This window comes from Ranitomeya variabilis, chromosome 1, assembly GCF_051348905.1.
Source record: "Ranitomeya variabilis isolate aRanVar5 chromosome 1, aRanVar5.hap1, whole genome shotgun sequence".
Lineage (NCBI taxonomy): Eukaryota > Metazoa > Chordata > Amphibia > Anura > Dendrobatidae > Ranitomeya > Ranitomeya variabilis.
Genome location: NC_135232.1, coordinates 968,279,851 through 968,424,029, shown reverse-complemented (window position 1 = coordinate 968,424,029; position 144,179 = coordinate 968,279,851).

Below are 144,179 nucleotides of genomic sequence, written 5' to 3'. Positions count from 1 at the left end.
GACTCTGCTCAACAAGTAAAAATTGTTATTTCATTCTTACGGGGTGACCCTCAGGATTGGGCTTTTTCGTTGGCGCCAGGAGATCCGGCATTGGCTGATATTGATGCGTTTTTTCTGGCGCTCGGTTTACTTTATGAGGAACCCAATCTTGAGATTCAGGCAGAGAAAGCCTTGCTGGCTATGTCTCAGGGCCAGGACGAGGCTGAGGTGTATTGCCAAAAATTTCAGAAATGGTCCGTGCTGACACATTGGAACGAGTGTGCACTGGCTGCTAATTTTAGAAATGGCCTTTCTGAGGCCATTAAGAATGTTATGGTGGGTTTTCCCATTCCCACAGGTCTGAATGATACCATGTCCCTGGCTATTCAAATTGACCGGCGGTTGCGGGAGCGCAAAACCGCAAATTCCCTCATGTTGTTGTCTGAACAGACACCTGATGTGATGCAATGTGATAGAAAAACCGCAAATTCCCTCATGGTGTTGTCTGAACGGACACCTGATTTGATGCAATGTGATAGAATCCTGACTAGAAATGAGAGGAAAATTCATAGACGCCGGAATGGCTTGTGCTACTACTGTGGTGATTCTACACATGTTATCTCAGCATGCTCTAAACGTATATCTAAGGTTGTTAGTCCTGTCACCGTTAGTAATTTGCATCCTAAGTTTATTCTGTCTGTAACTTTGATTTGCTCACTGTCATCTTATCCTGTCATGGCGTTTGTAGATTCAGGTGCTGCCCTGAGTCTTATGGATCTCTCATTTGCTAAGCGCTGTGGTTTTATTCTTGAACCATTAGAAAATCCTATCCCTCTTAGGCGTATTGATGCTACGCCATTGGCAGAAAATAAGCCGCAGTATTGGACACAGGTTACCATGTGCATGACTCCTGAACACCGCGAGGTGATACGTTTTCTCGTTCTACATAAAATGCATGATTTGGTTGTTTTGGGGCTGCCATGGTTACAGACCCATAATCCAGTCCTTGACTGGAAGGCTATGTCAGTGTCTAGTTGGGGCTGTCGTGGTATTCATGAGGATTCCCTGCCTGTGTCTATTGCTTCTTCTACGCCTTCGGAAGTTCCGGAGTACTTGTCTGATTATCAGGATGTCTTTAGCGAGTCCAGGTCCAGTGCATTGCCTCCTCATAGGGAATGTGACAATAGATTTGATTCCAGGCAGTAAATTTCCTAAGGGAAGACTGTTTAATCTGTCGATACCTGAACATACCGCTATGCATTCATATATCAAGGAGTCTCTGGAGAAAGGACACATCCGTCCGTCTTCTTCCCCTCTTGGTGCGGGATTCTTTTTTGTGGCTAAAAAGGACGGATCTTTGAGGCCTTGTATTGACTATCGGCTTTTAAATAAGATCACTGTCAAATTTCAGTATCCTTTGCCGCTGTTGTCTGACTTGTTTGCCCGGATTAAAGGTGCCAAGTGGCTTACCAAGATAGACCTTCGTGGTGCGTACAACCTTGTGCGCATTAAGCAAGGGGATGAATGGAAAACCGCATTCAATACGCCCGAAGGTCATTTTGAGTACTTGGTGATGCCTTTTGGGCTCTCTAATGCCCCTTCAGTTTTTCAGTCCTTTATGCATGACATTTTCCGGAACTATCTGGATAAATTTCTGATCGTTTATCTGCATGATATTCTGGTTTTTTCTGATAATTGGGACTCGCATGTGGAGCAGGTCAGGATGGTCTTTAAAATTTTGCGTGAAAATTCTTTGTTTGTCAAGGGCTCAAAGTGTCTTTTTGGTGTACAGAAGGTTCCCTTTTTGGGGTTCATTTTTTCCCCTTCTGCTGTGGAGATGGACCCAGTCAAGGTCCGAGCTATTCTTGATTGGACTCAGCCCTCGTCAGTTAAGAGTCTTCAGAAGTTCTTGGGTTTCGCTAACTTCTACCGTCGTTTCATCGCTAACTTTTCTAGCATTGTGAAACCTTTGACGGATATGACCAAGAAGGGCTCCGATGTGGTTAATTGGGCTCCTGCTGCCGTGGAGGCTTTCCAGGAGTTGAAACGTCGGTTTACTTCGGCGCCTGTTTTGTGCCAGCCTGATGTCTCGCTTCCTTTTCAAGTTGAGGTGGATGCTTCAGAGATTGGAGCAGGGGCCGTTTTGTCGCAGAGAGGCCCTGGTTGCTCTGTTATGAGACCTTGCGCCTTTTTCTCTAGGAAGTTTTCGCCTGCGGAGCGAAATTATGATGTGGGCAATCGGGAGTTGTTGGCCATGAAATGGGCATTTGAGGAGTGGCGTCATTGGCTCGAGGGTGCTAAGCATCGTGTGGTGGTCTTGACTGATCACAAAAATCTGATGTATCTCGAGTCTGCTAAACGCCTGAATCCTAGACAGGCCCGCTGGTCATTGTTTTTCTCCCGTTTTGACTTTGTTGTCTCGTATTTACCAGGTTCAAAGAATGTGAAGGCCGATGCTCTTTCCAGGAGCTTTGTGCCTGATGCTCCTGGAGTCGCTGAACCTGTTGGTATTCTTAAGGATGGTATTATCTTGTCAGCTATTTCTCCTAATCTGCGACGTGTGTTGCAGAGATTTCAGGCTGATAGGCCTGATTCTTGTCCACCTGACAGACTGTTTGTGCCTGATAAGTGGACCAGCAGAGTCATTTCCGAGGTTCATTCCTCGGTGTTGGCAGGTCACCCAGGAATTTTTGGCACCAGAGATCTGGTGGCCAGATCCTTTTGGTGGCCTTCCTTGTCTAGGGATGTGTGGTCATTTGTACAGTCCTGTGGGACTTGTGCTCGAGCTAAGCCTTGCTGTTCTCGTGCCAGCGGGTTGCTCTTGCCCTTGCCTGTCCCTAAGAGACCTTGGACACATATCTCCATGGATTTCATTTCTGATCTTCCGGTGTCTCAGGGCATGTCTGTTATCTGGGTGATATGTGATCGCTTCTCCAAGATGGTCCATTTGGTTCCTTTGCCTAAACTGCCTTCCTCTTCCGATCTGGTTCCTGTGTTTTTCCAGAACGTGGTTCGTTTGCACGGCATCCCTGAGAATATTGTGTCAGACAGAGGATCCCAGTTCGTTTCCAGATTCTGGCGATCCTTTTGTAGTAGGATGGGCATTGACTTGTCGTTTTCGTCTGCTTTCCATCCTCAGACTAATGGACAGACGGAGCGAACTAATCAGACTTTGGAGGCTTATTTGAGGTGTTTTGTCTCTGCTGATCAGGACGATTGGGTGACCTTCTTGCCGTTAGCTGAGTTTGCCCTTAATAATCGGGCTAGTTCCGCCACCTTGGTTTCGCCGTTTTTCTGCAACTCTGGTTTCCACCCTCGTTTTTCTTCGGGTCATGTGGAACCTTCTGACTGCCCTGGGGTGGATTCTGTGGTGGATAGGTTGCAGCGGATCTGGAATCTTGTGGTGGACAACTTGAAGTTGTCACAGGAGAGGGCTCAGCGCTTTGCCAACCGCCGCCGCGGTGTGGGTCCTGTTGTGAATTTGGATTCTGGGCTCCCCCGGTGGCTACTGGTGGAATTGAACTGGTGTCTTCATCTTCTCTGTTCACCTGTTCCCATCAAGATGTGGGAGTCGCTATATAACCTTGCTGCTCTGTTAGTTGCTTGCCGGTCAACAATGTTATCAGAAGCCTCTCTGTGCTTGTTCCTGCTCCTAGACAACTACTAGATAAGTTGGACTCTTGTCCATGTTTGTTTTTGCATTTTGTTCCAGTTCACAGCTGTAGTTTCGTTACTGTGTCTGGAAAGCTCTTGTGAACGGGAATTGCCACTCTGGTGTTATGAGTTAATGCCAGAGTTTTAAAGTAATTTCTGGATGGTGTTTTTGATAGGGTTTTCAGCTGACCATGAAAGTGTCCTTTCTGTCTTCTGCTATGTAGTAAGTGGACCTCAAATTTGCTAAACCTATTTTCATACTACGTTTGTTATTTCATCTCAACTCACCGCCAATACATGTGGGGGGCCTCTGTCTCCTTTCGGGGTATTTCTCTAGAGGTGAGCTAGGACTAATATTTTCCTCTGCTAGCTTTATTTAGTCCTCCGGCTGGGCTGGGCATCTAGAATCAACGTAGGCATGCTACCCGGCCACTGCTAGTTGTGCGTTAGGTTTAGTTCATGGTCAGCTCAGTTCCCATCTTCCAAGAGCTAGTTCCTATATATGCTTATGCTATGTTCTCTTGCCATTGAGATCATGACAGTTTGACCGGACCGCAAAGTGTTAATTGTTTGGGCTGAAGCAGGAGAAAAAGAAGTGTTGAAGGGAAATTTTTTTTTTTTTCCCCTCAGAGTTTTGCTGCCTAGCCCTTAATTGCTGTCTAGCTGCTTCTTACCTCCTCTTAACCCTTGAATGGCTCTGTGTCCACCTGTTTGTAATGGATCTTCAGAGTGTAACTGCAGGTTTGAATAATCTCGCCACGAAGGTACAAAATTTGCAAGATTTTGTTTGTCATGCACCTGTATCTGAGCCGAGAATTCCTTTGCCGGAATTTTTCTCGGGGAATAGATCCGGGTTTCAGAATTTTCGAAATAATTGCAAATTATTTTTGTCTCTGAAATCTCGCTCTGCCGGAGACCCTGCACAGCAGGTCAGGATTGTGATTTCCTTGCTCCGGGGCGACCCTCAAGACTGGGCTTTTTCATTGACACCAGGGGATCCTGCGTTGCTCAATGTGGATGCGTTTTTTCTGGCCTTGGGGTTGCTTTATGACGAACCTCATTTGGAGCTTCAGGCAGAAAAAACTTTGATGTCCCTATCTCAGGGGCAAGATGAAGCGGAAATTTACTGCCAAAGATTCCGTAAATGGTCTGTGCTTACTCAGTGGAATGAGTGCGCCCTGGCGGCGACTTTCAGAGAGGGTCTCTCTGATGCCATTAAGGATGTTATGGTGGGGTTCCCTGTGCCTGCGGGTCTTAATGAGTCCATGACAATGGCTATTCAGATCGATAGGCGTTTGCGGGAGCGCAAACCAGTGCACCATCTGGCGGTGTCCACTGAGAAGTCGCCAGAGAGTATGCAGTGTGATAGAATTCTGTCCCGAAGCGAGCGGCAGAATTTTAGACGGAAAAATGGGTTGTGTTTCTATTGTGGTGATTCTACTCATGTTATATCAGCATGCTCTAAGCGCACTAAAAAGCTTGGTAAATCTGTTTCCATTTGCACCTTACCGTCTAAATTTATTCTATCTGTGACCCTGATTTGCTCTTTGTCATCTATTACCACGGACGCCTATGTCGACTCTGGCGCCGCTTTGAGTCTTATGGATTGGTCCTTTGCCAAACGCTGTGGGTATGATTTAGAGCCTTTGGAGACTCCTATTCCTCTGAAGGGGATTGACTCCACCCCATTGGCTAATAATAAACCACAATACTGGACACAAGTAACTATGCGTATTAATCCGGATCACCAGGAGATTATTCGCTTTCTGGTGCTGTATAATCTACATGATGATTTGGTGCTAGGATTGCCTTGGCTGCAATCTCACAACCCAGTCCTCGACTGGAGAGCTATGTCTGTGTTGAGCTGGGGATGTAAGGGGGCTCATGGGGATGTACCTGTGGTTTCCATTTCATCATCCATTCCCTCTGAAATTCCTGAGTTCCTGTCTGACTATCGTGACGTCTTTGAAGAATCCAAGCTTGGTTCGTTACCTCCGCACCGAGAGTGCGATTGTGCCATAGATTTAATCCCGGGTAGTAAATACCCAAAGGGTCGTTTATTTAATCTGTCTGTGCCTGAACATGCTGCTATGCGAGAATATATAAAGGAGTCCTTGGAAAAGGGACATATTCGTCCATCGTCATCTCCCTTAGGAGCCGGTTTTTTCTTTGTGTCAAAAAAAGACGGCTCTTTGAGACCATGTATTGATTATCGGCTTTTGAATAAAATCACTGTTAAATATCAATACCCATTGCCGTTGCTGACTGATTTGTTTGCTCGCATAAAGGGGGCCAAGTGGTTCTCTAAGATTGACCTTCGTGGGGCGTATAATTTGGTGCGAATCAGGCAGGGGGATGAGTGGAAAACCGCATTTAATACGCCCGAGGGCCACTTTGAGTATTTAGTGATGCCTTTTGGTCTTTCTAATGCTCCGTCAGTTTTCCAGTCCTTTATGCATGATATTTTTCGCGATTATTTGGATAAATTTATGATTGTGTATCTGGATGATATTCTGATTTTTTCGGATGACTGGGACTCTCATGTCCAGCAAGTCAGGAGGGTTTTTCAGGTTTTGCGGTCTAATTCTTTGTGTGTGAAGGGTTCTAAGTGTGTTTTTGGGGTACAGAGGATTTCCTTTTTGGGATATATTTTTTCCCCCTCTTCCATTGAAATGGATCCTGTCAAGGTTCAAGCTATTTGTGATTGGACGCAGCCCTCTTCTCTTAAGAGTCTTCAGAAATTTTTGGGCTTTGCTAACTTTTATCGTCGATTTATTGCTGGTTTTTCGGATATTGCTAAGCCATTGACCGATTTGACTAAGAAGGGTGCTGATGTTGCTGATTGGTCCCCTGATGCTGTGGAGGCCTTTCGGGAGCTTAAGCGCCGTTTTTCCTCTGCCCCTGTGTTGCGTCAGCCTGATGTTGCTCTACCTTTTCAGGTTGAGGTCGACGCTTCTGAGATCGGAGCTGGGGCAGTGTTGTCGCAGAAAAGTTCTGACTGCTCCGTGATGAGGCCTTGTGCCTTCTTTTCCCGTAAATTTTCGCCCGCTGAGCGGAATTATGATGTTGGGAATCGGGAGCTTTTGGCCATGAAGTGGGCTTTTGAGGAGTGGCGCCATTGGCTTGAGGGGGCCAGACATCAGGTGGTGGTATTGACTGACCACAAAAATTTGATTTATCTTGAGACCGCCAGGCGCCTGAATCCTAGACAGGCGCGCTGGTCATTATTTTTCTCTCGGTTTAATTTTGTGGTGTCATACCTACCGGGTTCTAAGAATGTTAAGGCGGATGCCCTTTCTAGGAGTTTTGAGCCTGACTCGCCTGGTAACTCTGAGCCCACAGGTATCCTTAAGGATGGAGTGGTATTGTCAGCCGTTTCTCCAGACCTGCGGCGGGCCTTGCAGGAGTTTCAGGCGGAGAGACCTGATCGTTGCCCACCTGATAAACTGTTTGTTCCTGATGATTGGACCAGTAGAGTCATCTCTGAGGTTCATTCTTCTGCGTTGGCAGGTCATCCTGGCATTTTTGGTACCAGGGATTTGGTGGCAAGGTCCTTCTGGTGGCCTTCCCTGTCACGAGATGTGCGAGGCTTTGTGCAGTCTTGTGACGTTTGTGCTCGGGCCAAGCCTTGTTGTTCTCGGGCTAGTGGATTATTGTTGCCCTTGCCTATTCCTAAGAGGCCTTGGACGCACATCTCGATGGATTTTATTTCAGATCTGCCTGTTTCTCAGAAGATGTCTGTCATCTGGGTGGTGTGTGACCGTTTTTCTAAGATGGTCCATTTGGTTCCTCTGCCCAAGTTACCTTCTTCTTCCGAGTTGGTTCCTCTGTTTTTTCAAAATGTTGTTCGTTTGCATGGTATTCCTGAGAATATCGTTTCTGACAGAGGGACCCAATTCGTGTCTAGATTTTGGCGGGCATTCTGTGCTAGGATGGGCATAGATTTATCTTTTTCGTCCGCTTTCCATCCTCAGACGAATGGCCAGACCGAGCGGATTAATCAGACCCTGGAGACATATCTGAGGTGTTTTGTGTCTGCTGACCAGGATGATTGGGTTGCTTTTTTGCCATTGGCGGAGTTCGCTCTCAATAATCGGGCCAGCTCTGCCACTTTGGTGTCCCCGTTTTTCTGTAATTCGGGGTTTCATCCTCGATTTTCCTCTGGTCAGGTGGAATCTTCGGATTGTCCTGGAGTGGATGCTGTGGTGGAGAGATTGCATCAGATCTGGGGGCAGGTGGTGGACAATTTGAGGTTGTCCCAGGAGAAGACTCAGCTTTTTGCCAACCGCCACCGTCGTGTTGGTCCTCGGCTTTCTGTTGGGGATTTGGTGTGGTTGTCTTCTCGTTTTGTCCCTATGAGGGTCTCTTCTCCTAAGTTTAAGCCTCGGTTTATCGGCCCGTATAAGATATTGGAGATTCTTAACCCTGTTTCCTTCCGTTTGGACCTCCCTGCATCCTTTTCTATTCATAACGTTTTTCATCGGTCATTATTGCGCAGGTATGAGGTACCGGTTGTGCCTTCCGTTGAGCCTCCTGCTCCGGTGTTGGTTGAGGGTGAGTTGGAGTACGTTGTGGAGAAAATCTTGGACTCTCGTGTTTCCAGACGGAGACTCCAGTATCTGGTCAAGTGGAAGGGATACGGCCAGGAGGATAATTCTTGGGTGAATGCATCTGATGTTCATGCCTCCGATCTGGTTCGTGCCTTTCATAGGGCCCATCCTGATCGCCCTGGTGGTTCTGGTGAGGGTTCGGTGCCCCCTCCTTGAGGGGGGGGTACTGTTGTGAATTTGGATTCTGGGCTCCCCCGGTGGCTACTGGTGGAATTGAACTGGTGTCTTCATCTTCTCTGTTCACCTGTTCCCATCAAGATGTGGGAGTCGCTATATAACCTTGCTGCTCTGTTAGTTGCTTGCCGGTCAACAATGTTATCAGAAGCCTCTCTGTGCTTGTTCCTGCTCCTAGACAACTACTAGATAAGTTGGACTCTTGTCCATGTTTGTTTTTGCATTTTGTTCCAGTTCACAGCTGTAGTTTCGTTACTGTGTCTGGAAAGCTCTTGTGAACGGGAATTGCCACTCTGGTGTTATGAGTTAATGCCAGAGTTTTAAAGTAATTTCTGGATGGTGTTTTTGATAGGGTTTTCAGCTGACCATGAAAGTGTCCTTTCTGTCTTCTGCTATGTAGTAAGTGGACCTCAAATTTGCTAAACCTATTTTCATACTACGTTTGTTATTTCATCTCAACTCACCGCCAATACATGTGGGGGGCCTCTGTCTCCTTTCGGGGTATTTCTCTAGAGGTGAGCTAGGACTAATATTTTCCTCTGCTAGCTTTATTTAGTCCTCCGGCTGGGCTGGGCATCTAGAATCAACGTAGGCATGCTACCCGGCCACTGCTAGTTGTGCGTTAGGTTTAGTTCATGGTCAGCTCAGTTCCCATCTTCCAAGAGCTAGTTCCTATATATGCTTATGCTATGTTCTCTTGCCATTGAGATCATGACAGGGTCCCCGACTACGTGTTGGGGATTTGGTGTGGCTTTCTTCCCGCTTTGTTCCTATGAAGGTTTCCTCTCCCAAATTTAAACCTCGTTTTATTGGTCCTTACAAGATATTGGAAATTCTTAATCCTGTATCCTTTCGCCTGGATCTACCTGTGTCGTTTGCTATCCACAACATGTTTCATAGGTCCTTGTTGCGGCGGTACGTTGTGCCTGTGGTTCCTTCTGCTGAGCCTCCTGCTCCGGTGTTGGTTGAGGGCGAGTTGGAGTACGTGGTGGAGAAGATCTTGGATTCTCGTCTCTCCAGGCGGAGGCTTCAGTACCTGATCAAGTGGAAGGGCTATGGTCAGGAAGATAATTCCTGGGTGGTCGCCTCTGATGTTCATGCGGCCGATTTGGTTCGTGCCTTTCATGCCGCTCATCCTGATCGCCCTGGTGGTCGTGGTGAGGGTTCGGTGACCCCTCACTAAGGGGGGGGGTACTGTTGTGATTTTGCTTTTTGCTCCCTCTAGTGGTCATTAGTGATTTGACTCTGGAGCGTCTGTCTTTTCCTATATCCTCACCTGGGCCGTTAGTTCAGGGGCGTTGCTATATAAGCTCCCTGGACCTTCAGTTCAATGCCTGGCATCGTTGAAATCAGAGCTAATCTGTTGTGCTCTTGTCCTCTGATCCTGGTTCCTGTTTTTCAAGCTAAGTCTGCTTCTTTGCTTTTTGCTTTTGTTTTGTTTGGTATTTTTGTCCAGCTTGTTCCTATCTGTATCCTGACCTTTGCTGGAAGCTCTAGGGGGCTGGTGTTCTCCCCCCGGACCGTTAGACGGTTCGGGGGTTCTTGAATCTCCAGCGTGGATTTTTATAGGGTTTTTGTTGACCAGATAAGTTATCTTGCTATATTCTGCTATTAGTAAGCTGGCCTCTCTTTGCTGAACCTGGTTCATTTCTGTGTTTGTCATTTCCTCTTACCTCACCGTTATTATTTGTGGGGGGCTTGTATCTTGCTTTGGGGTCCCTTTCTCTGGAGGCAAGAGAGGTCTTTGTTTTCTTCTCCTAGGGGTAGTTAGATTCTCCGGCTGGCGCGAGTCATCTAGCGATCACCGTAGGCATGATCCCCGGCTACTTCTAGTGTTGGCGTTAGGAGTAGCTATTTGGTCAACCCAGTTACCACAGCCCTATGAGCTGGATTTTTGTATCTTGCAGACTTACACGTTCCTCTGAGACCCTGTCCACTGGGGTCATAACATTTAGCCCACTTTATTATTTAGGCCTACTAACTGTGTCTCCCACTCATTACAGTTTTCCTCCACTGAACAAAGCAATGCCGCCTATTTAGTCCTGTTACCACATTTGAACTGCATTTAGCCTACTTTATTATTTGGGCCTATATCTGTGTTTCCTCCTCATCCTGCCCATTGCCCAGCCACTGCTAGATGAGTCTGCTGGTACATTGACCCAGACCACTACATTCCCCTTGCACTCTACACAGCCAGAATCTGACCCTACTGAAAGTCAGGTTCCCCTTCCCGCATACTATACCACCTTACACGGGGACAAAGAGGAAGGTGCAGATGAAAGTGCAGATTCCTTCATCAGGTGGGGGGGCATACTCGTTGGCGATGTCACTGGCACAGGACCCCTCATAGTACGCAAAAGTGTCTCTGCCAGTGGGAGGCGCCACCCACCATCAAACACACCGCCGTACTATGAAGAGCCCAGTGCCAATGAGTGGGCCCCCACTGCTTGCTCAGGATCACAGCACTTGCAAAGTTGAAATACTTACCTCTCCTCTACCTCTTACCGTTTCCTGGGCCCACGAAAATCTTGAGCCAGCCCTCCCTCCGACAACTTTAGCCAAATGACCCCCAGTTTTCAATGCCTAACTATTATTATAAAGTAAATTAAGATTGACAAGCTTAAGTAATAAGAATTTATGTTTTTGGCATTAAAATGGGCACTGTAGGTGTTTTCCTGTCCTCCCCTCACTGCCGACTTTGATTCCCCATTGACTTGCATTGGGTTTTGTGTTTCAGTCGGCCCCCGACTTTTTGCAATAATCGCGAAACCCGACTCGATCCGAAAAAAGTAAAAGTCACTCAACTCTAGTCTTCACTTCAGCACCTAGGAACATCGCAAATAGTACCGCTGATTCCCAGGTGCCAATGCGTGTCTCACTGATGACACAGGGATGTCATCCATGTGTCATCATTGTGCACGTGTGTGTGAGACGTCAGAAGGAGTCTTTAATGAAATCGGTCATTTACCGAGCGTAGGCTGACTTTTGACAATTTTTTGTAAAAATGCTCAGGAATGCGAAAACCAATCCTACTGAGCTGTGTTCGTGCTGAATTTGAAATTGGCGAACTTTTTCCGTGCAAGTTTGCTCATTTCTATTTAAGACCACATGTGGCATATCAATGAGCTTATAAGAAACTAAGTAACAAATTGTTGGGTTCATTTTCTCATTCTATTCTTTGTAAAAGTGAAAAAATGGATCTAATGCAACATTTTGGTGGATAAAATTACAATTTTTTTTCATTCCAATTTGCAGTAATTTCTAAGTAGCACCTGAAGGGTTAAAATATTTAATGACAACAGTTTTGAAGTATTTGAGAGGTTTGCTTTTTTGAAATGGTATAACTTTTTTGGAAGTTTTCAAAACCTAGGCCACTTAAAGGTCACTTAAATCTGAATAGGTCCCTAAACGAGCAGGTTTTGTATAATTCTAGAAAAAATGAGAATTTGCTGCATAACTTTTAACCCTTCTAAAATCCTAACAAAATAAAATGACATATAAAAAACAATGCAGATGTAAAGTAGACATATGGGCTTTACTAACTCAAAATTTTCACCATCAGTCTGATACTTTCACAAATAAAGGCAATGCAAAGTGACCTACATTTGCCAGTACCAAGTACAATGTAAAATGTAAAAAACATTCTCAGATTTAATGGGATACATGAAAACACTTCAGAGCTATCAAATGACACTGAGCCATAGGCAACATGAATTAGAGATTGGCTCCATCATTTTACCATGTATATTGTACTCTTCTGTGGCATCTCAGAGGAAGCATACATTTAAAGGTGTGCATGGAATTCACTCTGGCAGACACAGATTTTTTCCAGGATCGGGTGATGTTGTCTGCGACATGCTGGTGTAGCGCAGTTTCACAACCTTAGGCCCAGACCTGTCACTAAATGAACACTCAGTATTTATTTTCTTAAATAGTGTACCTGAACAAAACTGTTAGACCTAACGATTTAGATTATCAAATGGGGTATCATGATTCCTGACTGCAACACAGTTTTAGCCCAAATAATTTGGATTAGCAAATAGGGCCTCCTGGCTGAACCCCAATATAAGGTCTAAGGATTTTGATTAGTAAATGGGGCCTCCTGATTCCTCACTGCAAATCAGTATTAACCCAAATTATTTGGATTTGTATATGGGGCCTCCTGACTGTAACATAGTTTTTGCACAAATGACTTGAATTAGCAAATAGGGCCTCCTGACTGAACTCCAATATTAGGCCTAGTGATTTTGATTATCCAATGTGGCCTCCTGATTCCTCACTGCAGCACAATTTTAGCCCAAAATGATTTGGATTAGCAAATGTAACCTACTGACTGCAACACAGTTTTAGCACAAATAATTTGGATTAGCAAAAATGGCCTCCTAGCTGAAATCTAATATTAGGCTCAATGATTTTGATTAGCAAATGAGGTCTCCTGATTCCCTACTGCAAAACAGTTTTAGCCCAAACTATTTGGATCAGCAAATAGTGCTTCCAGAGTACTACACAGTTTTAGCACAAACTATTTGGATTAGCAGGTAGGGCTTCCTGGCTGAATAACAATATTAGGCCTAACGATTTTGATTAGCAAATGAGGTCTCCTGATTCCTCACTGCAACACAGTTTTAGAAGAAACTATTTGGATTAGCAAATAAGGCCTCCTGAATGCAACACAGTTTTAGTACAAACTATTTGGGGAACAGATAGGGCAATCTGTCACAAAGACAGGGATCGTCGGACGGTGTGCTGCCTACCTGGCGCTCGAGTCCGACACATCGCTGATCGGGTGGACAGATTACTGGGAGGGGCTGGTGAGGACCCAGCGGTCATGGTGCACATTGGCACAAATGACAAAGTTAGAGGTAGGTGGAAGGTCCTTAAAGATGATTTCAGGGAATTAGGCTGCAAGCTGAAAGCAAGGACCTCCAACGTGGTATTTTCCGAAATACTGCCTGTACCACGTGCCACGCCAGAGAGGCAACGGGAGATTAGGGAGGTTAATAAGTGGCTCAAGAATTGATGTAGGAAGGAGGGGTTTAGGTTCCTGCAGAACTGGGCCGACTTCTCAGTTGGCTACAGGCGCTACGCTAGGGACGGGCTGCACCTCAATGGGGAAGGTGCAGCTGTGCTGGGGGAGAAAATGGTTAGAAGGTTGGAGGAGTGTTTAAACTAGGGATTGGGGGGGAGGGTATTCATTTTATAGGAGGGGAAGATAGTGCAGATAGAGACCTGGGCACAAATAAGGAAGTTGGGGGTGGCGGTGGCATGGGGGGTGGGGTTAGAACAGTTAGTAATTTAAGAAAGAATAGAGGTACAGAGAGTAACATAAAGTGCATGTATACTAATGCCAGAAGCCTCGCCAACAAAATGGACGAATTAGAACTAATGTTGTTGGAGCATAATTATGATATGGTGGGGATATCTGAGACGTGGCTGGATGAGAGCCATGACTGGGCTGTTAACTTGCAGGGCTATAGCCTGTTCAGAAATGACCGTACAGATAAGCGAGGGGGAGGGGTGTGTCTATATGTAAAATCTTCCTTAAAACCCATCCTGCGTGATAATATAGGTGAATTTAATGAAAATGTAGAGTCCCTGTGGGTGGAGATAAGGGGAGGGGGAAAAAATAATAAATTACTGATAGGGGTTTGTTATAAATCTCCAAAACTAATGGAAGCAATGGAGAATATCCTCGTAAAGCAAATAGATGAAGCTGCGACTCAAGGAGAAGTCATTATTATGGGGGACTTCAACTACCCTGAAATAGATTGGGGAACAGAAACCTGCAGTTCCAGCAAAGGTAATCGGTTTTTGACAACTATGAGAGACAATTACCTTTCACAACTGGTTCAGGACCCAACAAGGAGGGGGGCACTGCTAGACCTAATATTAACCAACAGGCCAGACCGCATATCAAATATAAGGGTTGGGGGTCACTTGGGGAATAGTGATCACAAAATAATAAGTTTTCACGTAACCTTTAATAAGATGGGTAGTAGGGGGGTGACAAGGACACTAAACTTCAGGAGGGCAAATTTCCAACGTATGAGAGAGGATCTTGGTGCAATTAACTGGGACGATATCCTGAGACACAAAAATACACAAAGAAAATGGGAGACATTTATTAGCATCCTGGATAGGACCTGTGCACAGTATATACCGTATGGGAATAAACATACTAGAAATAGGAGGAAACCAATATGGCTAAATAGAGCTGTAAGGGGCGCAATAAGGGACAAAAAGAAAGCATTTAGAGAATTAAAGGAAGTAGGTAGTGAGGAGGCATTAAATAAATACAGAAAATTAAATAAATTCTGTAAAAAGCAAATCAAGGCAGCAAAGATTGAGACAGAGAGACTCATTGCCAGAGAGAGTAAAAATAATCCCAAAATATTCTTTAACTATATAAATAGCAAGAAACTAAAAAATGACAGTGTTGGCCCCCTTAAAAATAGTCTGGGTGAAATGGTGGATGAGGATGAGGAAAAAGCCAATATGCTAAATGACTTTTTTTCATCAGTATTTACAAAAGAAAATCCCATGGCAGACAAAATGACTAGTGATAAAAATTCCCCATTAAATGTCACCTGCTTAACCCAGCAGGAAGTACAGCGGCGTCTAAAAATAACTAAAATTGACAAATCTCCGGGCCCGGATGGGATACACCCCCGAGTACTGCAGGAACTAAGTACAGTCATTGATAGACCATTATTTTTAATCTTTAAAGAGTCCATAATAACAGGGTCTGTACCACAGGACTGGCGTATAGCAAATGTGGTGCCAATATTCAAAAAAGGGGCAAAAACTGAACTCGGTAATTATAGGCCAGTAAGCTTAACCTCTACTGTGGGTAAAATCCTGGAGGGCATTCTAAGGGATGCTATGCTGGAGTATCTGAAGAGGAATAACCTCATGACCCAGTATCAGCACGGGTTTACTAGGGACCGTTCATGTCAGACTAATTTGATCAGCTTCTATGAAGAGGTAAGTTCCGGACTGGACCAAGGGAACCCAGTGGACGTAGTATATATGGACTTTTCCAAAGCTTTTGATACGGTGCCACATAAAAGGTTGTTACATAAAATGAGAGTAATGGGGATAGGGGAAAATATGTGTAAGTGGGTTGAGAGCTGGATCAGGGATAGGAACCAAAGGGTGGTTATTAATGGAGCACACTCGGACTGGGTCACGGTTAGCAGTGGGGTACCACAGGGGTCAGTATTGGGCCCTCTTCTTTTTAACATATTTATTAATGACCTTGTAGGGGGCATTCAGAGTAGAATTTCAATATTTGCAGATGACACTAAACTCTGCAGGGTAATCAATACAGGGGAGGACAATTTTATATTACAGGATGATTTATGTAAACTAGAAGCTTGGGCTGATAAATGGCAAATGAGCTTTAATGGGGATAAATGTAAGGTCATGCACTTGGGTAGAAGTAATAAGATGTATAACTATGTGCTTAATTCTAAAACTCTGGGCAAAACCGTCAATGAAAAAGACCTGGGTGTATGGGTGGATGACAAACTCATATTCAGTGGCCAGTGTCAGGCAGCTGCTACAAAGGCAAATAAAATAATGGGATGTATTAAAAGAGGCATAGATGCTCATGAGGAGAACATAATTTTACCTCTATACAAGTCACTAGTTCGACCACACTTAGAATACTGTGCACAGTTCTGGTCTCCGGTGTATAAGAAAGACATAGCTGAACTGGAGCGGGTGCAGAGAAGAGCGACCAAGGTTATTAGAGGACTGGGGAGTCTGCAATACCAAGATAGGTTATTACACTTGGGGCTATTTAGTTTGGAAAAACGAAGACTAAGGGGTGATCTTATTTTAATGTATAAATATATGAGGGGACAGTACAAAGACCTTTCTGATGATCTTTTTAATCATAGACCTGAGACAGGGACAAGGGGGCATCCTCTACGTCTGGAGGAAAGAAGGTTTAAGCATAATAACAGACGCGGATTCTTTACTGTAAGAGCAGTGAGACTATGGAACTCTCTGCCGTATGATGTTGTAATGAGTGATTCATTAATTAAATTTAAGAGGGGACTGGATACCTTTCTGGAAAAGTATAATGTTACAGGGTATATACACTAGATTCCTTGATAAGGCGTTGATCCAGGGAACTAGTCTGATTGCCGTATGTGGAGTCGGGAAGGAATTTTTTTCCCCATGGTGGAGTTACTCTTTGCCACATGGGGTTTTTTTGCCTTCCCCTGGATCAACATGTTAGGGCATGTTAGGTTAGGCTATGGGTTGAACTAGATGGACTTACAGTCTTCCTTCAACCTTAATAACTATGTAACTATGTAACTATGTAACTATGTAACTATATTTGGATTAGCAAATAGGGCCTCCTGACTGCAACACAGTTTTAACACAATCTAGTCAGTTCGATTTCAGACAGGACAAGATCCTATCTAAGTTCATGACAAGTTCACTTGCAGCAGCAGGAGCATCCTCTCTGCATTGTTACACTGAAAAAAGCATCAGCAAAACAAGATGTCCGCCTTTCATATTGAATGGGACGTGTGACTGTGGCAGCCAATCACAGAAGCCCCTATGTCATGACATTGTGGATGATTTCTGCGCCCTAATTGTCTGCCGGGAATGTACACTCATTAAGTTATTAAAGAAAAAAGATGAAAAAAAATTACACTCCGCCACTCTTCTGACCTAGACACACCCCTCCCCTCATAAAACATGTCCCCCCCACTCATCATACAGCAGCTCTATCATAGACAAAGTCAAAACAAAAGCATTAGTGGAAACTCGATCATTTATCGATCTTTGACCGAATTCTGCCGACTTTGAGGAAAAATTCTTGGTAAACCAAACACGATTCCGAATGTGCTACATTCGCGCTGAGTTTGAGATTGGCAAACTTTTTCCGAAAAAGTTCGCTCATTTCTAATCTAGACCACAGAATAGTCTGTGGGTGATCAATAAAATAATAAAATTTTGACCAAGTTTTTGAGGGTTATATACCAATGAATTTTTTTTTGTTATATGCCACAAAAAATGTACCCCAGAACACGGAATAATGTATGGATAAGAAATGTGAAGAAACAAGCTAAATTTTCAACTGTTATGTACCAAAATGTGACAAAAAGCAAGTAGTACTATATGGATGAGTAATCTAATCCTGAAATATTTTCTACTCTTTCTGTTAGTTTTGCATACCACCATAATGCAACAATAACTGTACTAAACAGTATGGATGAATTATTGGATTCATTCAAAATTTTTGAATGAAAATATTTTGGAACTGTAGTTGATGTACTAATACAGGCATAAAGGCTTTGCAGAAAGTACAAAGCCAGACAGAAATTATGAGGAGGGTCATCCAAAGAACGCTGAAAGGAAACAACTGGCGGCCTCATTAAAATATTGACTATTACAAACAATTTATGTGCTGCTGTAATCTGTGGTGTGGAAAAGTGTGAGCTAATAAAGGGTTTGTTCACTTTTTTACTAGTGGACCTGTCTGCATTCTCTGTGAACAGGAAAAAGCAACTGTAATGACCCCCCTGGTGGCACTAAAAACTCACTCCCACAAGACACTAGCGGAAGGGCAGCAGAACACGACCAAGCCATAAAGGGACAGCTCATGCCAGGTGTCCAGCTTTGAGACCCAATAGTTGAAGGTCACAGAGGAATTGAGGAGTAAGTTGGTTTGGTCAACCAGTACTCTTTTTTTATCCAAGATGAATGTAACACGAGGGTCATGGGAAAGGCAGTGGTACAAAAAGCTGGCCGTATGTGCCAAGCTCCATACAGCTAACACTTTGCTGTCTTCATCATAATGATGTCTATTCATCTCCTCCTCCTCCTCCCTCTCTTCCTCCTCATTCCTATCATCAGCCCATCCATATAGGAGAGAAAGGATGATGGTTGTGTAGCTACTAGCCTCTGTTGCACTAGCCACCAGCTGCTGTTCCTCCTATTCCTTCTCCTCAGCATCCACTTCCTCATTGTTATCCAATCTGTGCAGAGCAGAGGAGATGAGGCTGGGCTGGCTACAATCTCTCTGTGTTATGTCTTCCTCCTTCCCCACCTGTTCCGCATGCAAAGCTTCATGTTTAATTGTGAACAGCGACTTTTTAAATAGGCACAGAAGCAGGATATAGCATGGGGATGCTGCAGCACCCCTATGCTATGCAAAACATCAGCACTGCACAGACAAAATCATGATATCATTGGGTCACCATGGCAACGTAGGGACCTCGCAATGATGTCACAGGGTCTTTGATTCAAGGGTAGAGGGGCTGTCTTCCCTCTGCCTGCTCTGGAAATGCTGGGATCGAGTACGATCTCAGCATTTAGGGGGTAAAGGTGCCAGGAATGGTGCGATACCACTCCTGTCACTGAGTTCCTGGTGTCATTTATCAGAATCAGTTGACACCCAGCAGCAATCGCGCATGCATAGTCTCTGTGCACGCAAAATCACCGGCATGTATCCACACGTCAATAAATCTAAGGTCACAGTGATTATGGATACGTCTCATGTGTGAAAGGGGGTTAAAAAAGTTCCAGACTGGGGAACATCTCTCTTTCCGGATCCAACCCGGTGTTCTACTACCCTCTCTATTCTATTCTCTATTATATAGTCACGATTATTGATTATAGTAGCTCACTGCCATTACTTGCACTAATATTATGGGCTATGCACACCGGGGGATGTCCATCCTTTGTAACTATCACCTTAATCTTTTGTATGCATTTATTTGCACAATTTATTGATACCTTGTAAGTGAAATAAAATATTACTAATTTTTTAACCTATATACTCCTGTGTCCTCCTCTTGTGGTCATGTAACACTGTATGTCTGAGAAATGGAAGCCTACAGCATTTTTTAAAGCTGTTTAGCAGTTTTCGAGATCACAGAAATGTTTATAGACCACGTAACACTGTATGACTAAGATATGGAAACCTTCAAAATTTTCAAAAGCTTTTTATCAGTTTTAGAGTTTATAGAAATGTACTCCACACTATGAAATATTGTATGGCTAAGAAATGTAGCATAGGAAAACGTTTCAAAATTTTTTGGATGGGCTATACAGTATAACACAAAAATGGACTTCACAGCATGTAATACTTGATATATTTAATTTTTTCAGCCCCCATAAAAAAATTAGTGTAGCTATATATTTATATTTGCCAATGGCCTGCATAAGGCTAATCTCTGTCTACAGACTTGATCCTGTCACTCTCCCTGCTCCTGCAACTCTCTCTCCCACCATAGGCTAAATGCAGATTGCATCTGATACAATTACCTTTTAGAAGGCTGTTATTATTATGGCTCAGCTTCAGCACCAGTTTCATCAATTCAAGCCTCTAATTCATTATACTGTGCACAAGGCCTAAATAAGCATTCTCTCCCTTAAAATCCGAAGTGTCACAGAGATGTGCAATGGAGTCAGTGTGCCGAGCCAGGTGGCACCTGTCCTTTATAATCCCTGCTGATGTCAGACAGCCAGTGTCATGGGTGTGTCAAATGCAACAGACTGTCGCTCTGCATCTGGCTGCAGAAGGTCTCTGCATTTGTCATTACAGATGCCTCCTTAATACTTTTAAATCTTGGACCAAGCAGCAACCTCCCTCCGGCTCTAGTTGACACACCAGGACCTGGGTGTTTATAAATCCCAGTCTGCTACAGAGAGTTGCCAGTAATATTCACATTTTTCCCTTGTGAAGGTTTGTAGCTATAGCAGTCTGCTAACTTCCTCTCTGGAGCTGTTTGAGTACGTTTGGTGTTACCTCTCTGAGTCTGCTTAAGCTAAGTTTATTCCCCTTGTCTGTCTACCTTTCTATCTTTACTTTACAGTGGGCACTGACCAGTGTCATCCCCTCCCCTCCCTATCCAGGGCCTAGCTCTAGGGAGATACAGGGCTTAGGTTTCCTGCTCGCCGATTGGTGAGGAACCAATTTAGGGATGGTAGGGCAGGGAGGGTGTTATTAGATCTGCCTAGGGGGTCTCCATTCACCCTTTCTCTAGTGTGTGGGCTGTCTTCCCTTCATCCCTTCATGTTGCACTTAGTCTTCCCACACTGTGCGTGAAAGACAGTCAATCACAGTAATGCCACAACCAAGATGGCTATGACATTAAAGTGACTCATAGGCAATCCCCGCATGGTTATTACCTGCGTAACAGGCGCCAAAGATGCGGGGCGAAGATTAGAGTTTTACATCGAGTACCACCCATTACTGAGCAAAGGATGAGCACATCATAGAATGTTATAGTTGGAAGGGACCTCAAGGGTAACTGTATCCAACCCCCTGCTCAATGCAGCACAGGATTCACTAAACCGTCTCAGACAGATATCTGTCCAGCCTCTGTTTTAAGATTTCCATTGAAGGAGAACTCACCTGTCGTGGCTGTTCCCCTCATTTATCACCTTCACTGTCAAAAAGTTTTTTTCTAATAACTGATCTGTATCTTCTCCCTTTCAGTTTCATTCCATTACTTCAAGTGTTTTCATTTGAAATTGGGAATTAGAATGATCCCTCTATGGGGCGTGGCCTGAGCGGTCGTAGGATAGATCAGCTTGGAAGCAATAGCTTGTAAGAGACTCCACTGGGCACTGAATAAGGTTAACACCAGCGATACCACCCCCCTCTGAGCTCCTGTGCTCACTGTTGTGTGTTGTGCATCGGATCCATGGCCGGGGAGCTGCAATGAGGCAGCTGCAGGAACAGACAAGGGAACACAAGATGGCGCCAAGACACCTTCAGGTACAAGTGCAGTGAAGTCAACTGCTGTAAATGAGGCATTTAAACTGGCCAGCTATACCAGGACATCATGAGTAATGAAGTGCAAGCACAAATGGAAGGGATGGATAATCACTTCTCTGCTCTCTCAGGGGAATGTGAGGACACCACTGATAACATGGTTAGCAGCCTGCAGGCTCAGCCAGAGGTTAACCCTTTCAGTGCTTTTTCAACCCAGCAAACAGAAGATCCCACAATAAAGGATGTAATCATGGCTGTAATCAGATAGGTGAGATTAAGGGTACCGTCACACAGTGAAATTTTCATCGCTACGACGATTTTCATCGCTACGACGGCACGATTTGTGACGTTCTAGCGATATCGTTACGATATCGTTGTGTCTGACACGCTACTGCGATCCAGAACCCCACTGAGAATCGTACGTCGTAGCACATCGTTTGAAACTTTCTTTCGTCGTCTAGTGTCCCGCTGTGGCGGCATGATTGCATCGTGTGACACAGGTTGTATACGATGTGCGCACAGTAACCAACGGCTTCTACATCGCAAATACGTCATGAAATTATCGCTCCAGCGCCGTGTATTGCAACGTGTGACCGCAGTCTACGACGCTGGAGCGATAATCATACGACGCTGCAACGTCACGAATCGTGCCGTCGTAGCGATGAAAATGTCACTGTGTGACGGTACCCTAAGGAAGAACTTTCCTATATAAGGGTACCGTCCCACAAAACGATTTACCAACGATCACGACCAGCGATACGACCTGGCCGTGATCGTTGGTAAGTCGTTGTGTGATCGCTGGGGAGCTGTCACACAGACAGCTCTCCAGCGACCAACGATGCCGAGGTCCCCGGGTAACCAGGGTAAACATCGGGTTACTAAGCGCAGGGCCGCGCTTAGTAACCCGATGTTTACCCTGGTTACCGTCGTAAATGTAAAAAAAACCAAAAACAGTACATACTCACATTCCGGTGTCCGTCAGGTCCCTTGCTGTCTGCTTCCCGCACTGACTGACTCCCGGCCGTAAAGTGAAAGCAGATCACAGCGGTGACGTTTCACACTTTTTTGCTAAGTATATAATTCCACATGTGTTAATTCACAGTTTTGATGCCTTCAGTGTGAATGTACAATTTTCATAGTCATGAAAATACAGTACAATCTTCAAATGAGAAGGTGTGTCCTAACTTTTGGTCTGTACTGTATGTGGGGTGGAACCACCGTTTGGGCACATGGCAGAGCTCGTAAGGGAAGGAGTGCCGTTTGGAATGCAGAATAAGATGGAATGGTCTGCAGGCGTCACATTGCATTTGCAGAGCCCCTAATGTACCTAAACAGTTGAAACCCTCCACAAGTGACCACATATTGGAAACTAGACCCCCCAAGGAACTTATCTAGATGCGTTGTGAGAACTTTGAACACCCAAGTGTTTCACTACAGTTTATAACGCAGAGCCGTGAAAATAAAAAATCATTTTTTTCCCACAAAAATGTTTTTTAGCCCCACAAATCTTTATTTTCCTACAGGTAACAAGAGAAATTGGACCCTAAAATTTGTTGTCCAATTTGCACTGAGTATGCTGATACCCCATATGTTGGGGTAAACCCCTGTTTGGGCACATGGGAGAGCTCGGAAGGGAAGGAGCGCTGTTTCACATTTTCAATGCAGAATTTGCTGGATTTGAGATCAGACGCCATGTCGCGTTTGGAGAGCCATGATGTGCCTAAACAGTGGAAACCCTCAATTCTAACTAAAACCCTAACCCAAACACACCCCTAACCCCAACCACACCCCTAACTCCAAACGCACCCCTAACCCCAACATACCTCAAACCCTAATCCCAACCCTAACCACACCCCTAACTCCAACACACCCCTAACCCTAACTTTAGCCCTAACCTAATCCCAACCATAACCCTAACCACACTCCTAACCCTGACACACCCCTAACCCTAATTTTAGCCCCAACCCTAACCGTAACTTTAGGCCCAAACCTAACCCTAATTTTAGCCCCAACCCTAACTTTAGCCCCAACCCTAACCCTAACTTTAGCCCCAGCCCTAACCCTAACCCCAACCCTAACCCTAACCCTAGCCCCAGCCCTAACCCTAACCCTAGCCCCAGCCCTAACCCTAGCCCTAACCCTGGCCCTAACCCTAAGCCTAGACCTAACCCTAGCCCTAACAATAGCCCTAACCCTAGCCTGAACCCTAACCCTAGCCCTAACCTTAGCCCTAGCCCTAACCTTAGCCCTAGCCCTAACCCTAACCCTAATGGGAAAATGGAAATAAATACATTTTTTTAAATTTTATTATTTTTCCCTAACTAAGGGTGTGATGAAGGGGGATTTGATTTACTATTTATTGCGGGTGTTTTAGCGGATTTTTATGATTGGCAGCTGTCACGCACTAAAAGACGCTGTTTATTGCAAAAAATAGTTTTTGCGCCTCCACATTTTGAGAGCTATAATTTTTCCATATTTTGGTTCACAGAGTCATGTGTGGTCTTGTTTTTTGCAGGAAGAGTTGACATTTTTATTGGTATCATTTTCGGGCACATGACGTTTTTTGATCGCTTTTTATTCCGATTTTTGTGAGGCAGAATGACCAAAAACCAGCTATTTATGAATTTCTTCCTGGGGGGGGGCGTTTATACCATTCCACGTTTGGTAAAATTGATAAAGCAGTTTTATTCTTCAGGTCAGAACGATTACAGCGATACCTCATTTATATAATTTTTTTAATGTTTTGGCGCTTTTATACGATAAAAACTATTTTAAAGAAAAAATAATTATTTTTGTATCGACTAATTCTGAGGACTGTAACTTTTTTATTTTTTCGCTGATGATGCTGTTTAGCACTTCATTTTTTGCGGGACAAGATGACGTTTTCAGTGTTACCATGGTTATTTATATCCGTCTTTTTGATCGCATGTTATTCCACTTTTTGTTCGGCGGTATGATAATAAAGCGTTGTTTTTGACTCGGTTTTTTTTGTACGCCGTTCACTGAAGGGGTTAACTAGTGGGACAGTTTTATAGGTGGGGTCGTTATGGACGCGGCGATACTAAATATGTGAACTTTTATCTTTTTTATTATTTAGATAAAGAAATATATTTATGGGAACAATATATTTTTTTTATTTATTTATTTTATTTATTTTACACATCTAATTTTTTTTTTTTACTTTATAACTTTGTCCCGGGGGGGACATCACACTATAAGGTCAGATCCCTCATCTGACACTTTGCACAGCACTGTGTCAGATCAGCGATCTGACAAGCAGGGCTGCAGGCTTACCAGCAGGCACTTGTAAGCCATTTTGGATCTGGGGCCTGCAGGGAGGAGACGCTCGGTACGTGATGCTTCCCTATGTCCCCGGAATGCTGTGATCATGTTTGATCGCAGTGTTTCGGGGGTTAATGTGCCAGGAGCGGTCCATGACCGCTCCTGGCTCATAGTGCCAGATGTCAGCTGCGATAGTCAGCTGACACCCAGCTGCGATCATCCGTGCTCCCCTCGTGAGTGCGGCCGATTGCATATGACGTACTATGCCGTCACTAGGGAATAAGTCCCAGGTCACCTCGATGGGACAGTACGTCATATGGGATTAAGGGGTTAAAGACATGATAGGTGCTATATTTCACATTGGGAAGCTTTAGACACATATATAACTGTTCCAAATCAAGATTTAGATTCTCCATTACTACTGTTATGATAGTGATTATTCATATTGTAAGACCTCTAATCTGCTGTGGACAGAACTTTGAAACATTTATCTCAAAATGTTATGTTTAAAAGGGTGGGGGAGGGATAGAAGAGGGACTGGGTCCCTTTCATGGTTGAGTTGTTTTTTTACTGTTGTGTTACAAAAAAAGAATTTTAAAAAGAAAAAATATTTGATTTATAAATATGATGATTCGTCTTCACTGTGTCACCCCTTCTGATTTTTGTTGACTATTTAGTCTCCTCTTAACCTTCTTTTTTGCAAGCTAAACATTCCCAGATCCTTTAACCGTTCTTCATAGGACATACTTTGCAGTCCGCTCACCATCCCATAAGCTCTTCTCTAAGCTTCCTCCAGTTTTTCAATGTCTTTTTTTAAATGTGGTGCCCAGAACTGGATACAGTATTCCAGATGAAGCCTGACCAAGGAGGAGTAGAGGGCGATAATTAATGTGATCTAAACTCTATGCTTCTCTTAATACATCCAAGAACTGTGTTAGCATTTTTTTCTACTGCACCACACTGTTGACTTGTGTGCAAGATGTGATCCACTAGCATAACCAATCCTTTTTTCACATGTGATATTGCTTAGTTCTATTCCTCTCATTCTGTATTTGCAATTTTTTGTTTTTCTTGCACAGACATAGAATCTTGCATTTCTCCCTCTTACATACAATTCTATTATTCACTGCCCATTGTTCAAGCTTATCTAGATCCTTCTGAATCCTTTCTTTGTCTTCTCTAGTATAAAGGTACCTTCACACTCAACAACTTAACAGCGATATCGCTAGCAATCCGTGACGTTGCAGCGTCCTGGATAGCGATATCGTTGTGTTTGACACGCAGCAGCGATCTGGATCCTGCTGTGATGTCGTTGGTCGGAGCTAGGAGGCCAGCACCTTATTTCGTCGCTGGATCTCCCACAGACATCGCTGAATCAGTGTGTGTGACACCGATCCAGCGATGTCTTCACTGGTAACCAGGGTAAACATCGGGTTACTATGCGCAGGGCAGCGCTTAGTAACCCGATATTTACCTTGATTACCAGCGTAAAAGTGAAAAAAAATAAACACTACATACCTACATTCTGCTGTCTGTCCCCCGGCGCTGTGCTTCTCTGCACTGTGTAAGTGCCAGCCGGAAAGCAGGGCACAGCGGTGACGTCACCGCTCTGCTTTCCGGCCGCTGTGCGTACACAGTGCAGAGAAGCAGAACGCCGGGGGACAGACAGCGGAAGGTAAGTATGTAGTGTTTTTTTTTTTTACTTTTACGCTGGTAACCAGGGTAAACATCGGGATACTAAGCGCGGCCCTGCGCTTAGTAACCCGATGTTTACCCCGGTCTCCCGGGGACTTCGGCATCGTTGGTCACTGGAGAGCTGTCTGTGTGACAGCTCTCTTAGCTATCCCTCCTAGCTTTGCATCGTCTGCAAAGTTGAAAATAATTGTCTTTTGCTTTTGCCTGACATAAATTCCTAACAAATATCTGGATAGTTAAAATCTCGCAAGATCACTATGTCGTACATTTTTGTGAACAGAGACATCTTATGTAAAAAGATTTTATCCATATCCTCAGTTTGTCCATGTGACCTATAGTAAACACCTAGAATAGTGCCATTTCTGTTCTTCTCTCCTTGAATTCTTATTCAAACAGTTCCTACAGAGCTACCAGTCTTTGAAGCTTGGATCTCCTCGGAGATGTACATGTTCCTAACATGCAATGCAACACCTCCTCCCTTCTTATTAATCCTGTTTCTAATAAATAAGTAATAGCCTAGGTCTTCAAAGTCTCTGCATATATTTTCCAGGTTTTTTTTGCTGTGTCATTTGTATGCACCGAGCACAGTGATACTTGAGAGATAACCAAATATCAATGTGCACATTTGCTCATCCCTACTAGTCACCCAAGCAGTATAGTCTCCAGCTTTCTTTTAAATATATGTGTTTTTTTTTAAACACAGCAGTGTTTCAGAGTAAAACTTACCTGACTAGAGCCAGTGTCAAGATCAGCTGACAGGTTTCCTTTAAATGTGTAAATCAAGGATATAAAGCTTAAAACATTGTGTAAGGCCTTGAGATCATAAAATTTATATGCAGATATACTTAAAATTAATTTAAAGATAAAAAGCAGCATAAGTAATTTTTAGGCAACAGCAAAAAAAACCCAGCAAATTGAGAAGTATTACTGCAAAGAAACTGCTGCTCTCAACACAGATTACCTTGAAATTGCTGCCTCCCACACAAGATGTATATAGAAAGCTTTTTGTTAACAGATGGTAAGAGGTGCTGTTAATATTTTTCAAAAGATCATATGTCACTATTAATAAAAGTTGTTGAAAATATACATACAAACTGCTGAATGATACACACATTAGAACGCATTGATGTAATTAGTGCTGCAAAAAAAGAACTGGATAAATAGCACACAAACAACATTAAAAATGGTTTGGTGGAGAAGTTAAAATATATAACAGGGTCTGTTAGCACATATCTCTCCTGTTATACTGTAATAACAAAGAAGGAAAGGCTGGTAAACTGTCACTAGTGTGTCACGCCAACCTGGGAGATCTAGGGGTAGAAGATCACTGCATATTGCCTGTGTTTGGATCTCATATTAACCCCTTCATGACCCAGCCTATTTTGGCCTTAATGACCTTGCCATTTTTTGCAATTCTGACCAGTGTCCCTTTATGAGGTAATAACTCAGGAACGCTTCAACGGATCCTTGCGGTTCTGAGATTGTTTTTTCGTGACATATTGTGCTTCATGATAGTGGTAAATTTAGGTCGATAATTTCTGAGTTTATTTGTGAAAAAAACAGAAATTTGGCGAAAAGTTTGAAAATTTAGCAATTTTCACATTTTGAATTTTTATTCTGTTAAACCAGAGAGTTATGTGATACAAAATAGTTAATAAATAACATTTCCCACATGTCTACTTTACATCAGCACAATTTTGGAAACAAATTTTTATTTTGCTAGGAAGTTATAAGGGTTAAAATTTGACCAGTGATTTCTCATTTTTACAACAAAATTTACAAAACCATTTTTTTTAGGGACCACCTCACATTTGAAGTCAGTTTGAGGGTTCTATATGGCTGAAAATACCCAAAAGTGACACCATTCTAAAAACTGCACCCCTCAAGGTGCTCAAAACCACATTCAAGACGTTTATTAACCCTTCAGGTGTTTCACAGCAGCAGAAGCAACATGGAGGGGAAAAATTAACATTTAACTTTTTAGTCACAAAAATGATCTTTTCGCAACAATTTTTTTATTTTCCCAAGGGTTAAAGGAGAAACTGGACCACGAATGTTGTTGTCCAATTTGTTCTGAGTACGCTGATACCTCATATGTGGGGGTAAACCACTGTTTGGGCGCACGGCAGGGCTCGGAAGGGAAGGAGCGCCATTTGACTTTTTGAATGAAAAATTGGCTCCAATCTTTAGCGGACACCATGTCGCGTTTGGAGAGCCCCCGTGTGCCTAAACATTGGAGGTCCCCCACAAGTGACCCCATTTTGGAAACTAGACCCCCGAAGGAACTTATCTAGAAGCATAGTGAGCACTTTAAACCCCCAGGTGCTTCACAAATTAATCCGTAAAAATGAAAAAGTACTTTTTTTTCACACAAAATTTCTTTTAGCCTCAATTTTTTCATTTTTACATGGGCAACAGGATAAAATGGATCCTAAAATTGGTTGGGCAATTTCTCCTGAGTACGCCAATACCTCATATGTGGGGGTAAACTACTGTTTGGGCACATGGTAAGGCTCGGAAGGGAAGGAGCGCCATTTGACTTTTTGAATGAAAAATTATCTCCATAGTTAGCGGACACCATGTCAGGTTTGGAGAGGCCCTGTATGCCTAAACATTGGAGCTCCCCCACAAGTGACCCCATTTTGGAAACTAGACCCCCCAAGGAACTTATCTAGATGCATAGTGAGCACTTTAAACCCTCAGGTGCTTCACAAATTGATCCGTAAAAATGAAAAAGTACTTTTTTTTCACACAAAATTTCTTTTAGCCTCAATTTTTTCATTTTCACATGGGCAACAGGATAAAATGGATCCTAAAATTGGTTGGGCAATTTCTCCTGAGTACGGCGATACCTCATATGTGGGGGTAAACCATTGTTTGGGTGCACGGCAAGGCTCGGAAGGGAAGGCGCGCCATTTGACTTTTTGAATGGAAAATTAGCTCCAATCGTTAGTGGACACCATGTCGCGTTTGGAGAGCCCCTGTGTGCCTAAACATTGGAGCTCCCCTACAAGTGACCCCATTTTGGAAACTAGACCCCCCAAGAAACTAATCTAGATGCATAGTGAGCACTTAAAACCCCCAGGTGCTTCACAGAAGTTTATAACGCAGAGCCATGAAAATAAAAAAATTATTTTTCTTTCCTCAAAAATGATTTTTAGCCCGGAGTTTTTTATTTTCCCAAGGATAATAGGAGAAATTGGACCCCAAAGGTTGTTGTCCAGTTTCTCCTGAGTACGATGATACCCCATATGTGGGGGTAAACCACTGTTTGGGCGCACGGCAGGGCTCGGAAGGGAAGGCACGCCATTTGGCTTTTTGAATGGAAAATTAGCTTCAATCATTAGCGGACACCATGTCGCGTTTGGAGAGCCCCTGTGTGCCTAAACATTGGAGCTCCTGCACAAGTGACCCCATTTTGGAAACTAGACCTCCCAAGGAACTAATCTAGATGTGTGGTGAGCACTTTGAACCCCCAAGTGCTTCACAGAAGTTTATAACGCAGAGCCATGAAAATAAAAAATTATTTTTCTTTCCTCAAAAATGATTTTTTAACCCACAATTTTTTATTTTCCCAAGGGTAACAGGAGAAATTGGACGCAAAAGTTGTTGTCCAGTTTCTCCTGAGTACGCTGATACCCCATATGTGGGGGTAAACCACTGTTTGGGCACATGCCGGGGCTCGGAAGGGAAGTAGTGACGATTTGGAATGCAGACTTTGATGGAATGGTCTGCGGGAATCATGTTACGTTTGTAGAGCCCCTGATGTGCCTAAACAGTAGAAACCCCCCACAAGTGACCCCATTTTGGAAACTAGACCCCCCAAGGAACTTATCTAGATGTGTGGTGAGCACGTTCAACCCCCAAGTGCTTCACAGAAGTTTACAACGCAGAGCCGTGAAAATTAAAAATCATTTTTCTGTCCTCCAAAAAAGATGTTTTAGCAAGCAATTTTTTTTCACAAGGGTAGCAGGAGAAATTGGACCCCAATATTTGTTGCCCAGTTTGTTGTGAGTATGCTGGTACCCCATATGTGGGGGTAAACCACTGTTTGGGCGCACGTCAGGGCTTGGAAGGGAAGTAGTGACGTTTGAAATGCAGACTTTGATGGAATGGTCTGCGGGCGTCACGTTGCATTTGCAGAGCCCCTGATGTGCCTCAACAGTAGAAACACCCTACAAGTGACCCCATTTTGGAAACTAGACCCCAAAAGGATCTTATCTAGATGTGTGGTGAGCACTTTCAACCCCCAAGTGCTTCACATAAGTTTATAACGTAGAGCCATGAAAATAAAAAATAATTGTTCTTTCCTCAAAAATTATGTTTTAGCAAGTAATTTTTTATTTTTGCAAGGGTAACAGGAGAAATTGGACCCCAATAGTTGTTGCCCAGTTAGTCCTGAGTACGCTGGTATCCCATATGTGGGGGTAAACCACTGTTTGGGCGCACGTCGGGGCTTGGAAGGGAGGGCGAACCATTTGACTTTTTGAACGCAAGATTGGCTGGAATCAATGGTGGCGCCATGTTGCGTTTGGAGACCCCTGATGTGCCTAAACAGTGGAAACCCCTCAATTCTAACTTCAACACTAACCCCAACACACCCCTAACCCTAATCCCAACTGTAGCCATAACCCTAATCACAACCCTAACCCCAACACACCCCTAACCACAACCCTAACCCCAACACACCCGTAACCCTAAATCCAACCCTAATCCTAACCCTAATCCCTACCCACAACTGTAACCCCAACACAACCCTAACCCTATCCTTAACCCTAACCACAAGCCTAATCTTAACCCTATTTCCAACCCTAGCCCTAATTCCAACCGTAAGGGTACCGTCTCACATAACGATTTACCAACGTTCACGACCAGCGATACGACCTGGCCGTGATCGTTGGAAAGTCGTTGTGTGGTCGCTGGGGAGCTGTCACACAGACCGCTCTCCAGTGACCAACGATGCCAAGGTCCCGGGTAACCAGGGTAAACATCGGGTTACTAAGCGCAGGGCCGCGCTTAGTAACCCGATGTTTACCGTGGTTACCAGCGTAAAAGTAAAAAAAAAAAACCGTACATACTCACATTTCGGTGTCCTTCAGGTCCCTTGCCGTCTGCTTCCCGCTCTGACTGAGTGCCGCCGTACAGTGAGAGCAGAGCGCAGCTGTGACGTCACTGCTGTGCTGTGCTCTCACTTTCCGGCCGGCAGACAGTCAGAGCGGGAAGCAGACGGCAAGGGACCTGAAGGACACCGAAATGTGAGTATGTACGGTTTTATTTTTTTTACTTTTACGCTGGTAACCACGGTAAACATCGGGTTACTAAGCGCGGCCCTGCGCTTAGTAACCCGATGTTTACCCTGGTTACAAGCGAACGCATCGCTGGATCGCTGTCACAACGATCCAGCGATGACAGCGGGAGATCCAGCGACGAAAGAAAGTTCCAAACGATCTGCTACGACGTACGATTCTCAGCAGGGTCCCTGATCGCTGCTGCGTGTCAGACACAGCGATATCGTATGGATATCGCTGGAACGTCACGGATCGTACCGTCGTAGCGATCAAAGTGCCACTGTGAGACGGTACCCTAACTCTAATTCCAACCCTAACCCTAAGGCTATGTGCCCACGTTGCGGATTCGTGTGAGATTTTTCCGCATGATTTTTGAAAAATCCGCAGGTAAAAGGCACTGCGTTTTACCTGCAGATTTACAGCAGATTTCCAGTGTTTTTTTGTGCGGATTTCACCTGCGGATTCCTATTGAGGAACAGGTGTAAAACGCTGCGGAATCCGCACAAAGAATTGACATGCTGCAGAAAATAAAACGCAGCATTTCTGCACAGAATTTTCCGCACCCTGGGCACAGCGGATTTGGTTTTCCATAGGTGTACATGGTACTGTAAACCTGATGGAAAACTGCAACGAATTCGCAGCGGCCAATCCGCTGCGGATCCGCAGCCAAATCCGCTGCGGATCCGCTGCGGATCCGCGGCCAATCCGCTGCGGATCCGCAGCCAAATCCACACATGCCATAACCCTAACCCTACCCCTAACCCTACCCGTAACCCTAACCCTACCCCTAACCCTACCCCTAGTTCTAACCCTAACCCTAGTTCTAACCCTAACCCTAGTGGAAAACGAAAAAAAAAAAAAAAAAAATTTCTTTATTTTATTATTCTCCCTACCTATGGGGGTGATAAAGGGGGGGGGGGTATTTATTATTTTTTTTATTTTGATCGCTGTGATAGAACCTACCACAGCGATCAAAATGTACTTGTAAGGAATCTGCCGGCTGGCAGATTCGGCGGGCGCACTGAGCATGCGCCCGCCATATTGGAAGATGGCGGCGCCCAGCGAGGAGACGTACGGACACCGGGAGGATCGGTAAGTATGAAGGGGTGGTGGGGGGGTGGATTGGAGCACAGGGGGGGTGATCGGACCACAGGGGGGGTGAATTGAAACAAGAAGGGAGCGGACAGAAGGACGGGGGAGCTGGCAGGCGGACGGAGGGGACCGGACCCCATAACGGAGGACTGGGGGGGCGATCGGTGGGTGTGGGGGGGGGTCACTTAAGTATTTCCAGCCATGGCCGATGATATTGCAGCATCGGCCATGGCTGGATTGTAATATTTCACCATTTTTTTAGGTGAAATATTACAAATCGCTCTGATTGGATGTTTCACTTTCAACAGCCAATCAGAGCGATCGTAGCCACGGGGGGGTGAAGCCACCCCCCCTGGGCTGAAGCACCACTCCCCCTGTCTCTGCAGATCGGGTAAAATGCGAGTTAACCCCTTCACCCGATCTGCAGGGACGCGATCATTCCATGACGCATACGCTGCGTCATAGGTCGGATTGGCACAGACTTTCATGACGCAGCGTATGCGTCAAAGGTCGGGAAGGGGTTAAAGGGAACCTGTCAGCAGATTTTGCCGCTATAAGATGCGGCCACTGCCTTTCAGGGCTTATCTACAGCATTCTATAATGCTGTATATAAGACCCCGGTCCTACCTGCAAGTGAGGAAAAATAAGTTATATTATACTCACCCGGAGGGAGCAGTCCTGTGCGGTCCTGTGCAGTCTGGTCTGATGGGTGTCGCAGGTCCGGGTCCAGTGCCTCCCATCTTCTTGCGACGAAGCCCTCCTGCTTCTTCATCGCTCCCCGGCATCGACACTCCTGCGCAGGTGTACTTCTCTGCCCTGTTACAACCTGAAGTCTCCTGGAGACCTCTATAGTAGGCAGTGACTGCTTGCTCTGAGTGCCACCCAGTGGTCGGCACCCATAGCAAGTTAGCAATTCTACTACATAGATGAGATCAGAACATCGCCTCAACGAGATAGTGAAGAAAAACCTTTTCTTTATTCACTTGAAAAATGTGTTCAAGTAGAGGATAAAAACATCAGCAATAACAGAGAATGAAATGCGATATCAACACGTTTCTGGTGACCAAGCACCCTTAGTCATGATATGAGTATCATGACTAAGGGTGCTTGGTCACCAGAAACGCGTTGATATTCTCTGTTATTGCTGGGGTCTAGGTAAGGAGGCTTGTCAAGGTAAGGAGGCTTATTAGCCGTGCAATGCTCCTCTGGGAAATTAAATATTCAAATTGCCTCTTCTGAGAAAAAGAGGACTTAAACTCTATAGCGCCACCTGTTGGAAGTAGCAATCCTACAAGTCACAATCAACCCTTTAACGAGTCATGCAATATGACTTAGGATAAAAGCCAAATCAGTATCTCAATTCGCAGACACGGTGTTTCGGGCTCTTGGCCCTCATCAGTGCGAAGCATGAGAACTGATTTGGCTAAGTGAGAGGCCCTGGACTGGGGTCTAAGGGGTAGCGTTTCTCCTTATGGAGAGTGTGTTAAATATGCTTATTTTGCACATTTATTTAAATCAGGACTTAACCAGGTGCATTATTCTTAAAAGAAAAATGTCGTCATATACACATAAAAAGTATAGTGGTTTATTGATTGTCCATAGAAAAATCACTTTGCAGCAAAAACATAAAACAGATGAAAATAGTTACGAACAGATTGTCCATGTGTAGAGATCAGCATTAGTTACCCATCTTTCCCAAGTCCTGAATGGAAGTCATCTGTCTGTGTGTCTGAAGTTTGAAGGTCATCATGGCTGCAGCTACCAGCTGTTGCTTCCTCGTCAGACATCCATGGAGAGAATGAGGGTGAAGATGGGAGGTGACAGTCCCACGTGACAAAAGACCAACCCCCACCCTCCTAAGAGACGTTTATATATATGTTTCTACAGACCACGTGTTACCCTGTATATGGAGTGGACTTATGCTCTGAGCTCCTATATACATAAATAGCTTTTGTAACGTCAGCAAGAAACAATATGCTCGGTACAGGATCGAGACCAAGAATATGTCAATTAATTAATATTTAACAGAGTGACATACCAGCTGGCTTGTCAAGGTAAGGAGGCTTCTTCGCTGTGCAATGCTTATATATCCTAAGTAATATTTCACGACTCGTTAAAGGGTTGATTGTGACTTGTAGGATCGCTACTTCCAACAGGTGGCGCTATAGAGTTTAAGTCCTCTTTTTCTCAGAAGCGGCAATTTGAACTGTTATTGCTGATGTTTTTATCCTCTACTGAACACATTTTTCAAGTGAATAAAGAAAAGGTTTTTCTTCACTATCTCGTTGAGCTGGATTCCACATCATTTCTTTGGTCTTTCAAAATATGACTCGTCCCGCAAAAAAAAGCCCTCACCTGGCCATGTCGATGCAAAAATAAAAAAGTTATGTCTCTGGAAAAAAGGGGAGCAAAAACAAAAACACAAAACAGGAAAAAGCTTCAGGGATTAAGGGTTAAGAGTACTCCCAGAACAGGGATAATTAGTTTCCCAACTCCAGTGACAGTTTGAGGCCCCTCTTCCTTACAGACATGATGATTGCCATTGGTTAAGTTAGTGAAAACAAATCAAATCATCTGCAACAAAAGAAAAAAATGTAAAAATTTCTTTAACCCCTTAGTGACGGAGCCAATTTTTTTAAATCTGACCAGTGTCACTATGTGGTAATAACTCTGTAAAGCTTCAACAAATCCCAGTGATTTTGAGATTGTTTTTTCATGACACATTATACTTTATGGTAATGGTAAATTTAGGTCAATATGTTTTGTGTTTATTTATAAAAAATATCAAAAATTTGAGAAAAATGTTAAAAAATTAGCAATTTTCAAAATTTGAATGATTATCCCTTTAATCCAGATGGTCATACCACAGAAAAACATTAATAAATAACATTTCCGTCATGTCTGCTTTACATCAGCATAATTTGTAAAATGTTATTTTATTTTTTTAGCATTTTAGGAGGTTTAAAAATGTAGCAGCAATTTTTCATTTTTTCAAGGAAATTTACTAAATTAATTTTTTTAGGGATTTATCCATGTTTGAAGTGCCCTTAGGTGTCCCATATTTTGGGAAACCCCCAAACGTGATACCATTTTAAAAACAGCACCCCCTGACATATCAAAAACTGCTATCAGGTAGTTTATTAACCCTTCAGGTGCTTTACAGGAATTAATGCAAAGTGGCATGACAGAAATGAAAATGTGTATTTTTACCACCTAAATGCCTCTAACTTCTGAACAGATTACTACAGCCGTCAGACTCTAAGGCCACTATTTGGTCATGAATTGCCACGGCAAACAATTCAGGACCACAAAATCATGATCTGAGGGCACCAATTAGGATAAAGAGGAAGCCCCCACACTTTATTAACCATTTATAATGATGTAGTCACGATTTACAGCAGCATCTAAGGGGTTAAACAGATTTGCACGGGGCAAACACTGATCGTGGCTGATGCAGAAAGATGTCAGCTATAGTGCACAACCGACAGATGCTGGATTGTTACCTTTATGGGGAGACTATTCTCTTATATGTAAGGTCAGTTAAAAGGCGCATTGGCGGTCATTAAGGGGTTAAAGAGACACTCTGGACAAATCTGATACATAAATCATGGGTGCAGCATTTGACATTAGCTTTCAAAAGATCTCGAAAACGTAAGACACAGTAACATGACCCCTGGGTCTTGGAACACCATGATGTTTCAGTTTTACTCAGAGTGTTCCAATCCTTCATACTCAACATTCACGTGATGCCCCCACCAGATGTTATTGCCAGGAGACTAGTATGGAAAGCAGAGCTGAAAGATGAGGACTGTAAGCCAGTCAATTGTTTGAGGGATTTTTATTCATTCTTCCTTGGAAAATTCTTCCAATTCTCTGAGATTCCTGTGTTGTCTTGCATGCACTGCTATTTTGAGGTCTAGCCACAGATTTTCAATGATATTCCGATCAGCGGACTGTGAGGACCAATGTAAAATCTTCAGCTTGTGCATTTTCGGTAGTCTATTGTGGATTTTGACATGTTTTTGGGATCATTATTAGTCTGTTTACTGTGGCAATGGATGAAGGTTTAGCAGTATGCTAGAATCCACACAGCATCATATGTGGAGGAAGGCAGAACAGTAAAAACGGAACCGCTGGCCACAGTTGGTGGTTGTACAGGCTGTACCGGACTGCTACCACCCAGACTGCACCGCATACGGGTATAACTGCAGCCGCCATACAGCCACAGGAAACAAGAGTCCAGGCCCCAGTAAAAACTAAACCGCCAGTCATACGCAGTGATTACACAGACTGTACGGGACCGCTACCACCCAAACTGCTCTGCATACGGGTATTAGAGCAGCCGCCATACAGCCGCAGGGAATAGAACCCAGGACCCAGTAACAACAGATTAGCCCTTCAGTGAAACTGATAGCTGGTCGCAGGCTGTAGTTGATCAGACTGTACAGGACCACTAACAACCACACTGCTCCTCATACGGGTATCACAGCAGCAGCCATACAGCTGCAGAACAATACTGCAGCCCGCCAAGAAGTACTACGCCATTCCCGCCAAGTGGAAGCTCGCCAGCACAAAAACTCAGTTTCCCGCCAAAATACTCAGTAGTACGCAGCTAAGTGCACAATGTCTCGATGCGATACATCCTCACTCAAAACGAGGTCATGAGCAGACTCTAACAAGTCTTCAATAAGAGAGCTTGCTCCTGTTGCTCGTGCTGAAGCTGAAGTGGCCAAAGCGAGGTCCTCTTTCGCCAAACAAGAGATGCATCTAAAGATGAGACAAGCAGAACATGAAGCAGAACATGAAGCAGAAAGTGCACGCTTGCGAGCGTCTCTAGAAAGACTTGCGGCAGGCAAAAAGACAGCAGCTGCAATAGCTAAGGCAGAGTACTTGGAAGCTATGGAGGATCCTGATATTGAGAAACGCAGCAACGTTCTTGGAACACATCTAGAGCAGCAAGATCCAGTGCAGCGTGCCGCAGAGTGCGTCCATCAACATTCTGGCATGGATGACAGCCCTGACACACTACATCGACCAGCCTATGCTGATTACCAGCGATCCAACCCCGAACTTCGCTACTATAGACAAGAGGATGCCCAGCATGGAGATGTCGACCACAGCTACCGATCCACTGAGCAGAAGGTACAGCTCCTGTCCCGCCTTAAAGAGACACCTTCACCGGAAAGGTACTACGCAGACTATCCGAAGCCAGGAGCTTCTCACAGGTATGGTGGTACACCACACATTAGATATGACTATAACACACCAGCTCATACCAGCACTGACCAAGCCACCATGAACAGGTTACTAAAGGACTTATAAAGTTCACTGATAAAGCTGAAAACTATAGATCATGGCATGCCTCATTCCAGATCGCCATTCAGGGACTAGACCTTTCTAGTAGTGAGGAATTAGATCTCCTGGTAAAGTGGCTTGGAAGTAAGTCGGTTGAGTATGCCAAAAGACTAAGAGACATTAATATAACGTATCCACACATAGGTCTACGTAAAGTGTGGGAAAGACTTGATGAATGCTATGGGTCCATAGAAGTCATAGAGAATGCTTTATAGAAAAGAATTGATGATTTCCCTAAGATAAGGCCTAAAGGTTATCAGAAGCTTAGAGAATTGTGTGATTTATTAATAGAGTTACAGGTTGCCCAGAAGGAAGGTCACTTGCCCGGATTGGCATTCTTAGACACTGCTAGGGGTGTCAATCCGATAGTACAGAAACTCCCTTACAACTTACAAGAAAAGTGGGTTACACATGGTTCACGGTATAAGCAAACTCATAACGTACCATTCCCTCCTTTTACTGTATTTGTGGAATATGTCACCCAACAAGCTAGGATCAGAAATAACCCTACTTTTGACTTCACTCTGTCATGTTCCACTGCCCCTGGTGACATACCCAGTAAGACACCTGTGGCAGTCCACAAAACTAATATTGTTTACACAGGTCCGCCTCACAATACAGGTAAGCCCCCTCCAGAAGAGAACAAACCTCAAGATGTCATTAAGCAGTGTCCTCTACACAGGAAACCACGTCATCTACTGAAATGCAGAGCCTTCAGGGAGAAGTCTCTGGAGGGTTGCAAAGGTTTCCTCAAGGAAAACAACATCTGCTTCAAGTGCTGTGCCACAACCTCTCATCTCGCCAGGAAATGTGAAGCTAGCGTGAAATGTGCAGAATGCAGCAGCACAGATTACAACATAGCCTTGCACCCTGGACCACCTCCACGAGCATTGTCGCAAGCAGAGGAGCATGATGGGAAGCAAAAGAACACTGAAGAAGACAAAAATCTGCCTTGTCCGAGTCTACCCAGCAGGCCGCAGGGACAAAGCGTTCAAGATATATGCAATCCTGGATGACCAAAGAAACAGGTCTCTAGCCAAGTCCATCTTCTTTGACAACTTCCGCATTGTAGGCCCCGGTTCTCCCTACTCCTTGAAGACGTGTTCAGGTACCGTTGAGACGGCTGGGAGGAAAGCAACTGGATACAAGATGGAGTCCATAGATGGCCAGACCTGCCTATCACTACCGACCATCCTGGAGTACAACCAGATTCCCGACAGCAGGTCAGAGATACCGTCAGCGGAGGTGGCTGAACCCGCCCTAAGATAGCCATGATAACTGTGTATCTGCCTTATCCTGTGTTCAGTGTTAGCTCTCTAATCATGTTATTCATGTTATTGCATCTTGTAACATGCTGTAATATGCCAAGTACTGATGCACTGTTTTTTCCTTTGTAGTTTTTACCTGATCATCTATTATATCGAATATCTCAAAATATCATCTACTATTGTTCATCGTTTATTGTTGTGAACTGTGTTTCTGGGCTCCCTCTGGTGGTCACTAACGGTACTGTGTTAGGCATGTCTTGTTGCAGGCCTGGGCTCCAGCTGGGTCATTAAGCAGCGGGTGTTACCTATTTAGGTCTCCTCTGGACTCAGTCTCTTGCCTGGCATCGTTGTATCCAGTCCTATAAGGTTTCCTCCTGATTCCTTTCCGTCTGTCTCATGCAAGAAAAGCTAAGTCCGTTTTGAATACTTTGGATCATTTGCATTTTTCAGTGTTTTTGTCCAGCTTGCTTGATATGTGATTTTCTGGCTCGCTGGAAGCTCTAGGGTGCTGATATTCCCCCTCCGCACCGTCAGTCGGTGTGGGGGTTCTTGAAATATTCAGCGTGGATGTTTTTGCAGGGTTTTCTGCTGACCGCATAGTTCACTTTCTATTTTCTGCCTATCTAGACTAGTGGGCCTCACTTTGCTGAATCTAGTTCATCTCTACGTTTGTGTTTTCCTCTTGCCTCGCCGTTGTTATTTGTTGGGGGCTTTCTATATCTTTGGGGTTCAATTTCTCTGGAGGCAGGTGAGGTCTTATTTTCCCTCTGGGGGTGGTCAGTTCTCCGGCTGGCTCGAGACGTCTGGGATCAACGTGGGCGCGTTCACCGGCTACTTCTGGTTGTTGGGTTAGGATCGGGTATGCGGTTAGCCCAGTTTCCACCTCCCTAGAGCAGTTCCTATGTTTTTTGTTGACCTTGCCGGAATACCAGAGATCCTCTACCACTGGGATCATAACAGAATGCCAGGCCAGAAGAAAATGTTTATTGCATCGCAGAAGTGGGATTAAAAAGAAGTTCTGAGTTTTGTTTTTTTTTGGTTTTTTTTTTGGGTTGCTGCAGTTCGCCTAGCTTCTTCCATCCCCTTATTCTCTGAGTGGCTTGAGCTCTGCTGCAGATATGAATGTCCAGACTCTGACTTCTAGTGTGGATCAGCTTGCTGCTAGCGTGCAAAGCATTCAGGATTTTGTTATCCATAGCCCTATGTCTGAACCAAAAATACCTATTCCTGAGCCGTTTTTTGGAGATAGATCTAAGTTCCTGAATTTTAGGAATAATTGCAAATTGTTTCTGTCTCTGAAACCTCGTTTCTCTGGTGATTCCGCTCAGCAAGTTAAGATTGTTATCTCCTTCTTGCGCGGCGACCCTCAAGATTGGGCCTTCTCTCTGGCGCCAGGAGATCCTGCATTGGTGAATGTTGATGGGTTTTTTCTGGCACTTGTTTTGCTTTATGAGGAGCCTAATCTTGAAAGTCAGGCTGAAAAGATGTTGCTGGCTATCTCTCAAGGTCAGGACGAAGCTGAGGTGTATTGTCAAAAATTTCGGAAAAGGTCCGTGCTTACTCAATGGAATGAGTGTGCCCTGGCCGCAAATTTCAGAAATGGTCTTTCTGAAGCCATTAAGAATGTGATGGTGGGGTTTCCTATCCCTACAGGTCTGAATGATTCAATGGCTCTGGCCATTCAAATTGATCGACGTTTGCGGGAGCGCAAATCTGCTAATCCTTTGGCAGTGCTGTCTGAACGGTCACCTGATTCTATGCAATGTGACAGAATTCTGACCAGAGCCGAGCAGCAAAATCATAGACGTCAAAATGGGTTGTGTTTTTACTGTGGTGATTCAACACATGTTATCTCAGCATGCTCTAAGCGCTTAAAAAAAATTGTTGTTAATCCTGTCGCCATTAGTACTTTTCAGCCTAAGTTTATTTTGTCTGTGACTTTAATTTGTTCATTATCTTCTTACTCAGCTATGGCTTTTGTAGATTCTGGTGCTGCTCTGAGTCTGATGGATTTGTCGTTTGCCAGGCGCTGTGGTTTTGTCCTGGAGCCTTTGGAAAATCCTATTCCTCTTAGAGGAATTGATGCTACGCCATTGGCAGAGAATAAACCTCAGTATTGGATGCAAGTGACCATGTGCATGACTCCTGTACATCAGGAGGTGATTCGTTTTCTGGTACTGCATAAAATGCATGATGTTGTTGTTTTGGGTCTGCCATGGTTACAGGCCCATAATCCAGTTTTAGATTGGAAAGCTATGACTGTGTCAAGTTGGGGTTGTCAGGGGATTCATGGCGATTCTCCATTGGTGTCTATTGCTTCTTCTGCTCCTTCTGAGATCCCTGAGTTTTTGTCAGACTATCAGGATGTATTTGATGAACCCAGGTCCAGTGCCCTTCCTCCTCATAGGGACTGTGATTGTGCTATAGATTTGATTCCTGGTAGTAAATTTCCTAAGGGACGACTCTTTAATTTATCTGTGCCAGAGCATGCCGCGATGCGGAGTTATATAAAGGAGTCTTTGGAGAAGGGACATATTCGCCCATCCTCTTCTCCTCTTGGTGCAGGATTCTTTTTTGTGGGCAAGAAAGACGGGTCTTTGAGACCTTGTATAGATTATCGTCTTCTGAATAAGATCACGGTGAAATTTCAGTATCCTTTGCCATTGTTGTCTGATTTGTTTGCTCGGATTAAGGGTGCCAGTTGGTTCACCAAGATAGATCTTCGCGGTGCGTATAACCTTGTGCGCATAAAGCAGGGAGATGAATGGAAAACAGCATTTAATACACCCGAGGGTCATTTTGAGTACCTGGTGATGCCTTTTGGACTCTCTAATGCTCCTTCTGTGTTTCAGTCCTTCATGCATGACATCTTCCGGAAATATCTGGATAAATTTATGATTATTTATCTGGATGATATTTTGTTTTTTTCTGATGATTGGGAGTCCCATGTGAACCAGGTCAGGATGGTGTTTCAGGTTCTGCGTGAGAATGCTTTATTTGTGAAGGGTTCAAAATGTATCTTTGGGGTACAGAAGGTTTCTTTTTTGGGTTTTATTTTTTCCCCTTCTACTGTGGAGATGGACCCAGTCAAGGTCCGTGCCATTCATGACTGGACTCAGCCCACGTCTGTTAAGAGCCTGCAGAAGTTCTTGGGCTTTGCTAATTTTTACCGTCGTTTTATCGCTAATTTTTCTAGCGTGGTTAAACCTTTGACGGATATGACCAAGAAGGGTTCTGATGTTGCTAATTGGTCTACTGCGGCCGTGGAGGCCTTTCGGGAGCTGAAGCGTCGGTTTACTTCAGCGCCAGTCCTGTGCCAGCCGGATGTCTCTCTTCCCTTCCAGGTTGAAGTTGATGCTTCGGAGATTGGTGCAGGGGCCGTTTTGTCGCAAAGAAGTTCTGATGGCTCTGTGATGAAGCCATGCGCCTTCTTTTCAAGAAAATTTTCGCCTGCTGAGCGGAACTATGATGTTGGTAATCGGGAGTTGTTGGCTATGAAGTGGGCATTTGAGGAGTGGCGACATTGGCTCGAGGGAGCTAAACATCGTGTGGTGGTCTTGACTGATCATAAAAATCTTATTTATCTCGAGTCTGCCAAGCGCCTGAATCCTAGACAGGCTCGTTGGTCGTTGTTTTTCTCCCGTTTTGACTTTGTGGTCTCGTACCTGCCTGGTTCGAAGAACGTGAAGGCTGATGCACTTTCTAGGAGTTTTGTGCCTGACTCTCCTGGAGTCTCGGAGCCGGTTGGTGTTCTCAGAGAGGGAGTGATTTTGTCTGCCATTTCCCCAGATTTGCGACGAGTGCTGCAGAAATTTCAGGCTGATAGGCCTGATCGTTGCCCACCGGAGAGACTGTTTGTCCCTGACAGATGGACCAGCAGAGTTATTTCTGAGGTTCATTCCTCGGTGTTGGCGGGGCATCCTGGGATTTTCAGTACCAGAGATTTGGTGGCTAGGTCCTTTTGGTGGCCTTCCTTGTCGCGGGATGTGCGTTCGTTTGTGCAGTCCTGTGGGATTTGTGCTCGGGCTAAGCCTTGCTGTTCTCGTGCCAGCGGGTTGCTTTTGCCCTTACCTATCCCGAAGAGGCCTTGGACGCACATTTCCATGGATTTCATTTCGGATCTTCCGGTATCTCGGAAGATGTCTGTCATCAGGGTGGTGTGCGATCGTTTTTCTAAAATGGTCCATTTGGTGCCCTTGCCTAAGTTGCCTTCCTCCTCTGATTTGGTGCCTTTGTTCTTTCAGAATGTGGTTCGTTTGCACGGCATCCCTGAGAATATTGTGTCTGACAGAGGATCCCAGTTTGTGTCCAGATTCTGGCGATCCTTTTGTGCTAGGATGGGTATTGATTTGTCTTTTTCGTCGGCTTTTCATCCTCAGACTAATGGCCAGACCGAGCGAACTAATCAGACGTTGGAGACTTATTTAAGATGTTTTGTTTCTGCTGATCAGGACGACTGGGTTACCTTTTTGCCACTGGCCGAGTTTGCCCTTAATAATCAGGCTAGATCTGCCACTTTGGTTTCACCCTTTTTCTGCAACTCTGGTTTTCATCCTCGTTTCTACTCGGGTCAGGTTGAACCTTCTGACTGTCCTGGGGTTGATTCTGTGGTGGATAGGTTGCAGCGGATTTGGAACCATGTGGTGGACAATTTGAAATTGTCACAGGAGAAGGCCCAGCGTTTTGCCAACCGCCGCCGCGGTGTGGGTCCCCGACTTCGTGTTGGGGATTTGGTTTGGTTGTCTTCTCGGCATGTTCCTTTGAAGGTCTCCTCTCCTAAGTTTAAGCCTCGCTTTATCGGTCCTTATAAGATTTTGGAAATCCTTAACCCGGTGTCTTTTCGCTTGGACCTTCCAGCGTCATTTGCTATTCATAATGTGTTCCATAGGTCCTTGTTGCGGCGGTACGTGGTGCCTATGGTTCCTGCTGTTGAGCCTCCTGCCCCGGTTTTGGTTGAGGGCGAGTTGGAGTACGTGGTGGAGAAGATTTTGGATTCTCGTATCTCTAGACGGAGACTTCAGTATTTAGTTAAGTGGAAAGGCTATGGTCAGGAGGATAATTCCTGGGTTGTCGCCTCTGATGTTCATGCGACTGATTTGGTTTGTGCCTTTCACGCTGCTCATCCTGATCGCCCTGGGGGTCTTGGTGAGGGTTCGGTGACCCCTCCTCAAGGGGGGGGTACTGTTGTGAACTGTGTTTCTGGGCTCCCTCTGGTGGTCACTAACGGTACTGTGTTAGGCATGTCTTGTTGCAGGCCTGGGCTCCAGCTGGGTCATTAAGCAGCGGGTGTTACCTATTTAGGTCTCCTCTGGATTCAGTCTCTTGCCTGGCATCGTTGTATCCAGTCATATAAGGTTTCCTCCTGATTCCTTTCCATCTGTCTCATGCAAGAAAAGCTAAGTCCGTTTTGAATACTTTGGATCATTTGCATTTTTCAGTGTTTTTGTCCAGCTTGCTTGATATGTGATTTTCTGGCTCGCTGGAAGCTCTAGGGTGCTGATATTCCCCCTCCGCACCGTCAGTCGGTGTGGGGGTTCTTGAAATATTCAGCGTGGATGTTTTTGCAGGGTTTTCTGCTGACCGCATAGTTCACTTTCTATTTTCTGCCTATCTAGACTAGTGGGCCTCACTTTGCTGAATCTAGTTCATCTCTACGTTTGTGTTTTCCTCTTGCCTCGCCGTTGTTATTTGTTGGGGGCTTTCTATATCTTTGGGGTTCAATTTCTCTGGAGGCAGGTGAGGTCTTATTTTCCCTCTGGGGGTGGTCAGTTCTCCGGCTGGCTCGAGACGTCTGGGATCAACGTGGGCGCGTTCACCGGCTACTTCTGGTTGTTGTGTTAGGATTGGGTATGCGGTTAGCCCAGTTTCCACCTCCCTAGAGCAGTTCCTATGTTTTTTGTTGACCTTGCCGGAATACCAGAGATCCTCTACCACTGGGATCATAACAGTTTACCATCTCAATAAATACAGACGTAAGAACCTATACAGTCTGTTTACTGTGGCAATGAATGAAGGTTTAGCCATATGCTAGAATTCACACAGCATCATACGTGGAGGAAGGCAGAACACTTCCACTTTCACCACTAATGCTGCTGCTAATGTTTTGCCATTGACAAATTGATGCGATGTGAACTGTGTGCTTCAATGCTGTCTTGGGAAAAGCTCTCTTAAGGTTGTATAAAAGCATGTTTTGATACTCCAGCATTTGCGGGTCCCTTTCTAGGGCAGGAATCATCTGACAAAATTTGGTTTTATAACATGGGTCTAATAAAGTGGCAATCCAGAAGTCAGAATTATTCCTAATCATTACTATACTGGGATCATGTTGCATATAGTGCAGCAAGAAGGCACTCATATGTCGAGTTCTACCATAAGGTCGGTGCCCATGCTGTGTTGGTGGCTGGATTACCAATGAGGCTTGTTTCTTCCATCAAATTTTTATTTTGTTAAACCAGAGAGTTATGTGACACAAAATAGTTAATAAATAACATTTCCCACATGTCTACTTTACATCAGCACAATTTTGGAAACAATTTTTTTTTGTTACGAAGCTATAAGGGTTAAAAGTTGACCAGCGATTTCTCATTTTTACAACAAAATTTACAAAACCTTTTCTTTAGGGACCACCTCACATTTGAAGTCAGTTTGAGGGGTCTATATGGCTGAAAATACCCAAAAGCGACACCATTCTAAAAACTGCACCCCTTAAGGTGCTCAAAACCGCAATCAAGAAGTTTATTAACCCTTCAGGTGTTTCACAGCAGCAGAAGCAACATTGAAGAAAAAAATGAACATTTAACTTTTTAGTCACAAAAATGAATTTTTAGCAACATTTTTTTTATTTTCCTAAGAGAAAAGGAGAAAGACTGATCTCAAAAGTTGTCCACTTTGTCCTGAGTACGCTGAAAACCCATATGTGGAGGGGAACCACTGTTAGGGCACACGGCGGGGCTCGAAAGGGAAGGAGCGCCATTTGACTTTTTGAATGGAAAATAAGCTTCAATTGTTAGCAGACACCATGTCACGTTTGGAGAGCCCCTGTGTGCCTAAACATTGGAGCACCCCCACAAGTGACACCAGTTTGGAAACTAGATCCCCAAGGAACTTATCTAGATGTATAGTGAGCACTTTGAACCCCAAGGTGCTTCAGAGAAGTTTGTAACGCAGAGCCGTGAAAATAAAAAATCTTTTCTTTTTCAAAAATGATTTTTTTAGCCCACAATTTTTTATTCTCACAAGGGTAACAGGAGAAATTGGATCCCAAAAGTTGTTGTCCAGTTTATCCTGAGTAAGTTAGTACCCCACATGTCGGGGGGAACCACTGTTTGGGTGCATGGCAGAGCTCGGAAGGGAAGTAGTGATGTTTTAGAATGCAGACTGTGATGGAATGGTCTGTGGGCATCAAGTCGCGTTTGGAGACGCCCTGATGTGCCTAAACAGTGGAAACCCCCCAATCCTAACTCCAACCCTAACCCCAACACACCCCTAACCCTACCCCTAATCCCAACCCTAATATTAATCCTACCCCTAATCCCAACCCAAACTCTAACCCAACCTACCCCCAACCCTAACCCTACCCCAAATCCCAACCCTAACCCTAATCCTACACCTAACCCTACCCCTAATCCCAACCCTAATCCTACCCCTAATCCCAACCCTAACCCTATCCCTACCTACCCCCAACCCTAACCCTACTCTACCCCTAATCCCCACTCCTACCCCTAACCCTACCCCTAATCCCAACTCCACCCCTAACCCTACCCCTAATCCTAACCCTAACTCTTAACTTTAGCCCCAACCCTATCCCTAAGGGGAAAACTGGTGCAGGGGGAGCGATCACTGGAGCTGGGGGGAGATCAGCGGGGCAGGGTGTTGATCAGCATCACAGGGGGAGATCAGCATCGCAGGGGGAGATCTGCATTGCAGGGGGAGATCAGAGTCACAGGGGGGAGATCAGCGGGGCAGGGGGGTGATCAGCGGGGCAGGGGGGAGATCAGCATCACAGTGGGAGATCGGGGTTGCAAGGAGGAGGTCAACATGGCAGGGGGAGATCAGCATCTCAGGGGGAGATCAGCGGGGCAGGGGGCGATCGGGTGGTGATCAGGGGGCAGGGGGAGATCAGCATCACAGGGGGGAGATCAGGGGTGGGGGTGTGATCACTGGGGCAGGGGTGATCACCAGGGGAATGTGGGGGCTGTCAGGTGCAGGGGGGGCTGAGGATATGCAGGAGGAGACGGAGATGGCGGCAGCAGCAGTGATCAGAGGGTGATCACTGGCACAGGGGGGAGGGAGTGGAGGTGGGGGGAACGAAGGTCGGGGGGGAGCGGAGGTCGGGGGGAGGGAGCGGGGGTCGAGGGCCGTGGAATTGGACGGCAGGGGAGCAGAGGGTAGTACCTGGCAGCGGCGGTGATGATGATGATGGCGATCGAGGTGAGTATGTGGCAGGGAATCCAGCAGGCACCTCGCTGTTCAGCTTCCACGGACACCATGAAGCTGGACAGCGAGGCAGTCATCGCTCACTCCGCCCCTCCACATCTGAATGGAGAGATAGCGTCACATGGACGCTAGATCCTATCAGATCTGGGGGTGATGACAAATCGTAGCCCTGGGCTAAAGTACAAGTCCCCCTGTTCCTGCAGGTTGGGTGAAATTTGAGTTAACCCTTTCACCCGATCTGCAGGAACGCGATCATTTTGTGACAGAATATGCGTCACAGGTAGGATTGGCACCGACTTTCATGACGCATACGCTGTGTCACAGGTCGGGAAGGGGTTAATATGGTCCTTATTATAGGGGATTTTAAATCTTCAGATAGTCAATGAGATATAGAATCTTCTAGTTCTCCTAAAAGCTGTTAGCTCTTATCCACAACTCAAGACAATGATCTCTCTTTTGATTAATGAATCAACCAGAGGATATACTTTGTTGGATCTGGTCGTGTAAAATAGACTAGATACAATATCAGATTTACAGGTCTGTGAGCACTTGAGCAGCAGCAATTATAATATGGTATATTTTAATATAATATTAAACAAAACATTACAAAGGGAAAACACGAAAACCTGGAACTTTGCAGACTGGGATAATGAACATAAGTGGGGCGTGTTTAAACATATATTACTTGAATCCAGTAGAAAGTTTACACCTTCTGGTAGCAAAATGTCCAGGAATAAAAATAAGCCATTATGGTTCAATATAGTAGTATTATTAAGTATAATGACAAAAAAAAGGGTATTTAGAACTTTGAAGGCCTAGTCAGAAATGCTGTCGGATTCAAAGTGGCTTTGCTTGCGCTGCTGGCAGACTCATGGGGACGTACTCAAGAGATGTAGGAGTTCAGGATGCAATGTTTATTCAAATGGTTACAAAGTCAATGCGTTTCAAAGTTATCCAACTTCTTCCTCAGGATATAACCATGGTTGGAGTTTAACTAACTTCAAAACATGTTGTCTTTGTAACAGTATAAATAAACATGGCATCCTGAACTCCTCCATCCCTTGAGTCCATCTGCGTGAGTCTGCCAAATGTGCAAAGAAAACCATACAGCATTTCTCTTGTCTGATGACTTGTGGCATGCAGCAGCTGGTACATGCTTAAAGTTTGTTGCAATTGCAATAGCACCAGCTTAGCATGCATTCATTATGCATTTTGTGTAACGGTTAAAACCTTTTTTTGCGCTCCCTTAACTTAGTTAACCAGAAACAAATTGGCACCAAAAAACATTAAAATAAATTAAAACATTTTTTATAAATTAACCCCTTAATCCCATACGATGTGTTATCCATCCGAGGTGACCTGGGACTTAATTCCCAGTGACGGAATAGTACGTCATATGCAATCGGCCGCGCTCATGATTGCAGTGTTCCAGGGGCTTAGGGAAGCATCGTGCATGGAGGGGGCTCCCTGTGGGCTTCCCTGAGACCCTCGGTACAAGGCGATGTGCTCACCTTGTACCGAGCGTCTCCTCCCTGCAGGCCCCGGATCTAAAATGGCTGCAGGGCTACTTCCGGGTCCTGCAGGGAGGTGGCTTACAAGCGCCTGCTCAGAGCAGGCGCCTGTAAGCCAGGAGCAGTGCATGTCAGATCGCTAATCTGACACAGTGCTGTGCAAAGTGTCAGATCAGCGATTTTGTCCCCCCCTGGGACAATGTGATAATGTAAAAAAAAATATTTAGATGTGTAAAAAAAAAAAATTCCTAAATAAAGAAAAAAAATATATTGTTCCCATAAATACATTTCTTTATCTGAATAAAAAAAATAAAAGTACACATATTTAGTATTGCCGTGTCCGTAACGACCCGACCTATAAAACTGTCCCACTAGTTAACCCCTTCAGTGAACACCATTAAAAAACGAGGCAAAAAACAACGCTTTATTATCATACTGCCGAACAAAAAGTGAAATAACACGCGATCAAAAAGACGGATGTAAATAAACATGGTAACACTGAAAACGTCATCTTGTCCCGCAAAAAATGAGCCACAATACAGCATCATCAGAGAAAAAATAAAAAAGTTATAGTCCTCAGAATAAAGCGATGCAAAAATAATTATTTTTTCTATAAAATAGTTTTTATCATATAAAAGCGCCAAAACATAAAAAAATTATATAAATGAGGTACTGTAATCGTACTGACCTGAAAAAATAAAATTGCTTTATCAATTTTACCAAACATGAAACGGTATAAACGCCCCCCAGAAAAGAAATTCATGAATAGCTGTTTTTGGTCATCCTGCTTCACAAAAATCGGAATAAAAAGCGATCAAAAAAATGTCACGTACCCGAAAATGTTACCAATAAAAAAGGCCAACTCGTCCCACAAAAAACAAGACCTCGCATAAGTCTGTGGACCAAAATATGGAAAAATTATAGCTCTCAAAACGTGAAGACACAAAAACTATTTTTTGCAATAAAAAGCGTCTTTTAGTGTGCGATGGCTGCCAATCACAAAAATCCACTAAAAACCCACTATAAAAGTAAATCAAACCCCCCTTCATGACCCCCTTAGTTAGGGAAAAAATAATAAAATTAAAAAAAGTATTTATTTCCATTTTCCCATTAGGGTTAGCACTAGGGTTAGAGATAGGGTTAGGGCTAGGGTTAGGGCTAGGGTTAGGGTTAGGGCTAGGGTTAGAGTTAGGGCTAGGGTTGGGGTTAGGGCTAGGGTTAGGACTAGGGTTAGGGCTAGGGCTAGGGCTAGGGTTAGGGGTAGGATTAGGATTAGGGCTAGGGTTAGGGTTGGGGTTAGGGTTGGGGCTAGGGTTAGGGTTGGGGCTAAGGTTAAGGCTACAGTTAGGGTTGGGGCTAAAGTTAGGGCTAGGGTTAGGGCTAAAGTTAGGGTTGGGGCTACAGTTAGGGTTGGGGCTAAAGTTAGGGTTGGGGCTAAAGTTAGGGTTGGGACTAAAGTTAGGGCTAGGGTTGGGGCTAAAGTTAGGGTTGGGGCTAAATTTAGGGTTAGGGCTACAGTTAGGGTTGGGGCTCAAGTTAGGGTTAGGGTTTGGATTACATTTACAGTTGGGATTAGGGTTAGGGGTGTGTCATGGTTAGGGGTGTGGTTAGGGTTATGGTTGGGATTAGGGTTAGGGGTGTGTTGGAGTTAGGGGTGTGGTTAGGGTTGGGATTAGGGTTAGTGGTGTGGTTGGGGTTAGGGGTGTGGTTGGGATTAGGGTAAGGGGTGTGTTTGGGTTAGGGTTTCAGTTACAATTGGGGGTTTCCACAGTTTAGGCACATCAGGGCTCCAAACGTGACATGGTGTCCGATCTCAATTCCAGCCAATTCTGCGTTGAAAAAGTAAAAACAGTTCTCCTTCCCTTCTGAGCTCTCCCGTGCACCCAAACAGGGGTTTACCCCAACATATTGGGTATCAGTGTATTCAGGACAAATTGGACAATAACTTTTGGGGTCCAATTTCTCTTGTTACCCTTGGTAAAATAAAACAAATTGGAGCTGAAGTAATTTTTTTGTGAAAAAAAGTTAAATGTTCATTTTTTTTAAACATTCCAAAAATTCTTGTGAAACACCTGAAGGGTTAATAAACTTCTTGAATGTGGTTTTGAGCACATTGAGGGGTGCAGTATTTAGAATGGTGTCACACTTGGTTATTTTCTATCATATAGACCCCTCAAAATGACTTCAAATGTGATGTGGTCCCTAAAAAAAAATGGTGTTGTAAAAATGAGAAATTGCTGGTCAACTTTTAACCCTTATAACTCCTTAACAAAAAGAAATTTTGGTTCCAAAATTGTGCTGATGTAAAGTAAACATACTTACCTATCTGCTCACCTTTCCTTCTGCCCAGGCTGCTCCCAGCTTGCTTTATGCCTCCATCGCACCACATCTTTGGTTTGCTATTCATTCTAGGCTAGAGCGTTTAGCCCCAACCATGCCCCGAAGTTCACATTGCATGGTCAGGAGCCTACTAACGGCTGGAAACCTTAGGGTCACAGTGAACACCTTGCTAGAGATGGAGACTATATGTACATGGGTGAATAACTGGTTAAGGGACAGGAAATAAAGACTAGTCAGTGGTGCATTCTCTAAGTGGGATAACTTTAGCACTGGGGACAAGAATTATTATTAGGCTCAATTCTTTATATTCTCACTATTTTTACACATTATTATGCAGTCTTTGCAGATGGAACAAAACTTTGTAGAATAATTCAAACTGAGGTAAACTTTGTATTATTACAGAATGATCTAGTTCAAATGTCAAAACACATTGCAGATCAAGATTAGTGTTGATAAATGTAGAGTAATGCACAAAAGCCACAGAAATCATAATGCAACATATACAATAATATACTCGAGATTACAAAACAGGAGAAGGATTTAGGTATTCTGGATACAAGTATGCTAAGCAGCAGTACTCAATGTCAAGCAGCAGTTACAAAAGCAAACAAAATAACTGGTTTATTAAAAATGTACTGCATAAACCAGTGCAAAGTTAAGAAAATAAACATGGTCCTTCTGGCATAACAGGAAAAACAAAATAACTTCCAGCACAGTCTGTGTGGCTGCAGAGATCCACCTGCTCAGGTAAAAAACATACAGTTTAGTTCTCCGAGCTCTGGAGCTCTCGTCTCCAGACACACCAATCACTGAAGAGTCCTAGGGCACAACATTTAGCTACTGAACCACACAGCATCGGACTGGCCCACCGGGAGATCAGAGAATCCTCCGGTGGGCCCGCCTCCCAGTGGGCCCTCCCCCTCACCAGCAACAGACTCCTGCCTCACTCATTAGTGCCTGCTCTGCCCTGTATTAGGATTGCGTGCACCCAGTTGTGAGTTCGTTATTCCACACCCTGTACCTGCCGTCTGCACTGCTCAGCAACAAGTGATGTGATGTGAGCGCTTTCTCATCATTTGCTGCTGCGGCTTTTACTGATCTTGTGGCACTCACCGCTCTATCAGCTGTGGCGTGCTGGATGAGATCAATAGAAGCCGCAGCAGCAGGTGATGAGAAAGCGCTCACCTCACATCACTTGTTGCTGAGCAGCGCAGACGGCCGGCACCGGGTGTGGAATAACACACCACGCACAGCACAGAGCCACAGGCTGTGAGACTGCACTGCACACAGCCTCTAGAGCGGAGTTGATTTTTTGAGGGCCATGGCATGATGTCACCGGAAGGGGCGGGGCCACCATCAGACCAGTGAACTGAAAGCAGGAAGCAGCGTTGTTCTGAGGATGCTGGAGAGGAATGAAATGAGTGGCTGCACCATGGAGCCCCGTGAGGAGAGGACCGAGAAGCTTCACAATGGACCCTTTCACCAATAGGAATGAAGACCCAGGCTTCAGTGAGAGTGGTGAGAGGATGTATTTTGGAAAGGGTTGATGTAACTTGAGTGGGGCTTGTAAAGGGAAGATGAGGGGCTGTGTGGAGAAGGGGAGATGATAATGACGGGCTGTATGAAAAAAGGGTCATGATGAGGGGCTGTGTGAAAAGCGGGATGATGGAGAAGGAGGGATGATGAGGCTGTGTGGAGGAGGGATGATGAGGAGCTGTGTGGAGAAGTGGGGATGATGAGGAGCTGTGTGGAGAAGGAGGGATGATGAGGAGCTGTGTGGAGAAGGGGATGATGAGGCTGTGTGGAGAAGGAGGGATGATGAGGCTGTGTGGAGAAGGAGGGATGATGAGGCTGTGTGGAGAAGGAGGGATGATGAGGCTGTGTGGAGAAGGAGGGATGATGAGGCTGTGTGGAGAAGGAGGGATGATGAGGCTGTGTGGAGAAGAAGGGATGATGAGGCTGTGTGTAGAAGGAGGGATGATGAGGCTGTGTGGCGAAGAAGGGATGATGAGGCTGTGTGGAGAAGGAGGGATGATGAGGAGCTGTGTGGAGAAGGAGGGATGATGAGGCTGTGTGGAGAAGGAGGGATGATGAGGCTGTGTGGAGAAGGAGGGATGATGAGGAGCTGTGTGGAGAAGGGGGGATGATGAGGAGCTGTGTGGAGAAGGGGGGATGATGAGGAGCTGTGTGGAGAAGGAGGGATGATGAGGAGCTGTGTGGAGAAGGGGATGATGAGGCTGTGTGGAGGAGGGATGATGAGGCTGTGTGGAGAAGGAGGGATGATGAGGCTGTGTGGAGAAGGAGGGATGATGAGGCTGTGTGGAGAAGGAGGGATGATGAGGCTGTGTGTAGAAGGAGGGATGATGAGACTGTGTGGCGAAGAAGGGATGATGAGGCTGTGTGGAGAAGGAGAGATGATGAGGAGCTGTGTGAAGAGGGATGATGAGGCTGTGTGGAGAAGGAGGGATGATGAGGCTGTGTGGAGAAGGAGGGATGATGAGGCTGTGTGGAGAAGGAGGGATGATAAGGAGCTGTGTGGAGAAGGGGGGATGATGAGGAGCTGTGTGGAGAAGGGGGGATGATGAGGAGCTGTGTGTAGAAGGAGGGATGATGAGGCTGCGTGGTGAAGAAGGGATGATGAGGCTGTGTGGAGAAGGAGGGATGATGAGGAGCTGTGTGGAGAAGGAGGGATGATGAGGCTGTGAGGAGAAGGAGGGATGATGAGGCTGTGTGGAGAAGGAGGGATGATGAGGCTGTGTGGAGAAGGAGGAATGATGAGGAGCTGTGTGGAGAAGGGGGGATGATGAGGAGCTGTGTGGAGAAGGGGGGATGATGAGGAGCTGTGTGGAGAAGGAGGGATGATGAGGAGCTGTGTGGAGAAGGGGATGATGAGGCTGTGTGGAGAAGGAGGGATGATGAGGCTGTGTGGAGAAGGAGGGATGATGAGGCTGTGTGGAGAAGGAGGGATGATGAGGCTGTGTGGAGAAGGAGGGATGATAAGGCTGTGTGGAGGAGGGATGATGAGGCTGTGTGGCGAAGGGGGATGATGAGGAGCTGTGTGGAGAAAGAGGGATGATGAGGAGCTGTTTGGAGAAGGAGGGATGATGAAGAGCTGTGCGGAGAAGGAGGGATGATGAGGAGCTGTGTGGAGAAGGGGGGATGATGATGGGGCTGTGTGGAGAAGGAGGGATGATGAGGAGCTGTGTGGAGAAGGGGGGATGATGATGGGGCTATGTGGAGAAAGAGTGCGCGCTGTCTTGCACCTCACAGAGTGGTAAACACTGGATGTTCGGGCCCCCCATTCAAGTGAAGGGGTCCGGGTACTGTTCTGTACCCGAACCTGGACTTTTTTTTAACTGGCTGGACCAGAACATCCAAGGGTTTGCTCATCTCTAATCCTGTGCCTAGCGTGTGACTGGTGTGTGTCACGTGTATGTATCCTGTGTCTAGCGTGTGACTGGTGTGTGTCACGTGTATGTATCCTGTGTCTAGCATGTGACTGGTGTGTGTCACATGTATGTATCCTGTGTCTAGCGTGTGACTGGTGAGTGTGTCACGTGTATGTATCCTGTGTCTAGCGTGTGACTGGTGTGTGTCACGTGTATGTATCCTGTGTCTAGCGTGTGGCTGGTGTGTGTCACGTGTATGTATCCTGTGTCTAGCGTGTGACTGGTGTGTGTCACGTGTATGTATCCTGTGTCTAGCATGTGACTGGTGTGTGTCACGTGTATGTATCCTGTGTCTAGCGTGTGACTGGTGTGTGTCACGTGTATGTATCCTGTGTCTAGCGTGTGACTGGGGTGTGTCACGTGTATGTATCCTGTGTCTAGCGTGTGACTGGTGTGTGTGTCACGTGAATGTATCCTGTGTCTAGCGTGTGACTGGTGTGTGTGTCACGTGTATGTATCCTGTGTCTAGCGTGTGACTGGTGTGTGTGTCACGTGAATGTATCCTGTGTCTAGCGTGTGACTGGTGTGTGTCACGTGTATGTATCCTGTGTCTAGCGTGTGACTGGTGTGTGTCACATGTATGTATCCTGTGTCTAGCGTGTGACTGGTGTGTGTCACGTGTATGTATCCTGTGTCTAGCGTGTGACTGGTGTGTGTGTCACGTGAATATATCCTGTGTCTAGCGTGTGACTGGTGTGTGTGTCACGTGTATGTATCCTGTGTCTAGCGTGTGACTGGTGTGTGTGTCACGTGTATGTATCCTGTGTCTAGCGTGTGACTGGTGTGTGTGTCACGTGTATGTATCCTGTGTCTAGCGTGTGACTGGTGTGTGTCACATGTATGTATCCTGTGTCTAGCGTGTGACTGGTGTGTCATGTGTATGTATCCTGTGTCTAGCGTGTGACTGTTGTGTGTCACGTGTATGTATCCTGTGTCTAGCGTGTGACTGGTGTGTGTCACGTGTATGTATCCTGTGTCTAGCGTGTGACTGGTGTGTGTCACGTTTATGTATCCTGTGTCTAGCGTGTGACTGGTGTGTGTCACGTGTATGTATCATGTGTCTAGCGTGTGACTGGTGTGTGTCACGTGAATGTATCCTGTGTATAGCGTGTGACTGGTGTGTCATGTGTATGTATCCTGTGTCTAGCGTGTGACTGGTGTGTGTCACGTGAATGTATCCTGTGTATAGCGTGTGACTGGTGTGTCATGTGTATGTATCCTGTGTCTAGCATGCTTGACCAGATGGAAGCTAAGGGAAGACTCTGCAGCTAGTACCCCTTAAGCATGGTGGGCCCTTAGAATGATTTTCTCTGGTGGGCCCAAGCTACTCCAGTCCGACGCTGGAACCACACCTTGGGATTGAGATATGGTGAACGGCCTCACACCCACTCTTCAGATAGTCATTAAACCCAGTCCTTAACATGCCATTAACATGGCTGATTAACCCATCTCAGCGCTTAGTATGCTGGAAACTTTTTCCAGGTTCACATCACTGAGGCTAACATCCTGAGTGACACTTATCCAGTATTTTAACAGTGAATTTATCACGGTGTACAAATAGATAAAATCCTGTGATCCAAATCTGTTATTACTTCTCTAAATCCATTGTAAGACCACATCTAGAACTTGGGATCCAGCCATGAGCTCCACATTATAAAAAAGGACTCTGTAAACGTAAAGTCAGTTTAAATGCAGCAATTAGATTATTAAATAGGATGGAAGCCCTCTCCTAAAGTGAGAAGATAGAAAAGTTGAGCTTCTTAGCTTAAAAAAAAGAAAACCTGGGGCGATTTAAGTGCAAATACATGTGTGGTCAATACAGAGAACTGGCAAATGACTTATTCCTTTCAAGGACCTTACAAGGGACCAGGAACATTCAGGAGGGAAGACGATTTTGGCAGCTAAATAGCAAAGGGTTCTTTACTGTTAGAATAGATAGACAGTGGCATGTGCTACCACAAAATCTAGTATTGGTAGAAACTATATCAGCATTTAGAACATGGTTGGATGCTTTTCTCCAAAAATAGAAGTATGGGTTCTAAATTATCTAGCAATAGATAATATAGCTTTAGTCAAAGAAGGTTTAAAATGAGAACTTACTGTTGATTGATGAACTAATTGATTAATTTGTCTTTTTTGCAACTCATGAACTATGTATCACTGAATTCACCTCTTTGATGCACTTTGCATATAATGTATATTGTAGGTCTGTAATTTTGTCATAAGTACTTAAATTAGAACACATTGTAACTGTAAGCACAACAAATTTATTACAAAATAGATTGTTTTTACACAGTTTTTAATAATGCTTTATTTTTGGGTCCTGTTTTTTCTTGACCTTTGTTGAGACTCTGTCAGACAGTCACATTATTGGCTTCTATAACTGAGTTTGTATTACTCACTCTGTGTGATATTGATTACATCTATCCAATGGTACTTAAAGCTCCGTTCCCTGATGTCAAGATTTCTTTTTGTGGTGGATGGTGAGGTGAGGGGTTGAGGGGGTGAACAGCTATAAAGTCATTGTACAAATTACATTTAACAATCTATCTGAAAACTGCTCTCTGAGACTGAGCACAAGAGACATATTTACAAGGAAAATCAATGCAAGACATGACTAACGGGATTAGGGTATACTCTATGTAGGAGAAGATACTGATAGAAAACTTTATACCAAACTCTAATGAAATTTCAGCTTTTGGTTTAAATAATGATTGTTAAAAAGTTATTTAGAATTTGTGCTTATATTTTTCAACTTTTTTTATTGTAATAAAAATTACAATTGGATTTGTGTTCATATATTATTGTATTTTAGGACTCTAAATTGCATCATATGATAAGACAAAACTGAATTTAGAGTGAAAATATTTCAAATAGATTGTGAAGTGTCGCTCTGGTGTTCTTCATCACTCACTGTATACTATAAGGCAGTGATCCACAACTCCTGTCCTCACGAACCACCAACAGGTCATGTTTTCAGGATCTCCTTAGTATTGCAGAGGTGATGATTGCATCACCTGGACAGGCAATAATTCCATCACCTGTACAATAATAAGAAAATTCTGAAAATATGACCTGTTTGTGGCTCTTGAGGACTGGAGTTGGGGAACACTGCTATACAGCATATTTGCATGATGTTACACTTGTAAACACTGTCTTTGCCTATTGTGGCAAGGTTATTAGAGGGGTTCTGCAGGCCATGATTACACCTAAGGAGGGATTGTAACACGCTTAATCCCAATAGTGTGTAAGATGCACATTATTAATATCCCACTCTGTTTCACAGTTCCATCGTTTGTCACTTGTCCATTCATATGGGATTTGCATAAATGTGCTGACGGCTTTCTCGCTTTCTCTTAAAGGTCACTCATTTGAGATAAGAAAGCCTTTGGCAAATCACACATGAGGTGACGACTAGTGTTGAGCGATACCTTCCGATATGCAAAGGTATCGGTATCGGATTGGATCGGCCGATATCCAAAAAAGATCGGATATCGCCGATACCGATACCCGATACCAATGCATATCAATGGGACACAAAATATCGGAATGGTTCCCAGGGTCTGAAGGAGAGGAAACTCTCCTTCAGGCCCTGGGATCCATATTCATGTATAAAATAAAGAATAAAAATAAAAAATATTGATATACTCACCCCTCCGACAGCCCCGGTTCTCACCGGTCCAAGCGTCTGCCTCCGTTCCTAAGAATGCAGAGTAAAGGACCTTCGATGACGTCGCAGCTTGTGATTGGTCGCATGACCGCTCATGTGACCACTCACGCGACCAATCACAAGCCGCGACGTCATCGAAGGTCCTTCACTCCCTGCATTCTTAGGAACGGAGGCACCGCTAAGAGCCAGGGTCTGCCGGAGGGGTGAGTATATCAATATTTTTTATTATTTATTTTTTACATGAATATGGATCCCAGGGCCTGAAGGAGAGTCTCCTCTCTTCCAGACCCTGGGAACCATATGCACCGCACACTTCCGATTCCGATTTCCTATATCAAAAAAATATCGGAACTCGGTATCGGAATTCCAAAACAGCAAATATCGGCCGATATTTGCAGTATCGGAATGCTCAACACTAGTGACGACACCACACATGGCACCCATTGGCAGTGTGAAACAGGATAGAATTTTGACAGTGCATGCTGTGAGGTTGGAGAATTCACTACCAAGTTCACACTGACACGTAAAACTATCATAGCAGTCACATAATGCATTTTAACAATACTTTTGGCGGAGAGACCGCTATCGATGAGCTGGATGATTCTGCTTCTCTTTTCTTGAGAAATCTTCATGGCTGCTCTTCGATTTGAACCAGTGACCTTTTGCTTGGAAATAAAACAAATAAAACACACTGAGCTATTAGGGAACAGGTTGTAATTTGTAGTAAACAAGAAAAAGATTTTTCCATCACCAGGAATAAAACAGTAACAATGCAGTGATATGACATGAATTTGCAATGTAAGAGATGATATGATTGTCAAAAAAATTATTTTAGTCTCATGTCCGAAGCAGCCGTAGATGGTGAGATATGGAGCCTGAAAGTCAAAAGTTCTAAACATTGTTATCCTTTTGCTCGTCAATATATATATATATATATATATATATACAGTGGGGCAAAAAAGTATTTAGTCAGTCAGCAATAGTGCAAGTTCCACCACTTAAAAAGATGAGAGGCGTCTGTAATTTACATCATAGGTAGACCTCAACTATGGGAGACAAGCTGAGAAAAAAAATTCCAGAAAATCACATTGTCTGTTTTTTTATCATTTTATTTGCATATTCTGGTGGAAAATAAGTATTTGGTCAGAAACAAAATTTCATCTCAATACTTTGTAATATATCCTTTGTTGGCAATGACAGAGGTCAAACGTTTTCTGTAAGTCTTCACAAGGTTGCCACACACTGTTGTTGGTATGTTGGCCCATTCCTCCATGCAGATCTCCTCTAGAGCAGTGATGTTTTTGGCTTTTCGCTTGGCAACACGGACTTTCAACTCCCTCCAAAGGTTTTCTATAGGGTTGAGATCTGGAGACTGGCTAGGCCACTCCAGGACCTTGAAATGCTTCTTACAAAGCCACTCCTTCGTTGCCCTGGCGGTGTGCTTTGGATCATTGTCATGTTGAAAGACCCAGCCACATTTCATCTTCAATGCCCTTGCTGATGGAAGGAGGTTTGCACTCAAAATCTCACGATACATGGCCCCATTCATTCTTTCATGTACCCGGATCAGTCGTCCTGGCCCCTTTGCAGAGAAACAGCCCCAAAGCATGATGTTTCCACCACCATGCTTTACAGTAGGTATGGTGTTTGATGGATGCAACTCCGTATTCTTTTTCCTCCAAACACGACAAGTTGTGTTTCTACCAAACAGTTCCAGTTTGGTTTCATCAGACCATAGGACATTCTCCCAAAACTCCTCTGGATCATCCAAATTCTCTCTAGCAAACTTCAGACGGGCCCGGACATGTACTGGCTTAAGCAGTGGGACACGTTTGGCACTGCAGAATCTGAGTCCATGGTGGCGTAGTGTGTTACTTATGGTAGGCCTTGTTACATTGGTCCCAGCTCTCTGCAGTTCATTCACTAGGTCCCTCCGCGTGGTTCTGGGATTTTTGCTCACCGTTCTTGTGATCATTCTGACCCCACGGGGTGGGATTTTGCGTGGAGCCCCAGATCAAGGGAGATTATCAGTGGTCTTGAATGTCTTCCATTTTCTAATTATTGCTCCCACTGTTGATTTCTTCACTCCAAGCTGGTTGGCTATTGCAGATTCAGTCTTCCCAGCCTGGTGCAGGGCTACAATTTTGTTTCTGGTGTCCTTTGACAGCTCTTTGGTCTTCACCATAGTGGAGTTTGGAGTCAGACTGTTTGAGGGTGTGCACAGGTGTCTTTTTATACTGATAACAAGTTTAAACAGGTGCCATTACTACAGGTAATGAGTGGAGGAAAGAGGAGACTCTTAAAGAAGAAGTTACAGGTCTGTGAGAGCCAGAAATCTTGATTGCTTGTTTCTGACCAAATACTTATTTTCCACCATAATATGCAAATAAAATGATTAAAAAAACAGACAATGTGATTTTCTGGATTTTTTTTTCTCAGTTTGTCTCCCATAGTTGAGGTCTACCTATGATGTAAATTACAGACGCCTCTCATCTTTTTAAGTGGTGGAACTTGCACTATTGCTGACTGACTAAATACTTTTTTGCCCCACTGTATATATATATATATATATATATATATATACACGCACATACACAAACACACACACACACATATATGCATATATATATATATATATATATATTTGGCTTTGTGCAATTCTCCGGGAACCAAATTTGATTGCTGGTGAATAAGTTTGTTGTTTAATTATATCATTAAATGCCTCTTATTGAGTAGAAAATATGTGATACACACTTTGCGTTGCCATTAGAGTCAATTGCACACAACTTCAGCATTGTAATGCAAGCACAACATTTTTAATGTGAAAATGACTTCAATCTATCTTGCCAGGGGAAAATGGATGGAAACCAGAGATAGTCAACAGCATACTTAACAACACACTACGGTATCTGACTATATAGGCTACCTAAATTGTATAGACGGTTTAAAAATTATCTGTTAGGGAGGACAGATGTATGCATTGCTGTGGTTTACAGGCAGGCAGTAGAAACAGAGGAATTTGTGGCATTTTCACACAGTTGGGTGCAACAATTATGTTTGTTTTGGGATTATAGAGACTTTGCACTTTGCTAAATGAAGAAGATACAGCTTTTTCATAAGCCGTTCAAAAATTATCCCTTTTATTAGGGAGTCAAAATAAGTGTATCATTTTTTTTTCTTGCAATATGCTAAAAGCACGGCTTTCCAGTAGTTATAACTTTGATTCATGCACCTATCCTCCCACAAGCACTGCAGCGTACAGCTTGCTATACCCACCAGCATGAGCGAGGGCTCCTTTGTTTCATTGTCGTAACACCACTGTGATGGTTGCTTGTCACGGTCAGTCATCATAATCTTTGCTCTAACTGTCCACCTTGTACCCTGCCTGTAACAAACCTATGTCATCCTTCACTACTACCTGCTCCATATCCTCCTCCTCTCCCTCTTCTAAATCATGCCGCATGTGACATGGATCTTGAGGGTCCCCAAGAGACACAGGGCAGAGATGAACAGGTGCAAATTGGAGGTGTTTTGTCTGACTACTGTTGTTTTTTTGTCAAAAAAGGAGAACAAGGAGCATACAATAGCAGTATATATAAACAAAATCTTTATTAATACAAACATTAAAATTGTTATCAGTAATATGTCATTGTAATACTATTCCAATAAATGACAGAAGGAAAGCTACCACCCCAGTTCACCCCACAAGTACTGAAAAATAGCGCAAGAGGGAAGAGCAAAGCACAATCCCTATACATAATATGTAGTGGGTAAGCCCATAAGAAAAAAGGTGCATCGAGTACCCTGGTTACATATGCTAACTTAAGAATAGAGTCATAAATTGTCTATAGTATAACATCAAATATTCAGGGTGGGCTTACCGACAAAAGAAGGGGTGAAGAGGAGGGGCACAGCCGGAGAGGAGACCTCTTACAACGACGTATCACTGATAACAATTTTAATTTTTGTATTAATAAAGATTTTGTTTATATATATTGCTATTGTATGCTCCTTGTTCTCCTTTTTTGACATGTATTCTATGGAGCGGATATAATTTGTCTGGGGGCTCATTATTTATATGTGCCTCTACCCTGACTGTCGATATGATTTTGGGATTTTTCTTATTACTGTTGTTTTTTGTCTGACTGTATAGCAACCAGAATAAAGTATATTAAAAAACTGCATGGGCCAGGTTTCATCCCAGTGAACACCCGTACTCCTTCCCTGTGGGCAGAATACTACTCAGACAACACAGTCTAAGGCTGCCGTCACACTAGCAGTATTTGGCCAGTATTTTACATCAGTATTTGTAAGCCAAAGCCAGGAGTGGAACAAATAGAGGAAAAGTATAATAGACACATATGCACCACTTCTGCATTTATCACCCTGTTAGGGCTAGCGGAACGCACCGAGTAAATAGAGATGTTTATTATAATGGGTGGGTTCGCAGCCCAGGGTCCACCGTCCACCGGCACTGTTTGGCGGTATAGACTAGCTCTGTTACTCCACAGAGTAGCCGTGAAAGGGGAAGCACTGCGCCCTGTTAGCTTCACAGGAGCACAAGCTTACTGCCAAGCTGATAGCAGTCAGTGGTTATGCAACATGCAATCTCCTCACCGGAGAAGCCGGTATTCTAGGGGCTTATTTCAGCCGGGTCCCTGAACACACTCATGCATAACCACACTGGAGCAAAGCACATATATGAATTGATACTGTGCGGCCATGCGAGCCTTATATAGCTGCAGCAAGAAAAAGACCTTCCTAGAAGGACCAATGAGAGACTGCCATACCTGAGCATGTGACCCTAAATCTCCACTGAGAGATCTTGCCCTGGGCATGCTCAGTGTGTGCAAAGCAGGACTTAGTCCTAGCACCTACAGGACCTTCCTGAAGGGACCAATGGACTTAGCTGCAGTATCTGACCATGTGACCCTCGATCTCCACTGAGAGATCTTACTCAGGCCATGCTCAGAACGAGAAAAGCAGGACTAAGGGTACCGTCACACAGTGCCATTTTCATCGCTACGACGGCACGATCCGTGACGTCGCAGCGTCGTATGATTATCGCTCCAGCGTCGTAGACTGCGGTCACACTTTGCAATCACGGCGCTGGAGCGATGCTGAAGTCCCCGGGTAACCAGGGTAAACATCGGGTTACTAAGCGCAGGGCCGCGCTTAGTAACCCGATGTTTACCCTGGTTACCAGCGTAAACGTAAAAAACACAAACAGTACATACTTACATTCCGGTGTCTGTCCCCCGGCGTTCTGCTTCTCTGCACTGTGTAAGCACCATAGCCGGAAAGCAGAGCGGTGACGTCACCGCTGTGCTCGCTTTCCGGCCGGCAGGCGCTCACAGTGCAGAGAAGCTGAGACGCCGGGGGACAGACACCGGAATGTGAGTATGTACTGTTTGTTTTTTTTATGTTTACGCTGGTAACCAGGGTAAAAGTCGGGTTACTAAGCACGGCCCTGCGCTTAGTTACCCGATGTTTACCCTGGTTACAAGCGAACACATCGCTGGATCGGTGTCACACACAACGATCCAGCGATGTCAGCAGGTGATCAAGCGACGAAAGAAAGTTCCAAACGATCTGCTACGACGTACGATTCTCAGCGTGATGTCTGATCGCAGTAGCGTGTCAGACACAGCGATATCGTAACGATATCGCTAGAACGTCACGAATCGTGCCGTCGTAGCGATGAAAATTTCACTGTGTGACGGTACCCTTAGTCCCAGAAGCATCTGCTCGCCGCTGCCCAGCACTGACTTCAATGGCAGAAGCAGGAAAAGCAGCAGTAAATCTTTGTACAGAGTGGGACTGAGCAAGACGCTGGGACCGACGTCTCCGCTGAGCAGGCTCCACTGCGGCAGGAGAAGAATGGGAGACTGCAGCGGAGATGGCCCGAGATTCCCCCTGTGCAGAGGCGGGAACTCGACCCCTAACATTACCCCCCCTCCTAGGGCCCCCCTCCTTGGACCTCGCTACGCTCGAAGGCGGCAATAAGATGCGGAGCCCGAATGTGCTCAGCAGGCTCCCACGACCTGTCCTCAGGACCATAACCCTTCCAATCCACCAAATAAAATTTTTTGCCACGTACCACCTTGCACCCCAAAATAGCGTTCACCTCGTAATCGTCGAACCCGATGTCCCAGCAGATGACTCGGAAAACCGGGACATGTATATGGGTTTCAAGAGGGACACATGAAAGGTGTCGGTGATACCCAGGCGTGGCGGAAGGGCCAACCGATAGACCACAGGATTAACCTGTTCGAGGACCTTGAAGGGACCCAAGTAGCGAGGTGCAAATTTAGTGGACTCAACTCACAGCCTGATGTTACGGGCGGAGAGCCACACCAAGTCGCCAGGAGCAAAGGTTGGAGCGGGGCGCCGATGTGCATCGGCGGAGGACCTCATTCTCTCCTTGGAGGCCCGAATGGCATCCTTAGTGTGGTCCCAAATATCCCGTGCCTCCACAGCCCAGTCTGCCACCCTGAAGTCGGCGGAAGACACGGGCATAGGCACAGGTACCCGCGGATGCTGACCATAATTGAGGAGGAATGCGGTTTGTCCAGTGGAGTCGGCTACAGCGTTGTTCAGTGCAAACTCTGCCCATGATAGCAAGGATGCCCAGTCATCCTGCCTGGCTGAGACAAAATGTCGCAGATATGTGACCAAGGTCTGGTTGGCCCTCTCTACCAACCCATTTGTCTCGGGATGATATGCGGAAGAGAGATTTAACTCAATGCTGAGAAGACGACAAAGCTCTCTCCAGAACCGAGACGCGAACTGGGGACCCCGGTCACTGACAATTTTGTCTGGCATACCGTGTAGGCGGAAGACGTGTTTTATGAACAACGCTGCCAAGGCCCGTGCAGAAGGTAACCGTGGTAGCGGCACCAAATGCACCATTTTCGAGAAATGATGACCCAAATGATGGTACAGCCGCGAGACTTGGGTAAACCCACAACAAAGTCCATCCCGACCATCTCCCAGGGCCTGTCTGCCACCGGCAAGGGATAGAGTAACCCAGCTGGCCGTTGATGAGGAGATTTATTTTTGGTGCAGGAGACACACGCCTGAATATAATCTATGACATCCCGGACCATATGTGGCCACCAGTACGTCCTCGCCAGCAGCTCAGATGTCCTCTTTGTCCCAAAGTGTCCACCCACCCTGGACGAATGAGCCCAAGAGAGAACGTCCGGTCGCAAATTAATGGGCACAAAAGTCTTGCCCGGAGGCACAGACTCTAGCAAAACCGGCGCTACGGTTCTCAGGCTCTCTGAAGAGACAATAAGCCGAGGCTCCCCTTCCTCCTCCTCAGATGACACAACAGAGTGAGAGAGCGCGTCAGCACGAATGTTCTTCTCCCCAGCGAGATAGTGAAGAGTGAAGTGGAACCGGGAGAAGAACAAGGACCATCTGGACTGGCGAGAATTTAGCCGCTGGGCTGTTTGCAGATATAACAAATTTTTGTGGTCCGTGAACACTTGAAAGGGAAAACGAGCCCCCTCCAAGAGATGTCTCCATTCCGAGAAAGCCAGCTTCATCGCTAGCAACTCCCTGTCCCCAATGGAATAATTCCTCTCCGCAGGTTTGAAGGTCTTGGAGAAGAAGAAGCATGGATGCTTCCGACCTTGAGCATCCTTTTGGAAGAGGACTGCTCCTGAACCAACGGAAGAGGCATCCACCTCCATTATGAGCGGCTTATCAACATCGGGATGATGTAGGATGGGAGCGCTAGCAAAATTAGACTTAATAGAAGAAAAGGCCCTGGAGACCTCTTCAGACCACAATTTGGGATTTGCTCCCTTCTTGGTGAGGGCTACCAAGGGAGCTACCAAAGTTGAGAAGTGGGGAATGAACTGGCGGAAATAATTAATGAACCCCATAAAGCGCTGCACCACTTTAAGAGAATGGGGTTCTTGCCAGTCCATCACAGCCTGTAGTTTGGCAGGATCCATAGCCAATCCCTGGGCGGAGATGATATAGCCCAGGAAAGGTAAAGACTCCTGCTCAAACATACACTTTTCCAACTTTGCATAGAGAGAATTTGCCCGTAAGAGGTCGAAGACTCTGCCAACATCTCTCCGGTGGGAGTCAATATCTGGAGAAAAGATGAGAATATCATCCAGATAGACTACGACCGAGGTGTAAAGCATATCCCGGAAGATGTCGTTGACAAAGTCTTGGAAAATGGCTGGGGCATTACAGAGCCCGAAGGGCATCACCAGATACTCATAGTGCCCATCTCTGGTGTTAAACGCCGTCTTCCATTTGTCCCCCTCACGGATGCGAATCAGGTTATAAGCACCCCGCAGATCTAATTTGGTAAAGCCATTCGGACCGAATTGGTCCCTCGCCACCCACATACCTGCACCTCTTAGCTGGAAGTAACAAATTGTTACGTGAGGTTTTCCTTGCACGATCATACCCAGATTTGATGCATCTATGGCTATAACCCCAGGCAAAGAATGTTTTTTTTTTATCTAAGGCTTGTGCCTCAAATTTAGAGTCAGAGGAGCATATTCGTCGCATCCTGAGGAACTGTCTGACTGGGGCGGCCCTCACCGTGGCTGGATGATGAGCCAAAGAGGTATGTAACAAAGAGTTGACAGAAGTTGGCTTCCTGAAGACGTCTATCTGGATGCGCCGGTCAGAGTCAATCTCAAGGTGGACGTCCAGGAAGTCAACTGTCCTCTCATCAAAAGCATACGTAAGTCGGATGTTAAAAGTCTTATCATTGAGAATCCTCATAAAATCCTTGAGCTGGCAGGCCGCCCCATCCCACAACAAAATGATGTCATCAATATAGCGATACCAGCACAGCACATGGGAAGCGGCCGATGGGCCCCTGTTGCCAAAGATGAGTCTCTCCCAGGCACCTAAGAAGAGATTTGCATACGAGGACGCACAGGCCACCCCATATATATTTATATATATATATATACAGTCATGGCCAAAAGTATTGACACCCCTGCAATTCTGTCAGATAATACTCAGCTTCTTCCTGAAAATGATTGCAAACACAAATTTTTTGGTATTATTATCTTCATTTAATTTGTCTTAAATGAAAAAACACAAAAGAGAATGAAGCAAAAAGCAAAATATTGATCATTTCACACAACTCCAAAAATGAGCCAGACAAAAGTATTGGCACCCTCAGCCTAATACTTGGTTGCACAACCTTTATCCAAAATAACTGCGACCAACCGCTTCCGGTAACCATCAATGAGTTTCTTACAATGCTCTGCTGGAATTTTAGACCATTCTTCTTTGGCAAACTGCTCCAGGTTCCTGATATTTGAAGGGTGCCTTCTCCAAACTGCCATTTTTAGATCTCTCCACAGGTGTTCTATGGGACTCAGGTCTGGACTCATTGCTGGCCACCTTAGAAATCTCCAGTGCTTTCTCTCAACCATTTTCTAGTGCTTTTTGAAGTGTGTTTTGGGTCATTGTCCTGCTGGAAGACCCATGACCTCTGAGGGAGAGGTTTCTCATACTGGGCCCTGCATTATGCTGCAAAATTTGTTGGTAGTCTTCAGACTTCATAATGCCATGCACACGGTCAAGCAGTCCAGTGCCAGAGGCAGCAAAGCAACCCCAAAACATCAGGGAACCTCCGCCATGTTTGACTGTAGGGACCGTGTTCTTTTCTTTGAATGCCTCTTTTTTTCTCATGTAAACTCTATGTTGATGCCTTTGTCCAAAAAGCTCTACTTTTGTCTCATCTGACCAGAGAACATTCTTCCAAAACGTTTTAGGCTTTTTCAGGTAAGTTTTGGCAAACTCCAGCCTGACTTTTTTATGTCTCAGGGTAAGAAGTGGGGTCTTCTTGGGTCTCCTACCATACAGTCCCTTTTCATTCAGACGCTGACGGATAGTAGGGGTTGACACTGTTATACCCGTGGACTGCAGGGCAGCTTGAACTTGTTTGGATGTTAGTCGAGGTTCTTTATCCAACATCCGCACAATCTTGGGTTGAAATCTCTTGTAAATTTTTCTTTTCCGTCCACATCTAGGGAGGTTAGCCACGGTGCCATGGGCTTTAACCTTCTTGATGACACTGCGCACGTTAGACACAGGAACATTCAGGTCTTTGGAGATGGACTTGTAGCCATGAGATTGCTCATGCTTCCTCACAATTTAGTTTCTCAATCCTCAGACAGTTCTTTGGTGTTCTTTCTTTTCTCCATGCTCAATGTGGTACACACAAGGACACAGGACAGAGGTTGAGTCAACTTTAATCCATGACAACTGGCTGCAAGTATGATTTATTTATTGCCAACACCTGTTAGGTGCCACAGGTAAGTTACAGGTGCTGATAATTACACAAATTAGAGATGCATCACATGATTTTTCGAACAGCGCCAATACTTTTGTCCACCCCCTTTTTTATGTTTGGTGTGGAATTATATCCAATTTGGCTTTAGGACAATTATTTTTGTGTTTTTTCATTTAAGACAAATTAAATGAAGATAATAATACCAAAGAATTTGTGTTTGCAATAATTTTCAGGAAGAAACTGAGTATTATCTGACAGAATTGCAGGGGTGTCAATACTTTTGGCCATGACTGTATATATATATATATATATATATATATATATATATATATATATATTAGGGATCTGTACTCACTCAGCTGTTGTTGAGGTAGGCACATGAAGTGGAATCACTGTCCAAGCAAGTTTATTCAAAAGGCATAAACTGCTCTGGTTAGAAAAAACCCTTGTGAAAAAAAAATTGTGGCTAAAAGAACATTTTTGTGGGAAAAATATGATTTTTCTATTTTTACAGCTCAAAGTTATACATTTCTGTGAAGCACCTAGGGGTTCAAGTTGCTCACCACATACTCAGAAAAATTCCTTGGAGAGTTTAGTTTCCAAAATGGGGTTATTTGTGGGGGGTTTCTACTGTTTAGGCACATAAGTGGCTCTCCAAACATGACATGGCGTCTACTCTCAATTCCAGCCAATTTTGCATTGAAAAAATCAAACTGTGCACCTTCCCTTCCAAGTTCTGCCGTGCCCCCAAACAGTAGATTTCCCTACATATGGTGTATTGGCATGCTCAGGAGAAATTGCATGACAAATTAACACACTAACACAATTAAAGGCATGAATACACTGGTGACCCTCTGGTGCTGCAGGTGGAGCAGCTCGGTGGGGCATATGCCCCCTTGAACCCCGGCCCAGCCTACCCCTGGTTTTTTATCATCAGCATGGCGTCCATTTGTCTTGTATGCAAAAAAAAGAAAATTCCAAACTTCTCCAACCCATTGAAACATTTTATTTTTTTAATGTCTCCATTGATTTGCATGAGTGAGTTGGATCTGTGACTTTGATTAAAAAAAACACATACTTTGCAAATAAAACAAGGACATGTGAACAGCTCCATATACTATTATGGGTATGTCTTTTATATGTGAAAAACATAGAACACATATGTGAAACATAGAAGTCTGACATTACAAAAATGCCCATACAATTCAGATAGCTTTCAGCAAAAAGTTAATTTGGCAGTGACAGCTATCACCACTGGAATTTACCCTTTAATACCCTTTTAATTTTTTCTGGTATTGTTTTTTACTTACCTTTTTCCAAGACCCATATTTTTTTATTTTTCCATCGACATAGTCATATAGGGGTTAGTTCATTCTTTGGAGACGACCTGCAATTTTGCATGTCAACATTCATTTTGACATATAATGTTCTGAATAATAGGAAAAAAATTCCAGTCAAATGAAATGGTGAAAAAGTTCCATTCAGCCAGTTTTTGGGAGTTTTGTTGTTATGGTGTTCATTATGCAGTAAAAATAACATGTAAACATTATTGTGCAGGTCAGTTTGATTACAGCAATGCTAAAATAGTTTTTTTTGCATTTAATTGATGGAAAAAAAAATGAAAATTTTGGAAAATCTATTTTATTGCTTTATGTCAACATTTTCTGAAATATGTAACATGTTTGCTTTTTAATAGCAAGTTCAGTAGGAGAAGCTTAAATAAATAAATAGTAATTTTTTTCATTTACTAATAAAGGGGAACTACCAACAACTCCCTGCCTGAGAATAATACAGAGAATCAATTCATAGGGAGAGCAAAGTAGGAGAGCTAGAAGTGATTGATTGCTCTGGTTGAAGTGCTGCCGCATTTCAAATAAATACCGCATTTTTTGAACTATAAGATGCCTCGGACCATAAGACGCACCACAAATAGGGAAAAAATTAATGCATGCATCAAATAAGGGTCCATCATACAGTTCGAATTCAGCTTACCAGGGGTAGGGTGTGATCGGGAGCGCTGGTGGAGCAGGGTCACAGGAGGTGTTTGGTGGTTTGGCGATGATCTGACTCTTCCCAGGCTGGTGCGACAGGTTCAGTGTGGGGGCTGTGCCATTTTGTGAAATCCTGGAGCCCCCACACATCCATTCCCGGATTGTGCACGGCAATTTTGGAGATGCACAGTGGCGCGGGGCTCCACTGACATTTTGTGAAAGCCCAGAGCCCTGCACTTCCATTGCTGTAATCCTGTGGTCTCCAGAAAAATGGCCGCCGGAGGCGCAGAATGAGATCTGGGCACCGAGATCTCATCTCTCAAGATCTCAGTCTACAAATGCGCTGTGTCTGTCGGCCATTTTACTGGAGGCCAACACATTGCAGCATTACAGCGGAGCCCCCACGCATCAGCCTGGGATGGATGTGTGGTGGCTCCAGGATTTCATAAAATGTCACCAGAGCCCCCGCACCACCAAGCACCTCCGAAACTGCCGCACATCAGCCTAGGATGAGACTCCTGGTAAGTACATCTGGACTTTAGGACGCACCCCCATTTTCCTTCAATATTTTTTTGGAAAAAAGTGCATCTTAGAGTTAGAAAAATATGTTAAGTTTTGTTTGTGCATGTATGCATTTATGCAGAAGCAGACAGCCGATATTGCAGGCAGAAAAAAAATGCATCAGTGTCAAAAACTATTTTATTTTCACACCGGTTATAATAGTCTAATTTGACAAACATACATGCCATACAAATACTGCGGCCTATTGCAAATATTTTTGAAACAAGGAAATTGTGTTAAAAAATGCAAAACAGAAATAAAAAATTAAAAACATTTAACTGCACTTATGGTACAGTACGTCTATGAAAGTTTTGCTTTCTATTGAAGCCATACTCCACTCTGGGTGTGTGCTTAGACTAGAGATATTCGCTCCTGTTGCCTGAGCTACACACATCTCAGGTGGGTTTTTTGAAGTATCGATGGATGATCCCAGGCCCCACCAATCTGCTTGCAATTTAAAGAGCACTAAAATTTTTAAATATTTTTGTTACTCTTTAAACATTGTGTTAAGTTAAACGTTGTGTTAAGCCATTTGTTAAATCCATGATTTTAGATGGACTCTATAGCTCTGGTGCACATTTGGGAATACAGTACAGATATTGTCTCTACTTATATGGTGGTTCCATAAAAAACAATGAATAATTTGCCAGATACTAATATAGTCCAATAATGTGATGTGAATAAATATCTACTGCAGAAAGATTATCACCAATTAGCCACATTTTATCAATTGGCTATGATTAATCGTAGTTGTGAGCACAAATGACATGTTATAGTTAAGCTTTAGGCCATGAACAGTTTCTTTTTGCTTTGTATACACTTTCTTCGCTAAACTTTGACTTTGACATTAATCCATTGTGTCAGTGGAAACAAAACCCAAGTTGTAGTGGGAAGAAGTTAGTATTGGGTTTCTTTGTTTAGAACTGTGTTTGCCATAATCATTTTTCAAGAAAATTAGCAGAGGAAACAGTCAAGCAAATCTCAGTCCTCTCTAGACTTTCTAAACAAAACATTTTTCAGAGTTGGAGTGACTGCAGGGTTTGGTTTGCTGTGTAATGAGTTATTGTCTTTATACATATTTAGCATTACTATTAATGCACCTCCATAGAAATATCATGCTCATTACAAAAACACAGATATTTTTAACTACATAATTTCTGTAAAAGATGTCATATGTAGTCCTGTACTTGATGATTTATCATCAAGTTATAACACTTCATTCACCAATGGAACACAATGATTAAAGGAGTATTTTATACAAATATCTTTGGATAATCAAGGTCCATAGATGGACAATAGAATGGTCATTTGTACTTTTAACCAACATCACTGCCAACATTTAATACACAAAGAGTTAAATGCAAATTAAACTGCCAATGAAGCTATGAATAGCTCAACAATATGTTGGTTTTTGGTAGTGACAGGAGAATTTCACCTTTTACAAAGTGAGATATTACCACACCTGAATTCTGGAAGCGAATCTCTGTTTATTTACTTGTTAACAAGTGAGAGAATACATGATACAATGCTCAGCAGTCTGATGCTAATACTGTTTGATCAAGACAATAGATAATAGAGTTCGTTAAAACAAATTCTTGCTGCAGAATATACATAATATTCTAAGCAACCTGTTTTTCAAAAAGATATAATTACTGTCTCTACACATATCTCAGAATTTCAGTTGTTTGTGACCGCAAAAATAACATCTCTCTAATTTTCACTCATGCCATGACTTTTCGGGAAACCTACAGTATATTTTATATAGCTAAGAATTCAAATATCTATTAATGAACATATTGAATATACTGTATATATATATATATATATATATATATATATATATATATATATATATATATATATATATTGCAAGCAAAAAGAAGAAGAAATGCGGCACTCACCCTTTATCTTCAGCTAAATTTGTGTCCTTTATTTAGCACTTAAGCCATAACAAACATTGTGCGGCATCGGCAGGAGTGAACGAGGGAGCGGGAGAGTGAAGAGACGGGACGACGGCCGTTTCGCGCACAAGCGCTTCTACGGGTCCATGTGAAATTCTATAGTGATGTAATTTCCTTTTATAGGGTTATGCTCACCACATATACAAAACAATTTATACAAGATGTTAAAAACAACAATCTCTAACAACTAACTGCTTCTCACAGGCGAACTAGATAAAAATTGCCATATCAAGCTTATCATTCAAGCCCATCGGACCTTGGGCATTCGTTCTTAGAATCCATTTGGCTTCCCGTTGTAAAAGTAATTTATTATGATTACCGCCCTGCAGAGGGGAGTTAACCATCTCTAAGCCGGCAAAATGTAATAGGTTGGGGTCGCTGCAGTGTTTCTCCTGCATGTGTTTCACAAAACATACGTGCACTTTCCCTGTTGACACAGAATTATAGTGTTCACAAAATCTGACCATTAAGGGTCTTATTGTTTTACCAATGTAAAACCGATTGCACGGGCAGAAAATTGCGTGTACTATAAATTTACTTTTACAGGTTATATTTATAAATTTATAGTATACGCAATTTTCTGTGGTGTATGGTGTATGTGGTATATGTGGTGAGCATAACCCTATAAAAGGAAATGACATCACTATAGAATTTCACATGGACCCGTAGAAGCGCTTGTGCACAAAACGGCCATCATCCCGTCTCTTCAATTTCCCGCTCCCTCGTTCACTCCTGCCGATGCCGCACAATGTTTGTTATGGCTTAAGTGCTAAATAAAGGACACAAATTTAGCTGAAGATAAAGGGTGAGTGCTGCATTTCTTCTTCTTTTTGCTTGCACTATTTGGATTGTGGACTCCTGATGTAGAGCACCACCCACGTCTTTCATGAAACCAAGTCTGTCCTATCCATTGAAGATTACACGTTTATAGTTCCACACACTACACAGCTTTCTGTGCCGGTCATATCTGTTCTTCTTTTCTTGGATGTGGATTTGATTTGTCGTATGCTGTTGTTTGATGAACCAGAGCACAAAATAATAGCTGTAGTGAGGTTTATTCCACCATGGGTACCAGTATGGAAGGAATTGTGAATCTGGATGTGAACGCAGAGGTTTCAAGCGGCTTGTTGGCAGGCAGAGAGGGAGCGGCCGAGTTTTTCACTGACTGCAATTACAAAGATGAATTAGAGTTGATAAGTACTAAAGCTTTGGAATCCAAGATCCATTCTCTGGCCGAATAAGAAATACGGCTATATTGGACTATTAACTCATTAAAATCCTATACGGAGTGTAATCGTGTACCAAGGGGACTCAGAGTGTATAAGGAAATCTCGCAATTTAGAGATGACCCAAGTTTTCAAAAAGCTTGGGAGCAGATCCACCTGCAATGCTCGCAAAATTTATTGCAATTAGTCATAACTCAAACGAAAAAGACTATAGCAGTGTATGTGAACAACTAGACAAATCGAAGCAAGAACTCTCCTCACATATTGCAGAGGATCAGTATAAGAATTTTGTAAAAAAAACTGGAGAAAAAGCTAGTAATTGTACAGATGGAGACAAAGGAAAAGGAAAAAGAAAAGTTTCTCAGAGATAAGCGAGATTTCGAAACTGGACAAATTTTTTCATGGAATAAAAATAATAGTAAAAAGATGTTTTCCAGAAATTGCTCCAAGAAATTTGTTAAAAAACAAAAATCGTCCAGAGATGGGTGGATAACAGACTCGGACTCGAGCACAGCAGAAGAACATAATGAGGAAATAGCATCAACCTCCACATGCATTGGCACACCCATCCCTTTAGGAAAAAAACCAGACGAGGAGGCAGAAAAAAAGCGCAATGAGAAAGCGCAAACAGGTTTCTTGGAGGAAATAAAAGAAGAGGATAATTCCTATAAAAATTAAAATGCCTTACAGATTATTAATTTATCCCAAAAAACTTTAACGACAAACCAAATTCGGGTCCTTTCACGGGGTCTGAATTTTTGTTTGCCTGAATCCTTTGATTTGTGTGAGTTCAAGATTGACTTATTCAGGAGTATTAGAAAATTGCATCTCCATAAATATTGTAGTAAGAATAAGGAGAGTATAGAACCGTTTATAGGGGGGTTAAGTCCAGTTTCATACCCCCGGTATCACCGGGTAATGTGGTAGATCTATTTTATGATTTAATCATTAAAGATATAGAGGCGGTTTTATATAGACAACCAACTAAAAATCTCCCGAGACATGAAGAAAAAGCCTTACGGGAAATACAAAAATGGGATGATGTGATTATTAGAAAAGCAGACAAAGGCAGTAATCTAGTTATTCTAGACAAATCATACTATATTAATGAAGCTCTCTCAGAATTGAACGATTCAGACACTTATCTTTTGTTAGACAAAAATCCGACAAATAAATAAATAAATCCGCAGCTTCTGACTGGTCGCGTAGCGGTCGCGTGACCGCTACGCGACCAATCACAAAGCCGTGACGTCACCTAAGGTATTTCAAGCGCTTGAAAGACCTTAGGTGACGTCACGGCTTTGTGATTGGTCACGTAGCGGTCACGCGACCGCTACGGACCAATCAGAGCGCAGTGACGTCATCTAAGGCCCTTCAAGCGCGCATTCTTAGGTACAATGGCTCCCGGTTACGGCGGTAAAGTCCAGGGGCCGCCGGAGAGGTGAGTATATCCCTATTTTTTATTTTAATTCTTTATTTTACACATTGATATGGATCCCAGGGCCTGAAGGAGAGTTTCCTCTCCATCAGACCCTGGGAACCATACAGGATACCGTCCGATACTTGAGTCCCATTGACTTGTATTGGTATCGGGTATCGGTATCGGATTAGATCCGATACTTTGCCGGTATCGGCCGATACTTTCCGATACCGATACTTTCAAGTATCGGATGGTATCGCTCAACACTAATAATAATTGAATTAAAAAAACCACACCACATGGTAATTTTAAATGCAGCAATTGCAGTTTCTGTCACTTGCACAAAACTGATAATCCCCTCAAAATTGGCACCATAGAGCACTACGTTAAGGATTTTATAACCTGTAAAGTAAATTTATAGTATACGCAATTTTCTGCCCGTGCAATCGGTTTTACATTGGTAAAACAATAAGACCCTTAATGGTCAGATTTCGTGAACACTATAATTCTGTGTCAACAGGGAAAGGGCGTGTATGTTTTGTGAAACACATGCAGGAGAAACACTGCAGCGACCCCAACCTATTACGTTTTGCGGCTTAGAGATGGTTAACTCCCCTCTGCAGGGCGGTAATCATAATAAATTACTTTTACAATGGGAAGCCAAATGGATTCTAAGAACGAATGCCCAAGGTCCGATGGGCTTGAATGATAAGCTTGATATGGCAATTTTTATCTAGTTCGCCTGTGAGAAGCAGTTAGTTGTTAGAGATTGTTGTTTTTAACATCTTACATAAATTGTTTTGTATATGTGGTGAGCATAACCCTATAAAAGGAAATGACATCACTATAGAATTTCACATGGACACGTAGAAGCACTTGTGCATGAAATGGCCGTCGTCCCATCTCTTCACTCTCCCGCTCCCTCGTTCTCTCCTGCCGATGCCGCACAATGTTTGTTATGGCTTAAGTGCTAAATAAAGGACACAAATATAGCTGAAGATAAAGGGTGAGTGCCGCATTTCTTCTTCTTTTTGGTTGCACTATTTGGATTGTGGACTCCTGATGTAGAGCACCACCCACGTCTTTCATGAAACCAAGTCTGTCCTATCCATTGAAGATTACACGTTTATAGTTCCGCACACTACACAGCTTTCTGTGCCGGTCATATCTGTTCTTCTCTTCTTGGATGTGGATTTGATATACATACATATATATATATATATATATATATATATATATATACAAAATAGATGAAATAATATACTCATTACAAACATTATTGTAACAGGCAGTTTCCATGAAAGAAAGCTGACATTTAAAGGACAATAGTTAGGAAAATCTGTCCAAATCATGGACTTTAAAGAGTAACCATCATTTATATTTTTTTCAAAACTCTATAGAAGATGTGATTAAAATAATTTTAGGGTGAAGATACAGGTGAAGGGAACTTCCACAGTAGCAGATGAAATGAAGTCACCAAAAAAGTATCAGGAGAATAAAATAAAAACAAAATTAAAAACACAATGCATTTTGGCTGTATCCAGCCTTCCTTGGAGGAATCTCCATCAGCACACCAAGTCAGCTGCACCTATTGTTTTTTTAGGAGTTGTGCCCAAATATGCACAACGTCATTAGGTGAGCTAATTCTCTGTTTTTCATTTTAATTTCTCTCTTTTTTAAACTTTCTATGTTCAGAGAACACCATCTTCTCTCCTTTTTCCCATGAGGGAATTCCACTATGGGTAGATAAGAAACATTGTAATATACAGTATTAAGTCATGTTCACCTGTTCTGTATTTGGTCAGAATTTTACATTGGTATTTGTAAACCAAAATGAGGAGGGGAACAATCAGAGCATACATAGAAACATGTGCGTCACTTCTGCATTTTTCATTTTTAGCTTACAAATACTGAATGTGTGAACATGGCCTTAGAGAAATCGGCTATTTTTTCCTCATGGACAGGTCAATAATTCTCAAAATTCTTAATTCAAAGATAAAAACTGTCTTGAGTGAATATCGATATTCCCATTACTGAGATAGGAGATAAAAGAGCTCATAAAGTTTTATGAAACTAGCAGCGGAATATCTGTGTAAGCCTCTAACTCCTCCCTACTCCTTCCCTCCTCTCCATAATGTTTTAAAAACATCAACTGTCATCTCCAATCTCAGTAATGGGAACATTTGGCTTCACAAAGGATTTTACCCATTAATTAAGAGTGAAAGATCAATCTGGGAGATGAAATAACTTTGTTTCTATTACAAAGTTGCTTATTTTCATGAGTACTATTGATTTATAAAATAGAAATAAAGCTACAACTGGTTGGCCCATGCAAAATATTCGCACATTGGTTGTCGGGGTCCCAGGCAATTTCAGAAAAATCAAGCTGGTCAACTGTTAATGTATTTAATGAGATGATGAACACAGAGAGGTATTTATATATGTAGATTGGTAATACAATAAATTGGTTTGATAAGTAGAGGCTAAAAATATGTCATGAGGTTAAGGTGCCACCTGCAGGTTATTGTTGTTTTCTGCAGGTTTCTGAAAATGAATGTTTAAACTATTTATTGATCAAATCGTGAATGTGTGACACCACAGGTTCCTGGTTGTCACAGTGGCATTGCTTTCCTCACGGGGAGAGTGATGTCATGCTTGGAAGCAAGGGAAGATCTTTTCTATCAGGTACACACAAGCATACAACGTGTTCACACTCCAGGCCAGAAGGGGAGCTCTGATCCAGCTTGCAGTTGGCTCCCCTATATATATTCTGGTCTGGAGGAAAGGTCAACCTCTCTTAGAGAGAGTTCCTGTCAGAGAGACAGAGGAGAAGGAAACAGAAGGGCCGTGCAGCCACGAGAAAGTGCTGCAGATCCTAGAAAGAGAAGGAGAAAGACAAACGTATTGTAGAGAGCGTGTTGAAGAAGTTAGGCACAGGAGAGTGAGAACTGGGGAGAATAGCTGCTACTGGGCTACCTACCTACAGAGCGCAGACACCGGTAGCCAGAAGACCGAGGTCGTGAGGGACTCCAAGACTCACAGCAGAAACCAAATGTGTCCACCCTAACAGCTGGAGACACAGTGGGGCATAGAGCCCGGGTCATACCTGTCATACGGCTAAGTGTCCCACCTTTAAGGAGGACAGAGAGAACAGTGAGGATCTTGACAGAAGCCACAGAAAGCAAGGGACTACACCACAGCGCTAGTAGGAAGGCTTCTAACTCCACCTGGTAAAAGGGACTCTGAACTCGCTTCCAAGCCGGCCGGACCCTGTCTGTACCTGTGATCTGGTGCCCCAGACTGTGGCTGCCTGAAGTCTTCATTAAATCAGGTAAAGAGACTGCAAACCTGCGTCCTCCGTTTCTTTATACACTACCCACCATCTCCATTTACACACCGGGAGCCCTGAGGACCCAGCTTTACCTGTGGGAAGCTATACCATCTTAGCTGCCATAACATCATCCCAGTGGACCCCTTTAAGCAGCGTCAGTCATCCCTGACCGAGAACCACAGGTGGCGTCACGAACACAAACTTTATTCCAAAAACCCTTTTATTTGGGCGCCCAGGGCCATGGACCAGGTCGCCGCTACCATGATATCCCCTTTAAGTACCGGACTCGGTATCAAGTACCCCATGGCCCTGGCGGGCTTTCCAAATGTGTGGTTTGTTTGTGTCTTTTCTTGCCCAAGGGGGCAAGTTTACCTTTCAAATGGTGTATTATTTGTGTGTGGGAGGTGAAGTAATCACTGAAAAAGCAGTGCATGTTTAGAAATGTGTTTGCACATGTGAGTCACCTGCAGTGAAGTGTGCAATCCTCGAATTTGCCTGAAATAGGCTGAGCAAGCACTTCGGCAAGCTGCAAAAACCCCAAGGCAAATGCCACCTGCAGGTAATTTGACCTTTGAAATGGTGTATCTTTTGTGTGTGTTGGTGGAGTGTAAATGGAGCAAGTATGCAATTGAATAGGCAGTGCATGTTTCCAAATGTGCTTGCATATGTGACTCACCTGCAGTGAAGTGTGCAATCCTCCAATGTGCCTGAAATCGGCTGGGCAAGGAGTTCGGCAAGCGGGAAAGCCCCCAAGGCAAATGTTAGGATCTGTTTGTGATGTCTGTAAGCAGCTTTGTGGTAGTGTGCTTTGGGGTAGTGTGGTGCCACCAGCAGGTCATTTTTCCTTACTGCAGATTTATGAAAATTAATGTTTAAACTGCATTTTGTGATCACTTCGTGGATTTGTGGTTTGTTTGGCTATTTTCTTGCTGAAGGGGGCAAGTTTACCTTTCAAATGGTGTATCATTTGTGTGTGTGGGTGCAGTATGAATGGAGATACAAAGTAATCTCCAAAAAAGAGTGTTTAGAAATAATATAGAAGAATTAATCTTCATGCTATAATTTTTATAACTGTAGTCAGAATCAGAAGGATACATATAATATTGTTTGTAGGACTGGACACAGATATGTGTGGTGTGAAAAAAATAGAAGTGATGTATTTAAGAATAAAAAGCTGCAATAAAAAGGAGGGGTGACATTTAAGTAGATTTACTTTTTACGTATTATTGCTTTACCTTACTTAATGGTTTGATTAAGCTACTCCACATTAAAGCCATAATATAGGACTGCAATGTGTTGACATTATTCTTTGCTATATGACTATTTTAGCCACGATTCATGAAAGCAATTTAGCAAAAATTCTGGAGTTAAACGCTTTAAAAAGTTGTAAAGTTTGGTGCAACTTGGATTGGTGCAAACAAATAGGGACTTTTTGAAGCCAGTTTTTGTAGGGATCTTGCTATGTATGGGGCAAAGCTAGAATGTGAAGAAGGTGCTCTGGTCAGATGAGACTAAAGAAAAACCTTTGGAGCTAAATGCAAAATGCTTTGTGTGGCAGAAGACTAACACTGCACATCACCCTGAAAACATCCACTATCAAACATGGTGGTGGTAGCTGTTGTGAATTCTGCTCTTGGGCTCCCTCCGGTGGTTGTAAGTGGTAGCGCTGCTGTCTCTGAATCACAGCATTTATCAGGTGTTTTCACCTTTTGCAATTTGGACGGAGCTATTTAGTCTTGCTTCACCCTTTAGTCAGTGCCAGTTGTCCATTGTTCCTGGAGGATTCACATCCCTGCCTGGTTCCTTCTGCTTTGCAGTTCTTTTCATCAAAGATAAGTTCTGGCCTTGATTTGCTGTCCACATGTTGTGGTCTTATTGCTCAGTTCCTTTCTATGTTTTGTCTTGTCCAGCTTGGTCTGTATTAGGATTTTTTTAGCCAAGCTGGTATCTCTGGAGATGCAGATATACCCTCCATATCTTTAGTTAGCTGTGGAGTTTTTGTATTTTCTGTGGTGGATATTTTCTAGTTTTTTTTAATACTGACCGCATAGTACTCTGTCCTGTCCTTTCTATTTAGCTAAGAAGTGGCCTCCTTTGCTAAATTCTCATTTCAGTCTGTGTATGTTTTTTCCCTCTCCTCTCACAGTCAATATTTGTGGGGGGCTGCCTGTTCTTTGGGGATTTTCTCTGAGGCAAGATAGTTTTCCCTTTTCTATCTCTAGGGGTAATTAGTCCTCCGGCTGTGTCGAGATGTCTAGGGAGCGCTAGGTACATTCCACGGCTACTTCTAGTTGCGGTGTTAGGTTCAGGGTCTGCGGTCAGTATAGATACCACCTTCTCCAGAGTACGTCCCGTGCTGCTCTTGGGCCACCAGATCATAACAGGTAGCATCATGCTATGGGGATGCTTTTCTCAAGCAGAGGCAGGGAAGCAGGTCAGAGTTGCTGGGAAGATGGATGGAGCTGAATATAGGGCAATCTTGGATGAAAACCTGTTGGCGGCTGCAAAAGACTTGGAAGGTTCACATTCCAGCAGGACAACCCTAAACATACTGCTACAGCTACCATTTTCAGGTCCTGAATGCAGAATTAGGCATTCAGGACCTGAAATTACGTCACGGCTTGGTTTGATTGGTCGCGTCGCAGTCACATGGGCGGCACGCAACCAATCACAAGCCGTGACGTAATTTTAAAATGCATGTGTTTCCTGCCTCCCGTGACGTCACGGCTTGTGATTGGTCGCGTCGCCCATGTGACCGCGACGCGACCAATCACAAGCCGGAACGTAATTTTAAACTCCTGAATGCCTAGAATTAGGCATGGAGGACCTGAAAATTACGTCACGGCTTGCTGTGATTGGTCGCGTCGCGGCCACATGGGCGGCACGCGACCAATCACAAGCCGTGACGTCACGGAAGGAAGTAAACGCGCGCATTTTAAGCAAAGAACGCTGCCGGTTCCCTCGGTGAGGTCCAGGCTGCGTCGGAGAGGTGAGTATAGCAATATTTTTTATTTTAATTCTTTCTTTTACACATTAATGTTGTTTCGATACCGATACCACAAAAGTATCAGATCTCGGTATCGGAATTCCGATACCCGCAAGTATCGGCCGATACCCGATACTTGCGGTATTGGAATGCTCAACACTATTTGTAAGTCAAAATCAGAAGTGGAGCAATCAGAGGAAAAGTATAATAGAAATACGTCACCACTTCTGAATTTTTCACCCACTTCTGGATTTGGCTTACAAATACTGACGTATAATACTGACCAAATACTGAAAGTGTGAGCGTGGCCTAAGCATGGTTCTCACATTAAACAGTTGTTACTCACAGCTGTCTCAACTGACCCTGGTTTGATATACAACCGTAAATAAAGACTTGAATTTAGAATTAAGTGCTAAATGTCCCTTTTCATTATTAAATTTATATAATAAAACATCTGTGACTACGGCTGCATCTGACAGCCGAATCTCTGCTCCCACAGCGATAACATCATATTTAGCTGCACTACTATGCAGTGACATTTTAGAAGAAGACTGAAGAGTCAGAACCTGACCACATGGATGTTTAACCTCTTTATGACCAGTGACAGATATAGCACATCATGATTGGGTGTCAGCTCCTTGACGTGCTAAATCTTTTATGATTGTGAACTGTCACTGTGTGTAAACATGCAGTGATAGTACTGACAGCTATCAGGAAAAGTGAGCAAAATGGGAAGAGGTATTGGGACCCATGTCATCGGTCCTCACACGCAGTGTGCTGTGATCAGGCAGACAATCTAACTGCCCGATCACATCATGATTGTGCAGGAGGTGCTGAAATGTCAGCACCTCCTGCACAATTACAGCAGGAGCACGGCACAACTAGTGGATAAGCTCCTGCACTGACAGCCAGGAATGGTGCCACCGCTGCCCCAGGCTGGTTGATCCCCTAAGTGTTCTGATCGAGAATGATTTAGGAACAGGCAGAGGGACAGGGACTTCCTCTGTCTTCAGATAGGTGCTACTGCCACATCATCATTGTCATGATGATCTCCAGGTCATCAAGCCATGAGAAGCTATGGGAAGCTTCTTAGACCATGCTCAGAGCTGGTGCATTGCAATGCAATATACCTGAGATGAAAGATAAAAAAAGGGAAAAAAGTGAAAGTTTGATAGAGTAAAAAAGTAAAAAAAAGTGTAAACATTTTTTTTAAAAAAATATTACAAAAAATACAAAAAAATATAAAAAATAAAAACATTACACTAATACATATTTTTATGTTAAAAATAAAATAAGCCAAAAAAGTACACATATTTGGTATCACCGCTTCCAGAACAACCCAATCTACAGGGTGGGCCATTTATATGGATACAACTGGGTGAGCCATCTATATGGATACACCTAACTAAAAGGGGAATGGTTGGTGACATCAAATACCTATTTGTGCCACATTAGTATATGGAGGGGGGAAAACTTTTCAAGATGAGTGTGACCAAGGCAGCCATTTTGAAGTCAGCCATTTTGGATCCAACTTTATAAATGAACCACACAGGTGTATCCATAGAAATTGCCCACCCTGTATAAAACTTTGAAACTAGTTAACCCTATCAGTGAATTTCATAAAAAAATAACGTGGCAAACTATGGTTTTCATCATACTGCTGGAAAAGTGGAACAAATGTGAACCAAAAGACTTTGTAAAAAATTGTATCTGTAAAAACATCATCTTGTCCTGCAAATATCAAGCTGCCATACAGCTCCATCTGCAGAAAATTAGGAATAAAGCAATGCAAAAATATTTTTTTCTATACCAGTTTTTATTGTGTAAAAGCAGCAAAACTCTAAAAATGACATAAATGAGGTATTGCTGTAATCGGACTGACCCAAAGAATAAAGCTGCCTTATCAATTTTACCAAATTCAAAACAGCATAAACCCCTAAAAAAACACTTCCTGAATTGTTGTTTTATGTTAACTTTGCCTCCCAAAAATTGGAATAGAAAGCAATCAAAAAATGTTAGGTCAACAAAAATGGTAGCATAAAACTGTCAACTCATCCCACAAAAAGCAAACCCTCACATGACTCTGTCATTAGGAATCTGGAAAAATTACAGCTCTCAAAATATGGCGATGCAAATACCAGTTTTTGTTAACCCCTTTACCCCCAAGGGTGGTTTGCACGTTAATGACCGGGACAATTTTTACAATTCTGACCACTGTCCTTTTATGAGGTTATAACTCTGGAACGCTTCAACGGATCCCAGTGATTCTGACACTGTTTTCTCGTGACATATTGTACTTTATTACAGTGGTAACATTTCTTTGATATTACCTGCGTTTATTTGTGAAAAAAAATGGAAATTTGGCAAAAATTTTGAAAATTTTGCAATTTTCCAACTTTGAATTTTTATACAATTAAATCACAAAGATATGTCACACAAAATACTTAATAAGTAACATTTCCCACATATCTACTTTACATCAGCACAATTATGGAACCAAAATTTTTTTTGTTAGGGAGTTATAAGGGTTAAAAGTTGACCAGCAATTTCTCATTTTTACAACACCATTTTTTTTAGGGACCACATTTCATTTGAAGTCATTTTGAGGGGTCTATTGTTGTGATTTTGCTTTTTGCTCCCTCTAGTGGTCATTAGTGATTTGACTCTGGAGCGTCTGTCTTTTCCTATATCCTCACCTGGGCCGTTAGTTCAGGGGCGTTGCTATATAAGCTCCCTGGACCTTCAGTTCAATGCCTGGCATCGTTGAAATCAGAGCTAATCTGTTGTGCTCTTGTCCTCTGATCCTGGTTCCTGTTTTTCTAGCTAAGTCTGCTTCTTTGCTTTTTGCTTTTGTTTTGTTTGGTATTTTTGTCCAGCTTGTTCCTATCTGTATCCTGACCTTTGCTGGAAGCTCTAGGGGGCTGGTGTTCTCCCCCCGGACCGTTAGACGGTTCGGGGGTTCTTGAATCTCCAGCGTGGATTTTTATAGGGTTTTTGTTGACCAGATAAGTTATCTTGCTATATTCTGCTATTAGTAAGCTGGCCTGTCTTTGCTGAACCTGGTTCATTTCTGTGTTTGTCATTTCCTCTTACCTCACCGTTATTATTTGTGGGGGGCTTGTATCTTGCTTTGGGGTCCCTTTCTCTGGAGGCAAGAGAGGTCTTTGTTTTCTTCTCCTAGGGGTAGTTAGATTCTCCGGCTGGCGTGAGTCATCTAGCGATCACCGTAGGCATGATCCCCGGCTACTTCTAGTGTTGGCGTTAGGAGTAGCTATTTGGTCAACCCAGTTACCACAGCCCTATGAGCTGGATTTTTGTATCTTGCAGACTTACACGTTCCTCTGAGACCCTGTCCACTGGGGTCATAACAGTATGCCAGGCCAGTATTAAATGTTTAATGCATTGCAGAAGTGGGATTATAAGAAAGAAAATTTTGAGTTTTTTTTTTCCCTCTCTCATTTTTTTTTTTTTTCTTTTCCCCTTTACCTCAGAGTGGCTTAAGCTTGCTGCAGACATGAATGTCCAGACCTTGATTACAAGTGTGGACCAGCTTGCCGCTCGTGTGCAGGGTATACAAGATTATGTTACCAGAAATCCTAGGTCTGAACCCAAGATTCCGATTCCTGAACTGTTTTCAGGAGACCGATTTAAGTTTAGGAATTTCAGGAATAATTGTAAATTATTTTTGTCCCTGAAACCTAGTTCGTCTGGAGACTCTGCTCAACAAGTAAAAATTGTTATTTCATTCTTACGGGGTGAGCCTCAGGATTGGGCTTTTTCGTTGGCGCCAGGAGATCCGGCATTGGCTGATATTGATGCGTTTTTTCTGGCGCTCGGTTTACTTTATGAGGAACCCAATCTTGAGATTCAGGCAGAGAAAGCCTTGCTGGCTATGTCTCAGGGCCAGGACGAGGCTGAGGTGTATTGCCAAAAATTTCGGAAATGGTCCGTGCTGACACATTGGAACGAGTGTGCACTGGCCGCTAATTTTAGAAATGGCCTTTCTGAGGCCATTAAGAATGTTATGGTGGGTTTTCCCATTCCCACAGGTCTGAATGATACCATGTCCCTGGCTATTCAAATTGACCGGCGGTTGCGGGAGCGCAAAACCGCAAATTCCCTCATGTTGTTGTCTGAACAGACACCTGATGTGATGCAATGTGATAGAAAAACCGCAAATTCCCTCATGGTGTTGTCTGAACGGACACCTGATTTGATGCAATGTGATAGAATCTTGACTAGAAATGAGAGGAAAATTCATAGACGCCGGAATGGCTTGTGCTACTACTGTGGTGATTCTACACATGTTATCTCAGCATGCTCTAAACGTATATCTAAGGTTGTTAGTCCTGTCACCGTTGGTAATTTGCATCCTAAGTTTATTCTGTCTGTAACTTTGATTTGCTCACTGTCATCTTATCCTGTCATGGCGTTTGTAGATTCAGGTGCTGCCCTGAGTCTTATGGATCTCTCATTTGCTAAGCGCTGTGGTTTTATTCTTGAACCATTAGAAAATCCTATCCCTCTTAGGGGTATTGATGCTACGCCATTAGCAAAAAATAAACCGCAGTATTGGACACAGGTTACCATGTGCATGACTCCTGAACACCGCGAGGTGATACGTTTTCTCGTTCTACATAAAATGCATGATTTGGTTGTTTTGGGGCTGCCATGGTTACAGACCCATAATCCAGTCCTTGACTGGAAGGCTATGTCAGTGTCTAGTTGGGGCTGTCGTGGTATTCATGAGGATTCCCTGCCTGTGTCTATTGCTTCTTCTACGCCTTCGGAAGTTCCGGAGTATTTGTCTGATTATCAGGATGTCTTTAGCGAGTCCAGGTCCAGTGCATTGCCTCCTCATAGGGAATGTGACTGTGCAATAGATTTGATTCCAGGCAGTAAATTTCCTAAGGGAAGACTGTTTAATCTGTCGATACCTGAACATACCGCTATGCGTTCATATATCAAGGAGTCTCTGGAGAAAGGACACATCCGTCCGTCTTCTTCCCCTCTTGGTGCGGGATTCTTTTTTGTGGCTAAAAAGGACGGATCTTTGAGGCCTTGTATTGACTATCGGCTTTTAAATAAGAGCACTGTCAAATTTCAGTATCCTTTGCCGCTGTTGTCTGACTTGTTTGCCCGGATTAAAGGTGCCAAGTGGTTTACCAAGATAGACCTTCGTGGTGCGTACAACCTTGTGCGCATTAAGCAAGGGGATGAATGGAAAACCGCATTCAATACGCCCGAAGGTCATTTTGAGTACTTGGTGATGCCTTTTGGGCTCTCTAATGCCCCTTCAGTTTTTCAGTCCTTTATGCATGACATTTTCCGGAACTATCTGGATAAATTTCTGATCGTTTATCTGGATGATATTCTGTTTTTTTCTGATAATTGGGACTCGCATGTGGAGCAGGTCAGGATGGTCTTTAAAATTTTGCGTGAAAATTCTTTGTTTGTCAAGGGCTCAAAGTGTCTTTTTGGTGTACAGAAGGTTCCCTTTTTGGGGTTCATTTTTTCCCCTGCTGCTGTGGAGATGGACCCAGTCAAGGTCCGAGCTATTCTTGATTGGACTCAGCCCTCGTCAGTTAAGAGTCTTCAGAAGTTCTTGGGTTTCGCTAACTTCTACCGTCGTTTTATCGCTAACTTTTCTAGCATTGTGAAACCTTTGACGGATATGACCAAGAAGGGCTCCGATGTGGTTAATTGGGCTCCTGCTGCCGTGGAGGCTTTCCAGGAGTTGAAACGTCGGTTTACTTTGGCGCCTGTTTTGTGCCAGCCTGATGTCTCGCTTCCCTTTCAGGTTGAGGTGGATGCTTCAGAGATTGGAGCAGGGGCCGTTTTGTCGCAGAGAGGCCCTGGTTGCTCTGTTATGAGACCTTGCGCCTTTTTCTCTAGGAAGTTTTCGCCTGCCGAGCGAAATTATGATGTGGGCAATCGGGAGTTGTTGGCCATGAAATGGGCATTTGAGGAGTGGCGTCATTGGCTCGAGGGTGCTAAGCATCGTGTGGTGGTCTTGACTGATCACAAAAATCTGATGTATCTCGAGTCTGCTAAACGCCTGAATCCTAGACAGGCCCGCTGGTCATTGTTTTTCTCCCGATTTGACTTTGTTGTCTCGTATTTACCAGGTTCAAAGAATGTGAAGGCCGATGCTCTTTCCAGGAGCTTTGTGCCTGATGCTCCTGGAGTCGCTGAACCTGTTGGTATTCTTAAGGATGGTATTATCTTGTCAGCTATTTCTCCTGATCTGCGACGTGTGTTGCAGAGATTTCAGGCTGATAGGCCTGATTCTTGTCCACCTGACAGACTGTTTGTGCCTGATAAGTGGACCAGCAGAGTCATTTCCGAGGTTCATTCCTCGGTGTTGGCAGGTCACCCAGGAATTTTTGGCACCAGAGATCTGGTGGCCAGATCCTTTTGGTGGCCTTCCTTGTCTAGGGATGTGCGGTCATTTGTACAGTCCTGTGGGACTTGTGCTCGAGCTAAGCCTTGCTGTTCTCGTGCCAGCGGGTTGCTCTTGCCCTTGCCTGTCCCTAGGAGACCTTGGACACATATCTCCATGGATTTCATTTCTGATCTTCCGGTGTCTCAGGGCATGTCTGTTATCTGGGTGATATGTGATCGCTTCTCCAAGATGGTCCATTTGGTTCCTTTGCCTAAACTGCCTTCCTCTTCTGATCTGGTTCCTGTGTTTTTCCAGAACGTGGTTCGTTTGCACGGCATCCCTGAGAATATTGTGTCAGACAGAGGATCCCAGTTCGTTTCCAGATTCTGGCGATCCTTTTGTAGTAGGATGGGCATTGACTTGTCGTTTTCGTCTGCTTTCCATCCTCAGACTAATGGACAGACGGAGCGAACTAATCAGACTTTGGAGGCTTATTTGAGGTGTTTTGTCTCTGCTGATCAGGACGATTGGGTGACCTTCTTGCCGTTAGCTGAGTTTGCCCTTAATAATCGGGCTAGTTCCGCCACCTTGGTTTCGCCGTTTTTCTGCAACTCTGGTTTCCACCCTCGTTTTTCTTCGGGTCATGTGGAACCTTCTGACTGCCCTGGGGTGGATTCTGTGGTGGATAGGTTGCAGCGGATCTGGAATCTTGTGGTGGACAACTTGAAGTTGTCACAGGAGAGGGCTCAGCGCTTTGCCAACCGCCGCCGCGGTGTGGGTCCCCGACTACGTGTTGGGGATTTGGTGTGGCTTTCTTCCCGCTTTGTTCCTATGAAGGTTTCCTCTCCCAAATTTAAACCTCGTTTTATTGGTCCTTACAAGATATTGGAAATTCTTAATCCTGTATCCTTTCGCCTGGATCTACCTGTGTCGTTTGCTATCCACAACGTGTTTCATAGGTCCTTGTTGCGGCGGTACGTTGTGCCTGTGGTTCCTTCTGCTGAGCCTCCTGCTCCGGTGTTGGTTGAGGGCGAGTTGGAGTACGTGGTGGAGAAGATCTTGGATTCTCGTCTCTCCAGGCGGAGGCTTCAGTACCTGGTCAAGTGGAAGGGCTATGGTCAGGAAGATAATTCCTGGGTGGTCGCCTCTGATGTTCATGCGGCCGATTTAGTTCGTGCCTTTCACGCCGCTCATCCTGATCGCCCTGGTGGTCGTGGTGAGGGTTCGGTGACCCCTCACTAAGGGGGGGGTACTGTTGTGATTTTGCTTTTTGCTCCCTCTAGTGGTCATTAGTGATTTGACTCTGGAGCGTCTGTCTTTTCCTATATCCTCACCTGGGCCGTTAGTTCAGGGGCGTTGCTATATAAGCTCCCTGGACCTTCAGTTCAATGCCTGGCATCGTTGAAATCAGAGCTAATCTGTTGTGCTCTTGTCCTCTGATCCTGGTTCCTGTTTTTCTAGCTAAGTCTGCTTCTTTGCTTTTTGCTTTTGTTTTGTTTGGTATTTTTGTCCAGCTTGTTCCTATCTGTATCCTGACCTTTGCTGGAAGCTCTAGGGGGCTGGTGTTCTCCCCCCGGACCGTTAGACGGTTCGGGGGTTCTTGAATCTCCAGCGTGGATTTTTATAGGGTTTTTGTTGACCAGATAAGTTATCTTGCTATATTCTGCTATTAGTAAGCTGGCCTCTCTTTGCTGAACCTGGTTCATTTCTGTGTTTGTCATTTCCTCTTACCTCACCGTTATTATTTGTGGGGGGCTTGTATCTTGCTTTGGGGTCCCTTTCTCTGGAGGCAAGAGAGGTCTTTGTTTTCTTCTCCTAGGGGTAGTTAGATTCTCCGGCTGGCGCGAGTCATCTAGCGATCACCGTAGGCATGATCCCCGGCTACTTCTAGTGTTGGCGTTAGGAGTAGCTATTTGGTCAACCCAGTTACCACAGCCCTATGAGCTGGATTTTTGTATCTTGCAGACTTACACGTTCCTCTGAGACCCTGTCCACTGGGGTCATAACAGTCTATATGATAGAAAATACCCAAGTGTGACACCATTCTAAAAGCTGCACCCCTCAAGGTACTCAAAACCACATTCAAGAAGTTTATTAACCCTTCAGGTGTTTCACAGGAATTTTTTAGAATGTTTAAATAAAAATGAACATTTAACTTTTTTACTCAAAAAATTTAATTCAGCTCCAATTTGTTCTATTTTACAAAGGTTAACAGGAGAAAATGGACCCCAAAAGTTGTTGTACAATTTGTCCTGAGCACGCCAATACTCCATATGTGGGGTTAAACCACTGTTTGGGCGCAGGGCAGAGCTCGGAAGCGAAGGAGCGCCATTTGACTTTTCAATGCAAAATTGACTGCAATTCAGATGGGACCCCATGTTGTGTTTCGAGAGCCCCTGATGTGACTAAACATTGAAACCCCCCACAAGTGACACCATTTTGGAAAGTAGACCCCCTAAGGAACTTATCTAGATGTGTGGTGAGCACTTTGACCCATTAAGTGATTCACAGAAGTTTATTATGCAGAGCCGTAAAAATAAAAAATCATATTTTTTCACAAAAATGATATTTTCACCCCCAATTTTTTATTTTCCCAAGGGTACGAGAAGAAATTGGACCCCAAAAGTTGTTGTTCAATTTGTCCTGAGTATGCTGATACCCAATATGTGGGGACAAACCACTGTTTGGGCGCATGGCAGAGCTCGGAAGGGAAGGAGCGCCATTTAACTTTTCAATGCAAAATTGACTGGAATTGAGATGGGACGCCATGTTGCGTTTGGAGAGCCACTGATGTGCCTAAACATTGAAACCCCCCACAAGTGACACCAATTTAGAAAGTAGACCCCCTAAGGAACTCATCTAGATGTGTTGTGAGAGCTTTGAACCCCCAAGTGTTTCACTACAGTTTATAACGCAGAGCCGTGCAAATAAAAAAAATTTTTTTTTCCACAAAAATTATTTTTTAGCCCCCAGTTTTGTATTTTCCCAAGAGTAACAGGAGAAATTGGACCCCAAAAGTTGTTGTCCAATGTGTCCTGAGTATGATGATACCCCATATGTTGGTGCGCACGGGAGAGCTCGGAAGGGAAGGAGAACTGTTTTACTTTTTCAACGCAGAATAGGCTGGAATTGAGATCGGTTGCAATGTCGCATTTGGAGAGCCCCTGATGTGCCTAATCAGTGGAAACCCCCCAATTATAACTGAAACCCTAATCCAAACACACCCCTAACCCTAATCTCAACTGTAACCCTAACCACACCCCTAACCCTGACACACCCCTTATCCTAATCCCAACCCTATTCCCAACTGTAACTGTAATCCAAACCCTAACCCTAACTTTAGCCCCAACCCTAACTTTAGCTCCAACCCTGACTTTAACCCCAACCCTAACCCTAACTGTAGCCCTAACCATAGCCCCAACCCTAACCCTAACCCTAGCCCTAACCCTAGCCCTAACCCTAGCCCTAGCCCTAACCCTAACCCTAGCCCTAACTGTCATGATCTCAATGGCAAGAGATCATAGCATAAGCATATATAGGAACTAGCTCTTGGAAGATGGGAACTGAGCTGACCATGAACTAAACCTAACACACAACTAGCAGTGGCCGGGTAGCATGCCTACGTTGATTCTAGATGCCCAGCACCAGCCGGAGGACTAAATAATGCTAGCAGAGGAAAATATTAGTCCTAGCTCACCTCTAGAGAAATACCCCAAAAGGAGACAGAGGCCCCCCACATGTATTGGCGGTGAATTAAGATGAAATAACAAACGTAGGATGAAAATAGGTTTAGCAAATTTGAGGTCCACTTACTACATAGCAGAAGACAGAAAGGACACTTTCATGGTCAGCTGAAAACCCTAATCAAAAACACCATCCAGAAATTACTTTAAAACTCTGGCATTAACTCATAACACCAGAGTGGCAATTCCTGTTCACAAGAGCTTTCCAGACACAGTAACGAAACTACAGCTGTGAACTGGAACCAAAATGCAAAAACAAACATGGACAAAAGTCCAACTTATCTAGTAGTTGTCTAGGAGCAGGAACAAGCACAGAGAGGCTTCTGATAACATTGTTGACCGGCAAGCAACTAACAGAGCAGCAAGGTTATATAGCGACTCCCACATCTTGATGGGAACAGGTGAACAGAGAAGATGAAGACACCTAGTTCAATTCCACCAGTAGCCACCGGGGGAGCCCAGAATCCAAATTCACAACAGTACCCCCCCCTCAAGGAGGGGGCACCGAACCCTCACCAGAACCACCAGGGCGATCAGGATGGGCCCTATGAAAGGCACGAACCAGATCAGAGGCATGAACATCAGATGCATTCACCCAAGAATTATCCTCCTGGCCGTATCCCTTCCACTTGACCAGATACTGGAGTCTCCGTCTGGAAACACGAGAGTCTAAGATTTTCTCCACAACGTACTCCAACTCACCCTCAACCAACACCGGAGCAGGAGGCTCAACGGAAGGCACAACTGGTACCTCATACCTGCGCAACAATGACCGATGAAAAACGTTATGAATAGAAAAGGATGCAGGGAGGTCCAAACGGAAGGAAACAGGGTTAAGAATCTCCAATATCTTATACGGGCCAATGAACCGAGGCTTAAACTTAGGAGAAGAGACCCTCATAGGGACAAAACGAGAAGACAACCACACCAAATCCCCAACACAAAGCCGAGGACCAACACGACGGTGGCGGTTGGCAAAAAGCTGAGTCTTCTCCTGGGACAACCTCAAATTGTCCACCACCTGCCCCCAGATCTGATGCAATCTCTCCACCACAGCATCCACTCCAGGACAATCCGAAGATTCCACCTGACCAGAGGAAAATCGAGGATGAAACCCCGAATTACAGAAAAACGGGGACACCAAAGTGGCAGAGCTGGCCCGATTATTGAGAGCGAACTCCGCCAATGGCAAAAAAACAACCCAATCATCCTGGTCAGCAGACACAAAACACCTCAGATATGTCTCCAGGGTCTGATTAATCCGCTCGGTCTGGCCATTCGTCTGAGGATGGAAAGCGGACGAAAAAGATAAATCTATGCCCATCCTAGCACAGAATGCCCGCCAAAATCTAGACACGAATTGGGTCCCTCTGTCAGAAACGATATTCTCAGGAATACCATGCAAACGAACAACATTTTGAAAAAACAGAGGAACCAACTCGGAAGAAGAAGGCAACTTGGGCAGAGGAACCAAATGGACCATCTTAGAGAAACGGTCACACACCACCCAGATGACAGACATCTTCTGAGAAACAGGCAGATCTGAAATAAAATCCATCGAGATGTGCGTCCAAGGCCTCTTAGGAATAGGCAAGGGCAACAACAATCCACTAGCCCGAGAACAACAAGGCTTGGCCCGAGCACAAACGTCACAAGACTGCACAAAGCCTCGCACATCTCGTGACAGGGAAGGCCACCAGAAGGACCTTGCCACCAAATCCCTGGTACCAAAAATGCCAGGATGACCTGCCAACGCAGAAGAATGAACCTCAGAGATGACTCTACTGGTCCAATCATCAGGAACAAACAGTTTATCAGGTGGGCAACGATCAGGTCTATCCGCCTGAAACTCCTGCAAGGCCCGCCGCAGGTCTGGAGAAACGGCTGACAATACCACTCCATCCTTAAGGATACCTGTGGGCTCAGAGTTACCAGGTGAGTCAGGCTCAAAACTCCTAGAAAGGGCATCCGCCTTAACATTCTTAGAACCCGGTAGGTATGACACCACAAAATTAAACCGAGAGAAAAATAATGACCAGCGCGCCTGTCTAGGATTCAGGCGCCTGGCGGTCTCAAGATAAATCAAATTTTTGTGGTCAGTCAATACCACCACCTGATGTCTGGCCCCCTCAAGCCAATGGCGCCACTCCTCAAAAGCCCACTTCATGGCCAAAAGCTCCCGATTCCCAACATCATAATTCCGCTCAGCGGGCGAAAATTTACGGGAAAAGAAGGCACAAGGCCTCATCACGGAGCAGTCAGAACTTTTCTGCGACAACACTGCCCCAGCTCCGATCTCAGAAGCGTCGACCTCAACCTGAAAAGGTAGAGCAACATCAGGCTGACGCAACACAGGGGCAGAGGAAAAACGGCGCTTAAGCTCCCGAAAGGCCTCCACAGCATCAGGGGACCAATCAGCAACATCAGCACCCTTCTTAGTCAAATCGGTCAATGGCTTAGCAATATCCGAAAAACCAGCAATAAATCGACGATAAAAGTTAGCAAAGCCCAAAAATTTCTGAAGACTCTTAAGAGAAGAGGGCTGCGTCCAATCACAAATAGCTTGAACCTTGACAGGATCCATTTCAATGGAAGAGGGGGAAAAAATATATCCCAAAAAGGAAATCCTCTGTACCCCAAAAACACACTTAGAACCCTTCACACACAAAGAATTAGACCGCAAAACCTGAAAAACCCTCCTGACTTGCTGGACATGAGAGTCCCAGTCATCCGAAAAAATCAGAATATCATCCAGATACACAATCATAAATTTATCCAAATAATCGCGAAAAATATCATGCATAAAGGACTGGAAAACTGACGGAGCATTAGAAAGACCAAAAGGCATCACTAAATACTCAAAGTGGCCCTCGGGCGTATTAAATGCGGTTTTCCACTCATCCCCCTGCCTGATTCGCACCAAATTATACGCCCCACGAAGGTCAATCTTAGAGAACCACTTGGCCCCCTTTATGCGAGCAAACAAATCAGTCAGCAACGGCAATGGGTATTGATATTTAACAGTGATTTTATTCAAAAGCCGATAATCAATACATGGTCTCAAAGAGCCGTCTTTTTTTGACACAAAGAAAAAACCGGCTCCTAAGGGAGATGACGATGGACGAATATGTCCCTTTTCCAAGGACTCCTTTATATATTCTCGCATAGCAGCATGTTCAGGCACAGACAGATTAAATAAACGACCCTTTGGGTATTTACTACCCGGGATTAAATCTATGGCACAATCGCACTCTCGGTGCGGAGGTAACGAACCAAGCTTGGATTCTTCAAAGACGTCACGATAGTCAGACAGGAACTCAGGAATTTCAGAGGGAATAGATGATGAAATGGAAACCACAGGTACATCCCCATGAGCCCCCTTACATCCCCAGCTCAACACAGACATAGCTCTCCAGTCGAGGACTGGGTTGTGAGATTGCAGCCAAGGCAATCCTAGCACCAAATCATCATGTAGATTATACAGCACCAGAAAGCGAATAATCTCCTGGTGACCCGGATTAATACGCATAGTTACTTGTGTCCAGTATTGTGGTTTATTATTAGCCAATGGGGTGGAGTCAATCCCCTTCAGAGGAATAGGAGTCTCCAAAGGCTCTAAATCATACCCACAGCGATTGGCAAAGGACCAATCCATAAGACTCAAAGCGGCGCCAGAGTCGACATAGGCGTCCGTGGTAATAGATGACAAAGAGCAAATCAGGGTCACAGATAGAATAAACTTAGACGGTAAGGTGCAAATGGAAACAGATTTACCAAGTTTTTTAGTGCGCTTAGAGCATGCTGATATAACATGAGTAGAATCACCACAATAGAAACACAACCCATTTTTCCGTCTAAAATTCTGCCGCTCGCTTCGGGACAGAATTCTATCACACTGCATACTCTCTGGCGATTTCTCAGTGGACACCGCCAGATGGTGCACTGGTTTGCGCTCCCGCAAACGCCTATCGATCTGAATAGCCATTGTCATGGACTCATTCAGACCCGCAGGCACAGGGAACCCCACCATAACATCCTTAATGGCATCAGAGAGACCCTCTCTGAAAGTCGCCGCCAGGGCGCACTCATTCCACTGAGTAAGCACAGACCATTTACGGAATCTTTGGCAGTATATTTCCGCTTCATCTTGCCCCTGAGATAGGGACATCAAAGTTTTTTCTGCCTGAAGCTCCAAATGAGGTTCGTCATAAAGCAACCCCAAGGCCAGAAAAAACGCATCCACATTGAGCAACGCAGGATCCCCTGGTGTCAATGAAAAAGCCCAGTCTTGAGGGTCGCCCCGGAGCAAGGAAATCACAATCCTGACCTGCTGTGCAGGGTCTCCGGCAGAGCGAGATTTCAGGGACAAAAATAATTTGCAATTATTTCGAAAATTCTGAAACCCAGATCTATTCCCCGAGAAAAATTCCGGCAAAGGAATTCTCGGCTCAGATACAGGTGCATGACAAACAAAATCTTGCAAATTTTGTACCTTCGTGGCGAGATTATTCAAACCTGCAGTTACACTCTGAAGATCCATTACAAACAGGTGGACACAGAGCCATTCAAAGGAGAGAAAAAAAAAAAAAATTTCAGCAGACTACTTATTTCTCTCCTTTCTCAGCCAAGGATTTTAACCCTTTAGTGGGCCGGTCAAACTGTCATGATCTCAATGGCAAGAGATCATAGCATAAGCATATATAGGAACTAGCTCTTGGAAGATGGGAACTGAGCTGACCATGAACTAAACCTAACACACAACTAGCAGTGGCCGGGTAGCATGCCTACGTTGATTCTAGATGCCCAGCACCAGCCGGAGGACTAAATAATGCTAGCAGAGGAAAATATTAGTCCTAGCTCACCTCTAGAGAAATACCCCAAAAGGAGACAGAGGCCCCCCACATGTATTGGCGGTGAATTAAGATGAAATAACAAACGTAGGATGAAAATAGGTTTAGCAAATTTGAGGTCCACTTACTACATAGCAGAAGACAGAAAGGACACTTTCATGGTCAGCTGAAAACCCTAATCAAAAACACCATCCAGAAATTACTTTAAAACTCTGGCATTAACTCATAACACCAGAGTGGCAATTCCTGTTCACAAGAGCTTTCCAGACACAGTAACGAAACTACAGCTGTGAACTGGAACCAAAATGCAAAAACAAACATGGACAAAAGTCCAACTTATCTAGTAGTTGTCTAGGAGCAGGAACAAGCACAGAGAGGCTTCTGATAACATTGTTGACCGGCAAGCAACTAACAGAGCAGCAAGGTTATATAGCGACTCCCACATCTTGATGGGAACAGGTGAACAGAGAAGATGAAGACACCTAGTTCAATTCCACCAGTAGCCACCGGGGGAGCCCAGAATCCAAATTCACAACACCTAACCCTAGCCCTAACCCTAGCCCTAATGGGAAAATAGAAATAAATACATTTTTTAAATTTTTAAATTTTTTGTAACTAAGGGGGTGATGAAGGGGGGTTTGATTTACTATTTATAGCAGGTTTTCTAGCAGATTTTTATGATTGGCAGCTGTCACACACTAAAATACGCTTTTTATTGCAGAAAATTGTTTATTGTTTTTTGCGTTACCACATTTTGAGTGCTAAAATTTTTCGATATTTTGGTCCACAGAGTCATGTGAGATCTTGTTTTTTGTGGGACGAGTTGACATTTTATTGGTAACATTTTCGGGCATGTGACTTTTTTTGATCGCTTTTTATTCCGATTTTTGTGAGGCAGAATGACCAAAGACCAGCTATTCATGAATTTCTTTTGGGGGAGGGTGCTTATACCGTTCCGAGTTTGGTAAAATTGATAAAGCAGTTTTATTCTTCGGGTCAGTACGATTACAGCGATACCTCATTTATATCTTTTTTTATGTTTTGCCGCTTTTATATGATGAAAACTATTTTACAGAAAAAATAATTATTTTTGCATCGCTTTATTCTGAGGACTATAACTTTTTTTATTTTTCTATGATGATGCTGTATGGTGGCTCGTTTTTTGCGGGACAAAATGACGTTTTCAGCGGTACCATGGTTATTTATATCCGTCTTTTTGATCGCGTGTTATTCCATGTTTTGTTCGGCGGTATGATAATAAAGCGTTGTTTTTTGCCTCGGTTTTTTTTTTTTTTTTACGGTGTTCACTGAAGGGGTTAACTAGTGGGACAGTTTTATAGGTCGGGTCGTTATGGATGCGGCGATACTAAATATGTGTACTTTTATTGTTTTTTTATTTTTATTTAGCTAAAGGAATGTATTTATTGGAACCATATTTTTTTTTATTGTTATTTATTTAGGAATTTATTTTTTTTACACATGTATTTTTTTTTTTTTACATTTTTACTTTGCCCCAAGGGGGACATCACAGTAAAGTGACAGATCGCCGATCTGACACTTTGCTGTGCACTGTGTCAGATCGGTGATCACACAGCACAGCAGGGAGGCTTCCCGGCACCTGCTCTGAGCAGGCGCTGTGAAGCCACCTCTCTGCAGGACCCAGATGCAGCCCCACGGCCATTTTGGATCCGGGGCTTGCAGGGAGGAGATGCTCGGTACAAGGTGAGCACATCGCCTTGTACCGATCGTCTCAGGGAAGCACGCAGGGAGCCCCCTCCCTGCGCGATGCTTCCCTGTACCGCCAGAACACTGCGATCATGTTTGATCGCAGTGTGCCGGGGGTTAATTTGCCGGGGGCGGTCCGTGACCACTCCTGGCACATAGTGCCGGATGTCAGCTGCAATAGTCAGCTGACACCTGGCCACGATCGGCCGTGCTCCCCCCTTGAGCGTGGCCGATTGCGCTGGACATACTATTCCGTCCTTGGGAAGTAGGGCCCACCCCACATGGACGGAATAGTACGTCCAATGACAGAAAGGGGTTAAAAAAAGCATCTTATTGTATGTCATCAACCAAAGATAAAAAAAGATATAAATCTGGTATCGACCTGAAGAATAAAGTCATCTAATAATTTATACCACACCAAAAACTGCGTAAAAAATAAATAAAAACAATTCTTCACCTGTTGTTGATTTGTTAATTCTGTCTCCAAAGATCGCTGTAAGGCTCAGATCACATTTATCCTCTGCTCTACACTGAGCACTTACATTTGGGTTTCCATGTAAATCTCTGAAATATGTGATTCAGACAGAACCCCAGGTGGAAGATTCCCTATAATGAGGCAGATGGAGGCACTGTGGATGCCATCTTGCCTATGATCCGGTGTTCGTCTTTTTAGGCATGCATAAAATCATGGTGGACCACAGTTTTGTGCACTTCTGAAAAGAAAGACACTGCTAAACAGAGGCCAGAGAGAGTCAAGAATAACTCTGCTGCCTCATTATAATGGATCCCTAGTGGGTTTCCTCTGAATCATGTCACTCGGATGTTTAGATGGAAACCCCGTTGTAAGTGCTCAGAGTAGAGCTCCGCATAAATGTGATCCCAGAAATTATGTAAATTTTTCCCAATAAAACCTTCTGCTCAATCCACAAAAAAAAAACAAATCCCCACTCAGGTCCATCATCTGTTAATGGAAATATAAGGGGCTTCCATGTTACTGGTAACAAAAGGTTCTGGAAAAGTGCTATGGCTCGTCATCTCACAAATGAATTCCAGTGAATTCTGTGCTCCCAAATCTAAATACCCCCCTTCTGAGCTCCACAATGTGCCTAAACGACATTTAGCGTCCACATGTTTGGCTGGGGTATAATTTCCAAACTTGGGTCACTTGGGGTGGGATTCTGTTCTTCTAGCTTTTAGGGGCTCTGTATATGGAGAATATGGAGTCCGCAAACTATTCTAGGAAAATCTATGCACCAGGAGGCAAATAGCGCTCCGCCCCTCCCGATTCTGGACGTGTGGCTAAACAGTACTGTACAGTCACATATTGGGTATTGCTACATTCGCAAGAATTTGTGTGACAAATTTTGTTGCCAATCTTATCAATTTTCCCATGTAAAAATGTAAAATATAGGGCTAAAACACAATTTATGTGGTACATTTTTTTTTTTCTATTGGCCAACGGTGTAAAATTATGTGACATACCCATGGTGTCAATATGATCACTGCACACCTAGATGAATTAATTGAAAGGTGTAGTTTGTAAAATGGGGTCAATTTTGGGGGGTTCTACTGTTCAGGCACCTAAGGGGATCTTCCAGTGGGTCATGGCACCCTAGCTTTTCTTCGCCATCTTAGACATGAAAACATGCGTCTACCTCACTAATGACCACCCGGTCACCCCGGTGTTCTATATACTCCCTAAGATCCATAAAAATTTGGAACACCCTCCAGGATGACCCATAGTGGCGGCCACTAATTCAATCCTGTCCCCTATCTCCATCTTCTTGGAGAAGGTCTTGACCCCACACATACGCTCCACAAGATCGTATCTTCTTGATACAGGTGCCTTTCTCAACATCATACGCTCTATGGGGCACATTCCACCCAACGCCATATTGGTATCTCTAGATGTTAAAGATCTCTATACCTCCATATCACACACAGAGGGCATCAATTCTGTAAAAAAAACTCTTGACAGCAGCAGGGACAGACCACAGACAGATTGACTTGTGTATTGAACTCCTCACTGTTGTGCTTGACTCTAACCACTTTCTGTTCCAGGACCAGTTCTTCCTACAGATACGCGGGACTGCAATGGGCTCCAATGTGGCGCCTCCGTACGCAAACTGCTACATGGCAGATTTCGAGGAAAGTCATATCTACCCCAACACACGGTTCCAGGATAACGTATTGTTGTGGAAACGCTATATTGATGACATATTTTGCGTTTGGGGCGGCACATTGGAGTCCTTGCTATCTTTCTTTGAATTTCTTAATGCGACATGGCCAGGCATCACATTTACAATGTCCCACGACCTACACAGGATGAATTTCCTTGATACGATCGTGATTAAGGACTTGAACGATGCTCTGAGTACAGATCTTCACACAAAGGACACAGACCGTAACAGCCTACTTCATTATGATAGTCTGCATCCACATGCGGTCAAACGTTCAATCCCTAGATCTCAGATTCAGAGAGTATCTCGCATCATGTCGGATGACAACCTGCGGGTACAACGGGTTTCTGAAATGAAAACTAAGCTTCAGTCTAGGGGTTACCCAACATCTGTCCTGGATGATACAGAAAGGACACCCCATGAAACCAGACAGAATAAGGACCGAATTCCATTTGTGCACTCTTTCCACCCATATGCATATATCCTACATAAGAAAATCCGTCAGCACTGGCATCTATTGGCCACCGCCCACCCCAACATCCGAGAGTTTAGGGAACCTTTTCTTCCCTGTTTTAGGAGGGCAAGGAACATCCAGGATACACTCATCAGAGCGGACATGGGAGCAGGGAAACATCATTCTAAACAACGTTTTTTACAGAATCCGAAATATGGTACTTTCCCATGCCTACACTGCAACCAATGCAGTAATGTACTCAGAGGCAGTTCCTTCAACCATCCACACTCGGGCAAGAGTTTTCCCATTAAACATTACTACACGTGTGATTCCACACACGTCGTTTATCTCATAAAATGTCCGTGTGGACTACTATACGTGGGAGAGACCACACAGCGGATACGAGAACGTATCTCCAAACATAAGTCGACCATCAGGTGTAGGAATACACTACTACCAATTCCTCAACATTTCATCTCCAAGGGACACAACATCTCCCAACTCAGGTTTCTAGTAATAGAACAGGTAGAAGCACCGAGAAGAGGGGGAGACAGGATAGCTATTCTCAAACGCCGTGAGGCGTTTTGGATCCATACTTTGGATACCCTATACCCCAGGGGTCTAAATAGGGACTATGACCTCCTGGCCTTTACTCAATAAACCATATACAATACCCACCACTAATAGGACTACCTGGCAGCTGCTCAACTGTACTTTGCTTGCTAATCTGTTTTTCTCGTGCGATTCTGTACTTCTTCTAGCTACTTATGTTTTTTTTCCCTGCTACCCATCGCAATGTGGTATAACACTGTAATGTTCCACTATGTATACAACTAGTCTATATCTGTTCTCAGACAGTCCAAATGTCTATTAATGTTAGTTGTTTACTACATAAGATTCTTAATTGCTAGTACATCAGATTGCATGAATACTAACACTATTGTCTGTTCCCCTAGAGCTGCCTGTACTGAGTCATCTGCCTTCACCAATCGTGATGGACACCTATAGGTCACCACCTTAACAGCACTTTCATCGCTTATCCCACGATCTGTTGTCACCATACTAGGTGCAGTTTCGCTCTATAGCTCCACCCACCACAGCGGACCTGTCCCTCTATTGGACTCTGAGCACGCCAGCCACATTAACCCTTAGTCCCGCCCATCACAACGATCCGGTCTTTTCTATTGGGCGCCCCACTTCTGTCAGTCACGGCGGTCCGGTAACGCACTTCCGGTACGTCATTTCCGGCACTCCATGCCATACAGAAAAGGGGGCACACACGCCGGTCTCCTTCACTCCGGCAGACGGTAGAGACTAGCGGTGGACACCGCATCTACACCCGGACACAGAACAGGTAACTTGCGGATCACCTTACAGTCCCACCTTACGGACTGAACAGTGGCCACGCCCACCTTACGACACCATACGGTCTCTCAAGGCTGAGTAGGACTTAGTTTGTCCTTTATTATCTTACAGCTTAAAGCTAAAACCCAGGAGCAGTTTCTGGAAATTAAGGTATTCACTATGTTGCTGGAGCACACATAACACCGGACTGCACTGTATCGTGACTAGTGTTGAGCGATACCGTCCGATACTTGAAAGTATCGGTATCGGAAAGTATCGGCCGATACCGGCAAAGTATCGGATCCAATCCGATACCGATACCCGATACCAATACAAGTCAATGGGACTCAGGTATCGGACGGTATTCCTGATGGTTCCCAGGGTCTGAAGGAGAGGAAACTCTCCTTCAGGCCCTGGGAACCATATTAATGTGTAAAAGAAAGAATTAAAATAAAAAATATTGCTATACTCACCTGTCCGACGCAGCCGGGACCTCAGCGAGGGAACCGGCAGCGTTGTTTGTTTAAAATTCGCGCTTTTACTTGGTTACGTGAGGTCCCGGCTTGTGATTGGTCAGGGCGGCCATGTTGCCGGGACGCGGACCAATCACAGCAAGCCGTGACGAAATTACGTCACGGCTTGCTGTGATTGGTCCGCGTCCCGGCAACATGGCCGCCATTAACCAATCACAAGCCGTGACGTCACGGGAGGCTGGACATGCGCGTATTTTGAAAAGCGCGCGTGTCCAGCCTCCAGTGACGTCCCGGCTTATGATTGGTCACGGCGCCATGTTGCCGGGACGCGGACCAATCACAGCAAGCCGTGACGAAATTACGTCACGGCTTGCTGTGATTGGTCCGCGTCCCGGCAACATGGCCGCCATTAACCAATCACAAGCCGTGACGTCACGGGAGGCTGGACACGCGCGCTTTTCAAAATACGCGCATGTCCAGCCTCCCGTGACGTCCCGGCTTGTGATTGGTTAATGGCGGCCATGTTGCCGGGACGTCACTGGAGGCTGGACACGCGCGCTTTTCAAAATACGCGCATGTCCAGCATCCCGTGACGTCACGGCTTGTGATTGGTTAATGGCGGCCATGTTGCCGGGACGCGGACCAATCACAGCAAGCCGTGACGTAATTTCGTCACGGCTTGCTGTGATTGGTCCGTGTCCCGGCAACATGGCCGCCCTGACCAATCACAAGCCGGGACTTCACGTAACCAAGTAAAAGCGCGAAATTTAAACAAACAACGCTGCCGGTTCCCTCGCTGAGATCCCGGCTGCGTCGGACAGGTGAGTATAGCGATATTTTTTATTTTAATTCTCTTTTTTACACATTATTACATTAATGTTGTTGCGATACCCGATACCCGATACCACAAAAGTATCGGATCTCGGTATCGGAAATTCCGATACAGCAAGTATCGGCCGATACCCGATACTTGCAGTATCGGAATGCTCAACACTAATCGTGACATAAAAGGTCACCCCCTTTTTTCTTCCCCCTATGTCTTCCCTAGAGATTCCAATAGGGCTCTATTGGCAAAGGAGACTTCTTTCTATACACCTCACAATTAGGTATGCTTCATTTGGTTACTAAGCGTTGTATTGAACATGTTCCTACCTATACATGACCGTCCTTATACCTTGTACATAGTATTGTATATACCTGTGTTTTTATGTATTATTTTTTTTCTTTTGTGTTAAATTGTTATGTTTGTTTCACTTTTTCACATTATGTAGTAACTGAGGAAGGTCTGAAGGACCGAAACGTTTTATTGTTGATACTACACAATAAATTATCCAGCATCCATATTGAAGTTGAGTGCCGGGTTTTGTTACATTGCCCTGCTGCATAGTCACATGCACCCCATTACTGTTATGGTTTCCAATGGCAAGGAAACATCAGAAGCATAGAATAAACGGACAAGCTCACGGGTGATGGAAACTAGAGCTGACCGCGATGCTAAACCTACAGACCACACTAGAAGTAGCCAGGGGGCATTCCTGCGTTGTCTCTAGATGCCGCGCGCCAGCCGGAGAACTAACTACCCCTGGTAGAAGAAAACACAGTCCTGGCTTGCCTCCAGAGAATGTCCCCACAGGAGATAGCAGCCCCCCACATATAATAACGGTGAGAGCAGATGAAAAGACACACGTAGTATGAAAGCAGATTTAGCACAGAGAGGCCCGCTAACTAAATAGCAGAAAGATACAACAGAGGACTTCGCGGTCAGCTGCAAAACCCTTCAAAACACCATCCTGAAATTACCTTAACTCATGTGACAACTCATGCCACTGGAGTGGTAATTTCAGCCCAACAAGAGCTTCCAGCTGCAGAGATTCACATAAGTGCAAACTGGGCAAAACATACAAAAATAGACTTAAGGACTAAAGTGTCCAACTTAGCTGAGCAGAAAACTGGGAGCAGGAACATGCAACAGAATCACTCTGGATACATTGATGGCCAGCATTAGAATGACTGAGGAGCAAGGTTAAATAGGATACTCCCACATCCTGATAGAAACAGGTGAACTGAGAAGGCAAAGCTTGCAGGACACCAGTACCACAAGAGACCACCGGGGGAGCCCACGAACCGAATCACAACACATTACGCCTTGGAACCCACATATTGGATGCGCCCGTGAAAATTCACTTCACAATATTCATTTTGTACTCCTGTACTCTTTATTTTACACATTGGCAGCAAGGCCAGCCCTGCTGCATAGTCCGTCATATGCACCCCATTATGTCTTGAAACCCACATACTGAATGGGCCCATGAAAATCCACTTCACAGTATGCATTTTGTACTCCCATACTGCTTTTTTTACACAGTGACAACAATGTCTGCCCTGCTACATAGTCACATGCACCCCATTACGCCTTTAAACCCACATACTGGATGGGCCCATGAAAATCCACTTCACAATACGCATTTTGTACTTCCGTACTCCTTTGTTTACACAGTGACAGCAATGTCTGCCCTGCTGCATAGTCATATGCACCCCATTACACCTTGGAACCCACATACTGGATCGGCCTATGAAAATCCACTTCACAATATTCATTTTGTACTCCAATACTCCTTTGTTTTACACATTGGCAGCAAGGCCAGCCCTGCTGCATAGTCAGTCATATGCACCCCATTACACCTTGGAACTCACATACTGGATGGGCCCATGAAAATCCACTTCACAATATGCATTTTGTACTCTCGTACTCCTTTGTTTACACAGTGACAGCAAGGCCAGCCCTGCTGCATAGTCAGTCATATTCACCCCATTATGCCTTGAAACCCACATATTGGATGGGCCCATGAAAATCCACTTCACAATGTGCATTTTGTATATCCATACGTTGCCAATGATAGACATAAAAGGTCTAACTTATTCTACCCAATTGATTATTAATGGGGCTTCAGTGCATGATTTCCAACATATAAAAGTAAATGGCATTTTCACGCCATTAATTACACCTCCATGCAAAGTGTGCGTTTTCTCCACAGAAACACTTGAAGATCATGATATTTATTTTTGATTGTTATTGTATCAGATAAAGAAAATAATGTTGCTTCCCTGAAATCATCTTCTGATGGAAAAGAAAAGCATTCAGTGAACTATCAAACTGTATGCACAGATCGTACATTGCAAGATGGTGGACGTTAAACAAGGCATGGTTCCAAAAGTTTTTTCAAATGTCAGAAAAGTGCATTCTTCCCCTACCAAATCCATTTCTCAATGTTCAAATAAAAAATCACATATAAAATCACACAGAGTTAAGGAGAACTGACTGCAAGGAAAAAAGGAAAGGATTTTTTTTCTCTTCCACCAAAACTTGCTAATACTTCAGAGTTGTGGCTAATACTTCAGAGTTGTGGCTGATAAAAATATCACCAATCAGTAGTGTTGAGCGAAAAGTATCGGATATCGCCGATACCGACACCCGATACCAATACAAGTCAATGGGACACCAAGTATCGGAAGGTATCCTGATGGTTCCCAGGGTTTGAAGGAGAGGAAACTCCCCTTCAGGCCCTGGGATCCATATTAATGTGTAAAATAAAGAATAAAAATAAAAAATATTGATATACTCATCCTCTGACGCGCCCTGGTTGTAACCGCCAGCCTCAGTTCATAAGAATGAGCGCTTGAAAGTCCTTAGATGACGTCGCGGCCTGTGATTGGTCGCGGAGCGGTCACGTGACCACAACGCGACCAATCACAGGCCGCGACATCATCTAAGGACTTTCAAGTGCTCATTCTTATGAACGGAGGCTGGCGGTTACAACCAGGGCGCGTCAGAGGGTGAGTATATCAATATTTTTTATTTTTATTCTTTATTTTACACATTAATATCGATCCCGATACCGATTCCCGATACCACAAAAGTATCGGATCTCGGTATCGGAATTCCGATACAGCAAATATCGGCCGATACCCGATACTTGCGGTATCGGAATACTCAACACTACCAATCAGTCCAAAAGTGAGTGAAACAGATTACTTGAAATCCTTGCAAGAATATAAACTTTTCCAATGTGACACAAAATGATGTCTGTTTTCAGTTAAGCTTTTGAGAATACCCAACAATGCAGCCTGAATGATGTTATTGGAGGCAGGAGACTGTTACTTTGAAAAAAAAAATAAATTGTGTACCATGAAACCTCGAGCTGTCAAACCCTTTCTTGTTTTTCAAATGGTAATGGAATCCCGACAATATGTTGAGAGCAGGATGCACTACATTGAAGGATGATCAACTTTCTGTCTTTTTTAATGGTATGATGGTTCCCTCTTTGCAGAATGCTTTACAGGAGAATTTGGCAATTTTATTTGCCAAGTTTTTAACACTAAGGTCTCCTACTCACTTGCGCGAGACTCGGATGAGTCTCGCATGTTAATGCTCGGCATTGCACCTCGCACTCAGGAGCGGAGCGTGCGGCTGCATGTATTCCTATGCGGCGGCACGCTCCGATCTGAGTGCCGGCAGCAGCGCCGGGTATTAACATGTGAGACTCTTCCGAGTCTCGCGCAAGTGAATAGGAGCCCTAACGTTCAGATACGGCTTTAAAGAAGGCTAATACTTGCAATACAATGCAATTTTACTTCAAAATGCAAGATTCACGGAATAGTATGATTGAATAGTATGAGTGCGTACACTTTTGTATATGTTAACATACAAAGGTTAAGTACATATTTGGATTAAATACATATAATGATTAAGTATATATAAAGATTAACTACTTACAGTATACGTACATCATCATCACCAAGAGGCTTTTAAACATCGTCCATCTGGAATATCAGAGAAGCAACACCAAGACAGAGAATCCCTGGGAGATTACCTACACTGCATGGGCGTCCCCAATTATGCAGGTATGAGCACACTGTACCTGTACATGTACAGGTACCCCAGATTTGGCTTCTGTCTTAGTCACATTTCTCTGGTCTTATATTGTGATTTACACTATGTAGCAACTCTAGTTTCACCCAGCCATTCAAGTGGCCAGCTTTCAATGTTGGATGAAACTGTGATGGAGTCATCAGACGAGGGGCCATAAAACCTTATAATATAAAAGCCACAAGGATTTTGATAAAACCACCACAGGCAGAGGTTCAGTAAACCTTAATGTTTTACAATGCCAAACAACAGACACATAGAAGCTTAGAACTGTTTGTGAAGTGAATAAACAAACATTTCTAAAGATTGTGTCACTATGAGCATTGTCTGTCACATCTGTAAATGTTTTATAAGAAATGCAGCTATGTAATTGTCTGAATGCATTCGCTATATTTCAATCAAGATTCCAAATTGACATTTGTATATTCACATAACACTATTAACAGCAATCATATGTATATTCAATCATTCTAGAAAAACTTAAGCTTAACCCATTGAGTATTCTGGATAATCATGACAATCTTCTTGACCAGTATCTATAGGTAAGTAATGTTAAAAATAGCTGCGACTTTGTATTCCGGAAATAAAAGTAAGAACTGCAAGAATGTGAAGATGTCCTAAAAAATAACTGTGACCATGCTCAATTTTCCATAACTGTTCCGTTCGTCTGTGTAGTAAATATTGAAGCACAATAGATGATCTGAAATCCTTTGAAATATTTACTTTACAGATAAAAAGAGCATTTATTATTATTCCTGTTTATTATCCTAGAAAGAAAGAAGGAACATGCAGTCTCCCTCATACAAGTTATCTCAGCCAAAATTGATTAAGTCCTCTGCATCTACAAGCATTCGCCCATCACTTTTTTGTATTGAACTCTTACCATTTGATGCAGCCAAAGTTATGGCTCTCAAGAAACTAATATAGCGGACAAATAAATATTTGTAATGAACTACTGAGCCAAACTAACAGCATTGCTTTATCAAATCTATAGGACATGTATTGTGTCCAATGTGAGCAACCAGACAACACAAAAAGGAGATTCTCAAGTGAGCTCTTTAAGGTACACAAATGTTATGAACTCTTTGCCAACAAGGATGTTGTACCTTTTTTAAAAATATACTATTGCCATCACAGCCCCCCTTGCCCAAAATCCACCGGCCTATAACAGTACAGAGCACATTAACCCTGCTCATGTAGTCGGAGATAAGGAAGAGACATTGCATAACCGAGTTAAGAAGTAGGCTCAATGTAGGGGTGTGGGTCTCTGAGACCAGTAATGGAGTGAATGAGCTGACAAACAATTCCCCAATGGGGGGTACATTTTTAAAAATATTTCATGGGGATCATTGACACCCTTGCCAAAAAATTGACTGTCTGTTGCAGCACGGAACACGTGAACTCTGGTGATCTTGTGGTGGAAAATGATGAGAGGTGGAGGAAGGCCTCATTAAAAAGTAGGCCCAATGTAAAGGAGCGGGTCTCCTAGACTTCTAATGCCCATATACTAAGTGCAAGGGCTGTCAACCTGTCACTGGGATACTAGGTAGTCTAAGGCTGAGTACCCGGGCCCCTGCGATATCCCTTAGGCTAGGGAAACCCTGTCTGTCCCTTTCCCAGAAGTTACACTAAAGGTGTGCATGTCTGGGCTGCCAGGCCTGACCCTGTCTCAGCCCTAAGCTGAAATCACCACTCGCCACCGAGTGAAGAGACCACACACCAATCCCCACAGAAAGCACAGACAGGGAAAACTGGAAAACGCACCATGCCGCAGTCACACAGGAATACGCTATAATGTGCACAGGGCAAAACAAATACAAATATAGGAAGGAGAAATATGACAAAGGATAATACACCATCAGATACTATATTTCTTCTTCTAGACCACCTCACCAGACCGAGATCACCAGGCACAAGACACAAGCTATAATCGGCGACACCCAAAGTCCAGCACGATTATTTAAAGGCCAAGGGCGTGACCCAGCCTAATTACCAGCTAGATTAACCCCGAGCAAGCTGGATAAAGTCTAGCTAACGCCACTGAGCGTGTAGTGGACGTAAGTGGAATTACTGCTGTCTGTCGGACGCCCTAGTGTGAACAGCGTCCGACATGACACAAACATTTCCCCATGGGGGGGTTAATTTTTTTTTTTAATTGTTTACGGGCATCATATACACCTTACAAAACTGTAAAGTGGTTTCCTACACAATTGCTGCTGGGAAGGTGCATTTTTCTTTTTATAAATGGCGGACAAATTGCTGGACGCAGTGATCAGGAAAAGGCGCATGGTGATGACAGGAATGTAACGTACATGATTAATGACAGCGGTGGCTATGAGAGGTATGAGATCCAGGATACAGCCTACAATGATTAGTCGTTCATCCACCACCAATTACCAGAATGTTTTTCATGCCCGTCAAAAATATGTTGCCAAAACCACACGTGTCTGTCTAAAGGGCAAAGTGCAACATGTTCATGAGATGCTGATTTAGAGAAAACAGATCAGTGTTGGAGGAAAACTAAACAAACTGATGGATGTGTTAGGGTTGGCGGAACGCCCTGGGCGCAGGAAACGCATGCCCGAATATAGTCCCCGACATCACGGGCCATATGCGGCCACCAGTACGTTCTCGCCAAAAGCTCGGATGTCCTTTTGGTCCCAAAATGCCCACCCACTCTGGACGAGTGAGCCCAAGAGAGAACCTCCGGTCGCAAATTCGCTGGCACGAAAGTCTTGCCCGGGGGCACAGACTCTAGCGAAACCAAAGCTACAGTTCTCAGGCTCTCAGAAGGGACAATAAGCCAAGGCTCCTCCTCCTCTGATGATGATGACACTACGGAGCGGGAGAGAGCGTCGGCGCGAATGTTCTTCTCCCCGGAGAGAAAGTGAAGAGTAAAATGAAACCAGGAGAAGAACAAAGACCATCTAGCCTGGCGAGAATTCAGCCGCTGGGCCGTCTGTAAATATTCCAAGTTTTTGTGGTCAGTGAAAACCTGGAAGGGAAAGCGAGCTCCCTCCAAGAGATGTCTCCATTCTGAAAAAGCCAACTTCATGGCTAGCAACTCTCTGTCCCCGATGGAATAATTCCTCTCCACCGGTGTGAAGGTCTTAGAGAAGAAGAAGCAGGGATGTTTCTGACCTTGAGCATCCTTTTGGAAAAGGACTGCTCCAGCACCAACAGATGAGGCATCCACCTCCATGATAAATGGCTTATCTACATCAGGGCGATGTAGAATGGGAGCGCTAGCAAAGTGTGACTTAACCGAAAGGAAGGCCTTGGAGACATCCTCTGACCACAACTTGGGAATTGCTCCCTTCTTGGTGATGGCAACCAAGGGAGCTACCAAAGTTGAGAAGTGTGGGATGAACTGACGATAGTAGTTAATGAACCCCATAAAGCGCTGCACCGCTTTAAGTGAATGGGGTTCCTGCCAGTCCATCACAGCCTGTAGCTTGGCAGGATCCATAGCCAAACCCTGGGCAGAGATGATATAACCAAGGAAAGGCAAGGACTCATGCTCAAACACACACTTCTCCAACTTGGCATAGAGGGAGTTTGCCTGTAAGAGGTCGAAGACTTTGTGAACATCTCTCCGATGGGAGTCAATATCTGGAGAGTAGATGAGAATATCATCCAGATAGACTACGACCGAGGTGGTGAGCATATCCTGGAAGATGTCATTCACAAAGTCCTGGAAAACGGCTGGGGCATTACAGAGCCCGAAGGGCATCACCAGATACTCATAGTGCCCATCCCTGGTGTTAAAAGCCATCTTCCATTCGTCCCCCTCACGGATGCGAATCAGGTTGTAAGCACCCCACAGATCTAATTTTGTAAATACCCTTGCTCCCCATAGCCTATCAAAAAGCTCAGATATCAGGGGTAATGGGTACTTGTTCTTAACGGTGATGGCGTTAAGACCCCTGTAGTCTATGCATGGACGTAAGTCTCCAGTCTTCTCCTGTACGAAGAAGAACCCAGCCCCTGCAGGTGACACTGACTTCCTAATAAATCCTCTTGCCAAATTCTCTTGGATGTACTGAGACATTGCCTCCGTCTCCGGGAGAGATAACGGATAGACTCGACCCCGGGGAGGCTCAGCACCAGGCAAGAGGTCAATAGGACAGTCATAGGGGCGGTGAGGTGGAAGGGTCTCCGCAGCCCTTTTGGAGAACACGTCTGCATAGGGCCAATAGTGCTTGGGGAGAGAAGAAAGATCTGCGGGTACCTGTGTTGTAGCAACCTGAACGCACTCCCTCTGACATCTACCCTCACAGGATTTACTCCATCCCAAAATTCTCCCTGAGGACCACTCTATATGAGGAGAATGATAGCGTAGCCATGGTATCCCCAACAGGACCTCATCAATTCCCTCAGGAATGACTAATAGGGAGATAATCTCCTGATGTGATGGAGACACAGTAAGCGTGATAGGAATGGTTTGGTGGGTAATCTGTAAGGGTAGTGTCGACCCATTTACCACTCGAACGGTTACTGGTTTGGCGAGCATCACCAGGGGTATTGCGTGATGCTGGGCGAAAGCGGATGGCATAAAATTACCCTCCGCCCCAGAGTCCACACATAGCTCTATCATAAGAGTGGATGGGCCTATGGCAATTGTCCCCTTGAAGGACAACTTTGAGGCAAACGTCGCCGTGTCTAGTGTACCTCCTCCAACTGCCACTAGACGCTGATGTCTCCCCGACCGCTGAGGACACTTGGAGGCAAGATGTCCTGACTGCCGGCAAACATGACAGACCTTATGTGCACGAGCGGACTGGGACTTGGATCCCGCTCGTGTCACCTCTATGGCCTCATGTGACTTGGACGCCTGGACTGGAGATTCCAAAGGTCTGGCGAAGGTGGGAGCCAGCCGAAACCTCTGCCTACACTGGGCTTGCTCCAACCTTCGCTCGTGAAAGCGAAGGTCTATGCGAGTTGATACAGCTATGAGCTCCTCCAGTGTGGCGGGAATCTCCCTAGTAGCCAAAGCGTCCTTCACATGGTCAGCCAGCCCCCTCCAAAATATGGGAATAAGGGTTTTATCTGGCCATTCCAACTCAGACGCTAATGTCCGAAAGTGAACAGCAAAATGGCTGACCATGGTTGAACCCTGAGTCAAAGCCAAAAGTTGGAGCGCTGTATCATGGGTGACTTGAGGTCCTACAAAGACCTGTTTCAGAGTGTCCAGAAACCGAGGAACACTCCGCACCACATGATCGTTGCGCTCCCACAGCGGCGTAGCCCACTTCAACGCCCTGTCCAACAAGAGAGAGATTATGAATCCCACCTTTGCCCGCTCTGAGGGAAAACGTGCAGCCAGGAGCTCGAGGTGTATACCACACTGGCTCACGAAACCCCTACAGGACTTACTGTCCCCAGAGTATCTCTCAGGCAAAGGGAGGTCAGACAAGGTCGGAACAGAGGTGGCAGTGGGTAAAGCTGCTGCAGCCACGCTAGCAGCCTGAACAGCTATTGCTGTAACATCCACCGCTGAGGTTGCACGCTCGAGAGACGCCAACCGGCCCTCCAGCAGCTGGATGTACCCCTGCAATCGCTGTTGATCCGCCATTACTTAGCCAGATCCTGGCGCTAGTATACTGTTAGGGTTGGCGGAACTCACTGAATATATTTTTAGATGGGACTGGTGCATTTGCAACCCGGGATCCACCGTGCAGGAAATATCCTGCTGCTAAGTAAATGGCGGCACAATATGACGGTATGAACCAGCTCTGTTAGCTTCACAGAGCGGCCGAGAAAGCAAAGCTCTGTGCCCTGTTAGACTTTCACAGAGGCACAGGCTAACTACCCAAATGAGAGCAGTCAGTGGTCATGCATGCACACAAAACTCCTCGCCGGAGGTGCCAGCATTCTAGGGGCTTATTTCAGCCGGGTCCCTGAATACATCCAAACACAATCTCCTCACCGGAGGTGCCAGCATTCTAGGGGCTTATTTCAGCCGGGTCCCTGAACACATACGAACACATGACCACACCGGCGCAAAGCACATAACTTAGGAAGATACTAGGGCATGGCCGTGCGGTCATGAGAACCTTATATAGCTGCATCACCTTCTGGACCTTCCAAGAAAGAACCAATAGAAGGCTGCCACAGAACTTGATCAGGTACAGGGCCTTCCTGGAGGACCAATGGAAGTGGCTGCAGTACCTGAGCATGTGACCCTTGATCTCCACTGAGAGATCCTACCCTAGGCATGCTCAGTGTGTGCAAAGCAGGACTTAGTCCCAGAAAAGCCTGCTCGCCGCAGATCAGTGCAGGGTACAATAGCAGAGCCTGGGGAGGCATCAGTAACCCTTTGCACAGTATCAGTCTCAGTGAGACACTGGGACCGACATCTCTGCTGAGCAGGCTCCACTGCGGCCGATGCAGAATGGGAGACCGCAGCAGACACAGACCGAGATTCCCCCTGTGCAGCAGAGGAAGCTCGACTCCTAAGAGGATGCTTGTGAAAAACTAAGTTTAAAGAGGAGTGCACTGTCCGTAACTATAAACACACCCGTGGCACAAGCTTCTTCATCTTCACCCATACATATTAGCAATAATATCCAAATGTCACAGTCGAAAATTATCTGTTCTAGTGTAACGAACACTGTTAAAGGAATGCCACTAAACGTAGATAACCATGAGCCTGGGAAACACTAGATTTCCTCTTTACAAGATATGGATGATATGGTATTGATGACGACTTTGAAATTTACCACACCCACACCAAGAAGATGAAGAACACAGCTGCAAAAAAGGCTGTGAATGTCTGGAAAATAATTTTCTCGAGATGTTTTTGACTATACTAACAAACAAGTATATGAATGGGGTAGATGGGAGAGGCAAATAAATCCACCTAAATCTATTTTCCTGAGCTGGATTCCTTTCTTACTTTCACCGTTCCCAGAGAGCTTTGGCAGAAGCCCTTTCCGTGCTCGGACTAATTAAAACTTATGGAGATCATTCAAGAAGGGTGAGCTGAAATTTTCTGTGTGTGTTTTTCCAGTATTTCTGCCTTTTTTCGTGCTCCCCTGCATCTGCTTATTTATTGATGGACTTATATTTGAGAAACACTGCCTCTGTCATAATCTTACAAACTTTGGAATTTTCATATGCATTTTTTGGTTGGATCACTTTTTTTCTTTGTTTTTATTTGAATATTTTTACTTATTTTTTCTTCAGTGTAATACTGTGGTGGTTTGCCTCCCCACACCCATGGAGTCTATTATTGACCCTTCAAGAAAAGAACGAGCAGCGCAGGTCTTTCAGTCCTTACATAAAAATGTTGATACTTCTCCTGATATACTTGATATCATGCATTCGATAGAAAAACTGTCTCTGAATGAGACTCGTATTTGGTGGGATCAAACAACTCTCACGAACTATCTAGAACAAGACATCATTCCGCGTGGTCTGAGAGTTAAAAAGATACCTACTACGGTATATAATGAGGATTTTGTCACAAACTGGAATTTAATTCTTTCAACATGCTCAAAGCAATTGATGCAACTCATAGTCAAACATGAAAATGAGGAGCTATTAACTATAAAAAATTATCTGGATAAAGATTTACTATCACTGAAATCCTCTATTACCAATCAGGAATATGTGGACTTTCAAAAAGACCTAAAAACTAAATTGCAAGCTCTGGAAGAGTCGATCATTGCAGTCAAAAAACGTAAATTTAATCGAGATGTTTTTGACTATACTAACAAACAAGTATATGAATGTCCTAGAACTGAGCCTTGGGGAACACCGAAAGACCTGGGTCGAGTTGAGGAGGTGGTGAGGGAGAGGGAGACACTGAATGTCCCTTTAACAGCCGGGTTGATTTTTAAAGACTGTGCCGATAAATCCAAAAAGGCCATTTTCACCACCGGCCATGCCCACCTCAGCAGTGGTAGCAAAACTCCCATCCCAACCACCACAAGCATGGTCAGGCACATGGCAGCAAAGCACCCGACTTTGTTGGTTGAGCACAAGGCTATATGAACAGTGTCTGCGGGTGATACCACTGCTTCTTCCGATGTTGTGCGTGCAAGCGAATCCCCTGTCATGCCCTGCATCTGCAGTTGCACACAAACTCAACTAGCACCATCAACAAGCATGTCCACATCCTTGTCCCAGCGCACTGTTCAGTTGTCCATACCCCAGTCCTTGGAATGCAAGCGGAAATACGCAGCCAACGGCACAGTACTAATTTCACACATTTGTCATCTGCTTGCGCTTGAAATGTTGCAGTTTAGGCCAGTGGGAGACATAAGCTTTCCGCAACCTTATGTCGGTGACCATCACAAGGTACTCGCTACCCAGCCGCCACAAGCAAGCATGTGTCCCACACCATTACCTATGTCCTCCACAATGCTGTTATTGGGAAACTCCACTTAACTACAGATACGTGGACAAGTGCTTCTGGTCAGGGATGGTTCATCTCATTAACAGCACACTGGGTTAAAATAGTGTAATCCGGGACCCAGTCTGACCTTGGGATGGTGCACATCGTCCCAACCCCGAGTATTGCTGCAGAAGCACAGCAAGGGTGGATGAAGCTCTAGCTGACTTTCTAAAATGGGTACGCAGAGCCTCGTACTTTCCCTGGCAGATCTGGCACATCCGTGTCGCTTTTCTGAAAACATTGAACAATGAGGTTAAGCACATGGGCCAGGCATGGCACGTGTGTGAGCTTGCCTCGACACAGAGCAGCCACCAGGTTCCAGCCATTGTCACACACGACCATGCCTGGCTGTAGGTTCAGCGGTGTCAGCCACAGATCTGCCTGCTCTTTCAGAGCTGTCCACAACTCTTCATCATTGTGCGGCTTGTTACCTTAGCATATTAGCTTCAGCACAGCCTGTTGCCACTTGGCTGAGGCAGTGCTGCAGTGCTTTTAGCTTGTGACTGATGTGTTACTTTCGAAGATGGAGGCAGAAGAGGACGTGAAGGAGGAGGAGATGCAGGAGCTGTAGACTGTGGGGGCAACCCAGATTGATTTAGGGCCCGCAATTGTTATGGTTCTCAATGGCAAGAGAACATAGCCCAGCAAACATAAGAACTAGCTCTTGGAAGGATGGAAACTAAACTGACCATGAACTAAACCTGCCGCACAACTAACAGTAGCCGGGTAGCGTAGCCTGCGTTTTATCCCTAGACGCCCAGCGCCGGCCGGAGGACTAACTAATCCTGGCAGAGGAAAATATAGTCCTGGCTCACCTCTAGAGAAATTTCCCCGAAAGGCAGACAGAGGCCCCCACAAATATTGGCGGTGATTTTAGATGAAATGACAAACGTAGTATGAAAATAGGTTTAGCAAAATTGAGGTCCGCTTACTAGATAGCAGGAAGACAGAAAGGGCACTTTCATGGTCAGCTGAAAACCCGCAAGGACACTGCACCACTAACATTAGTACAAGTACAACTCAGCCTTGGTTGGTGACAATTGTGTGCACCATATATTTATGCATATTGCACTTCTGTTTTATCTCAGTTTAGCGTAGGGATTATTTTACATATTTATCATTTTTATCACTGTTAACAGGGGTCTGCACAGAACCTGTTCTAATCACCTGCTACTTCTGATTTTCTCGTCCCTTCCTCCTCGGGTGAGAAGCGCCAGTGTAAATTGTTATTTTTTCAAGAAATACATTTCCCTTCAACACACTTAACTCTAATACATGAAGTTAATATTCAATGCATGTTCTGATGAAAAATACTAATCAACAGTGATGAGAGAATACATTCGGCACTATTCATTACTCGCACTAATAGTACGGTATTCGGGCTATTTATTACTGTGCCATCTTGCTCACATTACAGCTGGAAAAAGCATAAGGAGAGCGTAGTTTGAGTGTAGGGAAATTGAAAGTAGTGTAGGGAGAGTGATAGTAGCCTATACTGAATGCTTATTAATTCCAAAAAGCTCTTTTAAAGGGAACCTGTCAGCAGGATTGTGCACAGTAACCTACAGACACTGTCAGGTCTGGGCCGTTATAATGATTAAAATGATACCTTGGTTAATGAAATCTGTCTTGTAGTTGTTCTTTAATCTTCTTTTTCAGTTTGTAGTTAACGTTAGGCTCGTGCCCTAAGGTGGGACCAGAGGGGGATCTGCATGTGGTGCTCTGATGAGGTATTCATAATGCAGACTGCTGACAGGTCACTGATCCCTAATTGACCTGCCCGCTAGTTTGCATAATGAATATCTGCATATACTTGAAAAAAACCTTCTACAGGCCAACCATGGCACCTGCTCTGCAGCAAAATTGCATGTTTTGTGTGCCAATAATGCATTTTTTTCCATGCTATTCAGCTAGAGGAAAAAAAATAAAACAAATTTGGAAATGGCGCAAATCGCGCCTGCGCAGTAGCTGCTATTGGTGTCTGCTGCTGTGTTCCGATAGTTGCTACTGCGCATGCACTGGCAGCACTATCGAACTTGAGAAGAAGACAAAAATTCTTCCTCCAAGATTGCGCCGCATGCGCAGTAGCAGCTCTCGGCTATTTTCGAGCTGCTACTTCGCAGGTGTGGGCAGCACCATCTTGGAGGAGGATTTTTTTTTCTTCTCCAGTGCCGTGGTGCTGCCGGCACATACACATTAGCAGCTATTGGAGCACAGTAGCACACACCAATAGCAGTTACTGCGCAGGCACACTGTGCACAATCCTGCTGACAGGTTCCCTTTAACCCCTTCACCCCAAAGCCTGTTTTCACCTAAGTGACGGCCAATTTTTAGAATTCTGACCACTGTCACTTTATGAGGTCATAACTCTAAAACGCTTTAACGGATCCTGGCGATTCTGACATTGTTTTCTCATGACATATTGTACTTCATGATAGTGGTAAAACTTCTTCGATATGACTTGCATTTATTTGTGAAAAAAAAAAAATTTGTAGAAAATTATGAAAATTTAGCAATTTTCAAACTTTTAGTTTTTATGCCCTTAAATTAGAGAGTTATATCTCATAATATAGTTAATAAACAACATTTCCCACATGTCTGCTTTACATCAGCACAATTTTGGAAACATAATTTTTTTTTGTTAGGGAGTTATAAGGGTTAAAAGTTGACCAGCGATTTCTCATTTTTGCAACAAAATTTGCAAAACCATTTTTTTTACGGACCACCTCACACTTGAAGTGACTTTGAGGGGTCTATATGACAGAAAATGCCCAAAATTGACACCATTCTAAAAACTGCACCCCTCGAGGTACTCAAAACCATATTCAAAAAGTTTATTAACCGTTCAGGTGCTTCACAGGAATTTTTGGAATGTTTAAAAAAAATTGAACATTCAACTTTTTTTTCACAAAATTTTTACTTCAGATCCAATTTGTTTTATTTTACCAAGGGTAACAGGAGAAATTGGACCAAAAAAGTCGTTGTACAATTTGTCCTGAGTACGCCGATACCCCACATGTTGGAGTAAACCATTGATTGGGCACATGGCAGAGCTCAGAAGGGAAGGAGCGCCATTTGACTTTTCAATGCAAGATTTGCTGGAATTGAGATCGGAACCCATGTTGCAATTGGAGAGCCCCTGATGTGCCTAAACAGTGGAAACCCCCACAAGTGACACCATTTTGGAAAGTAGACCCTCTAAGGAACTAGTCTAGATGTGTGGTGAGCACTTTGAACCTCCAAGTGCTTCACAGAAGTTTATAATGTAGAGCCGTAAAAACAAATTCATATTAATTTTCACAAAAAATGATCTTTTTGCCCCAAATTTTTTATTTTCCCAAGGGTAACAGGATAAATTGGACCCCAAAAGTTGTTGTGCAATTTGTCCTGAGTACGCTGATATTTCATATATGGGGATAAACCACTGTTTGGGCGCAGGGCAGAGCTCGGAAGGGTAGGAGCGCCATTTGACTTTTCAATGCAAAATTGGCTGGAATTGAGATCGGAACCCATGTCGTGTTTGGAGAGCCCCTGACGTGCCTAAACAGTGGAAACCCCCACAAGTGACACCATTTTGGAAAGTACACCCTCTAAGGAACTAATCTAGATGTGTGGTGAGCACTTTTAACCCCCAATTGTTTCACTAAAGTTTAGAATGTAGCGCTGTGAAAATTAAAAAATAATTTTTTCTTTCCACAAAATGATGTTTTAGCCCGCAATTTTTTTTTTCCCAAGGGTAACAGGAGAAATTGGACCACAAAAGTTATTGTCCAATTTGTCCTGAGTACGCTGATACCCCATACATTGGGGGGAACCACTGTTTGGGCGCACGGCAGAGCTCGGAAGGGAAGGAGCGCCGTTTGAAATGCAGACTTAGATGGATTGGTCTGCAGGTGTCATGTTGCATTTGCAGAGCCCCTGATGTACCTAAACAGTAGAAACCCCCCACAAGTGACCCCATATTGGAAACTAGACACCCCGAGGAACTTATCTAGATGTGTTGTGAGAACTTTGAACCAACTAGTGTTTCACTACAGTTTATCACACAGAGCCGCGAAAATAAAAAATATTTTTTTTCCACGAAAATGATATTTTAGCCCCCACGTTTTTATTTTCCTAAGGGTAACAGGAGAAATTGGACAAAAAAAGTTGTTGTCCAATTTGTCCTGAGTACGCTGATACCCCATATATGGGGGGAACCACTGTTTGGGCACACGGCAGAGCTCGGAAGGGAAGGAGCGCCGTTTGAATTGCAGACTTAGATGGATTGGTCTGCAGGTGTCATGTTGCATTTGCAAAGCCCCTGATGTACCCAAACAGTAGAAACCCCCACAAGTGACCCCATATTGGAAACTAGACCCCCCAGGGAACTTATCTAGATGTGTTGTGAGAACTTTGAACCAACAAGTGTTTCACTACAGTTTATCTCGCAGAGCCGCGAAAATAAATTTATTTTTTTTTCCACGAAAATGATATTTTAGCCCCCACGTTTTTATTTTCCCAAGGGTAACAGGACAAATTGGACCCCAAAAGTTGTTGTCCAACTTGTCCTGAGAACGCTGATACCCCATATGTTGGGGGGAACCACTGTTTGGGCGCACAGGAGAACTCGGAAGGGAAGGAGCACTGTTTTAGTTTTTCAAAGCAGAATTGGCTGGGATTGAGATCGGACGCCATGTCGCGTTTGGAGAGCCCCTGATGTGCCTAAACAGTGAAAACTCCCCAATTCTAACTGAAACCCTAACCCCAACCCTATCCCCAGCCCTAACCCTAGTCCTAACCCTAGCGCTACTTTCACACTAGCGTTTTTTTGCATACGTCGCAATGCGTCGTTTTGGCGAAAAAACGCATCCTGCAAAGTCATCTGCAGGATGCATTTTTTCCCCATAGACTAACATTAGCGACGCATTGCGATGTATTGACACACGTCGCAACCGTCGTGCGACGGTTGCATCGTGTTGTGGCGGACCGCCGGCAGCAAAAAACGTTACATGTAACTTTTTTTGTGCCGACGGTCCACAATTTCCGACCGCGCATGCGCGGCTGGAACTCCGCCCCCACCTCCCCGCACCTCACAATGGGGCAGCGGATGCGTGGAAAAACAGCATCCGCTGCCCCCGTTGTGCGGCGCTTGCACAGTATGCGTCGGTATGTCGGGCCGACGCAGCGCGACGGCCCCGTACCGACGCTAGTGTGAAAGTAGCCTAACAGGAAAATGGAAATAAATATATTTTTTAAAATTTTATTATTTTTCCCTAACTAAGGGGGCGATGAAGGGGGATTTGATTTACTTTTATAGCGTTTTTTAGTGGATTTTTATGGTTGGCAGCCATCACACACTAAAAGACGCTTTTTATTGCAAAAAATAGTTTTTGCATCACCACATTTTGAGAGCTATAATTTTTCCATATTTTGGTCCACAGAGTCATGTGAGATCTTGTTTTTTGTGGGACGAGTTGACGTTTTTATTGGTACCATTTTCGGGCACATGACATTTTTTGATCGCTTTTTATTCCGATTTTTGGGAGGCGGAATGAACAAAAACCAGCAATTCCTGAAATTCTTTTAGGGGGGGCGTTTATACCGTTCCGCGTTTGGTAAAAAGGATAAAGCAGTTTTATTCTTCGGGTCAGTACAATTACAGCGATACCTCATTTATGTAATTTTTTTATGTTTTGGCGCTTTTACACAATAAAAACTATTTTATATAAAAAAATAATTGTTTTTGCATCGCTTTATTCTGAGAGCTATAACTTTTTTATTTTTCTGCTAATGATGCTGTATGGTGGCTTTTTTTTTGCGGGACAAGATGACGTTTTCAGTGGTACCATGGTTATTTATATCCGTCTTTTTGATCGCGTGTTATTCCACTTTATGTTTGGCAGTATGAGAATAAAGCGTTGTTTTTTGCCTCGTTTTTTTTTTGTTTTTTTTTTTTTACGGTGTTCACTGAAGGGGTTAACTAGTGATATAGTTTTATAGGTGGGGTCGTTACGGACACGGCGATACCAAATATGTGTACTTTTATTGTGTTATTTATTTTTTATATAGATAAAGAAATGTATTTATGGGAATATTTTTTTTTTTTTTCTTTATTTAGGAATTTCTTTTTCTTTTTTTTTTACACATGTGGAAATTTTTTTTTTAACTTTTTTACTTTGTCCCAGGGTGGACATTAGGGTTGAGCGAAACGGGTCGGCAATTTTCAGAAGTCGCCGACTTTTGGCAAAGTCGGGTTTCATGAAACCCGACCCGACCCCTGTGTGGGGTCGGCCATGAGGTTGGCGATCTTCTGAATCTGGAATCGGAATTCCGATACCGATTCCCGATATGTTTAAGATATCGGGAATTGGTATCGGAATTCAGATTTAAGTGTAAAATAAAGAATTAAAATAAAAAATATCGCCATACTTACACTCTGACGGGCCCTGGTACTAACCGGGAACCTTCCTTCCTTAGAATCAGCCTTCCAGGACCTTGCGGTGACGTCGCGGGGACGTTGCGGCTTGTGATTGGTCGCGCGGCCCCCATGTGACCGCTCGCGCGACCAATCACAAGCCGCGACGTCACCGTGACGTCACCGAAGGCCCTGGAAGGGCTGATTCTTAGGAAGGAAGGCTGTCGGAAAGAAGCAGGGCGTGTCCGAGGGTGAGTATATACCTAATAGGAATATACTCACCCTCGGCTTCGTTCCGGCAGCCTTCCTTCCTAAGAATCAGCCCTTCCAGGGCCTTCGGTGACGTTACGGTGACGTCGCGGCTTGTGATTGGTCGCGCGAGCGGTCACATGGGGGCCGCGCGACCAATCACAAGCCACGACGTCCCCGCAACGTCACCGCAAGGTCTTGGAAGGCTGATTCTAAGGAAGGAAGGTTCCCGGTTAGTACCAGGGCCCGTCAGAGGGTAAGTATAGCGATATTTTTTATTTTAATTCTTTATTTTACACTTAAATATGGATCCCAGGGCCTGAAGGAGAGTTTCCGCTCCTTCAGACCCTGGGAACCATTGGAAACCCAATGCACTGCATTGGGTTTCGAGTTTCGGCCGACCCCGACCTCGACTTTTTTATAGGATCGGCCGATTTCACTAGACCCGACTTTTGAAAAAGTCGGGTTTCGTGAAACCCGACCCGATCCTATAAAAGTAAAGGTCGCTCAACCCTAGTGGACATCACAGATCGGTGATCTGACAGTGTGCACAGCACTCTGTCAGATCACCGATCTGACAGACAAGGGCAGAGGCTTGCCGACGCCTGCTATTAAGAACTCTTTGCAGGCGCCGGCAAGCTAGGGCATCTCATGACCCGGAAGGAGTCCCGCGGCCATCTTGGATCCGGGGACTCCTTCCAGGTCATCGGAGCAGCGCGATCTCATCGCGTTGCTCCGGTGGGAGAGCGCAGAGAGCCCCCGTCCATGCGCGATCCCTCTCTATGCCGCTGTCACTATTGACAGCAGCATCAGAGGGGTTAAATGCCCGCGATCGGCGATAGCGCCGATCGTGGGCATTGCTGCGGGGTGTCAGCTGTCATATACAGCTGACACTCGCACCCGATCACCGCGGCGCTCAGCATGAGACCGCGGTGATCGGGGCGCCGTACTAGTACTGCGGCTGGCACTAATGCAGTGCCGGCAGCGCAGTACTAGTACGGCGCATGTCGGGAAGGGGTTAAGAGCTGAAGATTGTGAAGAGATTAGATTACTTGTTTGTTAGGTGGAGATTTCAGTTGTAGTGAGAGATTTAATGTGAGGGAAGGTTGGTGAAAGGCAGGCATCTGGGTGGGTGTTCTGATCATTGCAATTACATACGGCAGATCTATTTTCCACTGTGTTGTATGGTAGTTATTAGTGATTAGCGAACGTGCTCGCCACTATTCGGTACTTGCCCAAGTATCACTATGCTCGGCATACTTGGCGAGCAGCGAGCATTTCCGGATTATTCGGCGGTAACTGCCGTCTCCACCCAGCAGTTTTGTAAGACTTTAGAGACCCAATCACGCTGCAGGGATTGTCTGTCAGGCCATGAAACGCCGCAGCCATCTTTGTTGTGGTTGTGCAGTGATTGGCTTGGCCGCACAGCATCATCACGAGTATGAGACCTGGCGCCGCCCTGCTCGCCGCATTCTGTTCCTATTTAAGCGAGAGTAGGGAGAGCAGGTGCAGAAATAGTGTCAAAATCGGGGGTTTTAGAGTTAGTGTAGGTCTGCAACTCTTACATCCACAACTCCTGAGAAACCAACAGTCCTTTTTAGGGCTAATTCGTGGGTCCCGATATTGCAGCGCTAGGTAGGCAGGGCACAGCATATTCACATCAGTGCAATGCCTGCAGGCACTGTATGTGCGTCCATTGCTCCCACTGCATCCCTCCCAAAGCTGCATAACTGTCTGCTGCTGCTGCAGCTTAATTACTATATACCTAGTTGGATTTTTTTTCCAAAAATTCACCCCCCCCAAAAAAAAAAATACAGTCTGTTCAGTCAGACTGAGGCCTGTTGAAAAATCATAGTTTGTCAGGCATACATAGCATAGTTGTGTGTGCTAGCCTTGTGCCACATTTTTATTTTTTTGTGTTTTAAATTCACTGAAAAAGGCCTCATATATCTGCGTGCTCCAAGTTTGGTCATTGTAGGCCGGTGTACTTATTTTTTGGCTGTCTGATACTCAAATTCTATACAGCACTATTTTGCATATCAAACCATAAACAGGCCACATATTTGCCAGTATGGTATTTCCGTGACAGCTGTCATATATCGGCGTGCTCCAAGTTTGGTCATTGTAGGCCAGTGTACTTATTTTTTGGCTGTCTGATACTCAAATTCTATACAGCACTATTTTGCATATCAAACCAAAAAATGGCCACATATTTGCCAGTGTGGTATTTCCGTGACAGCTGTCATATCTGCGTGCTCCAAGTTTGGTCATTGTAGGCCGGTGTACTTATTTTTTGGCTGTCTGATACTCAAATTCTATACAGCACTATTTTGCATATCAAACAAAAAAAAGGCCACATATTTGCCAGTGTGGTATTTCCGTGACAGCTGTCATATATCTGCGTGCTCCAAGTTTGGTCATTGTAGGCCAGTGTACTTATTTTTTGGCTGTCTGATACTCAAATTCTATACAGCACTATTTTGCATATCAAACCAAAAGAAGGCCACATATTTGCCAGTGTGGTATATCCGTGACAGCCGTCATCTATCTGCATGCTTCAAGTTTGGTCATTGTAGGCTGGTGTACATATTTTTTGGCTGTCTGATACTCAAATTCTATGCAGCACTATTTTGCAAATCAAACAAAAAAAAAGCCACATATTAGCCAGTGTAATATTTCCGTGACAGCCGACATATATCTGCGTGCTCCAAGTTTGGTCATTGTAGGCCGGTGTACTTATTTTTTTGCTGTCTGATACTCAAATTCGATACAGCACTATTTTGCATAAATTTACTTCACAAAAAAGCCCCAAAACATTGAATACAGTCTGTTATGTCAGGCTGAGGCCTGCCTGTTGTTTGGGTTTGAAAAATCGTAGATTTGCAGGCATACTGATCAGACATTATTTCGCTACTAATAAAGACATTTGTGTTGACCATTTTAAATAGTGCAGTAGTCCATTTAAAATGGTTAAGGCAAGGGGCAAGGGACGGGGAAGTGGACGTGATGCTGATGGTGCATCCAGAGGACGAGGCCGTGGCCAAGGTAAAAGTGGGCAACAGCAAAGACCCACATCTTCTCACTCGACCTTCCTGTCCCAGTTTCTAGGGGACCGCAGCACACTACTATTGAAGCCAGAGCAGTGTGAAACGGTTGTTGGTTGGATAGCGGATAATGCTTCCAGTCACTTAGCCACCACCACCACCATGTCTTCCACACTGTCAAGTCTGAGTAGCCGTGAGTGTGGCCAGGATATTCCTCACTCTGATCCTCCTTCCTCCCACCGTGCTGAGTGCCCTGGGACAACTGAGCCCACCCTTGGACAGTCTGAAGAGCTGTTCTGTTGTCCATTTCAATATTCAGAAATCTCTGCCAGTCAACTTGAAGTGGGGAAAGATGAGATCTCATGTAGAGCTGCCCAAAGCTTTGACCATCCCCGGTCATATGAAGGCCATGGTGGGAAAGTGTCACAAGAGGTGGACGATGATGAGACACAATTGTCAGAAAGTCAGGAGGAGGAGCAGGGTGCGGATGTGGAAGACTAGGTGTGGATGACAAAGTGATTGACCCAACCTGGCAGGAGGACATGCATAGTGAGGACAGCAGCACAAATGGGGAAGGAGGCATATCCCACCAACAGGCAGGATGAAGCAGTGTGGTGGCCACAGACAGAAGGCGTGCATCCGTTCCCAGTAACACCAACATGAGGGAAGCTGCCATTCCAACTGTTAGATCTTCCCGAGTCTGGTTATTTTTTAAATTAAAAAAAACTGACCGTCACATCCAAACATAGACTAAGTGTGAACAGGTGCTGAACGTAGAGTCACCAACTCGTATACAGTCAAATAAATAAGGCAGCACACTGTGGCACTAAAACATGCAAACATGAAACATGAAAATTGAACTGAATTACTGCACTAGAAATATGAAAAAAATTAGAGCGTTTAGAGCATAAATTGGCCAATTTATGTGTACCTGGTAGCCACATTAAGGCATCTCTCATATACCAGGTCCTAAACTTTCCTTTCCTCGCTGAGAATAAACGTCTTCATCAGAATGGGAACCTGTGAATCCTCTTCTTAGACTAAATTTCTCTCTCTCTGTGGAGGGGTAATGGACCTGCTGCGATTAAAACAACTGTGGCTAAGAGGTGGAGGAGTTCTCAGTCAGAAGGCTGACTGAGCACTCCTCAGTGCAGGGAACATGGTCCAGGAACACGGTCTGCAGGTCACACCACTGCTTCTTCCAATGTTTTGCATAGAAGTCAATCCCCAGTACACCATGCATGTGAAGATGCCTCTAGCCCTGCACCTGTTGTGCCCCACAGTCAAACAGCACCATCATCGAGCCCATCCACATCCTTGTCCCAGCACAGCCTTCAGTTGTCTATAACCCAGTCTTTTGAATGCAAGCGGAAATACCCAGCCAACGCCCCACAGGCCACAGTCCTAAATTCTAATATTTCTCTTCTGCTTGCGCAAGAAATGCTGCCTTTTAGGCTCATTGAGGTACTCGGTCCCCAGTCACCACTATTTCTCCCGGTGTGCCGTACCGGCATTACACCAGCATGTGTACCACAACATTACCCGTGCCCTCAACAATGCTGTTACAGGGAAAGTCCACCTAACCGTGGACACGTGCTTGTGGGCAGGGTTGGTACATGTCAATGACGGCACACTGGGTTAACATAGTGGAAGCCAGGACCCAGTCAGACCATGGGATGGAATACATTCTCCCCACGCCGAGGATTGCTGGCTCTATGTCAATCAGGGTTGCCCCCACAGTCTACAGCTCCTGCACCTCCTCCTTCTTTTCATCCTCCATCTCTGAAATCAACACATCAGTCAGAAGCTGGAAGCACTGCAGCACCGCCTCAGCCAAGCAGCAACAGGCTGTGCTGATGCTAATCTGCATAAGTGACAAACTGCACAATGCAGAAGAGTTGTGGACCGCACTGAAAGAGCAGTCAGATGTTTGGATGACACCACTGAACCTACAGCCAGGCATGGTCGTGTGTGACAATGGCCGTGACCTTGTGGCGGCTCTGAGGCAAGGTGAGCTCATGCATGTACCTTGCTTGGCCCATGTGCTTAACCTCGTGGTTCAACGTTTTCTGAAAAGCTATCCGGAGCTTTCGGATCTGCTAGTGAAAGTACGCCGTCTGTCTGCCCATTTTAGAAAGTCAGCTACAGCTTTAGCCGCCCTTGCCGTGCTTCAGCAGCATTTGCAGCTTCCAGCTCACCGACTGTTGTGTGATGTCCCCACGCGCTGGAACTCTACGCTGCATATGTTGGAAAGGATTTGTGAGCAGAAGAGGGCCGTTGTTGACTACCAACATCAACAAGGCCATCGAATTTCAGGTCATACTCCACACATAAGACCTCAGGAGTGGACATGGATGTCAGACATATGTAACATTCTCCAAAACTTTGAGGACTGCACCAAGATGCTGTGTAGTGATGACACCATAATTAGTGTCACTATCCCGCTTCTCAACATGCTAAAAACCTTTCTGCTCACAATCAAAGAGGATGCCTTGCAGGCAGAGCACGAGGACATGGAGCAAGGAAACATACAGGGGGATTACACTCAACCTAGCCTCATGTCTTCTCAACGTGGATTGGTAGGCAATGAGGAGGAGAAGGAGGAAGAACAGGAGCTACTTTGAAGCGCTATAGACGGTACTAAAAACACATCCGTATTAGCTTCTGTTCAGCAGGGATGGCCTGAGGACAGGGAGGAGGATGAGGAGGACAGCATGGTCAGTCTTTCTGTTGGTGAGATTTGGACCAACAACCGCACTCAGACACTGTATTCAGATTGCATCAGAAATGTGAAGTATTTATTAAGTAACACCACAGTGGTCAATAGAGTTCAGAGGTAAAGTTTCGACCCTTAGGGTCTTTATCAAAGCTCACTTGGTGAGTAGAGAGTGATGGAAGAGAGAGGAGGACACTTGTCCGGTGGATGGAGACAGACGCTCCACAAAATATCCAAGGGAAGTGCGGGGGTCCGGAACGGCACGGACAGGGAGCAGCGTCCCAAGGCACTGTGGATCCAGCAGGAGAGAGGAAGTCAGCAACCACGTCCAGTTTGATGTCCCAGCACAGTGTTCAGTTGACCCTTGTCAGCATATACTGTATGTTTGTTCACAAATTGTTAGTTAGATAGGAAATACATATTCGTTAGTACTTTACTATGTCTGATGCTGGACAAAGACCATTGCTGACTTTTCCTGGCTCCTAAATGAGACTTATGTCTCTTTATTAAACTGTTGCTTCCCTTACATATTCTAAATTTGGGTCCTTAAAAAATGTTAGTTGGGTATTGGCCAGTTTCTGTACATTTTAAACACGTCTAAGAGGCTGGGTTAATATGCTCCACATATATATTCAGGCTGCAGGTTTACACATATTGGAACATGGTCATTGCCACGTTAACACCTTTACCTGAGCTGTGTAGCACTGCTTGTCACCTAAGTAATACACTCCACAGACCTCCACACTCTCTGGGACATATTCTGTAATTACCGTATATACTCGAGTATAAGCCGAGATTTTCAGCCCAAATTTTTGGGCTGAAAGTGCCCCCTCGGCTTATACTCGAGTCACGGTCGGCGGGTGAGGGGGAGAGGGCGCTGAGGCATACTCACCTAGTCCCGGCGCTCCTGTCGCTCCCCCTGCCCGTCCCACGGTCTCCGGGTGCAGCAGCCTCTTCCCCTGAGCGGTCACGTGGGACCGCTCATTAGAGAAATGAATAGGCTGCTCCACCTCCCATAGGGGCGGAGCCGCCTATTGATTTCTCTAATGAAGCGGTGCCGGTGACCGCTGATAGAGGAAGAGGCTGCGGCACCGAAGACCAGCTGTCCGGGGGAAGGAGCCGGGACGCCGGGAGCAGGTAAGTATCGCATATTCACCTGTCCGCGTTCCACACGCCGGGCGCTGTCTCCATCTTCCCGGCGTCTCTCTCTCTCCTCACTGACTGTGCAGGTCAGAGGGCGCGATGACGCATATAGTGTGCGCGCCGCCCTCTGCCTGATCAGTCAGTGCGGAGAGACGCCGGGAAGATGGCGCCGAGGAGCTGCAAGAGAGGTGAGTATGTGTTTTATTATTTTTATTGCAGCAGCAGCACAGCTATGGGGCAATAATGGACGGTGCAGAGCACTATATGGCACAGCTATGGGGCAATAATGGTGCAGAGCACTATATGGCACAGCTATGGGGCAATAATGGTGCAGAGCACTGTATGGCACAGCTATGGGGCAATAATGGTGCAGAGCACTATATGGCACAGCTATGGGGCAATAATGGACGGTGCAGAGCACTATATGGCAGAGCTATGGGGCAATGGTGCAGAGCACTATATGGCACAGCTATGGGGCAATAATGGTGCAGAGCACTATATGGCACAGCTATGGGGCAATAATGGTGCAGAGCACTGTATGGCACAGCTATGGGGCAATAATGGTGCAGAGCACTATATGGCACAACTATGGGGCAGTAATGGTGCAGAGCACTATATGGCACAGCTATGGGGCAATAATGGTGCAGAGCACTGTATGGCACAGCTATGGGGCAATAATGGACGGTGCAGAGCACTATATGGCAGAGCTATGGGGCAATGGTGCAGAGCACTATATGGCACAGCTATGGGGCAATAATGGTGCAGAGCACTATATGGCACAGCTATGGGACAATAATGGTGCAGAGCACTATATGGCACAGCTATGGGGCAGTAATGGTGCAGAGCACTGTATGGCACAGCTATGGGGCAATAATGGTGCAGAGCACTGTATGGCACAGCTATGGGACAATAATGGTGCAGAGCACTATATGGCACAGCTATGGGGCAATAATGGTGCAGAGCACTATATGGCACAGCTATGGGGCAATAATGAATGGTGCAGAGCACTATATGGCACAGCTATGGGGCAATAATGAACGGTGCAGAGCACTATATGGCACAGCTATGGGGCAATAATGGTGCAGAGCACTATATGGCACAGCTATGGGGCAATAATGAACGGTGCAGAGCACTATATGGCACAGCTATGGGGCAATAATGGTGCAGAGCACTATATGGCACAGCTATGGGGCCATAATGAACAGTATGGAGCATCTATTTTTATTTTTGAAATTCACCGGTAGCTGCTGCATTTCCCACCCTAGGCTTATACTCGAGTCAGTAAGTTTTCCCAGTTTTTTGTGGCAAAATTAGGGGGGTCGGCTTATACTCGGGTCGGCTTATACTCGAGTATATACGGTACTCCATTGTTGCTCAAAACCATGCAAAACCATTCTGGATGGTTGGGTAGCTTCCAAAAGAAGTGTGCAGGCTTGTGCAGATTGCTCAATGGCACTTCTGGCTCTTTCCCTTGAGGAGGCTTCTTCCAAGTAAAATGAGGCTTGTACGTGTTCCTGACATGGGTTTCAGGCCTGACTGACTGAGTACAATACAGGCCCTTGCTTATATACAATGTATTCAGTATTGAATTCTAATGCTTTTGGTGTCTGTTAGATTGCAATTTACTGACATTGATTATACAGCTCCCCCAACTTCTGTATTATATTCACCTTACAGCAGCTTCACCCGCTATGACAGTCGTGCCATTGGGATCCGGTGGCCAAAATGAACTGTGGAGCTCACAGAACTCAAGTTTCACGGCACCTGCTAGTCTTCTGAAAATGTGAAGCGAGGGACACATAATGACATGGCTGTTGACATGATGGTGGTTAGGGTTGAGCGACTTTTACTTTTTTAGGATCGAGTCGGGTTTCGCGAAACCCGACTTTGTCAAAAGTCGGGTCGAGTGAAATCGGCCGATTATCGCGAAAAGTCGGGGATCGACTGAAACACGAAACCCAATGTAAGTCAATGGGGAATCAAAGTCGGCAGTGAGTGGAGGACAGGAAAACACCAACAGTGCCCATTTTAATGTTAAAAACATCAATTCTTGTCACTTAAGCGTGTGAATCTTAATTTACCTTATAAAAATAGTTAGGCATTGAAAATTGGGGGTCATTTGGCTAAAGTTGTGGGGAGGGGGGTAGGGCTGGCTCAAGTTTTTTGTGGGCCCAGGAAACGCGGACTACGTCATGGCGGTGGAGCCGGGAGAGGTAAGTATTAAAACTTTTCAAGTGCTGTGATCCCGAGCAAGCAGGGGGGGCCCACTTGTTCGCACTGGCACTGGCACAGAGCCCTTCAAAGTACGGCGGTGTGTTTGACGGCGGGGGAGCCTCCCACCGGCAGAGACACTTTTGCGTACTATGAGGGGCCCTGTGCCAGTGACGTCGCCAAGGAGTATGCTCCCCCACCTGATGAAGGAACCTGCACTTTCATCTGCATCTTCCTCTTTGTCCCCGTGTAAGGTGGTATAGTATGCGGGAAGGGGAACCTGACTTTCAGCAGGGTCAGATTCTGGCTGTGTAGAGTGCAAGGGGAATGTAGTGGTCTGGGTCAATGTACCAGCAGACTCATCTATCAGTGGCTGGGCAATGGGCAGGATGAGGAGGAAACACAGATATAGTCCCAAAGAATAAAGTAGGCTAAATGCAGTTCAAAATTGGTAACAGGAGTAAACAGGCGGCACTGCTTTGTTCATTGGAGGAGAACACCAAGCAGCGGCAGACACCGTTAGTAGGCTCAACCAACAAGTAGGCCAAATGCAGGTTAATATCTGACATAGGCCGAAAGCCTGAAAATTGAAGCTCAGCTATATTCAGTGGAGGAGACAAGCAAGGAGCGGCAGACACCGTTACTAGGGCCCAACCAAACAAGTAGGCCAAATGCAGTTTAAAATTTCCTATAGGCCGAAAGCCTGAAGATTGAAGCTCAGCTTTGTTCAGTGGAGGAGAACACCAAGCAGCGGCAGACACCGTTAGTAGGCCGAACGAAACAAATAGGCCAAATGCAGTTTAACATCTGACATCGGATGAAAACTGAGGCTCAGCTTTGTTGAGTGGAGGACAACTGTAATGGGAGGCAGACACAGTTAGTAGGCATAAATAAGAAAGTAGGCAAAATGCAGTTCAAAATTGGTTAGTGGAGTATACAGGCGGCATAGCTTTGTTCAGCGGAGGACAACTGTAATAAGTGGCTCAGACAGACAGAGTAGGGCAACAATTAAAAAAGGTGGCTAATTGCAGTTCAAAATTTGTAATAGGAGTACGCAGTCGGCATAGCGTGGTTCAGCGGAGGAGGACAAGTGTAATTAGTGGCTCTGACACACTGAGTAGGCGTAAAATAAAAAAGAACAATATATGCAGTTCACAATTGGTAAGAGGAGCACACAGGCGGCCTTGCTTGGTTCAGCGGTGGAGGACAACTGTTGTGAGAGTCTGACACAGTTACTAGGACAAAATAAAGAAGTAGGCTAAATGCTGTTCTACATTGGTAAGAGGAGTACACAGGTGGCCTAGCTTGTTTCAGGGGGGGCAGTTGTAATGTGTGGCGCCAACAGACAGACAGAGGCCTAACCTAAAAAAAGGTGTCTAAATGCAGTTCAAAACTGCTAGCTGGACTAACCAGGTGGCCTAGCTTGTTTCAGTGGGGGGACAGTTGTAATGTGTGGCGCCGACAGACAGACAGACAGACAGAGGCCTAACCTAAAAAAGGTGTCTTTATGCAGTTCAAAACTGCTAGCTGGACTAACCAGGTGGCCTAGCTTGTTTCGGGGGGGGGGCAGTTGTAATGTGTGGCGCTGACAGACAGACAGACAGACAGACAGAGGCCTAACTTAAAAAAAGGTGTCTAAATGCAGTTCAAAACTGCTAGCAGGACTAACCAGGCGGCCTAGCTTGTTTCAGGGGGGGGTGGGTCAGTTGTAATGTTTGGCGCCGACAGACAGACAGGACAGACAGACAGACAGACAGAGGCCTAACCTAAAAAAAGGTGTCTAAATGCAGTTCAAAACTGCTAGCTGGACTAACCAGGCAGCCTAGCTTGTTTCGGGGGGGGACAGTTGTAATGTGTGGCACCGACAGACAGACAGAGGCCTAACCTAAAAAAAGGTGTCTAAATGCAGTTCAAAACTGCTAGCAGGACTAACCAGGTGGCCTAGCTTGTTTCAGGGGGGGACAGTTGTAATGTGTGGCGCCGACAGACAGACAGACAGACAGACAGAGGCCGAAAATAAAAAACGGTGGCTTCATGCAGTTCTAAACTGCTAGCAGGACTAACCAGGTGGCCTAGCTTGTTTTGGGGGGGACAGTTGTAATGTGTGGAGCAGACAGACAGACAGACAGACAGAGGCCTAACATAAAAAAGGTGGCTAAATGCAGTTCAAAACTGCTAGCAGGACTAAGCAGGCTGCCTAGCTTGTTTCAGCGTGGGAGGACAGCTGTTATGAGAGGCTGACACAGTTACTAGGCACAAGTAAGTAAGTAGGCTACATGCAGTTCACAATTGGTAACAGGAGTACAGAGGTGGCATAGCTTTGTTCAGCGGAGGTCAACTGTTAGAAGTGGCTGACACAGTTAGTGGGCCAAAATACTAAAGTGGGCTAAATGTCAGCCAAGGAATTGGTCATAAATAGTGTTGAGCGATACCTTCCGATATTCAAAAGTATCGGTATCGGATTGGATCGGCCGATATCCAAAAAATATCGGATATCGCCGATACCGATACCCGATACCAATGCAAGTCAATGGGACACAAATATCGGAAGCTATCCTGGATGGTTCCCAGGGTCTGAAGGAGAGGAAACTCTCCTTCAGGCCCTGGGATCCATATTCATGTAAAAAATAAAGAATAAAAATAAAAAATATGGATATACCCTCCCCTCCGACGGACCCGGGCTCTCACCGGTGCAAACGTCTGCCTCTGTTCCTAAGAATGCAGTGAGTGAAGGACCTTCAATGACGTCGCAGTCACATGAGCGGTCACGTGACCGTGACGTCATCGAAGGTCCTTCACTCACTGCACTGGACCTTACCGATTGTAACCGGCAGCCTCCGTTCCTAAGAATGAGGAGTTTAGGACCCTCGATGATGTCACGGCTTGTGATTGGTCGCGTGCCGCTCATGTGACACATGCCGGTTACAATCGGTAAGGTCCAGGGGCCGCCGGACGCATGAGTATATCCATATTTTTTATTTTAATTCTTTATTTTTTACATGAATATGGATCCCAGGGCCTGAAGGAGAGTCTCCTCTCCTCCAGACCCTGGGAACCATACACTGGGAACTTCCGATTTCGATTTCCGATACCACAAAAATAACTGAACTCGGTATCGGAATTCCGATACCCGATACTTGCGGTATCAGAATGCTCAACACTAGTCATTGGTCATCATTTTGATAATGCGGGGGTCCCGTTTTAGGATACGCAAGGCATACTGTGCCATGTGTTAGGGGTCGAGTTCCCGCCTCTGCACAGGGGGAATCTCGGGCCATCTCTGCTGCAGTCTCCCATTCCTTTCCTGCCGCAGTGGAGCCTGCTCAGCGGAGACGTCGGTCCCAGCGTCTCGCTCATGCTGACTCTGTGCAAAGAGTTGCTGCTGCCTTTCCTGCTTCTGCCATTGAGGCCGATGTTGGGCAGCGGCAAGCAGACGCTGCTGGGACTAAGTCCTGCTTTCCTCGTTCTGAGCATGCCCAGAGTAAGATCTCTCAGTGGAGATCGAGGGTCACATGTTCAGATACTGCTGTCAATTCTATTGGTCCTTCTAGGAAGGTCCTTTAGGTGCGCAGGCTCTGTAGCAGCCTCTCATTGGTCCTTCTAGGAAGGTCCTGTACGTGCTGCATCTATTTAAGGCTCGCATGGCCGCACGGCCATGCGCTAGTGTCTTTTCAAGTTACAGTTATATGAAAAAGTTTGGACACCCCTATTAATCTTAAGCTTAATGTTTTATAAAAATTGTTTTTTTTGCAACAGCTATTTCAGTTTCATATATCTAATAACTGTTGTACACAGTAATGTTTCTGCCTTGAAATGAGGTTTATTGTACTAACAGAATATGTGCAATCTGCACTCAAACAAAATTTGACAGGTGCATAAGTATGGGCACCCTTATCATTTTCTTGTTTTAAATACTCCTACCTACATTTTACTGACTTACTACAGCACTTTTTTTGGTTTTGTAACCTCATTGAGCTTTGAACTTCATAGCCAGGTGTATGCAATCATGAGAAAAGCTACTTAAAGTGGCCACTTGCAAGTTGTTCTCCTGTTTGAATCTCCTCTGAAGAGTGGCATCATGGGCTCCTCAAAACAACTGTCAAATGATCTGAAAACAAAGATTATTCAACATAGCTGTTCAGGGGAAGGATACAACAAGCTGTCTCAGAGATTTAACCTGGCAATTTCCACTGTGAGGAACATAGTAAGGAAATGGAAGAACACAGGTACAGTTCTTGTTAAGGCCAGAAGTGGCAGGCCAAGAAAAACATCAGAAAGGCAGACAAGAAGAATGGTGAGATCAGTCAAGGACAATCCTCAGACCACCTCCAGAGAGCTGCAGCATCAACTTGCTGCAGATGGTGTCACTGTGCATCGGTCAACTATGCAACACACTGTGTTTTTTTGCCGCCATGCATAACGCCTTTTTGTATGACCAAACAACTCAATCTTGGTTTCATCAGTCCACAGGACCTTCTTCCAAAAAGAAATTGGCTTCTCCAAATGTGCTTGCATACCTCAGCCGACTCTGTTTGTGGCGTGCTTGCAGAAACAGCTTCTTTCGCATCACTCTCCCATACAGCTTCTCCTTGTGCAAAGTGCGTTGTATAGTTGACCGATGCACAATGACACCATCTGCAGCAAGTTGATGCTGCAGATCTCTGGAGGTGGCCTGAGGATTGTCCTTGACTGATCTCACCATTCTTCTTTTCTGCCTTTCTGATGTTTTTCTTGGCCTGCCACTTCTGGCCTTAACAAGAACTGTACCTGTGTTCTTCCATTTCCTTACGATGTTCCTCACAGTGGAAATTGACAGGTTAAATCTCTGAGACAGCTTTTTGTATCCTTCCCCTGAAGAACTATGTTGAATAATCTTTGTTTTCAGATAATTTGACAGTTGTTTTGAGGAGCCCATGATGCCACTCTTCAGAGGAGATTCAAACAGGAGAACAACTTGCAAGTGGCCACTTTAAGTAGCTTTTCTCATGATTGCATACACCTGGCTATGAAGTTCAAAGCTCAATGAGGTTACAAAACCAAAAAAAGTGCTGTAGTAAGTCAGTAAAAAGTAGGTAGGAGTATTTAAAACAAGAAAATGATAAGGGTGCCCATACTTATGCACCTGTCAAATTTTGTTTGAATGCAGATTGCACATTTTCTGTTAGTACAATAAACCTCATTTCAAGGCAGAAACATTACTGTGTACAACAGTTATTAGATATATGAAACTGAAATAGCTGTTGCAAAAAAAACAATTTTTATAAAACATTAAGCTTAAGATTAATAGGGGTGCCCAAACTTTTTCATATAGCTGTATGTGCTTTGCGCCAGTGTGGTCATGTGGTTGTATGTGTTCAGGGACCCGGCTGAAATAAGCCCCTAGAATGCTGGCACCTCCGGCGAGGAGTTTTGTATGCATGCATGACCACTGACTGCTCTAATTTTGGTATTTAGCCTTTGCCTCTGTGAAAGTTAACAGGGCACAGAGCTTTGCTTTCTCGACTGCTCTGTGAAGCTAACAGAGCTGGTTCATACCGCCATATAGTGCCGCCATTTCCTAGCAGCAGGTTCTCCTGCACGGTGGACCCCGGGCTGCGAACGCATCTGTTTCAATAAAACATTTATATATACTCGGTGCGTTCCGCTAGCCCTAACACATTGTGGGCCAAAGTTCCAGGTGTCAATTCACTGCTTCTGCTGGGTTGAGGAGCACTTTCTTGAAAATCTACATTACTTGTGGCCCGCAAAAACCCTGTACCTGAACTTGCAATGCCACCAGTTTCTATTGCCTCCTGAGAAGCATCCTCCTCCCATAAATATTCGGACCCATCATCCTCCTCCTCCTCCTCTTCATCCGTCACCTCGTTCCGGAGACTTCCTTGACCAGACAATGGCTGACTGTCATCAAGGCTTCCCTCCTCCTCGGCCGCAGACGCTTGCTCCTTTATGTTCGTCAAACTTTGCATCAGCAGACGCATTAGTGGGATGCTCATGCTTATGATGGCGTCATCCGCACTGACTAGCCATGTGCATTCCTCAAAACACTGAAGGACTTGACAGAGGTCTTGGAGCTTCGACCACTGCACACCTGACAACTCCATGTCTGCCATCCAACTGCCTGCCCGTGTATGTGTATCCTCCCACAAATAAATTACAGCACGCCTCTGTTCGCACAGCCTCTGAAGCATGTGCAGTGTAGAGTTCCACCTTGTTGCAACGTCTATTATTAGGTGGTGCTGGGGAAGATTCAGCGATCGCTGATGGTTAAGCATACGGCTGGAGTGTACGGGTGACCGGCGGATGTGCGAGCAAAGTCTGCGCACCTTCAGGAGCAGAGCTGGTAAATCAGGGTAATTCTTGAGGAAGCACTGCACCACAAGGTTCAAGGTGTGAGCCAGGCAAGGTATGTGTTTCATTTCGGAAAGGGCTATGGCAGCCATAAAATTCCTTCTGTTATCACTGACTACCTTGCCTGCCTCAAGATGTACACTGCCCAGCCATGACTGAGTTTCTTGCTGCAAGTACTCGGCCAGTACTTCCGCGGTGTGTCTGTTGTCACCCAAACACTTAATTTGCAGCACAGCCTGCTGACGCTTACCACTAGCTGTTCCATAATAGGACACCACGGGTGCAACACTGGCAGCTGCAGATGGAGTGTTTGTGTGACTGAGCTCTGTGGATGAGCTTTCACTTGTGGAAGAGGAGGAGCTGCAAATGCCTACAGCCAACTGTTTCCTAGACCATGGGCTAGGCAGAACTGTGCCACTATGGCTGTCCCCTGTGGACCCTGCATACACCACATTAACCCAGTGTGCCGTGATGGACACATAACGTCCCTGGCCATGCCTACTGGTCCATGCATCAGTTGTTAGGTGCGCCTTTCTACTGACCGATTGTCTCAGTGCATGGACAATGCGTTCTTTGACATGTTGGTGGAGTGCTGGGATGGCTTTTCTCGCAAAGAAGTGTCGACTGGGTAGGTCATAGCGTGGTACTGTGTAGGCCATCAGGGCTTTGAAAGCTTCGCTTTCAACCAACTGTTAGGGCATCATCTCTAACGAGATTAGTCGAGCAATGTAGCCGTTCAAACCCTGTGTACGCGGATGAGAGTAAGAGTACTTTCTTTTCCTATCTAGAGTCTCTTGTAGGCTGAGCTGGACTGGAAAGCTGCATATGGTGGAAATAGCGGGGGTGGTGGTGGACATGGCAGATTGAGAGAGGCTTGGTGATGGTATTCTTGATGTGGGCCTACCTACAGTGTTTCCAACCAAGAACCTTGTGATTCCCTGACTGCTTTGGCCTTGCGACAATACCTCCACATTTGTTACTGGTGGTGCCATAACCGGTGGGCTTCCAGTGAGGGAAGCAAAGTTGCGTTGCTGACTAACTTCAATATGAGCAGGTGCATCAACGGTACGGGAAGTTTGGTAGTTAGTCCATGCTTCCAAGTGCCTGCTGGTTAGATGTCTACGCATGCACGTTGTATTTAAACTTTGTAGATTCTTCCCTCTGCTAAAGGTCTTGAAGCATTTCTTACATATAACTTTGGACTGATCATTCGGATCTTGGTTAAAAAATTGCCACACTGCACTCGTCCTACTATGGAATACCTTTTCAGGCTTTGCACGCTGTGCTACTGTCAGCGGATTGCAACGCTGTCCTACACCTGTTGTGTTTTTTGACACACGTTTTGGGCCTGATGCGGGCCTGCCAGATGACAGCTTTTGCGATGTAGATGGATGCAGCAGATCATCCTCCTCCGCTTCTGAGCTACAGGCAGCGGCACCCTCTTCTCCCAATGGCTGCCAATCAGGGTCAACAACTGGGTCATCTACCACCTCCTCTTCAATGTCATGTGCACCTACCTCTGTGTCAACATGTAAGGTGCTATAGCGTTCGGGACTGCGCACCATAGTCTCATCAGGGTCAGATTTGGGCTCAGTACACTGCGAGGGCAAAGTAGTGATCCGAGTCAATGGAACAGCATAATAATCAAGCTGTAGCTCTACATCTGTGCACTCCATGTCCGATTCATCCTGTAATGGGCTTTTAACAATTTCTCTCTCTAACCCAGGCACGGTAGGTGTAAAGAGCTCCATGGAGTAAAGTGTAGTGTTGCCTGCCGCATCCTTCACTTTTGTTTTGGGTGAAGGACACAAGGAAGCAACTTTTTCTGATCCTGGAGCAGCCACTGATGACTCGCTGGTTTTAGATTTCGAAGCTTCTGAAGAGGAGGTGAAAGAGCTAGAGGCTGAGTCAGCAAGGAAAGCCAAAACTTGTTCCTGCTGCTCCAGCTTTAAAAACTGTTTTCCAACTCCCAGATAAGAGAGCCTTCGAGGCCTTGTGTAGCCAGACGATGACGCTGCCTCAACACCTCGAGCCTTTGGTGCTATCTTGCTTTTCCCAGTACCACCAGATGCTCCACTACCACTACCATCAGTACCAGCTGGCAACGACCGCCCACGGCCTCTTCCACCAGACTTCCTCATTTTTGCGGAAATGTTACCAATATAAAAACCGTTATATGCTACTGTTAAACAAGGTAGAAGATGTATATTAACTTTTGGAGAATTTATATCTCCTTTTTTTGTCGGGAAGACTGCAGGAAAAAACAGGCCCTGTGTATTACACCACACAATGTACAAGGCAGAACGTGGTTAGCAGATATACGCCAAACAGAACTCACGTAGATCCACTAAGTGGCAATTTAACCTTCGTCAGGCTGCATAATTTTACAACGTTAACAGGCTGCAGAGGTACAATTGTACCTTCATATATACCTCCACTGTGGGAACACTTTCTCCTTTACTTGGTTTCAGAAACTAAAGTTCATTCAGCTACAAATGTTATGCTGATATCTATTGGCCAGTGTTGTTACTGCTCACTTATGTTGCTGTCAATTAAGTTGATTCAAACTGGGAGTAGCTTCTACTTCTCTTCCTGCCTCCCTCCTCTCAGTAGCCATTTTGCTGTTCATCTCATTGCTGTGAGCACATACATTTCTAGGCTTGTGAAGTCTTCAATTTCTTGGATACGAAGGTAGGAAAGTCTCACAGCATCTAACAGCCAGTTACACCTTCATTCGCCTTATGTGGGGACAGAACAGTCAGAAATTGTCTTTGAGCCTGGACTTGGCTTACATATATTTTGTATGAAACTTATCACTATAGGTATGATTTTTATATGAAAAATGGATAATAATTAGTATCTACATATTGTTTTACGATGTTTTACTTATATTCATCACAAAATAAAGATGGTGGCTCTGTTACAATTTTCCTATTGGTCGAAAAAACAGTCGAAGATGGAATGAAAATTCTGAAACCGTATACGGTTTACATAATATATAAATGACATTTATAAATAATTATCACTAGAAATAATTTACTTTTTTATCTGCACTTTAGAATCGAGTTTCATTCTACTTGCCACGTGTTACTGAACTAAATTACGAAGCCAAAATTCATCTACCAAGTCATCATGAGTGATAGTGATACTGGATCTAGATTCCGCCATAATCCAAGAAAAAGTGTTTGCAGGTTAGTATCATTTTGTGAAAAGCCAATAATGTAGTATTGTGTAGTATTTTGGAAAATTATTTATTTTTCATTTTTTCATATTTACAGATTTACGTCTGACGAAATAATGCGAATGCTAGAAGAATCTGATTCTGAGCATGAGGAAGAACCATATGTTGCCTCTGATGATGAAAACTATGTACCACAAGTGGATGTTACTGAAGAAGATTCAGACATTGAACAAGAAATGGTCATAGAGCAGGAAGAAGAATACGACTCAGACGAAAGTGTTGAGGATGAGTCTGTGCCTCAAAGTGCAGGCAACATTTGGACTGCTAATAATAAAACTCAATGGTGTAGTGATCCACTGCCAAATGAACAAACAAAATCTCGTAATGTCCTACGACAAAGAGGTGGCCCTGCAGCAATCAGCAACCTGTATACAGCAAAAGAGCTATTCAAGTCAATCATGACTTCCGAGATGTGTGACACCATATTACGAAAAACTAATCGAAAGGCCAAGAGAGTTTGTGATGCTTACAACAACGAACTGGTACAACGTTTTCCTGATTCTTCTGAATGGCCACCACAAAAAACATTCAAGCAATTTACTGAAACTGAACTCCATGCATTTTTGGGCATACTGATTGCTGCTGGTGTGCACAGAGACAACAAAGAGAATCTGGAGGAAATGTGGAATGTTGCTGCTCTGCCTCTTATACATGCAGCCATGTCTCGTGACCGCTTCAAGATGATACTCAGATTTATCAGATTTGACAACAAAAATACACGTGCAGAATGTGTGCAAACAGATAAAGCTGCACCAATACGGGACATCTGGACAATGCTGAACAGAAATCTGGAGAGAGCCTACAAGCCATATAATTGTATCGCCGTCGACGAGCAATTATTTCCATTTAGAGGCCATACTAAATTTACCCAGTATATACCTTCAAAACCAGCTAAATATGGCATAAAGATTTTCTGGGCTTGTTACTCGTCAAACGCCTACCCATTACAAGGTCAGCTGTACACTGGGAAACCAACTGATGGTCCTCGACAAGTAAACATTGGTGAACGAACATTATTGGACCTAGTGAGCTCGTATAAAGTCTCTGGAAGAAATGTCACCACCGATAACTTCTTTACAACCATGGAACTAGCTAAGGTATTGAACTCCTGGAACATGACACTAGTTGGTAAAGTGAGAAAAAACAAAAGGTTCCTACCTAGCAACATGCAGCCTGCCAAAGAAAGGCCTGTAAACTCGACAAATTTTGCCTACAATCATGATGCAACAGTCTGTTCATATGTACCAAAGAAGAACAAATCAGTTGTGCTTCTATCATCTATGCACATGACGGGAGAAGTTGAAGAGACACTAGCAGCCAAGCCAGAGATAATAAAATACTACAACAAAACAAAAGGTGGAGTTGATGTTATGGATAAAATGTTGGGAGAGTACACTGTGAAACGACGAACAGTACGTTGGCCTCTGGCATTTTTCTACAATATGATTGACGTCACTGGGTTAGCATCCTACATCATCTACAGAGAACACAATCCAAGCTTCAGGACAAAGGATCAATGAAGAAAGTTCCTGAAAGATCTCGCAAATCAACTGTGTATGCCTGCAATTGAAGATCGTAGTACAAACTGAATGATGATGAGAAACCATTTTCTTCGAGGTGCAGTAGAAATGGTGCTTGGACGATGCATTCTGGTAGCATCGCAAGCAGCAGCTGGCCCTCAAATACCTCATGGTAGTCGTTTACCCTCCCCTGTTGTTGGTAGTTGCTATGTCTGCCGAGACCTGAGGCGAAAACAACTTAAGACTAGAAAGTCTTGTGTGGTTTGTGTGAAACCCATTTGCGATGAACACTTGGTAGCAAAAACAACATGCATTACTTGCAAAGAAAATCAATAAAAAAAGTTTCTTACATTTTCTTTTATAATGTAAATGAACAGTTTTTTTACTTGTTTATAATAGTAAAATAGCATTATCATTAAAAAAAATATTATTCTTTTTTCCTTGCATTATTTTCATTCAAAATATATGAGGGTACATTTGTACCTATGCAGCTTGTTATGGATGCAAAAATAT